Genomic DNA, 120077 nt, shown 5'->3' with positions numbered 1-120077 from the left:
TTGATGAAGCACCTGTCGTGGGCCAGGCAGGCTCTCAGAGAAAGGTGCAGCCATGAAGAACACAGGTGTTCTGCCCTCGTGGAGCCGCGGCGCATAAATACTAAGGATTCTGTGTGTTAATTGCCTGCATGTTTGCAATAGTGCTGTAAGCTTACTGGAAAACAAGTTAGTAAGTGTAAACATTTCTTCTATGACCTTGTTCACGTTCACTCTTTTGCTCAGTAAATCCTTTGCTCACAAATAATTCTAAACAAAATTTACCTTGGTGCCAAACTAAGTTATCTCACATTTCACATAAAAGATCCCAAAGAAAGTAAGATTGTACCAGCATTGTGCATATCAGTTAATAACGTGAACTCTTGCTGTGATAAATGCAGTGTCCACCCACTGACGTATTGCTTGATTCCAATCCCTAGTGAGCAGCTATTCTGTGCACTGGTGGCACTAAGAGGCAGAGGAGCCCAGGGCTGGGTGGTCTCAAATGCTCAGGGGATGAGCGATGGAAGGAATGAATGGTGTCGCTGCTTGGATACAGGCAGGAAGTATTTTCTCAAAATGCTGTAAAGCAGCAATGGTGTACATATGGAACATTTTTTAAAAGCTTGCTTATGGCCAGGCGCAGTAGCTAACACCTGTAATCCCAGCACCTTGGGAGGTCGAGCCCAGCAGATGGCTTCAGCCCAGGAGAGACCAGCCTGGGAAACATGGTGAAACCCTATCTTTACCAAAAATACAAGAACTAGCCAGGCATGGTGGTGTGTGCCTGTAATCCCAGCTACTCTGGAGGCTGAGGCATGAGGATGGCTTGAGCCTGGGAGGCAGAGGTTGCAAGGAGCCCAGACTGAGCCCCTGCACTCCAGCCTGGGCGACAAAGGGAGACTCTGTCTCAAAATAAATAAATAAATATAAAAATAAAAGCTTCCTTGTACTCAGGTAGCCTAGTTGACAGATGAATAGAAGGACTTGGGTTTTTTTTCTTTTTGTTTCAATCTTTAAAAGAAAAACATGGAAATACATACCTGCAAGTTTTCCTCTGTTTGGGCAAAAGAACTGAAGCCATGCTGAAAACAGCCACTCTGTGACAGCAAACGGCAGCCTGGAAGTGGGGTTGGGAGGTTCCCACTTCTGGAGCAGGCTCTGCCCATTTGATGGAGCAGGCTGTGCTGATGCAGGCCCCACCCACCTGGTGGAGCCTGTCACGCCCACCCAACAGAGGGCCACGCCCACCCGCTGAAGCAAGTCCCTAGGTTCCCTGTCCCTCTGGCTGGCTGCAGCCTGCCTTAGGCTACCACAACCAGCATACAATCCCTTTCCCAGCAAGAAGGTCTGTGCTGGGCCTAGGCTCCCAGAAGCTTTGAGGTCTCTGGTGCCAGAGCTCCAGAAGATTTAGTCTTATTTTGCTCCTAGGTCTACACCCTGTTGCCGTCCCCACTGTCCTGACACCCAGTCTGGCACTTCCTCAGCACCTGGCTGGGAGGCACTCTCTGCCTCATTAGCGAGCTCACCTGGGCTGGGTCCTGGGTGCTGCTCCCTCCTGTCTGGGCCTGATTTCTGCCGGCTGCAGGTGAGTCCTGCAATATCAGGATTTAGCTGCTCAAATACCACCTGCTTCTTAGTTTCTCACTGAGTGGAGACTCTGAGACCAGCCATCCTCATTAGTATGGTGACCTGTTTCTTTAAACGTTGTTAATGGTTTGACTAGGATATGGAAATGAAGAGGAAACAGACAAATGGTGAGGGCTGCTGTTACAGCCGTGTGTCTGAAAAGATGGTGCAGCCTCTGTTACCACTGAACCAAGAGAAGATCTCTAATGGACTTGAGAGTTCTGCAGACTGATGTAGGCAAGGAGCCATGAGTGGTCAGTGCAGAAGGCCAAGGGCATGGGCTGTGTTTATTCCCAGACACCCACCTGATGGGCACCGCTGCATTCAGCGCTCAGCACATCTAAAGGTTAGGAGCAGAGATTCTGAATTAGCTAGTCATCAAAATGAGAAAGACAAATTATAATGCCTTAAAATTTTAGATCTGAGAAGTAGCTTAGAAAACCTTTGAACTACATGATTCTACCTGAAAAACAAAAACCCGAGAACCTTTGGGAGAGGACTCTTGTGGGAAAGAGCAACATACAAGATGAAAGCCGAGCCTGTGACCAAGGGGTGTGACCGGGGGCTGTGACTGGGGAGTGTGACCGAGGGGTCTGACCAGGGGCTGTGACTGGGGAGGGTGACCAAGAGGTGTGACCGGGGGTTGGGAGCTACAGCGGGGGAAAGCAGAGTCCCCTTGGGCACATGAATGGAGCTCGATTTGAGAACTGCTGACCCAACTTTTACAGAGAAGAAAACTGAGGCACAGAAAAAGAAAAGCAGTTTGTCCAAGGGTGTGGTATTTGTCTGTTTTCATACTGCTATGAGGACTGCCTGAGAGTGGGTAATTTATAAAGGAAAAAGGTTTAATTGCCTCACAGTTCATCATGGCTGGGGAGGCCTCAGGACACTTACAATCATGGCAGAAGGCAAACGGGAAGCAAGGTGCCTTCTTCACAAGGCAGCAGGAAGGAGAAGTGCTGAGTGAAGGGGGAAGAGCCCCTTGTAAAATCATCAGATCTCATGAGAACTCACTATCAGGAGAACAGCATGGGGGAAACCAACCCCATGATTCAATCACCTCCACCTGGTCCCTGCCTTGACATGTGGGGACTATGGGGATTCTGGGGATGACAGTTCAAGATGAGATTTGGGTGGGGACACAAAGCAGAACCCTATCAGGTGCACAGCCAAGCCTCCAACAGAGCCAGGACCAAAGCTGGATTCTGTGTTCTTCCTGGTACACTCCGGGTTCATTGCTTTTTGACAGCAATATATTAAAAGAAATTATGTTTGTGTTACTGAGAAGTAGACTCACATCTTAGTAACATAAAAGCAGATATGAATGAATGTGAATGATGAACCAGAGTGGAAGCAAAGAATTAAAGCAGCGCAGAGGCAGTGAGGGGCTGGGTGTTTCTTTTGGTGTCATAAAGTTCAATCAGTTTGGGATCTTCTATTTTAATTTTCATTTTAATGTACCTTTTTAATATTCCCTTTTATTATTCCCCTTCAATATACATTTTAAATATGCCCCCCTTTAAAAATTATGGTCATGATCTTACAGGTAAAATGATGTCTAAATAAGATATTCATCTATTTTTAAGCCAGTGAAAAATGAGACTATTATATGCAATCTTTCCTTCCAGTCATTATTTAACTGCAGCTCAAAAAGGCAACTAAAAAAATAAAAATCACAAGTGTTGACCATGTGTAGCCTCTACAAAACAAAGCATAAGAGAAGTTTCTAATGGCTCCCAACCACTGCTTTTTCCCAAACATGAGAAAGTCTTTATGAAAATTGAGAGGCTGAACCACCATGGAGAAAAAGCTCAAGGGCAGATCAGGACACCAGGGTGAACACAGCTCCCTGAAGACCCAGAAACTCCTGACTCAGGCCCTGCCTCACCCTGTGATAGCTTTGCAGTATCACATGCTTCATGTGAAAGATTTCAATGCTGTAATTTACTGCTTTGAAAAATGAGTGAGCCCACTGAAAGGAGCCGGGCACATTCCTCAGCCCCGGGCTCAAAACAAACAAGCCCAGTACAAATACATCCCATCCTCCCATCTCACCACATATTGCCATATATCTCTCAAACTTCCTGAGCCCAGTACAAACACCACCAGGAAAGTCTCCAATAAGGAGACAGCCATTCAAAGTTTTACTGAAAAAGCGGGAACGAAAAGAATTCCTTTGTTCCCCTGTAACTCTCAGGCTATAAAAAGCAAACACTCGCATTGTTGAAGGCCCTCTTGTATGCTGTGGAATGGAAGGACCAGGTTCGAACTTGTAGTAAAGATCCTTGCCGCTTGGCTTTGACTCTGGACTCTGGTGGCCTTCTTTGGGGAATTAATGGTCTGGGCATAACATCTGGGGGCCCGTCCGGGATTCCCCAAGCCCACCAGACCCCTGGTCAACGGATCTGCTAGGATCGATCTACTGATAGGTGAGCTGGCTCGTCTCCGTTTGTCTGTTTGTGTCTGTTCTGAATCCGAATCTGTGACTCGCGAGGTCTGAAACTGGAGCTGGCACAGTCCTGGCGGACGCGCTATAGGACAGCCAGTGGAGACTGGTGGGAGACGTCCCCTGGCTCTCATCTGATCTATATTGCGGTCTGAGCTGCCCCGGTTTGGCAGGCAGCAGCTGTCTCTGATCTGAGCTGCCCCGGTTTGGCGGACAGCAGCTGTCTCTGATCTGAGCTGCCCCGGTTTGGCGGGCAGCAGCTGTCTCTGATCTGAGCTGCCCCGGTTTGGCGGGCAGCAGCTCTCTCTGATCTGGGCTGCCTCAGCGCGACCACGACCCAGGCAGCTAACTCTGACCCGGGCTTCCGGTGTGCGCTTGCGATCTGAACTGCCCCGGTTTGGCGGGCAGCAGCTGTCTCTGATCTGGGCTGCCCCAGCGCAACCGCGACCCAGGCAGCTAACTCTGACCCGGGCTTCCGGTGCACGCTTGCGATCTGAACTGCCCCGGTTTGGCGGGCAGCGGCTGTCGCTGATCTGGGCTGCCCCAGCGCGACTATGATCTAGGCACCTAACTCTGACCAAGGCTGCCAAAGTGCGCCTGCGATTAGATATCATTAATAAGTCAAATCAGATTTCCTTTACAGGGATTCAAACCCACATTCCTTTATAGGAAGAGACTACAAATTATTACAGGATGGGTAATACCCAGAGCACTCCCCTATCTCTCCTTACGAGTAATTTCAAAGAAGTTAGAGCAAGGGGCCATGATCTTGGTATAGAAATCAGGAAAGGAAAGCTAATTACTCTGTGTCGCTCCGAATGGCCTGCCTTTGATGTGGGGTGGCCACCCAAAGGGACCTTCCGACTTGCTGTCATCACTAGAGTAAAGTTCAAGATTTTCCTACCTGGGCGTGTGGGCCACTTAGATCAAATCCCATATATCCTCATATGGCAGGACCTTGTTGAGAACCCGCCTCCTTGGCTGTCCCCTTTCCAATTAGCCTCTGAACCCTGTAAGGCACTGGTTGCTCAACCACTAAAATCCAAGCAACCAACTGCCCCCCCCATCCTGTTCTACCTGACAGCGGGGACCCACTGTTCACAGAACCCCCTCCGTACCCCTCCAGGCCCCAGGCCCCAGCCCCCCTGGCTGAGCTGTGGGAGGGAGCAGGCGGACGGGAGGCGGCCGGCACACACGGGCCCGCTGAAAGGGAAAGTAACTTTGAAGGGCCGGCGGGGCGGACGCAAGGGCGCACTTCGCGGACTAGCCCCCCTCAGCCGCCTGACTCCATGGTGGCTTTACCCCTTCAGGAAATAGGACCCCCAGATGACACAGGAATCCCCAGGCTCCAGTACTGGCCATTCTCCACCAGTGATCTGTATAACTGGAAGACTCAGAGTGCTCGGTTTTCAGACAACCCCAAAGATTTACTGGCTTTACTGGATAGTGTCATGTTCACCCACCAGCCCACTTGGGATGATTGTCAGCAGCTCCTCCGAATCTTGTTCACCACGGAGGAGCGAGAGAGAATACAGATAGAAGCTAGAAAGCTGGTCCCGGGGGACGACGGTCAACCGACTGCCAACCCCGACCTCATAAATGCAACCTTTCCTCTGACCAGGCCGGCGTGGGACTACAATACGGCAGAAGGTAGGGGATGGCTACACCTTTATCGCCAGACTCTAATGGCAGGTCTCCGGGCAGCTGCTCACAAGCCCACTAATTTGACTAAAGTATATTCTATTCTGCAGGGGAAGACAGAGAGCCCAGCTACCTACTTAGAAAGATTAATGGAAGCTTTTAGACAGTACACCCCCATAGATCCAGAGGCTCCAGGAAGTCAGGCAGCTGTTATAATGTCTTTCATAAATCAGGCAGCCCCAGATATTAACAGAAAACTCCAGAAATTAGAAGACTTGGAGGGAAAGCGGATTCAGGACCTCCTTCAGATAGCCCAGCGGGTTTACAATAACAGAGATACTCCAGAGGAAAAGCAATTTAAGGCCACTGAAAAAATGACCAAGGTCCTGGCAGCAGTGGTACAGAAAGAGCATCTACAGCCAGAGTACACCCAACCTAGGCGGCCCCCCCGGCATGATAATCTGAGCAAAGACCTGTAGGACCGCCCACTTCCTGACGCCGACCTCGTCTGGTTCACTGATGGGAGCAGCTTCATGCATCAAGGCCAGAGGTACGCTGGAGCGGCAGTAACTTCAGAGACTGAGGTAATCTGGATGGAACCCCTGCCCCCGGGGACATCGGCCCAGAAGGCCGAACTGATAGCGCTCACGCAAGCTCTTACCTTAGGGGCGGGGAAAAAGCTGACAGTATATACAGACAGCCGATATGCTTTTGCAACGGCGCATATACATGGGGCCATTTACAGGGAGCAAGGGTTACTGACGGCTGAAGGAAAAGAGATAAAAAACAAGCAAGAGATCCTAGCCCTGCTAACAGCCCTATGGAGGCCAGAAAAATTAGCCATTGTTCATTGCCCAGGGCATCAGAAACTAACTACTCCAACTGCTCAAGGCAACTTTCTGGCAGACCAAACTGCAAGGAATGTGGTGAAGGCTCCCAGCCAACTCCCTGCACTCCAGCTCCCTGACCCGGGCCCCCGGGACTTGCCATATTTCCCTGAATATTCAGAACAAGATCTCCAGTGGATTGACAAACTTCCCCTGAAACAAATCCAGAATGGGTGGTGGACTGATACTAATGACCAAACCATCCTACCAGAAAAACTAGGACAACAGGTGTTAGAACACATCCACCGAACCACCCACCTGGGGGCCCGGCGGATGAAAGACCTGATCAGACGCTCCAAGCTCAAAATAAGACATATAGCTGAGACGGCCAGCAGTATCGTGACAAGTTGCAAAGTCTGCCAGCTTAACAACGCATACCCCCAATCTCAAGCTGCAGCAGGAACAAGGCTCCGGGGAACCAGGCCCGGTATCTACTGAGAAGTAGATTTTACTGAAATAAAGCCAGGAAAGTATGGGTACCGGTACTTACTTGTCTTTGTAGATACTTTTTCAGGGTGGACTGAAGCATTCCCAACCAAAAGAGAAACTGCTCATGTCGTAGCAAAGAAAATTCTGGAAAATATCCTTCCCAGGTATGGCTTCCCCATCCAGATAGGGTCAGATAATGGGCCCGCTTTCGTCGCTAAGGTAAGTCAGGACTTGGCTTCCATCCTTGGGGAAAATTGGAAACTACATTGTGCTTACAGGCCCCAGAGTTCAGGACAGGTAGAAAGGATGAATCAGACCTTAAAAGAGACCTTAACTAAATTGACTATAGAGACTGGCGCAAATTGGGTAGTCCTTCTCCCCTATGCTCTGTTCCGGGCCCGTAATACCCCTTACAAACTGGGCCTTACCCCTTACGAAATCATGTATGGCAGACCTCCACCCCTGGTTCCTAGCTTAAAAGATGACCTGCTTAAGTCTGAAACAGAAAATGTCTCTGAATTCTTATTTTCCTTACAAGCCTTACAGAAAATTCACCAAGAAATCTGGCCCAAGCTGAAAGAGCTATATGAGACCAGTCCCCCACCGACACCCCATCCGTACCAGCCGGGAGACTGTGTCCTGGTTAAGCGACACCGACAAGAGACCCTAGAGCCCAGGTGGAAAGGACCACTCCAAGTACTCCTGACCACACCCACCGCCCTGAAGGTAGAAGGCACTGCGTCGTGGATCCACTACACCCACGTCAAGCCAGAGGACCCAACCTCCGACCTTCTGGGGCCAATCACGGTGGTGGCTGAAGCACCGGACACGTGGACTGTGGACAGACCTAAGAACAACCCCTTAAAACTCACCCTGCGCCGGCAGCATAGCTCACTGCAAACATGCAGTTAGGTAGTCTAACTCTAACATTAGTCGCCCTAGTGGCCGCTGGGGAAAACATAAAGCCAGCTCCTAATCCCTTTGTCTGGAGATTCTGGCTTTATGAAAACCAAACCCACCCTGGGCAACCTCATAAGCCCGGGAAATTAGTGGCCAGTGCAGATTGCCCCTCCTCAGGGTGCAATAGCCCAATTTTACTAAATTTTACCGATTTCCCAGTAGCCAAACCAGTGGCACCAATAATATGCTTCGAGTATGATCAGACTGAATACAATTGTAAGCACTATTGGTGGCACCAAAGTGCCGGCTGCCCTTATAACTATTGTAACATCCATAAATACCAATGGTGGGGTGGAAAAGAACAGATAGATCCCAGATGGCCCTTCCATCACAGACGAGATAGAGACCTTTCATATACATGGATAGTTAGAGACCCCTGGAACTCCCGCTGGACCACGCCTCAACACGGGGCTGTATACTACTCCTCCGCCTCCACATGGCCTAGCAGTCACCTCTATCTGTGGCGGGGTCTAGTGCAGGTACGGCCCCTGGTCCATGGAAATATCCAGCGACAAGAAAACCGCCTGACACAAGACTTAGGTCCTTTTTCCTGGTTAAAATTATTGCAAGAAGGATTAGAACTTGCCAACCTTACAGGACTTCACAGCCTGTCTGGCTGCTTTCTGTGTGCCACTCTAGGGCGTCCACCGCTAACCGCTGTCCCCCTGCCATGGGGATCCTCCACCTCAGCCCAAGCTAACAACCACCGAAACCTCTCATATGCCCCTATCCCCAACGTGCCACTATACCTAAACCCCAGTCAAGAAAAGTTTCCCTACTGTTTCTCAGGAACTAATTCCAGCCTCTGCAACATCACTGCAACGCCCCCTAACATCACCTTAAGGGCTCCATCAGGCATATTCTTCTGGTGTAATGGAACATTATCTACAAACCTATCAAGCCCCTCTGTTACCAACCTACTGTGTCTTCCTGTCACATTAGTTCCCCGGTTAACTCTGCTTACTGCTGGTGAGTTCCTAGGGTATACCGGTAACTGGACTAGTGCTGTTATTCACCCAGACCCTAGACCGAGACCTGCACGAGCCATATTTCTCCCCCTCATTGCAGAAATCTCCCTCACCACATCCTTCATGGCGGCCGGACTGGCTGGGGGAGCCCTAGGTCACACCCTTATAGAAAGTAACAAGCTGTACCAACAATTTGCCGTTGCTATGGAGGAGTCAGCTGAGTCCCTTGCCTCCCTCCAGCGGCAGCTCACGTCCCTAGCACAGGTAACCTTGCAGAACCGGAGGGCCTTAGACCTACTCACTGCTGAAAAAGGGGGAACGTGTATGTTTCTAAAGGAAGACTGTTGTTTCTACATAAATGAATCAGGGCTCGTGGAAGACCGGGTCCAACAGTTACGCAAGTTAAGCACAGAAGTAAGAACACGGCAGTTTGCTTCAGCTGCAGACCAATGGTGGAACTCATCTATGTTTTCTCTGTTAGCCCCCTTCCTTGGACCCCTGCTGAGTCTACTATTTCTGCTTACCGTAGGACCTTGTGTTGTTAACAGAATTTTGCTGTTCGTTAGAGAAAGGTTTGACACTGTACAACTCATGGTCCTCAGAGCCCAATACCAACCTGTAAACGCTGAAGCAGAATCAGACTTATAAGACCCAAGATTGGCTCTAAAAATACCTGAAAAGAAAAGGGGGGAATGAAAGGAGCCGGGCACATTCCTCAGCCCCGGGCTCAAAACAAACAAGCCCAGTACAAACACATCCCATCCTCCCATCTCACCACATATCGCCATATATCTCTCAAACTTCCTGAGCCCAGTACAAACACCACCAGGAAAGTCTCCGACAAGGAGACAGCCATTCAAAGTTTTACTGTAAAAGCGGGAACCAAAAGAATTCCTTTGTTCCCCTGTAACTCTCAGGCTATAAAAAGCAAACACTCGCATTGTTCAAGGCCCTCTTGTATGCTGTGGAATGGAAGGACCAGGTTCGAACTTGTAGTAAAGATCCTTGCCGCTTGGCTTTGACTCTGGACTCTGGTGGTCTTCTTTGGGGAATTAATGGTCTGGGCATAACACCGCTCCCTTTGACTGCCTCTTTGAAACATGGAATATTTAAAATTCATACCCAAACTTACTGTATAGATAGATCACACATTTGTATGACTTCACTGATGTAATAAGAGCCTTGTAATATCTCAAAAGGTATGTTTTATCCCTCCTAATGTGTATCATCTGCAGATTAAGAAGCTATATTATTGCCTTCAAAATGACCTGCTATTTCCTGGAAACTGTAATTTGCTGGACCTGTCCTTGTCACTGGGGTAAGTATAATGCCTTTAATAATCTTCCACTCACTAAGTGATGTGTTTGCCTCAAAAAGACGGATCTGGCTTGGCGGCGGGGCAGGCGCTCCATGTCTGTTCTCCCAATGACATATAGAGGCTTCACAGGGCCTGGAGCAGAGTGAAGCAGGTTGGAGGACTTTTCTCCAGGTTCACTGAATTTAGTCATAAGAATGTTTTAAAGGCTGAGAATGAGAGCATTTCAGGGCACGACTGCCTTATAGCATGACTCCCAAGCGAGGCAGACAGAAACCGGGTGAGAGGCAGCGTTCACAGGAAAGGGTCTGGCCGAATCCTGTGAAGACACAGAGAAGCCACTGAGAGCTCTCCCATAAACTGCCACCCTCAGTTGAGCTCAAAACTCCAAGCCACTGCAATCAGCCTTGGGAAGGCTTTTACACAGAGTTCCTTTTCTAACAAGGTAGGCATCAAAGGTGATCTAAGGGATGCAAGTGTGTTTTAAAAAACACCCTCACGCCTGTAATCCCAGCACTTTGGGAGCTGTAGGCAGGTGGATCACCTGAGGTCAGGAGTTCAAGACCAGCCTGGCCAACATGGTGAAACCCCGTCTCTACTAAAAATACAAAAAATTAGCCAGATGTTGGGGGAGGGGGGCCTGTAATCCCAGCTACTTGGGAAGCTGAGGCAGAAGAATAGCTTGAACCCAGGAGGCAGAGGTTGCAGTGAGCCGAGATCATGCACTCCAGCCTAGGCAACAGAGTGAGACTCTGTCAAAAAAAAAAAAAAAAAAACAACAACCAAAAAAAAAAACCCACCCCAGGTGGCCCATGCTTTCAGCCCGAGTCTCAGAAGAAAGCGCAGAGGCCCGTGTGACCGGCCAACATCCAGCCCACCTGCCCCAGGCCATACTGTGCTTGAGAGCTGGAGCAGCCAGCAGGGGCATCTCAGCACCAGGGAAATCGGGTGGACTTGACTCGACAGATCGCAGACTGCCAGTCAAGGGCTCCACATTGAGTCACCTCCTGTGTGCTGTGGTGCGCGTGTGCCCCTGATAGAGAAAGGTAAACCTGGGTGTTGCTGATTTACTTTACATGGGAATCACAAATGTCATCTATAGTTTTATCTAGACATGTGTGATGGAGATACATCCTTTGACCAGTTGTGTTAATTATTGCCAGCAATGTGTGCAAAAGTCAACTTTCTACTCCTAGGGGGACAAAACAATTTTGAAAGCAGTGAGGAACAAGCCGAACTTTCCAACAGCCTCATTTTAAAAAGTGAATGTGCAGAGGAGGCCTAAAGACAGAGCGGATATATCCCTCAACATCTATAAGGCCATATAGAAGTGGGACAGGAGGAGAGACCTGCACTCCACATAAAAACTTCCATGAAGAGAAACGATAAACAGTGAAACACGAGACGGAGCCCAGAAACACACCCGCGCACGTATGGTTGACGGTTTTTGACAAACGTGCTGAGAACACACAATGGAGAAAGGACAGTGTCCTCAATCAACGGTGTTGGGGAAACCGGATCTCCACAGGCAGAGGGTGAAACTGGCCATTATCAGACACCATAGGCAAAAATCAACTCAAAATAGATTAAAGACTTCAACGTAAGACCTGAAACTGTGAAGCTCTAAAAGAAAACAGGGAAAAGCTCCATGACACTGGTCCAGGCAAAGATGTTTTTGGATATGACCCCAAAAGCACAGGCAACAAAAGCAAACACAAACAAATGAGATTGCAACAAACGGAAAAGCTTCTGCACAGCAAAGGAAACAACAGAACAAAGACGCTGAGGTGGATGGATCACCTGAGATCAGGTGTTAAAGACCAGCCTGGCCAATATGGTGAAACCCCGTCTCTACTAAAAAAACAAAATTTAGCCAAGCGTGGTGGCAGGTGCCTGTAGTCCCAGCTACTCGTGAGGCTGAGACAGAAGAATCACTTGAACCTGGGAGGTGGAGGTTGCAGTGAGACAAGATAGCGCCACTGCACTCCAGCCTGGGTGACAGAGTGAGACTCTATCTCAAAAAAAAAAAAAAAAAGGAAAAGAAAATATTATCCAAAAATACATAAGGAACTCAAACACCTCAATAACAATAAAAGAAATAACTCAATTAAAAACTGGGGCAAAGGCTCTGAAGAGACATATCTCAAAAGAAGATATCAGAAAGGCCAATCTGAAAAAAAATGCTCAATATAAATAATCATCAGGGAAATGCCAATTAAAACTATAATGCGCTGTCACTTATACACACCTGTTCAGATGCTGTTGTTGAAAAGAGACGCCGTGTGTTGCTGAGGGTGTGCAGAAAAGGAACCCCTTGTGCTCTGTTAGCGGGGATGTAAATTAATACAACCATCCTGAGGAGCAGTGTGGAAATTCCTCAAAACACTACAGATAGGATTACCACACGACCCAGCAAGCCCACCTCTGGCTATGCACCCAAAGGAAATAAAATGAGTGAGTGGAAGAGAACCTGCACCCCATGTTCATGGAGCGCTGTTCACGGTACCCAAGATAGAAAATCAACCTCAGTGTCTATCAAGGGAAGAAAAGATAATGGAAATATAGAAATGGAATACCAAAGTGAGCCTTAAGAAAGAAGGAACTCCTGTCCTTTGAGGCAACATGGATAAGCCTGGAAGACATTCTGCTAAGTGAAATAAGTCAGGCTGAGAAAGACAAATACCACATCTTCTCATTCATATGTGGAATCTAAAAAACAGACTCATACAAGTAGAGGGTAGAATGGTGGTTAAATGGTGGTTACTAGAGACTGGGGCGAGGGCCAGATGGAGAAAGGAGAGATGACGGCCACAGGGTACCAAGTTTCAGTAGGATAGGAAGGCTAAGCTTAGAGACTGATCCCACTGAGTGGTCAGTATAATAGATAATAATGCATTGTGTATTTCAAAATTGCTGAAAGAGCAGAATTTCAGTGTTTTCACCACAAAAAATGGTTAGTATGTGAGGTGATGGATGTGTGAATTAGCCTGATTTAGTCATTCCACATCGTAAACATATGGCAAAACTTCACAGTTCACCCTACAAATATATACTACAGTTATTATTTGTCAATTAAACATAAAATATTTAAAAAAAATCATGTAGACACACACACACAAAGAGGATTGGTAAAGAATGGCCTAAAACTGGGAGGCTGAGACAGGTGGATCACTTGAGGTCAGGAGTTCAAGACCAGCCTAGCCAGCATGGTGAAACCCTGTCTCTACTAAAAATACAAAAATTAGCCAGGCGTGGTGGTGGATGCCTATAGTCCCAGATACTTGGGAGGCTGAGGCAGGAGAATCGCTTGAACTCGGGAGACAGAGGTTGCAGTGAGCTGAGATTATACCACTGCACTCCAGCCTGGGTGACACAGTAAGAACTTGTCTTAAAAACAAAACAAAACAAAACAAAAAACAGTTATATTCCTTTGTTGAATGTTGAATGTCATCATTACTGTAAGTGTGCTTTTATGAAATTTAATTGCTAAATCTGCTTATGGTTTCTAATCTTCTAAGTCCTTAAAGTTCCCGTGATGACTCCCACTGTACTGCTGGGTTAGAGGTTTTGAGGGAAAAAAACAGCGCGCGCTTGGCCAGGTGCGGTGGCTCACCTGTGTAATCCTAGCACTTTGGGAGACCGAGGCGAGCAGATCATTTGAGGTCAGGAGTTCGAGACCAGCCTGGCCAGCACGGCAAAACCCCATCTCTACTGAAAACATGAAAATCAGCCAGGCGTGGTGGCGGGCACCTATAGTCCCAGCTACCTGGGAGGCTGAGGCAGGAAAATGGCTTGAACCCAGGAGGTGCACTTTGCAGTGAGCCGAGATCAATCATGCCATTGCACTCCAGCCTGGGCAACTGAGTAAGACACCATCTCACCAAAAAAAAAAAAAAAAAAAAGAAAGATAAAGAAAGAAAAAAGAAAAAAAAATTCACGCTCTGCCATCAACCACATATTTGTCACCCATGGAGTGAGGCTGGTGTGGTCCATACAAGCCCTGTCCATGGTGCGTATTTTCACTCTCAGCCATCGAAACACATACAGAATGATCCTCCTTTTCCAAAAATGAAAGTGCAATTGTGATACAGTATAAGGAATAGGTCTTGGCTTAATGTTTGTACAGTAAAGAAACTTTGTGTGAATCCTTTAGAAAGTAGCCAATTCTTTAATAAATGGTATAAATGTCTCTTCGTTTATCTGCAGTACATCTCACTGTTCCATATCCATTTAACGTAAAGTGAGTTCTACTTAATCCTACAAAATAAATGGTGCCTCTGTTCCTGGGTCTCTCTCTCTCTGCACGAAGCAGCACTTCCTCCAACATGTCCTTCCGAGGCTTGAAAAATAACGTGGTTCCCAGTAAGGGATCTTGGGTTCATTTTCTAACCTTACACAATTTCATTCTGGCCTGAGAAGGTAGAGTTGAAAGAAATTAATGGGCTTCAAAATTATTTCTTAAAAATGGGATATGATCACTTCTCTCCCTTTGGCTAAAATCAAGCATAAAAATTAGTGTATGGGCAGCTTTACTTACTTTTGTAAAATGCAAAATCCTTCTATGTCTCATATGAGCTGAACACACTAGCACATTCTCTAGGTAATAAGCAGGAATGAGTTAGTCTGCAAAAAATGTTTGTCTCACTCTTGTTAGCCCTTGCCTCCATTTTGGAAGCCAATGACTCCTAACATTGTTAGTTTGATGAACTATTGTTTTTTTTCATGCTGAGACAAATTTCCACCATTTACACTCCCACAGACATAACCTTTACTCTCTTGGGCTCAACATCTCCCAGGAAGATAACTTCTTCAGCTGGGCACCAGCAATTTTTATCTAACGATTCTCAAGAGGTGGCCACAGAAGCTGTTGAACTGACAGACATTTTTAGCAGCTATTTGATTTATTTAAAAAGCCTCACTTCCACCCCCAAGCCCCATATTTCATAATCCTGTGAATGTCAAACTCATTCTTTCTGTAACTGAGCTCTCAGAATACACGTGCAGTCACACACCCAGGATGCGCAGTCACACCCCCAGACACACAGTCACACCCCCAGGACGCGCAGCCCCGATGGAGTCAGGAGACCCCTCGGCAGGTCCCGGAAGGAGAACTGCTCTGTGGAACAGCTGGCCTGAGCTCTCCAAAATTACCCGCGTCATTAATGACAAAGAAGGGTCTTCCAGAGAAGTAAAGCTGTGGCAACTAAACCCAACATGTAAGCCCAAACCGCATCCTGGAGTCCAGCTGGGGAACGCCTCCAGGGACATTATCGGGATGACTGGCAAGGTTAGCATATGGACTGCAGATCACGCTGCTGTGTGACGGTCGGGTCCCTCGACTTTAAGAGCTGTGCTGTGGAAATACAAGGGAACACTGTGCTCCTTGTTCTTGGGAAACAACCAAAGCACTAAGGGACAGAGAAGTGGGATGCCGACAACGTATGAAATGTATTTCCAAATGGCTCTAGGAAAATTTAATTTTTTCACAGAATCAATACCTCAGCAAATGACTCTGTACCCTCCTGGTGTCTTCCCGTTCCTTGTTTTGTGTCATCCTCACAGCTGTCAAATGAAACGACTCAGGCGAAGAGCTCCAACCACCGCCCTCTCCGTGCTGAGCATTCGCTGCCTCCACTGCCACATGCACAGATTCTTAAAAAGCAATGAAAGGGCGGAACACTTACTTCCTCCGAGAGAGGTAAGCCCAGTATTTCCAGGGACAGGCAGTGGGCGACCTAGATGTCTTTCCAGGTGCTCAGTTCTCCGCATTCTGCCCTGAGGGAGTAGGGGTGATCCGACTGGCATCACATATCTTGAGATATTCATTTGCATAAACACAGCGGCACCCAGATCTTGGCTTCTAATCCCACCCTCCAGTAAAAGGAACCAGGGGTCCTTGGAGAAATGGGTCTAGGACTGGAGCAGGGAACACACAGATGAGCCTGGGTGTCCTGCAGTGCCAGAAAACCAGGCTGTGCCCAAAGAGGCAGCTGTGAACAGACCCAGGAGACCGGCAGAAAGGGCTCCCTATGGCCAACACTGGAAAAACCTGAGAAAGAAAGTAGGCCGGGCGTGGTGGCTCACGCCTGTAATCCCAGCACTTTGGGAGGCCAAGGCAGGTGGATCACCTGAGGTCAGGAGTTCAAGAACAGCCTGGCCAACATGGTGAAACCCCATCTCTACTAAATATACAAAAATTAGCTGGGCATGGTGGCAGGTGCCTGTAATCCCAGGTACTCAGGAGCCTGAGGCAGGAGAATTGCTTGAACCTGGGAGGCAGAGGTTGCAGTGAGCCGAGATCACACCACTGCACTCCAGCCTGAGCAACAAAGGGAGACTGTGTCTCAAAAAAAAAAAAAAAGAAAGAAAGAAAGAAAAGAAAGAAAATGCACGCCGAAACATGGGCCACATCCCAGAGATGAAATACAGCACAAGAGTCCATACAGATGTCAGTAAATGATGGGATAAATAAATAAATAGGGAGAGGAGACAATCTTTCTTGCAGAAGAATTGCAAATAACAGAGGTAGATGCTCCTGCTCCGAGAGGTGAACGTGATTCCATGCTCTTGCTTATTTGAAGGTGGCCTGGGCTGAGACAGGCTCCCAAGGAATAGAAAGAGAAGAGGAAAAAGCAGGCATTTCATGGGAGACAGCAGGCAGACATCACCTGAGCAAGTGATGAAGGTTAGCGGATGGCGGGCACCCCATGTGACTCCTCTTCCCAAAAGCACACACCCCCAGTCTCATCACACGAAGATCGTCTTCCCTGGACTGGGGACCTGGATTGGGGAACATCCTACAAGATAACCAGCAAAACTCCTCAAAGCCACTAAGGTCATGAAAGGCAAGGACAGACAGAAACCATCGCAGGACGGAGGGGCTGGGAGACGTGAACAGCAAATTCATCTGGTGTCCTCGATGGGTCCTGGGACAGAGAGAGGGCACTGGGGGAACCCAGCAAGGTCTGAAGGCCACCTGGAGGTGGGGCCATCATCTCGCCCCACAGCAACGCGAGACGTGAACAACAGGAAGACTGTGGAGTCCACTGGGGCTCTCTGCGCTGTTGTAAAGACACTTTGCTGCGTGTCTAAGACTATTTCATTATTTTAAAAAAAAAAGTCTTTTAAAAAACATTATAACTCAAAACTATGGAGGCAGTAAAATGCTCGGCGGTTGAAGGGAAGATTTTTAGGGCAGAGAAAAGGCTGTGCATGATGCTACAATGGTGGACCTGAGTCCTGATCACCCGACCAAACCCACAGAGCCAACAGCACCAGGAGTGTGCCCAGGGTAAACTCCAGCCCCGGGCAATGGTGACGCTTCAGTGTGGGTGCAGCGGTTGTAACAAGCGCCAGAAGCGAGCCCAGGGTAAACTCCAGCCTGTGGGGATGGTGACGTGTCAGTGTGGGTGCAGCGGTTGTAACAAGCACACCCCTCTGGTGGGAGGTGTTGGTAGTGGGGGAAGCTGTGGTGGGGGTAGGGGTTGGAGTGGAGATCTCTACCTTCCTTTTAACTTTGCTGTGAACCTAAAACTGCTCAAAAAGGGGGTCTATTAAAAATAGCATATATGGCTTCAAGAAATTCACAACCATTTGAATTCTTTCCCATGAACCACGATTGCTAAACAAAAATGACTGTTTAAACTTTAACTGTTTAAACAAAATCTGTTTAACTAAATCAAGGTCAAATTGAGACTGTCTGCGCCTACCCTTGCCAAGCACGCTTTGGAAAATGCGGCTCCCACCATGCAAGAAGAACAAACTCCGCTAAAGTTCACCTGCACGACAGAAAAGGGAGAAATAATAAAAATAAAATTCTTGCTGATACTCACTTTACTGCCATGGAAACCAGCTCAGCCAGCTTTATGTTATTGGGGACATATTTAATTCTCAGGATTTGTATCATTACCTTAGCAAAATATAACAAAATCTCGTAAAATTTGGATTGCCCTTAATGACACAGAAAGGTAAAACATTCTTAATTATCAAAGCTTTTTCTGTTATAAAGCAACAATAAAACTAAAATATTGAAATGGGATTTTTATGCCAGAACAATTTCAGCCTCTTTCCAAACAAAGGAGGAAAAAGTTCAAAGAGAGGCTATGTTCCTCCTAAACACGTTTTTTAACTTCACCAAGAGGCCTTGTGTAGGCAGCCAAGTTTTTATTTTTCCTCCATGGCTACTGCAGTGATCATTCTGAATGAGTGCCTTCTTTCTTTTGAAATCCCTTCCTAATTCATTAGCACACTAAAAAAGAACAGAGCCATCTTTGCATTTCATTTTCCTCTACAGAGACTTTTAGATCCGTGGTATAATCACAAGGTGGCCTTTCTAAGCCTTGCACGAAACGCACACTTCTTAGGCCTGGTGCCGTCTTGGGTGCCGCTGGGGACCGGCAGCCCAGCCCCGTGGGTCGGAGGGGCTTTGGGGGTGTGATTCACCATGCCCTGCTCTCTGGAGTGTGAGTGCACTATCTGCACCCTACCAGCCGTGAAAGTGCATGATAACCCATAATTAAGCAAGCCAGGGGGGTGAGCAGGGCCAGGTATGTGTGATTTGGTACAGGAAAACCACAACAAGGTGATTTTTAAAGTTTTATTTGCCTAAAGCAAGAGAAAACAAGCTAAACCAGGTAACACGTGCTTCAAAGCCTCCACAGCCAGGATTTCAGAGATGCTAGATCTCGCGGCCCCCCAAAGACAAGCACGGTGGCTTCACACAGACCGCCACATGCTGCACACATCCAGGTGCCACACCCATGTGCCCACACCCGTGAAAATGCTAGTGTGTTGTCTGCCAACCCACTCTCTGTCAGGCATCTGCCGTCTACCCTCGTGTAAATACACGTTGTTCAGTCTTGTGGAAAACATTAGCTTTCTCCCTTAGACGGGTATAAAATATTCATCACCAAACGCAAAAATCAAAAGCACAGTGTGTGATCAACTATCAGCCCACACAGGACACCACTCGGATGCCAGCTGCTCCTTTGGAACAAGCACACAGCATTCCTGTCTCTGCCAAGCATATTTTCCCATCTCCAGGCTAGGAAAACGCCTTCACTGGCCTGCCGCTGAGGCAGACGCCGGGATGAGCTTGGGCTTGGCTTGCTGGGGCGGGGCCATGTCCGGGATCTTCTCCCCGTGTTTGTACACGCTCACCGTCACGTCGATCTTCTCCCCACCATACTTGTTCTTGATGTTGATGCTGTACTTGCCCGAGTCCTCGGAGGTCACGCCTTTGATGGTCATGCTGACGTACTTGGCCTGCTCCACCTTCACCGAGAAGTGCTCGCTGAGCTGGATGTCCTGGTCGTTCTTGAACCAAATCACTTCGGGGTCAGGGTTTCCAAACACCGTGCAAGTCAGATTCAAGGTCTTTGGAAGGAAGAGGTTGGTGGAGAAGGAAGAGTTAGAAAAAGGAAAGTCATGTCACCCCCTCGGACGGTGGGCTCCAGGTCACACTCAGTTATATTTATTGGTCCTTCAATCGTTTGTTTAGCAACAAGCCTTTATGTACATGAGCGCCGCTCTGGACAGAGCAGGCAGAGGACAGCAGGCAACAGGTTCACCACTTCACAGGCCAGCTCGTAAAAAAATCAGTGAGCATGTGTCCTATTTATTCTTAGCTTTTATCCATAGCCTAAGTCAATTAAAGAATTTGAAAGTAATTTAATTAAGCTCTATGTTTTATAGTAGATATATCCAGTCTGCTCCCAAATTTCCTTTCTATTTAGACTTATGGATCCCTCTTACCAGTTCCTCTGGCAAACACATTGAATATATCATTTTATAACTGGTAAATTGGAGGCAAAAAAATGCATTCTTGAAGCTTAGTTAAAACATGCTTTCAGCCCACGATAAAGTAAAATGATCGCTAATTTCTCAATCACATCCTTAAGATGAGATCTCAACAGCTCTCTAGGCTTCCATTAGCTACTAAAGAAGAGGTCTATAAATTTTTGTCTTTTGGCCTAATAAAATTCTCTCAAGCATCTCTGTCCCTGTGACATTGAGTTAGACCCACTGAAGCAACCAGAGAGCTATCAATTAGATATCAATAATTCTCCTGACAGCCAACAAATTAAACTCCAATAACTGGCTTCCACGATGTGTTCCACAATGACCTTGAGAATAGGAGCAGAGATTTTTTTTCCTTCATGTTGTAAAAGCTGTGCTGTTTCACACTGGAAGCAGGGGGCTTGCACCTTCACACAGGCAGGTAGGTCAGGGCGGGTGTGGCTGCCTCATCCTGCAGTTGCTCCTCTGGGTGAATGGCCACAGGGGCATAGAAACACCCACAGCCACAGCGCCTGCCTTGAGGTGCCCGAGTGACACAACGTGTTCCTGTGAACACAGGTTTGTGGATTCGGAATGTTATGTGATTCCTTCCTTTGAGAATACAGGGGCTATTCCAAGCCATCTAGGAGGGGCAGAAAAGTGGGGGGGACTCTGGGTTCCCTGCAGGCTGAGTGAGGACACAGAAGCCCCTCACTGGGTTCCCTCTGCTCCGCCCCAAGAGAAGGGGTTGTGTCCATCGCACCGTGCAGACACCCCCACCATGGCCGAGTTTAGAATCCTCACCTTCCCTTCCATGATGGTCACCACGTCAGGCAAGCCGCCAATCAACCTGCCACGATCTGCAACGGGAAAGCACCTTGGTTAGGAAAACATCTGCGGGACATTCCCACGGAGCAGGAGCCATGTAAGCAGCAGTGGGTACCAAGGTGAACGTGGGGAGGAGTTTATGCTCAGGAGAGAGCGAGCACCAAAGAAAAAGATTTATATGTTTACAGTTGAGGGATAAACCAAAGCCAAGGGAAGGTAGATGAGGAGATAACAGACTCTGTGAAGGGGTTGGGGGTGAAACACTCCAGAGGAAATGTGAGATGGGGACTGGGCTTGAAGGGTGAAGAATTCACCAAGGACGGAAGGCCTGGAGAGCTGCATGTGTCCCTGAGTTGGGCAGAAAGTGACGGGGTCCTGGCCAGGCGCAGTGGCTCACGCCTGTAATCCCAACACTTTGGGAGGCCAAGGCGGGCAGATCATCTGAGGTCAGGAGTTAGAGACCAGCCTGGCCAACATGATGAAACCCTGTCTCTACTAAAAATACAAAAATTAGCCGGGCATGATGGCGGGTGCCTGTAATCCCAGCTACTCAGGAAGTTGAGGCAGGAGAATCGCTTGAACGCAGGAGGCAGAGGTTGCAGTGGGCCGAGATCATGCCATTGCACTCCAGCCTGGGTGACAGAGCAAGACTCTGTCAAAAAAAAAAAAAAAAAAAGAATAAAGGGAGGGAGGGAGGAAGGGAGGGAGGGAGGGAGGGAGGGAGGGAAGGGGAGGGGAGGGGAGGGAGGAAGGGAGGGAAAGAAAGTGAAGGGGCCCTGGGTGTCTGGGCTGCAGGTTCTGCAAGGGAGGAGGGAGGGAGGGTGTCCAAGGGGTGACGGGGCTAAGGCCGAAAGCAGTGCAAGGACCAGTGGTGCAGGACATGGGGCTCCAGGACAGGGTGTGGTGTTGGTGGCATTGTTACATCAGGGTGGGGAATTGCTGGTTATTATTTAATACACAAAGTTGGTCCTCCAAAATATGGACCCTTTTGCCCCACCCAAAATAATTCACCATCCTGGTTACAATCCAACAGGTACTTACTCTTCTCTGCAAAAGCAGCAGCTCTAAAAGTTAAAGGGGGCAGAAAGGAGAGAATGAAAAGAAAATATGAGAAAATGCTTCCAACAAAATGCACAGCTGAGAGGCTCGCTAGCGATGAGAGCAAAAGAAGAAGGAAATACATTTGCATTCTCTTAGAAGAACATGTTCAGGTCACAGAATCCCAGGATGGATATCATTGATTTTTCCTGATGGTTCCCACTGCCCATTTTGAGGTGGAAAATGCCCTATTATCCAGATGCTAAAACCCACAGAAAAGTTTAGCATTCCAGCTCACAGGTTGAAGAGATTTTTTTTTTTTCACAAATTCACTACATTGCACTGGAGACTTGAGATATTTTCGGAATTTGTCAGTTTCTGATCTATCTTGCTCATCCCTGCACCCAGTCAACAAATGTTTATTAAATAAGCTAGCAAGGGCCAAGGACTGCGGTCAGCTTCGGATGTGCGAAGACTCGATGGTGCATTTGAAAACCCCGAATTGTCCTTAAAAAGTTGCTGTGTGTGATGTGCTGCCCTGATGATAACTGGCAGAGCAGCAGCATCGCCATCTTGGACTAGCATCACCATTTTAAGTTTTCCTTGATTAGAAACTGCCTAAGTCCAGCCCAAAAACATCAGCTTAAGGGCTAATGTCAGCATGGCCGTAAACCACAAATGACACCTCCGACCAGAAACATACCAACCCTGGCATAACCTACCCTCCAATCAAAAACATTCCAACCCTGAGATAAGCTCCCCTCCAACCAGAGGTATTCCAACCTCACAATAAAACTCTCCTCCACACAGAAACATTCCTAGCCTGAGCCAGAACCCTTAAATACCCTTAGTCTGTAAAAGAAAGCGCTCCTGACTGAAATCGGCCAAAAGCCCCACTCAGGTTTATTCTCCAAAATAAACCTGTCTTTGACTGTTAATCTGCTTTGCGTGTTTCTTTTCTCTTTCTTCAAGTCTCACAAAAATGATTTCCGAAATTCATCCGGGGTTCTGATGACTCTGGACAGTCCGTTTATAAATGCATTTCTGGTTTAGGAGAATGCCCACCCCTCCATATACTGCATTGCTTAAATTGCCACTTCTGTCCCAGGAATGGCTCTTTCTTTGGGTCACCCAGGCTTCCATACAGATTCCCACATGCAGCCAAAACGACTGGGACTCAACTGCTCACAGGATATCATGGTAACTAAATATACAAATCTTACTTGAGTTGCTGGAATTCTGCAAATGCTTCATCAAAAGCTGTAAGGAAATAGTCATACGTTACTAACCATTTCAGTGTTCAGATTTTATTTATTCACTCAAATATTCTACCAGTGAATCTGGTTCATGAAAACTGATATATAAAAAAATGAATAAATTTATTTTTTCGTTTTCTCTAAACGAAAATCGTAAATTCATATTGTCTCCTGTATTCATATTGTATTCCCTCCCTTCAGCATCTAAATGGATTTCTAAATAGGAAATTATTAAATGCTAAAGAAGAATTCTCTTACCTTGTCCGGACAGGTCGAGGGAGCGTTGATGGTTATCTTTGCCATCGAAAATCTCAAAAGTGTATTTTCCTTTGTCCTTCTCCGTCGGCTCACATATCTGCAGCCAGGCCATCTCTTCACTCCCCCCGATTCTCATATGCTCACTGGATGAGATCTTAGCATCTCTTGAAAATAGCAACAGGAACATATCTGAGTTAGGGTCTCCATGTCACACGCACAATGTCTACAGGGCAATGTCCCGTTGCTGTGACAGCCTTCTCTAAGTTGCTGATGCCAATGTCACAATAGATTATTCTGGCTGTTACGAATGTCTTGACCACATCAGTAACTCAGATCTGAAAACTTTCTAAAATTAAATGATACTTAATTTTTAAAGGTATATTATTATTTAATATATACTTGTCACAACATCATGGACTTAACATTACTCCATATAGTATGGTAGTTCCTCAGAAAATTAAAGCTAGAACTACTACATGATCCAGCCATCGCACTTGCATAGATCCGAAGAATTGAACACGGGGTCTTGGAGAGATATTGTCACACCTACATCCTTCGTAGCACCGTTCACGACCGCCCTGATGGGGAGGCAGCCCAAGCGTCCATTGGTGATGAATGGATCAATAGAATGTGGTCCATAAATACATGAGGGAAATCCCAGCATCTCCTGCAATGTGCATGAACCCTGAGGACATTTTGCTGAGTAAAATAAGCCTGTCACAAAGAGACAAATATGTACTCCTATGAAGGGCTTCGGGTAGTCAGATTCACAGAGACAGGAAGTAGAACTGTGGGTACCAGGGGCTGGGGGAGGGGAATGGGGACTGAGGGTTTAATGGGAACAGAGTTTCGGGTGGGAGGATGAAAAGGTCCTGGGAGGTGCCGGTGCCTGCAAAATGATGTGAATGTACTTAACACCACCGAACAGTACCCTTAAAGGTGGTTAAAATGCTCACTTTTACATTATGTGCATTATGCTACAATATTTTAAAGTTTAGATAAAAACAAGGTGCTCATACATTCCCGCCTTCTAAGGTTCCCACATCTGCAATATATAAGGCCAAACTGTTTACCGCAGACAAAAGTGTATAAGTTATTTCCTAACATTACTTCAGTTTAGAGGGAGCCTGAGAGATCTGTGGAAGTCATAGTCACGGGTGCATGAAAACAGGACGGACTTCAGGGCCACACAAGAGCTGGAATGTGGACCTGTTTCTCTCAGGCACCAGCTCCAGAACAGCCGCAGCTTGGGGAAGCGGGCTGGGTCAGTTGCACAGAGAGTCAGCTGTGGTGCTTGTGGCATCTTTCCTTACCCTTGCCGGCAACCAAGAATGCCTATGTTCCATCGGGAAAGGGAATTCTCCAGCCCTCCTCACCATCATAGCCTTTTTCTCTGTTATTCTTTCCTTCAACAAATATATGTTAAGCCCATAATAAATGCATAGCTCAGGCCGGGTATGGTGGCTCACACCTGTAACCCCAGCACTTTGGGAGGCGAAGGCAGGAGGAACACATGAGCACAGGAGTTGGAGACCAGCCTGGAAAACAAAACAAGACCCTGTCTCTAAAAAATACAAAAATTAGCCGGGTGTGGTGGCAAGCACCTGTAGTCTCAGCTACTCAGGAGGCTGAGGCAGGAGGACTGCCTGAGCCAGAGGAGGTCAAGGCTGCAGTGAGCTGTGATCACACCACTGCACTCCGGCCTGGCCAACAGAACGAGACCCTGTCTCAAAAAGTATATATGTAAAAATAAATGCTTGGCTCTGTGTCCTGGTCTCTGGTGGTGGTGCTGGCAGTGTGTATCGGAATCGAGTCTGTCCAGATAGAAGGTGGGAGTTCTGTGAAAGCACAGCAGGATCCTGGCGCACACTAAGCCGGAGAGGCCGAAATGGCTGTTCCCAGGGATGGTTTTTTGGGATTGGCTTCAGCCTGAGACTTAGCCTTTGGGATCCTGGACAGAGAAGGGAGGATCTAACACTGCCCATGTGCAGTTGTTTTAGGAATCCAAGAAGATATGCTCAACATCTACTGAAGCGACTTTGGAACATAATTGATACACATTTGTCTACAATAATCAGGTTGGCCTCCCCTATTGCCGATGTGGGAGCGAGTTCCTGCCGCCTTAGAAGGCAGGGCAGTGTGAGCACTTTGGTTCTATCTAAACTTTTAAAAACTGTGTTAGAATGCACATAATGTGAAAGTGACCCCTTTAGCCCTTCACAATATGTTAATTATCTCCCTTTTCCCATAAGCTGCCCCTCCCCGGAAAGAGGCGGGAGAATTGGACCAGGCAATCCTTCAGGAATCTCTCAGTCCCGCATCTGGAATTCTGTACGTTGCTGACCTGGGAGCCTCACGAAGGCTGACCCCGCAGCAGAGCCCCAGGCTCCACCCAGCTGCTGTCAGTCCACAGTCAGGATGGGCTACGTGGGGAGCAGGAGAGGGAAGGAGCAGCGATGAGGCCATGACCCCAGGCCCCAGCACTCAGCAGCCAGAGCCGGCCGGGCCGAGAGTGCCATGTTTGCAAGCTGCAGGCTGGCGCTTACATTAAAGGCAACACGGACTTGCCAGATTCTCCATCCATGGTGTGTCTGAGGGCAGGTGAGCATCAGTGGCCACACCAGCCGTCCTGTGAGCTCACAGCAGGTCGCTATTACTAAAGTGATTGATGGGCCATTCCAGCACTCAGACCTACTCATCCCTGTGTATAAAAGGAAAATTAGACTTTACATGGTGATTCTCAGCTCCGCAGAAAAGAAAAACCTTGCACAGAACATATACCAGGCAGTGGATTAGCCACTCAATCCCAAACCGTGGCGTGGGAGGAGCAGCAAGAAGCCCATCTGTGCAGAGACCTGAAGGCAAAGAGACACTAACACACTGTAGGGACATCACAGCTTGATTAAGAAAGACTTCTTTATCCCCCTGGATGCACTTACAACTGGACACTTTACAGACCAATCAGCAAATCAGAAATTGCAGATCAGTGGGGAACTGAGCCCACTGTAATCGTTTATTGACTAAATGTACCCCATCCAAGGAAACAGGGTTCAACAAGGGTGTGGAACTCTTCTGTTGAGAGTCAGAAAAACTTGTTTTGCCAACACTGATGGGCCTTAGTCAACTTGTCACCCTCTCTTGTTGGAATTGATGAGGGTCAAAGTTCAAACAAATGCACACACACACACACACACACACAACCAGGCATGGCCAACTTGGCTATGTGTGCTTCCTGCACACACACAGACCCATGGGACAGGATCCCAGCCTGAGCCTCCACACATCAGTAAGGCCCTCAGTCCTGCCTGGCCCCACCCTGCTTCCCCGCCCTGCAAAGCCTGGATACTGCTTGGGGATTTGTGATGAGCTCCCTGCTTGCGAAGAACGGGACGATTTTCGTCATGCCTGGTGTCTTGCATCCTGCACGAAATGCTGTGTTCGTGCTGATGCTGGTCAGTCTCACCGAGAGGACGCAACAATCGCTGCCACCCTGTGTGAGCTCATCACCCTGTGTGAGCTCATCACCCTGTGTGAGCTCATCCTCCCACACATCACGTGGGTGTTAGGGAGAAGACAATGTTTTCTTGATCTCCATTAACTCAAATGTGTCTTCTTCAAAGAGCTAAATTATGTGCCAAAACTATTGCATCCTAGATGTATAGACGAAGATGTTCAAACCTCTGCTGTGTGTGTGTATATGTGTGTGTGTGAGAAAGAGAGAGAGACTAGAACTTCTTCCATGGGGTAAAATTGCAAACAGCCCCGAAATCTCACCGTTTAGACTTAGAGCCATGAAGAAAAGCTAGTGGAGTTTCCACCGTATCAGCCACAGCTTTGTCCAACAGGTGAAATTCACTGGGCCACAAAAGTTGCCCTGCAAATGCTTCATGAAGTGGCAGCGTTTTAGCCTTTGCGGCATTTATGTTCTGCTGGACTATGTCCCATTCCAGTGGTGATCCATTCTACTCACACAATTAGCAACTTGCTTACAGAAAAAGAAACATAATTTTATTTTGATATAGGTGACAAGGGAAAAAGGTACACCTTCACACGATCATTTATAAAATAGCTGTAAATGTGTCCAACTGGCCTCCTGACTTTGGTGTAATTGGACACACCGGCTGGGCAGCAGTGGAGACAAGGACCCCACTGCACACGATTGCTTCACTGGCCTCATGCTGACGACCCTAGGCCTTTGGAGTGACTTATCATTCAAGTTTCGCTTTTAAAAAGTTACCCTCTACTTCAACGAGAGATTCTTTACAACAGCCACACAATCTGGGGGAAGAACACTTGAACCCAAATCTCAGCCAGTGACGAAGGGTAAAAACCACTGTAATGAAGGAATGGTGTCCACTGGACACCAAATCACACACTGGCCCACTTGGTGCCCTTCTGGCACCCCACATGCTTCCGGCCCCACCTCCTTCATCACAGCTGCGGCCTCCGCTGCCACCCTGGGATCTGGGTAAACACATGCATTCATGCAAGATGCCCTGAGCCAGGACCCCACAGCCTGCAGCTGGGACACTACCCTTCCCTGGGCTGCAGCTGCAGAAAGGTAGCCACGAGCCGGGGATCAGCAGCCGCCTTCAACCCCAATCCCAGCCTCGAGCTGCCCATGTTGGCGTTCTGACCCCAGCTTCTCTTGCATCACACACACTTCTCTTGGACTGGGTTTTAATTCTGTTCCCTCGATATGACTCAGACAAAGCCACTTACAGAACATGGACAGCCATTAGCAGAGCTTCCAGCAGAGGCTCCGGCTGTCCCTGCGTCTGCAACCCTGGCTGCTCACCTTGAGGGCAAATGCTGGTTTCCAGCTTCCCACTCCCAGCTTCAGGGTCTCACCCTAGACCCCACGCCCACTCATTTGGCTTCCCCTGAATGAGCAACTTATAAGAGGGCCACACACGTCCTAGTGCTCAAAAATAGCTGTTAATTTCTTTGACTATCTAGTCGCTGAATTAATTATAACTGTTGCCTTACCTAGACAATGACTTGGACATATAGGGATTTTAAAATTATTATTATTGTTGTTTAGAGACATAAATGGGCCAAATATGAAAAAACCTCTTCTTAGTATTACTTGATTACAAAACATGACCAAATTCCTTCATTCCAAACTGAAGTTAAAATGGTTCACATTAATATAAGACAGTGGAGGATAGAAGAAAGCACACGTTTCTGCTCCTTCGAGCTAAAGCAACCAGCAGGTTGGTCACCTGTGACGGGGTAGGTGGGAAGGAGACAGGTAAGGGGCGGGGGCAGGTGAGCAGGGAGGAGGAGAGAAGGTCTGGGCTCCAGTTCTGTAGCTCAGACTCTTACAACCACACTGCCTTTCACATTTCCCAAAACAAATGAGGAACACCAACCTGAAAGCAAGGGGAACCCAAAACAAAATATGAACAGTAACAAATGAACGTAACCATGTTGCAAATGAATTGCTTACCACCCAGAATGTAAAGACATAAAGTAACTTCGGAAAGAAATATTTTGATTTGATACTGTATGGCTAAAGATGAAAGGAATTAATTGTAGGAAACACTGAACTCTTGTTTGCACATTTGTTTCTCACAGAGATATGAGTTACTAATTCTGAAACTGCTTGATGTAAATACTAGGATTGAAAATAAAACAAAACAAAAAACAACAACAGTAGGTGAGAGCCAGGCTTTACAGCTCAGGAAAGGAACAAGGCTTGAATGAAGCCTGTGGAGTTGGGCTGGGATCCAATCAGATTCTAGTACACAGACGGTGAGATGCAGAAGTGGACACGGATGAGCGAGTGTGTGCCTCCGTGTGCACTCACACATCACCCAGCCCTGTCTCCAGAGCATGTAAGACCCGCGGCTCCCTGAGACGTCGATAGTCTCTGATGCCACCCTTTGTCCAGGAGCCAGGACTTCTGGGATTGTAGAAATGAGGCAGAAAATACGAGATGAGTTGGGAATGTTTTATGGGCCCAGAAAATAAGGCATTGCTCCTAAGAAGATGCAGGCACGCACACTGGAGCAATCAGGCGACAACTGGAAGGAGCTCCCAAAGGCCAGAGCTGGAACAATTTGAGCAAAGTAACAGCTCACAGAACAAAGTCAGCATCCCTGAGTCCAAACGGATACAGCCAAGCAGCTGAATGAGGAGATGCACAGAGGAGAGGCCAGCGCCTCGCAACGGAACAAATATAAAAGGAAAAGGGAACTAGAAAATCACCCTCTACCCAGCCCCTCAGAAATCAGTGCTGAAGGCTAGATTCACTGCTGAACCTCAAATCCCAGCACACAGGTCTGCGGAGGGACAAGAGACTTGCCAAGTCCTAAAGTATTTAGTAATTACCAAGAGAAAAATAATAACGTTCCCAGGAAGAGACGGGGCAGACATTGCCTTAACCCAGTGATCACGTATCAGCATCGCTTTTGTTGTATTCCAGCTAAAACTGAGTCACCAACCCAATCATGGGAAACACCAGATAAACCCAGACGGAGGGGCGTGCTTCCAAGTGACTGACAGAAGGCTTCAAGGCACCCAGGCAGAGAGAGATGAGGAGAGCCTGAGGAACTGTCCTAGACAGCGGGGAAACCAGGAGCCAGGACACCTAATCACAACATGGGACCTGAGATTCAACACAAGAACATGCAAAAGGGCGTTCCTGGAAAAAAAGGTGCAATCTGAAGTGGTCTGTAGCAGAGTTAATAGTATCACATCATCATTCAGCGCCTGATTTTGATGGCTATAAGGTGGCTACACAATACACTAACCTCAGGGGAAGAGGGTGGAGGTGGCTACACAAGGCGTTAACCTCAGGGGAAGAGGGTGGAGGATGTAAGGGAACTCTTTACTTTCTTCTCAACTTTTCTATGAGTCTAAAATTATTTCACAGTGAACGATTTAGAAATATTATAAATTTGTAACTGAATATTATATACAATAAAATAAATGGTTGGAAGTAACGCAAGTGCAAAAATCTAAAAACTAAGTCTGAGATCAATAATGACTGACAGACCAGGCACTGTGGCTCACACCTGTAATCCCAGCACTTTGGGAGGCCGAGGCAGATGGATCACCTGAGGTCAGGAGTTCGAGACCGGCCTGGCCAACATGGTGAAACCCCATCTCTACTAAATATACAAAAATTAGCCAGGTGTGGTGGCGCATGCCTGTAAACCCAGCTACTCAGGAGGCTGAGGTGGGAGAATCACTTGAACCCAGGAGGCAGAGATTGCAGTGAGCCAAGATCACGCCACTGCACTCCAGCCTGGGTGACAGAGCAACACTCCGACTCTGTCGGAGGCAGGTAGATGGAAGCACAAGAACAGAGCCGGCGCCTACGAGGCAGTGGTTCCGTCAAGTCCACTGAAGGTTTCAATAGCGCTGTGGTGTCCGAGCTCTTCTCAGTATGGTCCAAAATTCAAGTCAACTCCACCTAGATCTTGCTCCCCTTTTGAAGGGAAATGTAGATAAAAGGGAGAAATTTCCAAAAGCTAGGAAATATTTGCTTCTAGGCTGGAGAGGACAGTGTTGAGGAATGCAGACCTCCTTTCGGAAGAGCCCACAAGATGGGACACCCTGAGGGGACCTTAACATACCCAGCAGCCTTTTGCTACTGCTGTCTAAATAGTGAACATCAGAACACATGCAGAGAACTGGAGATACCCTGTGCTTTCTGAGAGGGGACTGCACATACCTGGAGCTCCCACCCCTGCAGCTGGCACAGGCCAGGACCACAAGGCACACCACACATCAGCTGAAGCCACGCCCAGGACAGAGGGAAGGTCCCGTCATCTCCCCAGCCCTTCGCACTGGAGACATGGCCAGCCATGGCCCCTCCCACCCTGTGGACATTAAGGACAAAGATGTGCCGGGGAAGGTGTCTGGGGTGTCAGGCAGGCACCTCTCCTCCCAGTTAGTTCAAGAGTTAGCTGAGATTTTAGGAGAGCATTTACAAAGTCAGACTCTGCGTGTGAAATCTCCTGAATTGAATTAAAATACACATTTGGAGTTTGAAGCATGCTCTTCTTTGTATGCCATAAAGACACTGTGAGGCATGTGAGGTGGCCAAGGCAAGAGGATTCCTTGATCCCAGGAGATCAGGGCTACAGTGAGCTAGAATGGCACCACTGCTCTCCAGCCCGGGTGACAGAGCAAGACTCTGTCTCAAAAAAAGAGAGAGAGAGAGAGAAAGAGAGACTGCAATTTCTTTAGTTTCTGAGATACTTCCAAGACTTCAGTGGTCAATATGTTCAGACTTTGAGATCTAGCCATGTCTAGATGATATATTAATCTCACCTTTCAGTAAGAGAACAAAATCTTTTCTCTTAAGAACATTTTTGCTGAACTCCTCTTTGCCTGCTTCTAGCTCACGCTGAATAAGTTTCTAACCTTCCCTTAAAGTGACATGTTCTATAGCCTCTGATGTGTTACTCAGCATTTTTAACTAAAGAACAATTGTCTTTGCTTACGTCCGCATTTCACAAAATTCTCATAGCACTCTATTGATTCCATGTCACCCATTAACATAAAATATTCCAGGACCCACAGCACCAGTCTTTGGCAGCTCCACTCCCTGGCTTCACAGGTTTTGTGAAGTGGATTATTTAGCCTCACATGGCTAAAGTATATTTCAACAAATTTTCCAACTAATTTTCTTATTATTCTTTTTTTCCAGTTGCTATCTAATAAGAACGCATTTAGTCATCAAGCAGTGAATTACAATCATACATGATGACTACCTAATATAGTTTCATAGTCAATAGTTTAATAGTCAAATAGTAAGTTAAGGTCTTACAGTTTAGTTATAAAGGTGTTAAAGAAATGCCTGTTGGCCGGGCGCGGTAGCTCACGCCTGTAATCACAGCACTTTGGGAGGCCCAGGTGGGTGGATCACGAGCTCAGGAGATTGAGACCATCCTGGCTAACGCGGTGAAACCCCATCTCTACTAAAAATACAAAAAATTAGCCAGGCGTGGTGGTGGGCACCTGTAGTCCCGGCTACTTGGGAGGCTGAGGCAGGAGGATGGCGTGAACCCAGGAGGCCGAGCTTACAGTGAGCCGAGATCGCACCACTGCACTCCCGCCTGGGTGACAGAGTGAGATTCTGTCTCAAAAAAAAAAAAAAAGAAATGGCTGTTTTGTTGTATAATGAATTTGTTTGGGGAAGAGAAAACATAGAAATAATGTTACTTTTACAAGTCTGTGGGATTGACAATAACACCTCCTTCTCTTTTTGTATCTAGGGATGCTTTCTTCTGATCCATGGTCACTGATGAGTCAGACGCATGAGCTGTGCCCCGATCTGCCTGCCTGTCTAGGACCCATCCTCTTCACTGGGCTTGGAGCTTCTCGGGAGAGCACTGATGAGAACCAGACCAGGCAGCGTTCAAATCCCTGCTCTTTCATTTAGTAGGGGTGTGACTGACAAAATGACATGTTTCTCTCCCTGAACCCCAGTTTCCACATCTATAAAATGTGGGTATAAATACCTAACTCACAAGGCATTTGTGAGGATTAGATAAAAATAACATGTGTTGAATGTGTAACACAAAGTACCTGCTTGCTAACACTAACATGACCTATATCTACACACACTTCCTGTGTGGTCACACATATCCACAGGGCGTGTGTTTAATCCTATGTGTGGGTGTGTGTTTAATCTCTGTACCCCCCAGACCCAGCACAGTGCATGGCCTGTACTACAAACCACACAAGGCTGAAGAGGGGGGTGGCCTCTCCCAGAAGATGAACGTGTTTATGACAGATGGCAGGAAACACATTGCAAGCATGTACAACTTACAGCAAGACAATACGCTGTTAATAAGAAGGAAGCTCAGAGATGCTGATGATTAACTCTCCTTTTCCAGGGGAAGGTTTGATTCAGCTAGAAACATAGATTTACTCATTGTCCTACAAAATAAATCCCGATAAACAATTACATCACAAAACACACCAGAGTTCTAGTCCTGTAAGCTCCTGTTATCACAGTCCTTTAAAAAAAGACCCTGCCTTCAATACACTTTCCTAACAAATACCTTAACATGGGATCTACAGTGACTCCATTTGAGTTTGAATAAACCAGGCTAGTAAAATTAAACACGTGAGAGATTCCAAGCACAGAGGTACTGACTCCATTATAAGAAAAAAGCACACTATGTCAAAATTGAAATAGGAAAAAAGCTAAGAACATACATGCTTTCAACTCTTCAATTTACTTACAGTCACCTAAGCAAACCAGTGATATTAAAAGTGAAATAGTCATAACCATTGATTTTCCTTTGGAAATATTCATTAGATAACTATGATATCTAAAGGCAGGGTGTGGGCGCCCTGGGTATAGCGTACTGAGGGGCGTTAACTAAAGGCGGGGTGTGGGCGCCCTGGGTACAGGGTACTGAGGGGCGTTAACTAAAGGCGGGGTGTGGGCGCCCTGGGTATAGGGTACTGAGGGGCCTTAACTAAAGGCGGGGTGTGGGCACCCTGGGTATAGGGTACTGAGGGGCGTTAACTAAAGGCGGGGTGTGGGCGCCCTGGGTATAGCGTACTGAGGGGCGTTAACTAAAGGCGGGGTGTGGGCGCCCTGGGTACAGTGTACTGAGGGGCGTTAACATCTGGGTGCCTTGACACCATCAAATAATTGGCCTGAACACGTCGTCCTTTGGATAGCGAAGAGATTGATAAAAAGCCACCGTCCCTGCTGTGTCTGTCCTTCCCACCCACCTGAAGTCCACTTTTATCTGCGGTGATGTCTATGGGGGTTGGTGACCCTGATGCGAGTCCTGTTTTGGGGGACTCCTCGATTCAGCCAGCAGTTTGCCTGGTTGTTTCAGATGTCGGCTTGTGCTTTGGCTGGGAAGGAGCCACACCCCAGAGGCAGGGCAGCAGGGACCTGCCCAGTGCTGTGGATTTCATGAGAAGTCTCTGGTAGTTTTCTCAGTGATCCGTACCGACCCAGAGAAGCATGAAATACAGAAAACCTTGCTGTGTCTTCAGGCTTAGTCTTGTTTTCTTCTGTTTTTAATTTTAAGGATTGGGCTTGTTTTGGTACTTTTACTTTTAATCAAGTCTAGCGGGAAACCAACAGACTGGAAATTTGGAGTCTGGTTTCTACAAATTATTTATTAGTTCTGCCTCAGCTCTCTGTTCGCTTCCAGAGAAAACGTGTGTTACTAGTAAAGCCACCTTTCGTGACTGAGACACTGGAGAAATTTGTCTGTAACACTGTCAGGCATTTCTCCTCTGCCTCCTTCTTCCACGTCCTCCCCACTGCCGTATAAGGGCCCCCTTCCCTGAGCTAAAGGTTGTCATCATTGCTCAAAATTATAAAACTTTGAGGGGAAATGGCAGTGCCTTGATGTTCCCCAGGGAGCGCCTGGTCCCAGCTGTGCGCCCTGGACAGCCCCACCTACGGCACGGCCTCCATCGGCTGCTGTCATACTTACTTGTGACACCAGTTCACTTTCATTTCTTCTGTAAAATACTTCATGAAACACTGAAGTCGTATTCCTTCTGGGGTGCAGAGTACCTTCAGTGGCGAAGCAGATTTCCCTGCAGAAAATAAAACATCCTCAGATCTAGGAAAAGGAGTGCTTGCTGTGTGATCACAGAAGGCATCGCTGTGGCAAGCCCTCCTGTCCCCACCTGCAATCCTGTTCTCACTTGTGTCTCTCATAAAGTCGGCCAGCCACAAATTCTTATACTTTATTCCCATGCTGTCTCCATTCATTAAACAAGCTCTTACCATGCTAGAATTATCTGAAAAGCTCTTTGCAGAATACTGTAAAAGATACAGAACTGTCTAAAAAGATTCAACATCTGTCCCTCAGCAGCTTTGCTTAAGAAAAGGAGGCAAAATAACAACAGTGCATGGCAAATGCTAGGTGAGTTAACCCCAAGCTGAACTATTGTACAAAATCTGCAAAAGGGACGTTAAGATTTAGCAGGACTCTTTCAGGTGGGAGTCAAGGAGATGGGAGCACCTCAGCTGGTTCTTCAAGACAAATGAAACTTGGGTCAGAGGAAGGAAAGCAGAAGAAACCCCAGGGGCAATAAGAAAATGCAATAAACGAGAACACACGCAGTGTACTTGGAATAAAAATGAAGACTAATTCGCTTGAGGTAGATGATCTATGGGTCAGAGGTCAGAAAGGAGAAGATAAGGAAGTAGCATTGACGAAGGCAGAAGCTCTGAACTGGAAGTAGAGATTGTTATCAGATATTCAACCTTGGAAATTTACATTCACATACAGTTACCTAGAAAACCAGATTTACATAATTAGCACAGATAATGGAAAATAAGATGATCACCAACTGTTGTGGAGGATATTGTAACAAAGAGGCATTTTAAATAGTATTTTTTCACTTTGGGAAGCAACTTGAAATTTATATTATGAATCTTAAAACTATTTTTAGTTTTTACATAGTTATTGTGCTTCTAGGAGTTCAAAGAACATATTCCTAAATCCTGAAAGAGCCTTTGCTTGCCCAAATGTGTGCATTGTACAATTATTTAAAATAATGGAAACTCATTAATTTCTCTATAGAAAAGAGCTTAAACCATGATATTGTGGTTCCATGAAATAATAAGTAATTATTTTTTAAAGTGAATGTTAATGTAACATCTATATAAAACAAAGAAAATTATAAAATATGTGGGGGAAAAAAACATGAACGGTATTTGTGACTCCGACTATGTAAAGAAATAGAAACCAAAACAGAAACTGTTATGATGGTGAAGCTCTTTGTTTTCCTTTTATCCTTAAATACACATGAGGAAAGAAAGAGCACCAACCAAAAATAAATAAATAAAGGCCCCCTCCGCGACAGAGTTCAGGAAGAATGAAGAGATGGTGTGCGTGAAGCTCTCTCCGGCTGCGTCATGGCGTCACGCCGAGGTACTGCCTGCCTGTGGCTGCGTCACCGCGACACGCCGAGGTACTGCCTGCCTGCGTCACCGCGTCACGCTGAGGTACTGCCTGCCTGTGGCTGCGTCACCGCGTCACGCCGAGGTACTGCCTGGCTGCGTGACCGCGTCACGCCGAGGTACTGCCTGGCTGCGGCTGCGTCGCCGCGTCACGCCGAGGTACTGCCTGGCTGCGGCTGCGTCGCCGCGTCACGCCGAGGTACTGCCTGCCTGTGGCTGCGTGGCCGCGTCACGCCGAGGTACTGCCTGCCTGCGTCACCGCGTCACGCTGAGGTACTGCCTGGCTGTGGCTGCGTCACCGCGTCACGCCGAGGTACTGCCTGCCTGGACTTCCACACCTCCCTAAACCCCGCTAGTCCACTGCAAAGGAGGAAACCACCCAGGAACCTGAGGGACAACAGGGGAGGAAATGACAGAATTTGAGCCCATCCCCAGAGCTTCTGGAGGTGGAGGGAGGGGCATGAGGTCTAGGGAACTGTGCGGGGCTAAGAAAGCCAAAAAGTGCGCAGGGAACGGAGTGAGCTCAGGACTTGGAGAGTCACTGCATCTGGGCCGGCTGCAGACAGGACGGTTATTGAAAATCTGTAAGGCAGAGATCCCTGACCACCATCTCCCCTCCCCAGTCAGGTGGGACTCTGTTTCCTCTACTCGGAGACAGGAGTTCACCCTTCAAGGAATCACAACTTGAAAAACAGCTTGGGAACTGGGTGAAGTCAACACACTGCAGAGCCATATTCCCCCACCTGACCCCCCTTCCCTCTGCTCAAATTCCCTGACACTGACTCATGAGACCAACACCACCCTAACCAGGCAGAACACGGGAGGGTCGGAGCAGCCTGAGAGCAAAGCACACAGACCAGAAGCAGCTCCCCCAGCCTCTGTCAGCCTCTCCCAGTGCTCCCCCAGCATCCGTCAGCCTCTCTCAGTGCTTCCCCATCCTCCCCCAGTGCTCCTCCAGCCTCTGTCGGCCTCCCCCAGTGCTCCCCCAGCCTCCATCAGCCTCTCCCAGTACTCTCCCAGACTTTATCACCCTCCCCCAGTGCTCCCCCAGCCTCCATCAGCCTCTCTCAATGCTCCCTCAGCATTCCCCAGTGCTCCCCCAGCCTCCATCAGCCTCCCCCAGTGCTCCCCCAGCCTCCATCAGCCTCCCCCAGTGCTCCCCCAGCCTCCATCAGCATCCCCCAGTGCTCCCCCAGCCTCCATCAGCCTCTCCCGGTGCTCCCCCAGCCTCCATCAGCCTCTCCCGGTGCTTCCCCAGCCTGTATCAGCCTCCCCCAATGCTCCCCCAGCCTCCCAGGGCTCCTGTGTATGAGTCTGTATGCATCAGTGTGTGAGTCTGCACAAGTGTGTGCCCATATGAGTAAGTGTGTGTATGAGTGTGTGTCAGTGTGTGAGTTCACATGTAAGTGTGTGCATGTATGAGTGTGTGAGTGTGTAGGGTGTGGGTACACTGGTGTGTGTCAGTGTGTGTGTGTATGTGTGAGTGGGAAATCGTGTGTGTGTGACTGCTGTGTGAGTGTGGGGATGTGAGTGTGTGGGTGTGAGTGTGTTGACAACATGCCTTCCACTTCTTCCATTCTGATATGTCAGGGAGAGACTCCAGCCCATGGTGTCTGGTTTCCCATGAGAATAAAGGCTCCCTATTGATGTGGGAAGTTCTGGGCCTGTCCCCTCTGTCCCTATCCAACTCCCAACATAATGTGCATGTCCCCTCAGCCGCTGCATCTCTGCCTCGAGGTGACAAGCACACAATGAGGACTCTGCTTTTTGCATTTTCCTTATAAACACTCACTCTTCAAGACCTTCTGGTCAGTTCTATTATCCATGAGTGGCCCTTGGACACATTATGAAATATTTTAACACAAAATAATTTCATGAGTATAAGAGTAAAGCCACATTTTTACTACCCAAAGCAATCTAAAGATTGAATGCAATTCTTATCAAAATTTCGATGTTGTTTTTCACAGAAATAGAAAAATAATCCTTGTCCAGGCACAGTGGCTCAAGCATGTAATCCCAGCACTTAGGGAGGCCTCGGTGGGCGGGCGGGCGGATCACAATGTCAGGAAATGGAGACCATCCTGGCCAGCATGGTGAAACCCCATCTCTACTAAAAAATGCAAAAAAATTAGCTGGATGTGGTGATGCGTACCTGTAGTCCCAGCTACTCTGGAGACTGAGGTAGGAAAATCGCTTGAACTCAGGAGATGGAGGTTGCAGTGAGCCGAGATTCACCCACTGCACTACAGCCTGGCAACAGGGAAAGACTCCGTCTCAAAAAAAAAAAAAAAAAAGGAAAAATAATCCTAAGAGTCGTATGCAACTAGGAAAGCCTCTAATAGTCTAAACAATCCTTAGGAAAAAGAACAAAGCTGGAGGCATCGCGCTCCTGATTTCAAAATATATAGTTACAGAAACCAAAACAGCTTGGCACTGACATGAGAACAGACAGATCGGCCAATGGAACAGGATAAAGAGCCCAGAAATAAAACTAAATATTGATGGTCAATTGATTTTCAACAAAGATGCCAAGAAGACACAATAGGGAAAGACAGTCTCTTTAATCAGTGGTGCTGGAAACACTGAATATCCACATGCAGAAGAGTGAAATTGGCGCTTTAACTCATGCCACATGGAAAAATCAACTCAAATTGGATAAAAGACTTAAACATAAGACCTGAAACTGCGAAGCCGCTGGAAGGAAGCTCGGGGGGGAGATGCTTCGCAGCATAGATCTGGGCAGTGATCGCTTGGATAGGACATCAAAAATACAGGCAACAAAAGCAAAAGTAAATAAATGGTACTGCACAAAACTAAAAAGCTTCTGCACAGTAAAGAAAACAATTGACAAAAGGAAGAAAGAACCCATGGATTGGGAGAAAATATATTCAAGCTATGCATTGGCTAAGGGACTAATATTCAAAATCCATAAAGAACTGAACTCCACAGGAAAAAAACAAATAACCCATTAAAAACGGGCAAAGGATCTGAACAGATATTTCTCAAAAGAAGACAGAAAAATGGCCAACAGATACTTGAAAAATACTGAACATCTCTAATCATCAGGGAAATGCAAATTAAAACTGCAGTGAGATATCATCTCACACCTGTTAGAATGGCTGTTATCAAAAAGACAAAAGATAAAACACTGGCAAGCAGAGAAAGGAACACTTGTGCATGGTTGGTGGCATGTAAATTAATATAGCCACTATAGAAAAGAGTGTGGAGCTTCCTCCAAAAACAAGCTGAACTGACATGTGATCCAGCAATCCCACCTCTGGGCATTTATTTGTAAAGATAACATATGGTTTAATGTGTACGAAGCAAAGTGAGAGGTTTAAAAATTCATTACGGCTATTCAACACATGTAAAAAGCTGCTCATAGCAATTATATACAAAGCAATCATGCCAGTTAACCTAAGACAGGATAGAAGAAGTGGCTAATCAGGAAGCCCAAACTGAGTTTCTTAAAGTAAAACTCAAACTCCAGACAAAACTGAGGGAAGTCCTTTAAAAAGCTTCATCGGCAGCAGATCACCACCCTGCCCTTCCATCCAGGGCCTCCCACAGAACACCCACCACAGCTCCATGGTGCCCTCTTTTACAGCAGTGACTTCCCGTGTCAGGAAATAGTGATTTCAGCACCCCAAATGACTTGAAAATTAAAAGGCATTTACTTACCACAGACTCTACTCATTGCCAAAATCATATCATCATACACTGAAAATGAGAAGGGATACGCACCATTACGACATGTAACTTTAACCGAAAGCAGCATTTTCAATGTTTAATTAAATCGATACAGCAAATTGTGATGTTCAGTTGAAAAATGAATCATTAAAATGGCAATATTTATCCATAAAAGGCTTATGTGTGCGATAAATCCTTCTAACCTATTCACTTTTAAACAAGGATCAAGAACGTTTTACTCAACATAAATCCAACTCTACATTTAACTGAATCACTGCCTCAGTGTTTCCATCATTTTAACTGCATTAGTAATGCGTTGCTTGGCTTCTGATGATGGACCGAAATGACATTTCATATAAACCCAGAGTAATATCATACATTATTCTAAAACACTGAAAAAACTCTGAAGGCAACCAAAGAGCAAATAGTTTTTTTTTTTCTACAGTGTTACTGCTAAAGAAACAAGCTGTGCTATAGCTGAGGCTAGAGATAGACCTGCCTTCAGAATACATCGCATCCTGTTGGTGAAAGGAATTTCTTGTTCACAGAACAAAGGAGGTTTTCTTTTACCTTTGCCAGCTATTTCAAGGATGGACACATCTTGGCCTCTGTCATCTTTCAAGGTTGCCTTGTATTCACCGTGGTCCTTCTTTGACAACTACAAAGAAAACACATTCCATATTTATGTAAAATCAATACTGCAATCTTAGAAAAACGTAATAAACTCTAATACATTTTCTTTGCAAACCACTGAAATTCAGGATGCAAATTAGAGGAATGCAGAATTTACGTGTTGTTTGAAAGTGCCGTTTTTGTTTTGCTTTCGTCTTGTGTTACTCAATGCCTGATACCTTTGGGATGAGCAGCTCACAGATTCCCCTCTCCAGGTTAGGCAGTTTCTCCGTTTCATACAGAACATCATCCTTGAGCCATTTGAAAACGGTTTCTTTCTTGGTGTTTGCAACCTGTGAGGTAGAAAGCTTAAGTTTAGTATGTAAATCATTCTGACTCATGAGAAAAAGAAAGTCTATTAGAATTTTAAATCACAGAGCCCCCCCTCAAAAAACCTTAGTTTTTACTATAGACAGTCTCAGAAGAAGGCTTATGGAAAAGCTGTCGCTCCCAATAACGTCAAACACATTTCTAAATTCCAGCTTCTAAGATAATTAAGTCCTCACAGTTGCTCACAGAAGGACAAATGATTCTCGTCATTCTAGTCCATGAAATTAGACGGCATAAAGATCTTTTGGTCTATATGAAATGTCATTAACAAAGACAAGTCTTAAGCCATGTATATGGGGATTTCTGAATAATAGAGAATATTCTGAGGGGTCTATAAAGCTGGTTGGCAGCTGCTCTTCTAGCAGCATCACATTTCAGGTACAGGGACACAAAGAAAATGAAACCTTAACACAAAAATGCCCACTAGAGGTGAGGACCTTCCCTATACTGAAATTCCTCACAATTCAATCGCTGGCTAGAAACTAAGCTTTGCGGAACTCCGAAGATAAATGAGCATTCCAATTCACATGCTCCGGCGTTGGTCTGAGGGACGAGGAAGAATTCTGATTCAGCATGGCAGAATGTATGAATCCCATGAGATCATACAAGTCTGACAATTCGATGTTCACGTCCCATGTGAATTCAAGAAGAGTGATGTTGATGACAAAAGAATGAAAATGATTCAACAGTGTGATCAGCTCTGCTAGAGTAACAGTGCAACACAGCTTAGAATTTCCACATCCGCTATGGGAAATGGCATCGTTCTTGACAGCACTGGGACTGAATCTCTGTGAAGCAGGGGTTTTGTCTGTTTCACTAACACTTGTCCCCAAGTGCACGGCTGCCTGCCTGGCACACAGAGGTTGTCCCATCGATGTTTGTGGAATACATAGATGGAAGTTATCCCACTGAGCTGCAAAGTAGGGTCTTCCTTCTAAAGTCAGAACCACTCCTTGATAACAAATCTTAGAATGGACTGTGGCTGAGGCTCCACGACTCTAGCAGACGATTCCCTTTACTTTAACATTTCAAAATTTTCTTTGGTGTCTGTTTTCAATGCCAATCTAATTGCTTACTGTCTCTTAAGTCAATACTGTTTTCTCTTTGTCTCTTCTTCAGAAAAATTTTACATTGCTGGTCCTTTCCAATAAATGCCTTTCCAATGACCTTCAATTTCTGTTTTCTGAAATAAATATGTGTAATTAATGTATTTGTCCTATAAGTGGGGGAGGCGGTTCTAATTCCCCAAAATAACTCATTTGTTTCTTCTCTGCACTCCCTCAACTTCTCTCTACCATAAACTCTTTAAAATATGGGCACCTAAACTGTACATGAATGTCTAGGAAAGATGATTACATCACCTCTTAGGCTACGTATGGCCCATGCCTGATTCACACTTCCTAAGAGTCAGCGCTAATTCTCCACTTCTGCTGTGTAAGAAATGTTTAACAGATTTTCTTATGTTTATGATTGTGGTTTCCCTGTGTCTTAAACTTTTAAAAATGGTTTTCTCTGAAGTTATAATGTGACTGCATCCTTGCATAAGTTTTTCTCCATCTATTTTTTCACGTTAATAATTTTTAAAATAACCATCTGCACCACATTATTAAATGAAAAACCCTGTAGACAAAATGGTGCACAGAATCACAGGCTTGACAGGGACACAAGTATGTAAATCAAATGTATTAAATTGCACAAAAAACCCTCAAATCTCAGGTAATATTAGTTTTCCCAATATCTGTGTTTAAAGATTTATGAATCACTTTAGTCAGGGAACCTAAAATAATTTTAAATATTTATAGACGGTTCTATCCCACTAAGATGATATCAGAGCCCATGGAAAGCAGAACTCGGGGGTCTCGCCGCTGGTCTTGGGAGTGCACACACACCTTGTATGGCACAGTCAGAACAACAATACCAACAACAACAAAAAGAATAAACCGACACCATAACCAAGTCACTCTGACTTGCTCTGGGCTTTGAGTTGCTGACTCCCTAAGGAACTGATTTTTGCAGTGCTGATGTCTAAAATTTGGAAGAAACATACCTTTCTGTGCAGGGTAAATAATTTGAGAAAGTTGTTTTTCCAGCATAAATGGACTACATACACAGGCTATCATCACTCACCTGGCAGGATTCTTCCCTTTAAATATCCATTATGCTTTTCATTTGTTGAGCAAGACTTCTAAAGACCACCTCCCTTGCAGCTTCCTTGCAAGTAACCTTCTTCTCTTCTTTTATAAATGTTTTCATTTCTGAGTCTTCCTTTTAAACGCACTAGTGCAAGAAATTCACTACCAAAAATAAATCTAAGTATTTTTCTTTAATAAATTTACCACTACCTTGAGCATGTTATCGAACCTATCGAATCAAAGCCTTAGCTCTAGTTATCACTAATATATATATAATATATTATCAGTTATATATATATATAAATTTCAAGAAGAGAGGAAGGGAAAACTATTGATTTAAGAGACAGTAAGCAATTAGATTGGCAATTAAAATATATTATATATATATATATATACAGGAAATCAAATTGCAAATTAATTACCAATACTGAGAATGGTCAGAATAGTAAGAAGGTTCCTTTCATCACACAAATTTCTAGGAGCAACCTGCACCTTTCTAGGGTGTGTTCAACACCCACCTAGTTCCAAACCCCCATGCCCCATCCTCCTGCAAATCCCCGTGCCCGGGTCCACTCCCGAGTGCACTGCAGACCTCTGCTCCACAGGCACGCACTTGCTCTTCACGGCAGGTCCCCACCTGACACTTAGGCACATCAACAAGCTCACACCCCAGTGTCCCCGCCGAGGTGGCCAAGTGGAGATCACCAAGGCTTAGCCCTGCCTCCTCTCCATTTATCCCGCCTGGCCTCACTTTCCTGCTCAACTTAGACAGCTGGTTGACCAACTAACGACAGTTAAGCAAGACCCAAAGTTCCTATTCCATCTTCCCTTCTTGCAACATCCATCCAGCAAGACCCCAATCATGAGTCTGTCCCCTGACTCACACCGGGTCACTGGCCATGTCTGGAAAAATCAATCCCAACGCCCCTATGTGGGCCACTACGAGCTATCTCCACGTTGATGCACTCAACAATGATTTCCATTCTTAAAAAGAAGCTGCTGTCGTGCCTCCTTCAGTGGCAATCACAGCCCACTCCTGCCACTCCCCCCACTGTGGGCTACCTTCGTCACCTTCAACACTCTCCAACCCTTCACTGGAAAGAGCGTGAAACCAGCGGGCTGCACTGATGGATCTGCCGCTTGCTCTGCCCTGGTTTTTGGCATCCCCCCCGCCCCCTCATTGTCCTTCACAGGGAGCTGCTCTGGGGGCCAAGCAGCCCCTTGCATGGCTGTGCTGACCTCCTGGTCTCATCTCCCTCCAGGCCAGCACTGCCCCTCCTGTGTCCCCATGCCCTCCCCTTCCTTCACGTGTGACTCCTCTTCCACTGACCCCTCTGCCTATAAATAGGATTGAATGTCCCCATCCAGAAAGAAAAAGCCGCCCTGACTCCCCTCTCTCTCCCTCACTGCCAGCTGAGCACCTCAGAGGGCAGCGGGCTCCTGCTCGTATCCCCCCTTGTGTCCCATCTCCTCAGCCCACCACGTAGAGACCCCGCCTTGCCAGGGAGTGGGGTTGGAAAGCCCAGCACCCAGCCCCTGCTGCCTCCAGCTGTCCCTCCTCAGCCGGCCATGCAGCGCCGCCTCCCGCCGCCCCTCCTCAGCCGGCCACGCAGCGCTTCACTCCAAAGTTCCTCCCTGCCAGCGGCCACCAAGTCACTTGCTTTCCCTCTGAACTCTCTGAGGATTTCTGCTTAATAATCCCAGAGCTGGTCTCCTCTTCTCCTCTGACAATCTGAATTTTCCACAATGCCCCAATTGTTCATGATGTTCCTGTCTCTAAAGGCTGTCCTTTGGCAGCTTGACCCACTTGCGTCATGTCCACAGCCAAGCATTCCCAATACCTCATGAATCCACACACGATATCTCATGAATCCACATGCTCCAGTTCACTTTCCCATTGCTGCCAGGTTCACATGTCCTGTTGTGAGCCGGTTATGCCTTACTGACCATTCCACGGATATAACTAAATCTTTGTGAAATTGAATGTATTCTCAAAACCCTAAAACTTGGCCCTCCCCGTACACTGCTGATCTCAAGAAATATCACACCCACTCGGTCCCCCAGTACACTTCCCTCTCACCCACACCCAGCTACTTGCCAGCCCCTGCTGGTTTTAACTGCTGGATGTGTATCCTAAATCTCCTTCTCTCTGTGGATATGAAACTGCCCTGCTGGAGTTACCATCTCTCGGCAGCCTACTGAAGCGTCGTCCTCCAGTCCTGCCACCTCCAGCCTTCCTTGTCAACAAGCAGCCCGTGTCACTGCACTAACAGCCCTCAGGTGCTCTGTACCCTCTCAGTCCATGGCCAGCGTCTGGGTCCTGCAGGGGAATGCCCCACTTGCCCACCAGCCTTGGGTTTTTTATTGTTTTTATTTTTAAGTGCACAGTTCAGCTTCTCTGTCCCTCCCTGCTGCTGGATCTTCCTAGAACCATCTTTTCCCACTCACTGGCCTGCATAATTCTTAGTCCCCTTGGCACACGCAGCTCAGGAATCATCTCTTTATTGAAACTATCTGTTTACTTTTCTCTCTTATCCTGTAGACAATAAGAAACTAGTTTGGGAGTAAAAATAATGCATTATTGATCTTCTTCCCCCATCCCCTCATCCTGAGACAGTCAAACGGTAGGCAGTTATTAAATTGAAGGTTTGCTGCTTAAAAAACAGATTTTTATATTTAGTAATAAAACATATTTCATTACTACATTGTTAAACGAAACTGAAAGAAGTATCTTGTCTCCAAAGCATGCCTTTCCTTTCCTGATGAACTCGTACGAGCAGCACTTCTAGGTGTATTTTGCCAGGGCATGCTTTCTCATAAACTCACTTAATAATCGTTTAAGTAAAATTTTTATAATCCAACCTTCCATTGCATCCCACTACACTGTAATCTTTTCGTGAAGAAGAAAAGATAAGCACTGAAGTCCAAGTACTATAAAGTCCACAGGACCCAAAAGCCACTCCGCCCATCCACAGCTACACAGGCACCACACGTTTCCTCACCAGCATCACAGATCTGACCACAGCTGCTCCCTGAAAGGCCTCTCTGATAGGAACCAGAAAGAGATTTATTGTTTTCCTGTTAGAACCAGGTTTCTCACCTTGCAAACAAGTCGAACTTCACATTCTTCGGTGACATCCCAGTGTAAGTACTCAGCAAAATGAGGGCCTAAGGAGTAAAAAAGGGAAGACAACGTTTAAAAAAGGAAAAAGTAAACAAATAAATATATAGCTATTATATATATACCTACACATTTATGCATGGTGTGCATATATAATACATAAGAATGTATTATATATATTTATGTAATGCATTTTTGGCAGAAGACAATAGCTGTGGAGAATGAAACTGAGATAGTTTTCAGGCCTGGGATGTCGACACGTGTTAACACTGATTCTCCACTGGAATCTGTGCTTCCTGGTAGGAGCGTACGTCTGATGGCTCCTTCTTACTGACATCTCATATCTATTGCTCTTCAGAAAGGAGGCTATTGAAATAATTATATTTTGTTTCCCAAAGTATATGTCTAACTGAACATTCGACAACATGGTAAATAATACCTTTAAATAAGAGAATAGATATGAGATAAAGAAACAACAGTTTGACCTAGCAATTTTGTAAAACACATTTTCTTTAGATAGCATTCAAAATCAAAGACAGGTTTATATATGTTTTTAAAAAATGTTAAACATTTTTATTTAAAATACATGTAGGAATAAGTCATACACTAATACCCTTTTGCCATTCAATGCAAAAATACAAAGCAGATTTGGAAATTATGTGTTCACTTCTTTCATATACATAAATACATCCTACAAATTTGGCCCAAAAATGTTCATAATGTAGAAATAAGTAAAATATTTGTGACTATCAGAAATAAAAACAATGAAAAATAATAAAAATGAATGTTTTGATTTTATGTTTCATACTTCATATTCTAATTTTTCTCTAGAAGTATAGAAATCCCATATATAAAAATGTTTTCTGAGGCTGGGTGTGGTGGATCACCCCTGTAATCCCAGCACTTTGGGAGGCCAAGGCAGGCGGATCACGAGGTCAGGAGATTGAGACTATCCTGGTTAACACGGTGAAACCCCATGTCTACTAAAAATACAGAAAAAATTAGCTGGGCATAGTGGCAGGCGCCTGTAGTCCCAGCTACTCGGGAGCCTGAGGCAGGAGAATGGTGTGAACCCGGGAGGCGGAGCTTGCAGTGAGCCGAGGTGGTGCCACTGCACTCCACCCTGGGCAACAGAGCAAGACTCCATCTCAAAAAAAAAAAAAAAATTCTTTGAATAAACTCTTGGGGTATGTTTGAGAATCTAAAATGTATCCATTTTCCTTTGTATCTAGTTAACATGTATTTGTAAAAGCAATCTATTTAAAATATATTGTTTGTAGTTACAAAGTTTAAAAGCTCCCACAATCTTAAGTAGAATGAACAATTTCCTGGTGATAGGAATAGCCTCTACTGCCTTCTCTACATTTCAAAGCCAAATGAAGCCACCACCTCCTCCACCCCTATGCTTTATTCTTTTCATTAAAATTGTTGGACTCCGTCTGGACATTAAAGCTAGAGGCACGCTTTCCTCTTCACTCCCCGGCTATAAAGCAGGTTCCTTTCCTATGCAGTTGGTAAGTCTAACCTCTTAATCATTTAAAACAGCCTTTAGGGTCGCTTGGGATCATGTAAGATCTGCTTCCGACAAATACTCCAATCATCTTTGCTTTATGCTAGGGGCAGGGGAGCCGGTCAGAGTGAGGAAACTCACCTTGTTTCCTGAGAAATTCTTTCCTTTGAAACTCAGCCTCTTCCAGCACAGTCTTGAATGCTAAATTCAATATTTAAAAAAATATATATGAAACATGCTTGCTTCTCTCCAGTCAAAAGAATTTCATTTGAATTATCTTGTATGGACTTGTGGAAATATTCGATATAGCATACCATCTCCAATAAGAACTAGAGAAGACTGACTTTTGGCTTTCCCATCATGAATCTGCACAGTGTAGGTCCCCTCATTTTCAATACTAAATCGATCCATTACCATCTCAATAATGCCAGTAGCTTTGTCACATTTAATTCTGTGTATCTGCAAGCAAAACAAGGGAAATGGAGAATTATACAAGGAAATCTCTCCTAGTTTTCCCTTGCAACATTTAACAATTGCATCAGCCATGAGATCTTAAGGGATTATGATAGGAAGAAACCAAAATGAAATTTTATCAAGGAAACCTCTGGGTGAACAAGGATCAAACAGTGGGTATGAGCTGTCACTCAGTGACAAAGCCTGGCTGTGTGAGGAGATCTGAGAGTCCAAACCAGGAACCTTCTAGGCAGAGACTCCACACCTACCCAAGAATGAGTTACTAACGTGAAGCAGATAAAATTCACAGGACAAAATAAAATCATACGCAATTGATATGAATGATAACGATCACCAGCTGATGACAAAAATCCCACATGGATAGCAACAACAGGCAATCTCCACAGCCACTGTCATCTTCAGCTCCCGGGACACAGCACCCACAAGCCCCAGCCTGCTGTGGTCCATCATGGTGCAGGGGTTTCAGGTGAGGAAAGGATAAATGGACCTCCAACAGGTGTTGACTTTTTTGATCGCTTTTATTTTTTAAATGTTTCATTTTATTCTACAGTACATGCACAGATACATATGAATGTGTTTTATTTAGGTAATCCTACAAGTCAAAGAACAAGTGTTTCTCTAACACACAGATGAATTGAGCAAATATGATCTTTTGTTTCCCTCTGATTTTGTGATGTTTATTTATTAACATTTTAACTTCACTAAAACCATTTTCCCCTATCCTTATTAATGCTTATTTCTCTTTTTTATGTTTTGTTTGTTTGTTTTTCATTTTTTTTTTTTTTTTGCTGGTTTCCTTATATGGGGGCTTGATATTTTTACCTTTTTGAGCTTCTTGATAATTATTAAAGTTATAAATTAATATTAGTACTTAAATTTCACTTTTTTGCTTAAATAACTCTAATTCTAATGAAACCTTTCAAAACATCAATCAACTTGTGTAATTTTTAGAACTGTTTCAAACCAATTTCATATGGTATTGGTCTTTGCCAATATATGTTCTTAATATATTAGACCATCTCTTCTTTGTAATTCTGAAAACGAGTTTTCCTGTGTAGCAGTATATAAATTTGTCACATCCCTGTGGTCCCAGCTACAGAGAAGGCTGAGGCAGGAGGATCGCTTGGGCAACAGAGAAAGACCCTGTCTCAAAAAAATAAAAAGAAAAAAGAACTTTTGTTAGGCTGGGTGCGGTGGCTCACACCTGTAATCCCAGCACTTTGGGAGGCCAAGGTGGGCAGATCACCTGAGGTGGGGAGTTCAAGACCAGCTTGGCCAACATGGTGAAACCCCAGCTCTACTAAAAATACAAGAATTGGCCAGGTGTGGTGGCGCATGCCTGTAATCCCAGCTACTCAGAAGGCTGAGGCATGAGCTTGAACTCAGGAGGCAGAGGTTGCAGTGAGCCGAGATCACGTCACTGCACTCCAGCCTGGGCAACAGAGTGAGACTGTGTCTCAAAAAAAGGGTGAAAAAAGAAATTTTGTGATATATAATGCATACAACCAAACCACAAACATTTGCCCACACAATTCCCCCTCCCTGCCTGCAGTGCAGCTGTCCATTGTTGCTAAGATAGGAGAAAGATTGGGAGGCTGTTGGTTGGTCTGAGAACACTACATTGCATCGATTCATGATTTCTAGGTTACACTGTATCACAGGAACAGTCCACAGAAGCCTGGACTACCTGCCTCTCTGCTGCTTTGGGGATGAATGCAGGGATATATGTCATGCCTTGGAGTTCCCTGAGGGCCATGCCCCACAGTTCTGAGCTTGCAGGCCTCTCTGCAACAGTGCAGCTTCTGCCCATCCTTGCCATGGCCACCTCACCCGAATGCAGCCCTTGTGACTGTCTCCAAGCAAGACTTCCCTGATGTCCCGGGGTGAGGCTTGGTGTTTTATGGGGTTTCCACAGCTCTGCCTCCCCTCCCCCAGTAGCATCCTGCCCTTGGGAGTACCCTCCCCAGCCTACCGATCCTCCTGCCGTCTGTCTGTCTCGCTAGACAATGAGCCCCTGAGAGCAGGCACGGCGTTACTCATCCCTGCAGCCTCACGCTGTGCCCAGCATCATGCCTGGCAGTGAGAAACACCAAACACATGTCCATCAAGGTTCTGATGAGAAAGTCAGCTGGAGAGGGCTTAGTTCACCCTGCCATCTGTGGCATTGAGGTGGCTGTGGTCTCTGACACTGCTAAGTGACACTGAGCAATTTTGGAAGATAATTATCCTTCTAGGTGAGAGCCCACAGACATGGTCAGGACCGGAGCATCCTTCCCAGTGCAGACCTGAGAAGCCTTCTTGATCAACTGAGACCTTCCCCTCCAGATCAGTCATCGGCTGAAACTATGAACCTGTCCCAGTCGGTCCTTCCTCCATCCCTGGCTGCACCTGTCACCTCTCTTCCTTCAACAGCTAACCCCCTGCACCACCCTCTTTGACCTCCCTGCCCTGGTGCAGCCACGCCCTGGGCACAGAAGCCCCACCCCAGGCAGCATCTGGGGTAGAGACCTCCCAAGGCCTTCACCTGCTCCCAGCTCACCTTCCCCACACCTCTGCTCACTCAGCCTTTGGGATGTGCTAACAGATACTGAAAGGTGTTATGGCTGCTAGTGGATTGTGTTGTACTCCACCTGGATGATACAGTGTCTGACATTCAGCAGGGTCTTGACGGTAGAAGGACCACATCCCAGTATGTGACTCATCCTAAATGCAGCAGTAATGCAAGGCAGGATGGCGTCGAGGGCATCCAATGTCCAACGCGGGACTCGCCCCAGCCATGCCACCGTAGAATCACGGGAGTGTGGATGCCCAGCCTCGGCTTCCTCGTGCCCAGCGTTAGCAATATGGCAGTCTCAGCTGCTGTCAGCATTTTCTGCAGATCTGCATCTACCTGTCGGATCAATCTCAGCTGGAATTGGGGCAAAGGCTTTCCAGCCTGAATAATGATCTTACCCAGGACCCAAGGAGGCTCTTGGATCCACATGAGCAAAACAAAAAACTAATAACCTGTGGTGCTCAGCAAATGAGGCAGGCGTAGCGGGAGGAGACTCCGTCAGCCCTTGGAACCACACTCCTCTTACAGCCCTTGCCTTAGCAGCAATACTACAGAGAATTTCTATCTGCAGGTGACAACGTAAGTTTAGCCAGAAAATCAGCAACCTTCTTCTGATAAATCACGTGCATTTATTTTCACAATGTTCTTCTTTCTCTCTGAGTTTACATTCTGTTTTGATATTGCAAATGCCAGTGCCACCGGAGAGGCTTTAGAAGACAAATATTAGCAAACTGGCCACTTGGTTCAGTTTCTCTCTCTGTGTTCATTTTCTTCAGCATTGTTTCTAAGTTCTTCTGCCTGATATTCAAAGTCTGTATCTTCCGACCCCATTCCTATTCCCCAACGCTATTTCCTAAGATCACTCAAGCAAACAGCCCCCTCTGTTGAGCCCACCCCTCCACTTCCCTGTGTCACTATTCCCTGATCATTCCCCACTCTCTGTGCACTAGAGCGGCTTGGAATGTCTCATTCTCTCCCTCCCATCCCTGACCCCCACCCCCCGACCCATGATTTCTACCTCCTTAACACCCATTTCAATAACCCTCTACCCTTGAAATCCTTCCTGACTACTCCAGCCTCTTCAACTCTCTGCCTTCTCTGAATTCTGAGAGTGTTTACTGTACTGTTTTAATATAACCTGGGTTCTATCTTTCTTCTCTGTCCTCCTCTAATTGAAGGTGTATTTCTTTGACTCCGTGACAGTCTCTGTAAGGGCAACTTCACATCTGACTGTTCTGTCCCTGCTGGTGTATTGGCCAAGTGGATATTCAACAGGTGATGTACAGGGTAGGTGCTGCCGTCCACTGGGAAAGGAAGAGGACCGCCCAAGCTCCCAACAGCTCCTGGGGATGCTGCAATTTTTGTTTCATCGAATCTGACATTCAGGGTTTACGTGTGAATAAAGTCTGCTCCACTCCTACCCCAGGTTTTGATTTCCCATAAACACAAAAATCACCTTCGCAATTAGAAATTCCAATATTATATCAGAGATGTAGATCACACAACGTATACTTGTGTAAGATAACTGAGACTTTTTCTAAACAGAAAACTGGCACAGGAAATTGGTACATCTACAATGATAGAAAGTGACAGAAATGAATGAGAAGGCATGACCTCAGGCTGTTTTTGAGGGAGGGAGATTATTTTAAGAAATGGCTCAACTGCAGGAAGCACAACAACTTTGTCCCCGTCCCTGGAGACTGACGTCGCCCTTGGAGGTACCATGAGCAGGAGAGGGACCTGAGATTCCAGTGGATACACCGTCCCGTGGACCTTGGATTTCTTTACAGTGTGGAGTGTTTACTTCCGAATATCAAGAGTAAACTTCAGGTTGATCAGATAAATGCACTGTCCTTATTTGTATGACATTATCCTCACCTCAAACATCTATGAGTAGAGAATGAATGATAGGAACTTACTTTAACTGGCTCTGAGTAAGAAAAAGGTATGATTCTCACTGAGTAGATTCAAGGTATGATTCTCACTGAGTAGATTCTTAGCAATATAGCAGCTTTTTCCATTTTCTTAGCTGCTGTGCTGCAATGTCTGGGCAGGTTTTACAAAATAATTAGGCTTCTTGCTAATGCCATTATGCAGCAAGATGAAGTTGAATGATTTTGTGAGTGCCATAAATACAGGCTTTTATATGGCTTCCACAAAATAGCATCAATCTTCAAATGTAAAAGTCACCTGTGCATTGCTAACTAAAGAAGTGAAATAGTACAGCCATATTCCAAAAGATTAGCCATGGAGCCAGGGCACCCATCCTGAAAGCAAGCTCTATACAGCAGGCAGGAAGTGCTCAGCAAAAGATATCCCGCAAATAAAGTGCAATTCCCCTAAATTCCCTTTCATTTCATAGCATGGTCTCTGCTCAAAGAAGATTTCTCCAATTACCTGGATCAGACAGTAAGTCTCCCATAGGCAACAGTTATACCACTGGCTTTTTTGCAGCCCAAAAGAAGCTAGATGTTTTCTACTTTCTAGCCGACTCTCCCACGTAGGAGTGAGTCTTAAAGTGTGTCATGATTCTCATGGGAAAGACTGACTGGAGAAGAAAATTCTATGATCCTTACCATGCAAGACTTCTGTCTGATCAACATTCATCTAACTGAGTCCTGCTAAATGCCCATCAGACACAAAGGCTGGACTGCAATGAGGGGTCCAGCTTAGAAATATGGTAGGGGGGCTGCCCGGGAGCATGAGAGGCTCCTGCATCCCACATTTCCCCTAAAACTTGTGTAATGAACAAACCAATCAACACTGAGGACTTAGTACACAGCTAAGGTTGACAACCACACTCTACACTGGGCATTAAGGGGAAAAGGCAGAAGCAGTAAAGATGGGGGCTCTGAGAGAGCCCCAAGCCACCACTGAACAATAAAGTCCCCATGAAATAGGGCTGTCCTTTAACTGGGTCCCAGGCACGCTGTAATTAGAAAAGAGGAAATTTATTGAAACACAACCATTGGCTTCTCAAATATTCTCCAGACAAATAAGGAGTACCTGACATAATTGTTAAGATTCATTTTATACAATCGAAAGCAGAACCGAGGCGGTGTCTGGACCGTGACAGAGCATGTGCCTTTTTTGTTGTTGTTGTTTTGAGACAGAGCCTTGCTGTCTCCCAGGCTAGAGTGCAGTAGTTCAATCATAACTCACTGCAGCTCGGACCTCTCAGGCTCCAGTGATCCTCCCACATCAGCCTCCTAAGTAGCTGGGACTACAGGTGAGCATCACCATGCCCAACTAATTTCTTAAGTTTTTGTAGAGATGGGATCTCCTTATGTTGCCCAGGCTGGTCTTGAACTCCTGGGATCAAGCAGTGCCCCCATCTCGGCCTCCCAAAGTGCCGAGATTACAGGTGAGAGCCACCGTGCCTGGCCAGAACATCACTCTTGACAGCCACACTGTCACATCAGTCTGACACACCAAGATTGCTGCCCAAACAGGCAGAGAAGCCAAAGAAACTTATTCCCCACGGATGCCTTCCATGGGAAGCTGTCAGTGGGGGGAGAATGCAGGGATGCCTCTCTCACAATAGAGCAAAAAATAGATAACTTTAAAACCATTATCAAGAATAAGTGAACTGATTCATCAAGGATATTTTCCCCCACCTGACCTAAACCTTTTCACGAAAAACAAGCTCAAAGTCATTTTTAATGCCAACAGGCTCAGATTTTAAAGACTCCTGATGTCTCCTGTAACCCAGACCAAACCTTTGAACATTGTAAGAATCAACCATCTCCATTCATCTTGTCAACCTTCCACGCCCCAATCTTTAAGGCTCAGAAAAGGATGGAAACAGACAGAGAATGTTGATATTCAGTAACTGACCTAACACAACAAAAGTGGACTCCCTGCAAAGCCAGAGATCACTCACACAGGAACTCACCTCGCTGTCAGAGACTTCTCTGTCGTTAATAATAAATCGGTAGCTGGCATCTGGTGATAAGTGCTCAGCCTGGAGCCAGAAGCGAACCCGCCCCTTATCAAAAATCTCATAAGCTAATTCCGATTTCAGAGGAATTGCTACAGGAAGAAAAGAAATCGCAAGTCAATAACGCATGAATCCTTGTAAGGAAGAATACCTGCAAATTGTAGGGAAATATCAATCCTAGTTACCAATTTTTGAGAATGTGAAACCCTGGTGTATTAGATTATGGAAGCTAAAAATATAAAATAAAACTTGAGTTGGCCTGTTGTTGCCTCTAAAGCCTCATGCCACATGAGCTCTCATTTAGCTTTCCGAATGTGTTCGATAAGTAAAGATGCCTGGATTCTTTCTATATTTAATGCAATTCAATAACAGAAGATTTCACTTCATAGGAAATGAAATCTTGGATCTCACTTGGATTAGGAACAGCTATACTAAACCCAAAATTCTAATCACTGTGTACGCAATGCAAGTTTCAACAAGCTATAATATAAGCTAATATTTGTTTTAAATCAATAGGTTTCAATCCTGTAAGCTGGGATCAGGAAATGAGGCCATCCTTTCCCCAAAGCTGTTCTTCCAAGAGCTCATGCATTAATGAACACGGCCCTCCAGCCAGCGGCTGCAAGCAGAGGGGAAGGGCTGGAGGCTTACTTACTGGGGTTCTTTATTTCATTGCTCAATGCCATCAAACGCTCGAGCTCTAAAACGAAGAAAAAGTATTTCAATTCATCTGGACCTGCACATAGAGAAGTTTGTAGACAACAGCAAGGCGACACACAAGCAAGATTGGAAACCCCCAGGATTTAATTGGAGGACACGAAAGGAATTTAAACTACAAGTCTGAGGGACATACAGGATAGCTTTAACCTTCACCATTTAAAGAACCCACCTAGTACAGGGGCAGCTGAGGACAAGGCAGGGCACAGTCATGGGGACAAAGGAATTGGGGGCAGGGGTAGGTATATCCCTGGAATATAGGAAGACTTGGAAGACAAAAGGTTAAAGGGAGTCTTTTCCAGATCCTTGCACTTAATGTGAGCTCTTTCCTAAAATTGATTGCACTGGCTGAGAACGTGCTTCTGGCCTGTGACTTTCCTTCCCCTCTCAAGATGTCCTTCTTCAATCTCATTAAAGAAAGATATACACACCACTCATTTCATCACTATAGTGTATTACCATGAATTTTAAAAAAAAGGAAAGAAGAAAGAAAACAAAAAAATAAATAAATAAACAAAATACACTGCATTTTGCATTCCTGAGAAAGTCTCAAGAGCAAGGTAAGAAAATCTGGGCTCTAAGCCCCTTCATTTTCTCTCCTTCCTTCTTAAAATTAGAATCAGAAAGAAGATGGTGGTCTCCAAGGCCTTCAAGAACATGTCTATTCAAAATGGAAAAATGAAGTTAGACTTTTCTGCCCAAAAGTAAATTCACATTGGCAACTGGTTTCACAGGGAGGACTGGCTTTCCCAGTTCAACCTTCTGGTAGGAATTTCCATACATGGAATGAACTAAATCTTCAACTGCAAAGTTTTACCTCAAATATATTTGAAGTCTATACACAATATAAGAGAAGGTGGAATTTTTTCTTTTGCAAGTATTTAAAAAAGTTAAAATTAAGATGGAAACTTTGAAATGGTGCAGAGGAATGCACAGCTTTTCAGAATTCCTTCAGGATGTCGTGAAGGTACAAAACTGTGTCAAGACCCTGGAGGCAGGGCCAACAGAGGCTGCTTTAAAAGCATGCAAATGGATTTTGGGTCCTTCCCCGCTCTGCCTGTGAGTGGTGAACTGAGGACCCCAGAAAGGTGAGACAGTGCGGCCTCCTCATTTGTCCGGCTGTGTCTTGTTAAATGTGCATGAGTTTTCCCAAATTTCACCAACATCGAGCCAGACCTGCACACTCGAGAAGCCGAGAGTGTGATTCTGGCTGCCCCCTCCGTGGGTACCTGCCCATCCTCCTGCCCAGCCCACAGCACCGATCCTGGGTCGGATGTTCTCAGATCACAGCCTCTGCATGATATCAACCAGGACAGTGATTGATAACTAAAGGATCTGCTTGTAAACCTTAGGACTCCCCTGGAGATCATTTATGCCATCCCTGGAGAGCACTTTAATAGAAAACTTTTGGAAATTCAAATACCTTAAAGACCCAAAGAAACCCAGAGATCTGAGGATACCATCCAGCCCTACGAGTTCACGCTGCACCACTGCCCCTTCGTTTAAAAATGTCTAAGGCTGACGCTGTCCTGTGGGTGGGGTAGATGAGGGGCCACACAAATACACATGATGCCAGGGAGTTTAAAAAAATCAGCCCTGCCTGCCTGAGACTGTGTGCCTGGTGAACTCAGACCTGTGAACCTACCTAAGAAAACTATTGTTTTTCCCCTTGATTCTCACCAAGTGAGAAAACAGACTTTTCTCACTTCTCTCTGCTGTCTTCCATGTGTAACACAGAAGCAGATTTTCACTTTATCAGTTAAAATTATTTTACATGCATAAAAAAATTTTTCTTTGATCATCCGATTTCTCAGTGTTGGAAGGAAGGGAAGACTCTTCCACCCATAGGTCTCTCATTAATTTCATGGATTTCTTAGTTAATATGTTACCCTCTGCATACCAAACTATTAAAATGTGGCTAAGACTCAACTTTAAAAGTACAAATTGAAGGCTATACAAGCAATATATCAGGACCAGAGACTACTTGGTGGAAGCAGTATAAACTTTAGAGTTTGTTTAATTTCTAAAGCAAGTTTTGGCTTATATACATAGCCCCCACCGCCAGCCTCCTGCAAACATACATCTTTTTTCTAAGCAAGTAAGTCTTTTCTGTGTTGGTGTCAATCTTTGAAAGTGTGATAAAACCAAAACAGACAAGGTTCTGCCATATAAATATTACCTTCTGGGTCCAGAACAAAACTGGAGGACACTCCGTCTGTATCACTTACAGACACGGAGTAAGTCCCTAAATCCTCCTTATCCGGATTCTTTAAGTACAGCTTGGAGCTAAAAAGGAAGAAGAGTAGGTGAATGTCAATCATTTCTGTTTGCAGGAACTTCTAAAAGTTTCCAGTATCCAACTTCCAGGCCTGACTTACTGATCCCCCACGGTTTCGATTTTAAACCTCTCATCATCTGCAATCTCCTCGTAGGATTTGCACCAGGTGAACTGAGACGCGTCTGTCATTTCCTGGCAGTCGAAGCCCAGGTAGATGTTGCCTTGTTCATCGACACCAGCACTGATTTCCTTGGTGCCTGCATAAGAAGAGTATGAGGTGAGCGGCTTAGGGACACGGTGTGCTTTCAACTCTCTTTTGGGAGAGGGTGATATGGTTTGGCTCCGTGTCCACACCCAAATCTCATCTCAAATTGTAATCCCCAAGTGTCGAGGGAGTGAGGCGATTGGATCACGGGGGTGGTTTCCCCCATGCTGTCCTCATGACAGTGACTGAGTCTCATGAGATCTGATGGTTTTAGAAGCACCTGCCATTTCCCCTGCTGGCACTCACTCTGTCCTGCCGCCCTGTGAAGAAGTGCCTTCTGCCATGACTGTAAGTTTCCTGAGGCCTCCCCAGCAAGGAGGAACTGTCAGTCAATTAAACCTCTTTTCTTTATAAGTCACCCAGTCTCAGATATTTCTTCATACCAGCGTGAGAACGGACTAATGCCGAGGGGGTACCCAATGCAGAGACCTCATCTTACACCAAATCATCAGTTGCATTTAATGACCCAGGACTGATGAGAGCATCGTGAGAGAGAAAACACTTTAGGGAGGACCTGGAGGGGCTTGGTTGTTTGGTTGTTGCTAATTTTTTTTAATTTATCATATTTCTGCACACATCCTTCCCTGCATCTCATACAACTGCAGAAAACCTCTCAGGGCTGCCTCTCCAGGCCCTGAAGATCCTGTTCTCTCTGGAATCTCCTTCTCTGACCCTCAGGGGAAGCCCAGCAGCCATGTGCCCACCATGGAGCTCCCCCTTCACACAGCTCTGCCTTCTCCATGGGGCCTTGCCTTGTCTTGTTTGGGAGTAGGGGTTGTTTGTGGTTTATTTGCTACTTTTTGACCCAGGTGAACATCTGGCCGTGTGCAAGGCAGAATCTATGTCTTAGGAATTAGGAATTGGACGAGACACATCTCAGCCTCTGCTGGTGAGTGGAACTGAGGCCATGAAGTGTCAGTGCTCTCGGGTTATGAAGAAGACACAGACGCAAGGAAAGCCAGGTGGCAGGGTGAGATGAAGAGGCCACCGCAGAGAGCCATCAGGATCTTTACAGTCCGAGGCTGCACTGCTTCCTGACACTCAGGTCACACTCTGGGGCTGTGGTTTGGATGTGGATGATCCCCTCAAAACTCACATTGAAATGCAAAAGCCAGTGCAATGGTGTTGGGAGGCGGAGCCTTTAAGAAGTGATTAATGACTGGGGGCAGCACTCATGCCTGTAATCCCAGCACTTTGGGAGGCCAAGGTCAGAGGATCGCTTGAGCTCAGAAGTTCAAGACCAGCCTGGGCAACATAGTGATTTCCTGTCTCTATAAAAAACAGAATAATAAAAATTCTTTTTAAAAGAGGTGATTAGGTCGTTAAGATAGACTCATGTCTTTCTGGAAAGACTGGGTAGATTCTTGCCAATAACCACAGCTGCTGGTTGGTGAAACTGGAATGGACTAGTTCCAGTGAGAGTAAATGTTATAAAGCAAGGCTGCCTCCCATGCTGGGTCCGTTTCCGCACATGCCCAGTTCTCTACCATGTTGTGGGGCAGCGGGAGGCCCTCACCGGAGCCACCAGAGCTGCCGGAGCCACCACAGCAGATCCCGACACTGTGCTTCTTAGACTTCCCGCCTCCAGAATCATGAGCCAAATAAACTTTTTTTTCTTTTTTTTTTTTAAATGGAGTCTCGCTCCGTTGCCCAGGCTAGAGTGCAGTGGCGCGATCTCGGCTCACTGCAACCTCCGCCTCCCAGGTTCACCGCATTCTCCTGCCTCCGCCTCCTGAGTAGCTGGGACTACAGGCGCCCACCACCATGCCCAGCTAATTCTTTTTGTATTTTTTAGTAGAGACGGGGTTTCACCGTGTTAGCCAGGATGGTCTCGATCTCCTGACCTCGTGATCCGCCCGCCTCCTCTTCCCAAAGTGCTGGGATTACAGGTATGAGCCACCACGCCCACGCCCCAATAAACTTTTAAAAACAATTACCCAGCCTCGGTGTTCTGTTACAGCAACACAAAATAGACTGTGTATCCTATGAGTGTGTGTCCTGCCTTCAGAAGTATTTGCCCTTTTAAGGTTGACTCCAGGGAAGTTTTATTCATTGAAACCAAGAAAATTACCAATGGCTTTAAAATTTTCTGATAAAAATCCAGCAGTAATATTTAAAAAATGCCCTCCTTCCTGCACATGGCTTGACCATTCCAAGAACAACCCCTGCCAACCATGAAGATGACCCAAAGTGCTCTCCTTCTCATCCAGGGCCATTAGTGCACAGGCAGAGATTTAAGTGCATACTTCATTTGCCATCCAGATCTTTTTAAAATAACGACAAGACATCCGTTCATTTATCCATACACCCATCAATACATGCACACATAACACATGCATACTCTCCCACTCATTTATCCATATACCTGTACATACATACACATATACACATAATATATGCACACTCTCCCACTCATTTATCCATATACCCATCCATACATACACATATACACTAATACATGCACACTCTCTCACTCATTTATCCACACACCTCTACACACATACACATATACACTAATACATGCACTCTCTCCCACTCATTATCCATATACCCATACATACATACACATATACATATAACACATGCACACTCTCCCACTAATTTATCCATATACCTATACATACATACACATAAACACATAACACATGCACACTCTCCCACTAATTTATCCATACACCTCTACATACATACACATATACACATGATACATGCACAGTCTCCCACTCATTTATCCATATACCCATCCATACATACACATATACACATAACACATGCACACTCTCCCACTAATTTATCCATACACCTCTATATACATACACATATACACATAACACATGCACAGTCTCCCACTCATTTATCCATATACCCATCCATACATACACATATACACATAACACAAGCACACTCTCTCACTCATTTATCCATATACACATATACACATAACACATGCACACTCTCTCACTCATTTATCCACACACCCATCCATCCATACACACAATACATGCACAATCTCCCATTCATTTACACACACACCCACCCATACATGAACACATAATACATGCATTTATCCATACACCCATCCACACATCCACACATAATACATGCACACTCTCCCACTCATTTATTCAGACACCCATGCATAAACACGTAATCCATGCACATTCTCCCATACATTTATCCACATACCCATACATACATGTACATGTAACACATGCACACTCTCCCATTCATTTATCTACAGACCCATCCACACATACACACATAATACATGTTCACTCTCCCACTCATTTATCCACACACCCTCATCCATACATCCATAATACATGCACACTCTCCCCCCAAATCATTGTTGTTATGTAGTTTTTGTTGTAAGCCTTACCTGGTCTCGCCTCTACCAGCACAGGCTCCGACGTCTCTGAGGGCTTCCCCACGCCGTTTGCATTGACTGCCCGGACCCTGAAGACATAGGTCTTACCTTGCTGCAGGTCAGAGACCTTGAAACAACAGAGGAAACACCAGATGTGTGGAGGTAAAATAAAGATGACTGTGGAGTTTTTCACATTTTATTGTGAATAGGGCCTTTTCAAAAATAGCTTATTTTTCCAGTTAGGAAAATGATACTTAATGAGTTAGAAAAGGAGGGAAGAGGAGATTCACAGTGGTGCAGAATGTGACTTTGGAGGAATAAACGCATTCGCTCCCAATCTGATAGAACCTCTTTCATTTTTTTATCTCTGCATATTTTAAAGCAAAAGTAAAATCATACTGACTAGTTTATAATCTGGTGTTTATATTTAACATAATTCTATGGAACCAAATACTATTTTAAGTGTGATATTTAACTGTGTGAAATCATCATTGGGGCATCAGAATTAAATCCATCTCTACTTGTACATACATGGGTTATTCTTATTAAAACCTGCTTGGATAAACATCAGTATATATTTACTAAGCTTCTAGTTGATTTATGTAGCTGATTCTTAGAAGCTGACTCATTCATTCTAAAGAAACTGGCTGTTTCCTGTCATCAAAGGGTTTCTGGAAGGTGTCACCCGTGGAAGGCCCTCTCAGCCTGTGCTCAGGTGCCGGACCCAGATGTGGCTGTGCTTTAGGGAAGGACGCAGGCCCACCCCACCATAGGGCCCAGCACCCAGAGAAGAAAACCTCTGGGTTAAGGCAGTTGGCAACTCAGCTGGAGCATGTAGGCCTCCTGGGGCTCAGTCCTCACACCTGACCCAGTCACTGAGGAACCGCAAGTGCTAAAAACAGAAACATTTGGAGAAAGAGAGGCTGGAGGAAGTGACACATGATAGTTTTGCTCCATGTATGAAAACCATGTGTATATCTGTGTGTGGTGTTTATCAAATGGACTTTAGTGATCACATGAATTAAGTAAATTAAATGTCCCGCGTGAAGTGGAAGGACATAATACAATATGCACCATCCCTTTGGAAAGCACACAGACATAGCCCATGAACAGACAATTGACAGCTATTAGACTGCAATGTGGAAGAAAACAGGCATGTCTGTGCAGTTCCCCAGGAGCGAACAGCATGTTGGTGTGAATGGAAGGAGGGCGCTGCGTCCTCAAGGCACTGTTCTGTCATCTGCTGGGCCCCAAGACGCGCATGGCAGCTGCATCCTCAGCAGCCACGCCCCGGTCATCTGAACAGGTTCACCTCGGGGCTCGGTGCTGGCTTGCACAGAGATCAACAGCACTTTCACACAGAGGGAAACGCCAAGACGAAAGACTTGCCTTTATTTTTTGTTGTTAGTTTGTTTTATTTTTGTGTGTGTGTTTTGTTTTTGAGACAGAGTCTTGCTCTGTCACCCAGGCTGGAGTGCGGTGGCTCAATCTCAGCTCACTGCAACCTCCGCCTCCCGGGTTCAAGCGATTCTCCTGACTCAGCTTCCCGAGTAGCTGGGATTACAGGAGCCTGCCACAGTGCCATGCCCGGCTAATTTTTTTGTATTTTTAGTAGAGACGGGGCTTCTCCATGTTGGCCAGGCTGGTTTCGAACTCCTGACCTCAAGTGATTGGCCCGCCTTTACCTCCCAAAGTGCTGGGATTACAGGCATGAGCCACCACAGCTGGCCAAGACTTACCTTTAAATAACGGTTGGCCGTTGTCGTCTGATTCACAGTGATCCACTCTCCAGCATCCTCCTCCCTGAAGTCCACGAAATATCCAGAAACAGGGCTGCTGCCGGAGTACACAGGGGCCTTCCACAGCATGACCAAGGATGTGTCCCTGACCTCACAGAACGTCAAGTCGTAGGCAGGACCTGTGAAGTCAGATGCCACCTTGTTTCTGCGCGCATAGCCAGTCCAGCACACCCACCGCCCAACCCAGCCCCGGGGACCCACTGCTCCTCTGGGAAGCCCCCCACCAGGACCATCCGTATCTGTTCCCCATCTGATGTTTATCAGCCTCTCTTGCAGAACAGGGTAAGGAGGGTGCTCAGCGTGATGTTGCGGGTCAGGAAAGAGGGCCCAGCCTATGTGGATCTACGTAGAATCATTCAGAAGTCCACACTGCATTCTCGGGACCAGCAGATGCTATCACAGAGAGGAACGGTGTGCAGAAAAGGACAGGTTCTCAAGTTACCCTCCACGGGGCTGGACACCTGGCAGTCACAGTCACTCAGGGAGGCTGCCTACCTGGCCAGAAGCACATCACTGCAGCCCTGTCCTCTACGAACACCCACGGCAACTCTGAGGGCATGTGGTGCGGAGGCCCAGGTCCAGGCAAGCACCAAGCAGTGCAGGGGAACAGAGAGGCAGCCCCGCCCCATCCTCAGCCAGTCTCACTGTGGCCTTGAGCCTTGAGAGGCCATCTCCTATCAACCCTCAAAAGAGGCTCGGGAAACTAGAATGACTTTTTTCTTCTGTTGGTTTTCTAAGGTCCAAAATTTAACTTCATTAAAACAAGAAAGGTAGGAAGGCAGGAAAGAAGGCGGGAGGGAGAGAGGGAGGGAGGGAGGGAAGGAAGGAAGGAAGGAAGGAAGGAAGGAAGGAAGGAAGGAAGGAAGGAAGGAAGGAAAGAGGGAAGGAAGGAAGGAAAGAAGGAAGGAAGGAAAGAAGGAAGGAAGGAATTTTCTAATTGACTTATTCATCTGGATTCTTAGCAGCTGATTTGCTAAGTCAAAAGACACTGACTAAAAGGAAAAAGGCAGTATACTCTGGCCATAACATTGGAAAACAATCTGAACTTTGAACTTTTTCACCTTCAACTTTCAGGATTTACTTTCTCAAAGTATGAGCATATTATCCATTGCACTTGATTCCTGATAGGTTAGAGACAAAGAAATCAACGTCTGGTACTTGAGAACTTGTGAAAACAGAGAGAAAATGTTAGCAGGGCATGGTGACATGAACCTGTGGCCCCAGCTACTCATAAGGCTGAGGCAGGAAGATGGCTTGAACCCAGGAGTTCAAGACCAGCCTGGGCAACATAGAGAGACCTCATCTCAAAACAAAAAACCAGTAGAGTGCGAGCTAAATAAATGCAGGTCTGAAACAATGATGCCTTTTAGAAGCGGAAGCCCCGAGATCCCCAGATGGCCTGAGAGGACAGCAGGAGCTAACCCACGAATGAGAACACTGTCATGCCTCCCCCAAGATCCCCAGATGGCCTGAGAGGACAGCAGGAGCTAACCCACAAACGAGAACCCTGTCGCACCTCCCAGCTGGGGCGCAGGCTCGCACCTTCTCCTCCACCTGTGACCCTCTCTGCCTGCTCCTTTGGGGTAGGTGACCTGGGCCAAATCCGTGTCATAGGTCAGGGGATGCATGGGAAGCTGTCCGTCTCCCCACAGTCTGAGTCCTCCTGTGCTCCCTCCCACCTCACCCTCAGGGCCTCCTACTCTGCCCTTATCACTGGCCTCTGGACCACGCACAGCCCAAACTAGATGCTGGGTCTGCCTGATTCACGGACCTGCACAGCGCCTGGCGCACGGTGGCTCTGCGGCTGCGGGTGTCAGAGGAACAGACATGCTGTGAAGGCTGGCGAGTCCAGAGCCGCAGCCACAGAGGCCCCTTCCCAGCCAGCCTGTGCGCTAGAATGCGGGGGTCCTGGGGGCAGCGACTCACCGGGCTCCGGCATGGTCCAGGCCTCACACTTGAAGTGCTCACTGGGATCCGAGGGCTCCCCGATGCCGGCCAGGTTGACGGCGGCGATTTTGAACTCGTAGAGTGAGCCTTCCGTCAAGCCGTCCACCTATTCAGATTTTGTTTAAATTAATACATGAGATAAAGGATGCCTTACAGCCCACTGAGGGGGAGGAGTTGTTATAACTGGCTTGTGAAATAAAATATGAGAGGAAGGAACCTTGTCGGGAAATTGGACCAAATATTTCAGGAAGGCCCTCGATGTGGCCGACGAGCTGCAGCCGCATGAAACCTTGAGTGTCCTTCACTCAATCCCCAAAGGCTCCTGCGGGGGTGGGGGACAGGTGATACCCCAGTGGCAGGTAAGGAAACTGAGGCCCAGAGAGGCGACGGTCACCCAGGGCCAACTCAAGGGCGGAGGCTTGGAGGAAACAGGCACTCAGCCCACGTACTGTCCCCTGAGCGGGCCCTGCCCTGGACCCAAGGGGGGTCACCCTGGAGACGGAGCCCACCATGTCCCCCATACTTGGACTCTGCAGGACAAGAGCCCCCGGGCTGCCCAGGTCCCTGGGGTGCTGCAGTCTGGGGCCACCCACCGGGCCCTCAGGGACGCTGCCTGGCTGGGGGACAAAGCACTAGGGAGGCCTTTGACCAACACTACGAGCCTCGACTCCCCAGGGCTTGTGGCACAAAAACGCTATCTGGGTAAACACTGTCTCAAAAAATAGCTTCCGAAGTAAGATATCTGAGGATAAACGGCTTCAGTTTATCCTCCTCACTAGACTAGCTGTGAAGCATTCAGAAAGTAAGCAGGTACTTTTCTCAGGAATCTCCCACCGAGTAAAGAACTGTTGTGCTGAGCGAGATGACCCACGGACAAAAGGACAGACACTGTGTGATCTCGCTCAGATGTGGAATCTGAAACAGTTGCACTCACAAAGACAGGGAGCTGAAGGGCGGGTGCCGGATCGGGGAGGCACTGGACAGAGGGACAAAGTTCCAGCAGGAACAGGAGGGGCGAGTTCTGGTGCTTCCTGCACAGCACGGTGATGATTTAGCCCATAATAATGTGTTGTAGACGTATTTCAAAAACATTTTTTAAATAGATTTTAGGCTGGGCACAGTGACTCACGCCTGTAATCCCCGCACTTTGGGAGGCTGAGGCGGGCAGATCACCTGAGGTCAGGAGTTCCAGACCAACCTGGGCAACATGGCAAAACTCTGTCTCTACTGAAATAATACAAAAATTAGCCGGGCATGGTGGTGGGCGCCTGTAATCCCAGCTACTCAGGAGGCTAAGGCAGGAGAATTGCTTGAACCCAGAAGGTGGAGCTTGCAGTGAGCTGAGATCGTGCCACTGCACTCCAGCCTGGGTCACAGAGTGAGACTCTGTCTCTAAAAATAAATAAATATATAAATAAATAGATTTTAAATGTTCTCACTGCAAAAAATTATAAGTACTGGGAGGCAATGGAGATGTTAGTTGGCTTGATTTAATCATTCCATAATGCAAACATATATTAAAATAGCACATTGTACCCCATACATACAATTATTATTTGTCAACTAAAAATAAAATAATTTTTAAGTTGAGAACATTTAGACATTGTAAGGGGTCAGAACAGAGGTTGAACGTGGGCAAAATATCAATAATGTCACAGCAAACTAGAAAGTTGCCTATATATCATCATATGTGTATAAAATATTAAAATATATTATAAAGAGATAGATTTATAAGGCAGAATTTTCTAGTAGACAAAGATTAGATCTTCTAAGGCCTTACACCCTCCAAAAAAGAAAACCGTCCTGTTGGAGTGTAAGTGATTCCCCTGGGGTCTGTGGCTCCCCACGGTCCGGATGGGAGCTGCAGTGTGAGATAAGGGTCATTCATCTATGCTCAGATGAGGGGTCAAGGGCCGGATAGGGAAACAGAACAATGGCTGCCAAGGGGGTGTCTGGATCTGACCCCAGATCTCTGAGCTCCAAGTCGATGTCCTTGCCACTCTCTGCACCTGAGCACCAGGGGCACTGAGGCAAGGGACTCTCTGGGAGGCCTGAAATACAAGAATGTCTCAGGGAAGTGGTGGGTGACAAGCAGGGAGCCAACGTTACTCTCTTCCTAAACAGACATTCAGCGTGACCCTCCCCTGAGGCACACACATGAGACTCCATCCCTGCCCTCAAGGCCTCAGAGCCTAGAACAAGGGACATTACCACAGGTACTGGGACCACATGCTGGTGACACCAGAGGTCATGGACTCATTGTCAGACCCACTCCATCCCTGAGCTCCCTTCTTCACTGCTTCTCAGAAAGAAAAAGAATATGATGCCTAGGATCTTTTTAGCTCCAAAACTTCACGATCTCATGATGCTATTTTTTAATCCATTTTTGTGTCTGTATCAAATTATCTAATGTCATCAAACGCAGAAACATTGCCGGAAATGTAAAGAACCACCCAGGCAAAAATAGACGAAGAAATAAAAACCAACTGACCGTTAGGATTGTCGGTTTGCTGGGTGAGGAATTGACCTCGTGCCAGTTTTTATGGTGAACTTCACGCTTGTCCAGGTAGTAGCCCAGGATGGGCGAGCCACCGCTGAATTTCGGGACCTTCCAGCCGAGGGTCATGGAGTGGCCGTCACAGTTGAGGAGAGTAATCCCATAAGGATGGGACGGGACGGCTGCAAGGAAGCACAGCCAGGGAGTTACCGAGGGCCTCAGCAGGGGGCTTTATCCCCGGGGCAGCCAGCTCCAGTGTGGCAGAGGGAGGAGGAAGCAACGTGGAGACGGGCCTGAACATTGCGCTCTCTGATCACTGTTAACCCACACTTAACCACCTTGGTCTTTACACCTCTTTAAAGGGGATGAGTACAAAAATAAACAAAAATTTATCTCATATATATATATTGCTATTTCTAAGTGTATCTACTAATATTTCCATAGGATGAACAGTTTAAATCTGGTATGAATATTTGACACAGCAGAAGATGTTCTGTCTTCTCTGCCCCCTGAAAGAAGCTTGGAGAAGGAGCTTTCACCTTTACAACCATAAGGAAACTACTCTGCATCTGTGGCCAGAGATGACAGATACGATTCCAGTTTGTTTTAATTTCCTGCACAGTTAGAGGAACTTCAAGTTCCTTCAAATGAGTGTGAATCCGTGTTTCCCTGTTTGAGCAGGGCATTTGAAAGGGACCACCTTCTCCTAACAGGTCGAGAACGGATGGGCCTGAGTTTGCTTGCCCCAGCTCTGAGTCACCTCGATGTGGCCATCCTCTGTTACCTGAGACACAAGTGACTGGAATTAAGTGATTGTTATCATAGAATAAAAACAGGCCAGGTGCGGTAGCTCAAGCCTGTAGTCCCAGAACTTTGGGAGACCAAGGCAGGAGGATTGCTTAAGCTCCTGAGTTTGAGATCAGCCTGGGCAACATGGTAAAACCCCATCTCTACAAAAAATCAAAAAATTAGCTGGGCATGGTGGTGGTGCCTGGGGTCCTAGCTAATCAGGAGGCTGAGGCATGAGGATCACTTGAGCCCAAAAGCTCAAGGCTGCAGGGAGCTGTGATCACACGACTGCACTCCAGCCTGAGCAACAGAGCAAGACTCTATGTCGAAAAAAAAAAAAAAAGAAAGTGGTTTTCCTTTAGTGGGAATGACATTAAAAAGAAAATGGGAATGTTTGAAAGTCCCTCCTGGAAAAAATTGAGAGGAGATTGATCTTAAAACAAAAGAGTCAGCGCTATTGTACCTAGCTAGATGTTATCAGATTTGACATTCCTTGGAAATCCAACAGCAATATCATTAGAAGATAAATTTTAATTTCTGAAAATGTTGCAAATTTAGTCGAAGATGAAAAATCATCAACGAGCCACATAGTTCCCTCTGAAGTGGGAAGATAACCCTGTGAATCCAAGGGTGTCCCACGTGGCATTTGTGTTTCAAAATGTTTCTGAGTATGCGCACTGACTTCCTGAGGTGCATTTCATGAGAAAACAGAAAGCCACAAGGCTGCAGCACAGCTTGATACAGCAACTGTTCTAGGGACGGTCCCTGAGATTTAGGATCCCAATTGTCTCGTTTGATCAAAATAATAAAAACTGTTAAACACCACTATTTACCAACAAAGTCACAAAATTACATAAACATGACATTCTCTGAAGTGACTAAAGTTCCTCGAACTGAGAACAGCTAAAAAGGTCATTGATGTTGCTGTATTTTAGCACGTATTTTGAAAAGAGAAATGTATCCCCTACAGCATATATATATTTTTGAGACGGAGTCTTGCTCTGTCCCCCCAGGCTGGAGTACAGTGGCACGATCTTGACTCACTGCAAACTCCGCCTCCCAGATTAGGTGACTCTCCTGCCTCAGCCTATCAAGTAGCTGGGACTACAGGCACCCGCCACCATGCCAGGCTGATTTTTGTGTTTTCAGTAGAGACGGGGTTTCACCATTTTGGCCAGGATGGTCTCAATCTCTTGACCTCATGATCCGGCCACCTTGGCCTCCAAAAGTGCTGGGATTACAGGCATGAGCCATTGCGCCAGCCTACAGCATATATTTTAACATGAGTACGGGTATTTGGCAACACATGTAACCTCTAATAATGTTTTCTATTTTTAATTGGCGTTTTATTAGTGTATTGTCATTTCTCCCTCTCACACTGTCATTTCCAAGACAAGCAGCCAACCGAGAGGCGTCAAAGAAACTCATGTTCTCTGTTCAAGAATTTAGCCCCCTTTTCCCCTTCCATAACATTCCAAATGGCATCACAAATGTTTATTCATGCAGAAATGACAGTGTCTGGGAGCAATCGGCACACAACAGCCCGTGAGTGACTTACTGAGTGCGGCCTGCACTTTTATGACGTCTGATTCCTGGGAATTTTCACTCATCCCCACAGCATTGACCGCCTTGACTCGGAAGATGTACTGCTCTCCCGTGGTTAAGCCGTGCACCACGAACCTGAGAAACACAGGGATCAGGGTCAGAACTGCCAGGCTCCACTTTTTCTCTCCTGCAGCAGAAGAAAAATCACCCTGAACGCGCCATAAAAAATTTTTATGGATAACATACATCCTTCATTTTCAATTCTAGTTAATTAGCTCAACATTTAGAGTCCAAAAGTAAGGTCACAGCACCTAATTATAGCAGGAGCTGACTACACGTGGTGTCAAAGCCACTTGTTCTGTGAGTTCACCTTTGCTTTTGTACTTTCTGGGCCTCCTCTGGATCAGAGGTCTATTATCCAACAGTATGCCATTCCCTATCTAAAAGAACCCGTGTATGTAAAACTTAATGAGCAGTAATTACACTGCAGTGGTTACAGGCCAAGACTTGGAAGTCAGATGGACTAGGCTCAAATACCGGGGCTTTGAAACCTCACAGATTTTATGGCCTTAATCAACTTCCTTAACCCCTGTAAGACTTTGTTTTTCTATTTGTAAGATGGGGATGATAATTCCCACCCCACAGCACTATTGCAGGCACTACATGGAAAACTGTAGGTGGAGAACTTAACACAGATGCCTTGTGTATGATAGATATTCAGTCCATGTAAGCAATTGTTATTTATCATATATAGTCAATAAATATTCACTAACCATTTCCCTGTACTGGAATCATGTTTTAAGTTCCTTATTCTGATCGATCTTTCTGCATTTGGTGTGGGCTGTGAAGAACATCTAATTGTTAATCTTTTCAATGACATCTCTTCTTGTTAGCCACCACTTTTTACAGTGTATTTTTTTCAGATTTTAAAAGGAGAAATGGCTGAGCCATAATTGATCATCTATCCACAAGGGTGGTTCTGACAGCTGCCGACATTTTCCTAAGACGCGTATCGCAGAGAAGCCTAATAACCTCAGACATCCCTGCACACTCAGCAGGCAGCAGGAGCAAGTCTCTCCAAAGGCAGAGTCACTGGCTTTCCCCTGCAAAGCAACCAGCATCCCCCCAGGCTGCCCCCACCACAAGCGAAGAGTCGGCGCCCGGTGGGGTCTCCATCAGGTGCTGGGGAATAGAACTTCCAGGCACGTGAACAAAGCAACTTTCAAGTTCAAAAAAATCAATACGAAAAAAATAAAACGACTTTCACATCGTAGTCACTATTTTTAACTCTGCTATTCAAAGAAAAGGCCTAAGTGCTAATTATGTCTGGAAAAAAAAACAGGTTCTGGAACTCTCCTTTCATCCATAAATAAATCGTTTCGGTCGAGATGAGCAAGTGCAGTAACTAGTTCACCCAAGTGGTCAAACTTTAAAATTATACAGCCCTTGTGTGTGGCTAAGACAGACTCATTTACGCAGAAGCCTTGCAGCCATGGTGCTCCCTGTGCCGGGGCCACAGGGACCTCACCGGTCTTGCTACTCCTGCAAGGCTGACTCCAGGGCCGGGGAGGGAGGCCGCACCTGTTGTATCCGATGGGCTTGTGGTTGCAGGGCTCCCAGAGGTTGGTTCCGGCCACGCAGCAGTCCACGTAGTAGCCCAGCAGGTCCTCCTCGTGCTTGGGTCGCTCCCACTGCACGACCACCGACGTCTTGGTGTTTCGGGAAGCAAGAACCCGACCCGGAGCAGAAGGGACAACTTTTCGTAGGAGACAAAAGGAGTGGTGAAATGGCATCAGAGCTTTGGAAGATACAGCGGAGATCTTCCGGCCCTTTTCACATGGAACTGGACAGCCAGACTGGGGGCTTTGGAAGAGATTCAGACAAGGGGTCCGGGAGTAGGAGAGGAGCCCCGGGCCGACCACCCGAGGGCCATTGGGAGGTGCTGGTCTCTCTGATCTCTTCCCAAGCTCCACACAACTCCTAGAGACACAGGATGACATCCATCCTGAAGCCTCCTGTGCCCCATCAGAGCTGTTTAAAAGATTCTCTGTTGGCAGCAGGGATGAGGCTACCTGGGTAACAACTATTTTTTGGAATGGAAATTAACCAATTTTAAGAAAGTAAGAGTCAGTTTTATCAGATCTGTTGAAATCTCCCAGGGTCACTCAAAATTCGATCATGACCTAACCATCAGATCCTGTCATGTGGTGCCAGGCCCCACTAGTGGACTGCGGACTGAGGTCAGGTAAGGCCTTGGGGCCACCTGTGTCCTCCGTGCCGGCCACCTGGGCCACACACCCCACAGTGTTTCTCCATGATGGACACTGTCATTTTTCATATGTGTCATAAAGCACAAGAAGGCTGGGCCCTGCTGAAAGACACCTGGTCTTGTCAAGCCTGTGGTTCTGGGTATGAGTTCTAAGAGCTTCAGTTAAAACCAGAGCCAGGTAGAAACTTGAGGATGCCATGGAGGCAGCCGGCCTCGTGACCTTGTTCATTTCCGTATCTGGCTTTCTCAGGAAACACGACAGAGAGAGAGAGAGGGTGGAGGGCACCCAGGCACTCGGAACTGCGTTCCTGACACCAATGTGCCTCCCGTGAAGGCTTCTGGGGATTTCCGGAGTGCCTCCGCTTACATGCTAGTTAATTGCCATCCATGAAGGAGTTATGACTCCAGGGATTGCAATTCAAAATTTCTGTAATTTGTATTTGAAACTTTCCAAGAGGGACCTTCAAGCCAGATGGGCAAGAAACTCTAGTGCCTGGCTGGGCACCCTGGCTCACACCTGGAATCCCAACATTTTGAGAGGCCAAGGTGGGAGGATCCCTTGAGTTCAGGAGTTCAAGACTGGCCTGTGCAATATGGTGAAACTCTATCTCTACAAAACAAAAATTTTTTTAAAAAAGCACTAATTAAAAAAAGACAACAACAAAAAAGCCTAGTGCACTTAAAATTTGAATTACTTTAAAAGTGACCAATGCAGAGAAAAGGGAACACTTAAACACTGTTGGTGGAAATGTAAATTAGTTCAACTATTGTGGAATGTAGTGTCATGATTCCTCAAAGAGATAAAAAAAAAAAAAAAAGAACTATCATTCAACCTAGCAATCCCAGTACTGCGTATATACCCAGAGGAATATAAATCAGTCTACCATAAAGACATATGGATGTCAATGTTCATTGCAGCACTATTCACACAATAGCCAAGACATGGAATCAACCCAAATGCCTGTCAATGACACTGGATAGAGAAAATGCAGTACATATATACCATGGAATACTATGCAGCCATAAAAAAGAACAAGGCCTTGTCCTTTGCAGGAATATGAGTGAAGCTGGAGGCCATTATCCTTAGCAAACTAATGCAGGAACAGAAAACCAAATACCAAATGTTCTCACTCATAAGTGGGAGCTAAATGATGAGAACACATGGACACATAGATGGAAATACACACTGGGGACTATCAGAGGGTCTAGGGTGGGAGGAGGGAGAGGAGCAGGCAAAGTCACTAATGGCTACTAGGCTTGGTACACAGGTGACAAAATAATCTTTACAACAAACCCCCATGACATAAGTTTACCTATGTAAGAAGCCTACACATGGACCCCTGAACCTAAAATGAAAGTTTTTTAAAAAGTTTAAATAAAACAATAAAAGTGACCATTTCCTAAACATATTTTTCAACTCACTTACTGGTTTCATGAAAAGAAGATGGAGCTTTGGAGAAATGTCAAGAACCAAACAAAACATGGCAGAGAGCTCTTAATCTCTCGTAAAGTGAAGTTTTAAGTCAACTTGAACTTCAACTCGTTTATAACATTAATGTCTTTATTCACACAATTTAAGGCTATTTGGTATCACCCCACTCTTAGCCCATCCTGACTTGGGGCCACCCAGTGTGACAGCTCACCGGTCACGTCCTGGGCCTGAATGGGGGACGTTATCTCTGAAGGCTCGCTCAGGCCATGCCGGTTTGCTGACAGCACTCGGAACACGTATGACTTCCCTTCCATGAGGTCAAACACGGCATATCTTGGGGATCTCACCGCCGTCTGGGCGTTGACTCTCTGCCAGCTGCCGCTCCCCACCACGGACTACAAAGAGAAACAGAAACGAGACTGGCAGTGAAAACCGCGAGGTCCCCAGAGGCGTGTGGAGGAGGAAGAAATGCTCTGTTCTCGCTAACCCAGGTCCACCAGGCGCGCCCGCTGCGCCTCGCACACAAAGGATGGTCATGCATCTTTTTTGAGTTTTATGAAACATGATGCCAATTTGGAGAAGGAAGTCACAAATACCCAAAGTTGATCATGTTTACTAATAAATTTTTTTCCATTAAAGTAAATAATTAAACCATAGAAAACATAAGGGAATCAATACATAGGTAGTAGTTTTAGCAAAATAGAATTAACCTGCAAATAATGAAAGATAATTTAGAAGTATATTCATAAAATTCTGTCATAACTCAGTGGTTCGCATTTCAATTTAAAGTTATTACCATATTGCAGCTACTTGCAGTAGTGATTAAATGACAGCAATCTAAATGGCTGTCAGTACGGTCAGACACATGACGATATGTTCATAGATTAAAAACCTCATGGCCACTTAACTTATTGTATAAAGATCTTTAGTCTAATAAGAGGAATTGTGTTATTTTGTGAAATGTAATACAGAACGCAAATTGTATGATACAACAAGGACATTAAAATCTATGGAGAAAAAGACTATAAATATATGCACCACACATTAATATGGCTATTTTATATGGTGGAATTATTGCTCATTTTAATTGCATTCCATGTAACTTCTCTGTCTTTCCCAAATTTTATATACTGCTTGTTTAATTTTTATCTTTTGTAATTACTTTAAAAACCTTGATTACATGTTTTATTTTATTTTTTCACAGAGAGATAAAACGCCTTTTTAGAAAGTAGTTTTGTGGTAGTAAAAGTTGGATATACACTGACCCTGGTAAGCCTGCTGAAAATTTCAGATAGCAACCCAGACTTCTAGAATCAGACTCATATTTGAAGGAGTTTTCTCTCATTTTGGTGAAAGTGAAAAGCCGCTATTTTGAATCTGCCCCGGGCGTTTGTGGTGGGATCCCCCAGGGCATCATGGGCCTGAGGCCCTCACGTCCCCAAGCAACCGCAGTCCAGGTGTCTATAGGAGAGCGTCCTCTCCTACATCAGAATGTGGGTCCACAAAGGGAAGGCTTATCCACTGCTGGGGGAATGTCATTAGCTCAGTCACTGTGGAAAGCAGTTTAGAGACTTCTCAAAGAACTTAAAGCAGAACTACCATTCCATCCAGCAATCCCATTACTGGGTATATGCCCAAAGGAAAATAAATCATTCTACCAGAAGATGCATGGACTTGTATTTTCATCGCAGCACTGTTCTCAACAGTAAAGACATGGACTCAACCCTGCAATGGTGGACCGCAGAGAGAAAATGTGGTGCCTCCACACCATGGAATACTACACAGCCATAAAGAGGAAAGAAATCATGTCCTGTGCAGCCACATGGGTGCAGCTGGAGGCTGTTATCCTAAGTGAATTGACACAGGAACAGAAAACCAAATACTGCATGTTCTCAATTATAAGTGGGAGCTAAACAATGAGTACACACGCACACAAAGATGGCAACGATAGACACCAAGGCCTACCAGACAGGGCAAGGGCTGAAAAACCACCTTTGGGGTGCTGTGCTCACTACCTGGGTGATGAGATCAACTGTACCTCAAAATCAGTATCACACAACATACCCCTGTCAGAACTTGCACAGGTACCCCCTGAAGCTAAAATAAAAGTTGAAATTACATTTTCTTAAAAATGTGTGTTTGCTGCAAAGGCATAAGAATGACACAATAGACTCTGGGGACTTGGGGGAAAGAGTGGGAGGGAGGCGAGGGATAAAAGACAACAAATATGGTGCAGCGTATACTGCTTGGGTGATGGATGCACCAAAATCTCTCAAATCACCACTGAAGAGCTTACTCATGTAACCAAATACCCCCTGTACCCAATAACTAATGGAAAAATAAAATAATAAAAATTCCAAAAATAGTGTGTCTGCCATGTCATCAATACTGACAGCAGGTAGTTCTGCCCACACACTGGCTCCACGGTAGAGTCCTCTCTCTAAAAATGTGTTTGCAGGACAGGTGTTGTGGCTTGCCTGGACTGTAAACACACTAAAGTGTCTGTAATCCCAGCACTTTGGGAGGCTGAGGCAGGAGGATTGCTTGTGCCAGGAATTTGAGACCAGCCTGGGCAACATGGCGAGACCTCGTCTCTACAAAAAAAATTTAAAAATCAGCTGGGTGTGGTGGCACACACCTGTGGTCCCAGCTTCTCTGGGTGTTAGGGGCCTGGGGCAGAAGGACTGCTGGAGCCCAGGAGGTGGAGACTGCAGTGAGCCATGACTGTGCCAGTGCACTCTAGCCTGAGTGACAAAATGAGACCTCAAAATAAAAACAAAAAAGTGTTTGCAAACTTGGTGTTTCTGGTATTGATGGAAGATGAGGGGAATGAGGGGCCTGAGAAAATACCTTCCACCCTAGGAGATCCCACAGAGGGACTGACCACTTGTATTTTCGTAATGCAAATAACTATATTTTGTCACCCAGAATTAATGATGTAACGCTTTACCCTGAAATATTTCTAGTTTCTACCCCCCAGATAGCATACATTGCAAATAAGCAGAGAAGGCCAGAGGGTCCTCCTCCATGCTGGAGTCTGAAATATGGTTCATTTCCATTCCTGTTTCCGCCATGCTGCATTGAGTGGTGCTAGATGCGATTATTGTATTAGGTGGCGTAAGCTTCTATATGTTATATTCTCTGTCACGTGCATACTACATATTGTATTACATATTACATATAAATTTTGTATCGCAAAACCCTAGTTACAGCCTTTGTAGGACATTGGAGCCTTATCCAACTATGGCCTACAACCCAACAGGGGGTCGTCACCAAGTCAGATTAGTGGGTCACAACCTGTGCCTTTAATGTCACCAGACAGGGTAAAAAGAGAATGTGTGCTGGGTGAGGTTATCATTTGTGAAATTCTGTAGGTTACATACATATACGTGATTGCAGAACTACAATATACAACGTCTTTTGTATTTCTTTGTATGCATTCAGGAAAAAAAAAAAAAAAGCCTTCTATTGGATATCTGGCGATTCTAACCCTTCTCCGTCTTGTGTGCATTTCCTCTACACGATTGCCACCCAGTGGCCATACGGCTTGTGCACAAGCATGGCCAGCAAGGAATCTGGAATCCCCAGCATGTAGGCGCCTGGAATGTTGCAGCAGGAAGGAGACGGTAGAACCCTCAAGCTCAGCCCTCCACACGGCAGTGAAGAACGCGGGCGCCCAGAGAGGGAAGCGACTCCCTGCTCACACCGAGGGGCAACGCCCAGCTAGGACGCAACCCAGCCCCCTGGTGCCAATTTCCACCCCTGCTGCCGTGTGACCACAGCCCTAACCTCATTTTCCCCAGCAACGGTGCAGGGTCTGGACCCACTGATGAACTAGTAGGTCATCTTTAAAACACAGCAAACACGACAGTGTGGGGCCACGCAGAGATCACGACAGTGGGGGGCCACACAGAGATCATGACAGTGGGGTGCCAGAGATCATGACAGTGGGGCCATGCAAAGATCACAACAGTGGGGGGCCACACAGAGATCACGACAGTGGGGCCACGCAGAGATCACAACAGTGGGGGGCCACACAGAGATCACGACAGTGGGGCCACGCAGAGATCACAACAGTGGGGGGCCACGCAGAGATCACGACAGTGGGGGGCCACGTGGAGATCACAACAGTGGGGGGCCACGCAGAGATCACGACAGTGGGGGGCCACGCGGAGATCACGACAGTGGTGGGCCACACAGAGATCATGACAGTGGGGGGCCACACAGAGATCATGACAGTGGGGGGCCACACAGAGATCATGACAGTGGGGGGCCATGCAGAGATCTGCTTTTCCAGGACACGGGCCCAGAGTTTACCTTCTCAATGAAGTACATGAGCGGGTCCTTGCCACGGGGAATGGGTGGCTCCCAGCTGAGGACGACATAGTTTCTGCTGATCTCGGAAGCGTGCACACCAGTGGGAGGCCCTGGAACCTGGGCGTCACCTGGAGGAATAATAAACTCGGTGAGTGCTGAAGGACCCCCGTCAGCCTCGCTGCAGCCCACCTCAGGGCACTGGAGGACTCTGCCACGTGGGTGTTGAACTTGTTTTGTTTCTATTTGGGGAAAGCAAACAAACCCCAAAGATGCTTCCTTGGAACCAGAGGATAAGGCACCAATAAAGATCAGCCAGTTAGTTTTGCTTCCAATACAGATATAAGCCTGTTCATAGGAAAGGAATCTCATCCGAAAGTCTTCCAGAGATTCTGTTGGAAGAGGGGGAAGGATTTACCAGAAGAAACCAGGCATTGCACCCGAAATGGAGCTCTGACTGTGTTGGGAATCTGTGCAGAGAACATATTCACAGTCTGTCTTCTGAAATACAGAAGCACCACGGATCGAGGCGGCCCCACCTCTAAGGATCCCCTCTGGGTTCTTTCTTTACACCGTGTGCCCTCAGAGCACTTAAATTACACATCTACTTCTAAAACACCTTGCCTGCCCCTCCCTCAGAAGCTCAGTACCATATTCACAGGCACTGTATTCTATGTCTGCATGTTTGAATTCTGGAGTGATGTCGATAAGCCTTTTGCTAATAACTTGTGCTAGAATATTTGCAGTCAGAGATGCTCCATATGCCTCTCCTCTGACATACATCTTTTTAAAATATACTATGAGGTGTGGGGATTTCTGTTTGAATTTATAGGAGATTTTCATAAGGAGTGGAGGTGGAGGTTTTTCCAGATCCACAGTTCTTGAAATTGTGATAAAAAATATTATGAACCTTCAATTAGATTAGCACATGATTAAAACGGTCTGAAACCTCCCCGGGACATCTGTGAGCCATTCTCAAAATCCAGTTGCTCCCTCAGGACTCTGTGGCAGGCCAGGAACTGAACATGGAAATAGTACAAAGCAAGACTGGGTTTCGTTTCCTGAGCCCTGTTGCACAGCACATTACGGGTCAGAGGCAACGCAGGCTGAGCTGGGGTCATTCTGGTAAGGTGCTGAATTTTACACAAGGAGTCAGTGTGTCTCCGGAAAATGCAGAGGGTAACTGGGGCAGGGGACACCCCACAGGCCTGCTCTCCACCCGTGCACCGTGTCCACACCTCGAGACCCACAGAAAAAAGCATTCCAGAGACAAGATGCAGAAAACTCATCTTTCTGTAACACTTGCCGAAATTCCAAAACTGAATCCTGGTTTATTTCAGAGGTGCTGATGAGGGAAGCAAACCAAGGGCACAGAAGGAACAAGGCAATGAACAGAAGCAGCAAGCAGGTGTGAGCTGCTGACAGCAGCATCTCGTTCACACTTTCTGAACTGTCTTGCTGCCTTTGCCCCTGCACGTAGCAAAAGGCCCCGAGAAAGTGGAGTGAGAGACAGTTCCTTTGATGACAAGGTGAGAAGGAAGAACACAGCTTTGTCAGCAGGGGATCCCCGGCTGGGGCAAGACATCTGAGTTATTCTTCACATCTTCATCAGCCTGGGCAATGTGATCACACAAGCCTTGCAGATTTGCAGATGCTCCAACCATGGAGAGAGGAGAAAAGGGTTCAAAAGTGTCCCTCGAGCCAGGGAGAGGGAAGCACAGGCGTGGGCATGAGTGATGACCCTGCCCTGAGAGGGGAGCCGAGGGAAAAAAAATGAACGTTAAGCACACATGAGACACCACTAGGCACATGTAAGATACTGCTAAGCACACGAGAGACACTGCTAAGCATATGTGAGATGCCGCTAAGCACACGCGAGATGCCGCTAAGCACACGTAAGATACCGCTAAGCACACGTGAGACACTGCTAAGCAAAGGCTAGACATTGGCCAACGGTTCTACCCCTAGGGCACTGATGCTGCCCTCACCGCTGCTTCAGCCCTGAAGGCTCCCCAGCCCTGTTCCAATGGGCCAAGTCAATACTAGATGAACCAGTGAGAGATATATACACACACATGCTTTTTGTATTATTATATGTTATATGCATTATTAATATATAATATATATGATTGTTTTAAAATGCTTTCACATTCAATATCTTATTTTGGGTTCTGTTCATGTGTGGAGGAAGATACTATTGGTTTCCTCCACTTAAAAATCCAGAAATTGAGCTCATAAAAACATATCACTTTCCTAAGATCGCACAGCTACTGGGTGGCTGAACTGGGGTCCAGGCTTAGGTCTTCTGGTTCCAACTTCTGTATTTTGTTCCCTCATCCACCTAAGGAAACTACAACCTCCCCAGCAGATTTTTCTCTAAGTAAATGAAACACCGAGTTTATTTTAGGTTTGACAGAATTGAAGGGTCCTGCAGAGCACAGAGCAAATGACTGAGCATGTGGGCTGCAAATGCCCCGGCCCAGGACAGCACAGCCAACGCTTGCATACATAATTAGGAGAGAATAACACAGTAGAACAGTAGAGTAAAAATGCTCTCATTATATTCTGTGAGGGTCTATTCTGGCCTTTCCAAAAATACAGTGTCCATTTTTCAACTGAGCAATTCAACAAATACTGGGCAAGTTGGGTTGATGGTAAGGAAAGCGCATGGATAGCCGTTTAAATGTGTGAAGGAAGACATTGCCCAAGATTAAAATGATGAGAAAAACTCGGCAAAAAGTCAAAAATAGCAGAGGAGCCATTTTTAGCCAGCAACAGTAATGAGTTTCTGTTTCATTAAAACAAGGGGCATTTACCAAGTATTTTCTAGCTAAAGCAATGATAAAAGAAAAAAAATCAGCTGAAGAAAAAAGACACAGGTAGAAAAGGGAACTTCCTAATAGCAAATTCTTGAACCCCGAAATGGTTCGCTTCGAAACATTATAGATCTCTTTCTTTGGCTAAAGATTTTTTTAAGTTACAGGACATATTCCTTGTTTAAAATGGCTGAGGTGAACAGATAAACTTTCCAAAACCCCATATCAACACAGCAGAATTTCAATTTCATACCCAGTTTGTTTCTGACCATGGAAATTGCCTGTTCAGTGCACACAAAGCGTCACGTCAGAGAAATGAAGCCGGGGAGGCTGAGCCTCAGGCAGTGTCCACGTCTCGTCAAGCAATTTTCCATCTAAGAGTCTCACCGTCAGCCTCCCATAACCCACCGCATAAACACAGACTTGGAAAAGTCCCCTGAGGATGAATAAATCCTGCCACATTCACAACCGCCTCCAACTGAGGAGAACACAGGCCCAGTCAGCCAGAAACCTGCCTTGCTGAAAGCAAGGAAAACACGAGACCATGGAAAAGAGCATCTGTGTCTTTACTCCAGCGGGAAATGAGAGCTACTGTGTCTGGACGCCAAACTTCCACTTTATCAACTGGCAAACCAAGCCTCAGGACACGCGCTCTTTCTTCATTTGACACCTCATGAACAGCCGGCTTCGTGTATCCCACCACAATCATGTCTCACTAGAAAGATAGACTCTCTCTCCAAAAAGGCAGGGCTTCTGCCCTGGGGAAGGTTCATTCCATTACATGATTTCCCTTCCCCAGTGCTCTTCTCAATGGCCTTTACAGAAAGCAAATTTCATCACAGATACGTGACATTTATAATGCAAGTTACACCTTCTCACCGTGGGTCATTTTTGCCAGACCGGATTCCTACACATCCACTCAGCGTGCTCCGGGCTGCCCACCTCCTCCCTGATCTGTCTGCTCGTGAGGAGCGAGAAGGGGGGCTGCCTGTTCCTCCCGCAGGCCGAACCAAACCTCATTCTACACGGGCTGGACTGCCTGTTCCTCCCGCAGGCCAGAACCAACCTCATTCTACACGGGCTGGGCTGCCTGTTCTTCCCGCAGGCCAGAACCAACCTCATTCTACACGGGCTGGGCTGCCAGTTCCTCCCACATGTCAGAACCAAACCTCATTCTGCACGGGCTGGGCTGCCTGTTCCTCCCACGTGCCAGAACCAAACCTCATTCTGCGCGGGCTGAGCTGCCTGTTCCTCCCACCTGCCAGAACCAAACCTCATTCTGCACGGGCTGGGCTGCCTGTTCCTCCCACTTACCAGAACCAAACCTCATTCTGCACGGGCTGGGCGGCCTGTTCCTCCCACGTGCCAGAACCAAACCTCATTCTGCACGGGCTGGGCTGCCTGTTCCTCCCACGTGCCAGAACCAAACCTCATTCTGCACGGGCTGGGCGGCCTGTTCCTCCCACGTGCCAGAACCAAACCTCATTCTGCACGGGCTGGGCTGCCTGTTCCTCCCGCAGGCCAGAACCAAACCTCATTCTGCACGAGCTGGGCTGCCTGTTCCTCCCGCAGGCCAGAACCAAACCTCATTCTACACGGGCTGGGCTGCCTGTTCCTCCCACGTGCCAGAACCAACCTCATTCTACACGGGCTGGTCGGCCTCAAGCACACCTTCTCTTCTAACAGCATTTGGAGCCATTTTTCAGTCATTCAAATATCCATGTTTTAATCATCCGAAAAATGGGGAGGGTTTATCATGCATGAGACAGAATACCAGGCTGAGTCAAAAAGCCAGATGCCCAGGAGACTACAAGAAGTTGCCCTCCCCAAATCCCTCATTTTCATTCCTTATGTATTGAGTGTCCTTCCTGAGTTCTAGGTCCTTCTGCAGCCAGAGGATTTGACTAAGGCTTAAAGGTTACCTTGGCTTGACCAGAACTCTTAACGGTCTTCTTTTGGGAGTTTATGTCCCTCATGGGACACATTGGGACATACGTTTGTTTTAAGATCCTAGAGAAAAATCTTCATGTGGCAGAACATGCAATGTGTGGATACTAGTTGGGGATCTATCTGCTTCAGATGTAGAAAACCAATCCAGAAAACGCTTTTGAGTCTGCAGCTCTAGGAGAGAGAACACGGCTGTGATTTTAGCGAGCAGCTCAAAATCACCTCTCCTTAGCCAGTGGCTCCAAACTGATTTGAAATCTCTCTTTTTAAGTTTTCACCCATGGCACTCTACCAACTCTAATTATAAGTCCAATTAAAACCTTTTGATTTCTAGTTAATAATGTTGGATTCTCCTTAACACATCATTCTTTCTAAAGCTCTCTAAAAGGAATATCAGGGAGAAGAAATATCCACAAAATCAAATATACATAAGGACCAAGAACATCATTTGGCAGGAAAGACTCAATCCATTTCAGTTAAAATGTCGGGAATAAAATTTTTGCTTAGAAAATGTAAAATGAAATCGATTTCACAATGCTATCTGTGAGAAAGGATCTTACATCACCCAGGAACCAAGTCTTAGCTTTAGTTTGGTTTCTTCTCTACAAGTCCCTGAAAGAACGCCTTTGTAAACCCCAAATGAAAGGTGAGTCTAAGAGTCACCACTCCTTCACCCTTTCTCCCACCCTCTCACTCTGTCTTGCTTGATTTTTTCTTTTTTTTTACTTCTGTGGGCACTGGGCTTGCAGGCCTGACCTGCGGTTTTCATTTTTCCATGCAGAGGCCGTGCCCAGTAGGGGGCGTTCTCTGTCCATCTCTCCCATCTCTAATTACAACCCCAAATCCCCAGGGGCTGAGCAGCTGGGGTGATGAGGCGCTACTTACCTTCAAGGTCATCCTGATAAATGGCCATCTCCTTCTCTCCCTCCAAATGAACAGCTGCGGAGAGAAAGGATGATACTCGATTTGACATGCGAAGTTTTCCCCAAAAGCCCGTTTTCTCTCATTCTGTGCCAGCTCTGCATCTCCTCTGCATTAGGACTACAACCTGTGAGTCCTCTGGGGGCATCAGAGCTGATTCTGGAAGTATCCTGGTAACAGTTAGCACTTCTCAGCTCTTGGTGGTGGATGCAAAGGACCATGTGGGTAAGGAAAATATAGTGGCTCGCTTACAACCATAATGAAGGGCCCAGTCCCGTTAAGGAATCTGTGTCATGCAAAATTAAAACTCAGAATAGGATGGCCTTCTAAGTGTCATTATGTGTTGAAATTATATCACCAATGGAATAAAAAAAGGCCTAATTCTGAGCCAATTTAACTGGATTCCAGCAAAGAGCTTTCTGGAGGAGAGGCACATTCATTTTAGAGTGTACGTCAGCCCGTTTTCATTCCTGCAGTGATGTTGGTGGAGATGTCGGAGAACGGTGAAACAGCCTGTGCTATGCTCTGCACACAGGGCATTCTCAGGGCTCACATCGAGTTGGGAGGGAAAGAGAGAACAAATCACACACAAAACAGCAAAAGCTTCCTGGGCACAGTGGATACTTAGGCGTGAGCAGCTTACCTTGTAAACTTCTGAGGTCCAAGGGGTCAAGTGCAGCCACCGCATCAGAGACCCTGGAGGGTCGGCTGATGCCCGCACTGTTCACTGCCCTCACTCGGAATATGTAAGACCTTCCTTCAAAAAGCCCTGTGACCGGGTATTTGCAGATTTTCACCGGTGCATCATTGCACTGCACCCAATTATTCGTTCCTACTTCACATCTTCAAGTTAAAAAAAGAAAAACAACAGAGAATAGCAAATGTGGCAACCTACTAAATATATATAGGTATATACATATATGCACACACTGATTATAACAGGACAATATCTCACGCCGGTAAAATCTTTGCTGCTAAAATATTGACTTGTATAGATAAACTTTAAAAGACAGAGCTATTTAGAAAATGCAATATATATAATACGTAATATCTATTATATATGTAATATATGCCCATGAATCTTAATAATTTATAGCTGAAGATCAATTTCTGTCATCAAACACATTTAGGCAAAAATCTCCTCAAAAAGTTATTTTAGACGTATCCTGAACAGTTCTTTTTCCGACTTATGTGACATAGTCACAGCACCCCTAAGCTGCGGCTTGGCCCGTCTGAGGCCCAAGCTGGGGAAACAGGCTCAGCCCCCTCTGCCTCCAGCTCCTGTCCTACTCTGTGAGACCAAGGGCCCAGGTCCCTGGGAAAGCTGGCTTACAGTCTCCTAGAATAATGTTAGGACATTTCTTTACAGAATGTCTCTCATGTGGAATTTAGAAGTCTTTTGAAAATATTAAATCCTGACCAGAAACCTGGAAATATAGGAAAGATTAACCTCTGTTTTTCACAGGTTGAAAAATGTAAGAAAAAACCTTCACATTAAATCCCCAGGAGAAAAGAGCTAGTTCAGAAAATCAGTGTTGGGAGGGAGCACTTCAACCCCAGAGTGGTGCCTTCATCTGGGAAAGAACCAGCTCTCCCCCTAAGTATCCAGCACTTTTAATGAAAGCTGTCTGATCCACATGTCATGGGCTGTTTTAGCCAAACACCAACAGGTCAAAACCAAAAGTCTGATGGGAAAACCTGCAACTTCAGGCAATAGCTGGCAAGTCATAAGCCCAAAGGAAGGGCAGAGGAGGAGCTGCACCCCCCACTTCCAAATGCACCCTCATTCCCAAAGTGTTCCGTTGCTTTGAATTTCATGTTTGCGCTTTTTGTAATGAGGGGAGGAGCGTGGATTGTTAACTGAGACAGTGCAGGAAATGGTTTTTGTCAACATGGCGGGAAAACTTATCAGCTGTCCCAGGAGAAAAGAAGATCATTTTGAGGGTTTGTTTTTCTTGCTGTAGTTGCTTAATTCAAGGTAAGCCCTGAACAGCACTCCCTGCAGAACTGTCTCTAGCATATCAAAATATTAGTTTGATGGCAAACGTCTCAGCCAAACAAGTAGTTTTGTTGGAAGAGAAAAGAGAATTTAATCAGCATAAACAAACAAACAAAAGCCAATTCCCTCATTTTTTCCTAAGATAATCACCTTGTTTTTCTGTTTAATATACATATAAAATTTTGCATTTCTACCAGGAACCATCCTTTGTGGTTTTTTGTTTTGTTTTTTTGTTTTTTGTTTTGTTTTTGTTTTGTTTTTTGATGGTGGAGTCTCACTGTGTTGCCAGGCTGGAGTCCAGTGGGGCAATTCCAGCTCACTGCAACCTCTGCCTCCCTGGTTCAAGAGATTCTCCTGCCTCAGCCTCCCAAGTAGCTGGGATTATAAGTGAATGCCAGCACACCCAGCTAATTTTTGTATTTTTAGTAGAGACAGGGTTTCACCATGTTGGCCAGCATGCTCTTGATCTCCTGAACTCGTGATCCACCTGCCTTGGCCTCCCAAAGTGCTGGGATTACAGGCATGAGCCACCGTGCCCAGCCACAACCATCCTCTTATACTCTCGTCTAATTTCTAAATTCATTTTCTTCAACTATAATTTATTCCAAGAACTGGAATTTGTATTTAGGGCATAAATTACATATCCAGTAAACCCACTGGCTCTGTGCAGTACACCTCCCAGGCTCCAAGCGCTGTCCCCAGTATGGGAAGTCAAAGAATTCAAACTCCACTGGCTCCAATGATGACCTAAATGTAAGTTATCAACTCAAACACAAACTCCAGTACTTCGAAGCTCAAGATTTTTCACTTGGAAACAAGAAGAACACCTTATTCCTCAGTAGAGAAAAGGAAAGAACTTTGTTAGATATGAGCTGGCATTCTTCGCAGCACTTTGTCTCTCAGGAGGGAAGGACAGTTCCAAGCTTTAATTCTGCTAAAGCCAGGGCCCTGTCCGGTACGGAGCACAGCCCGGACCTCAGCAGAACCACAGCGCGGGGCTCAGAGTGAGCCTGAAGACGTTGGTGGGATTGGTTACTGGGTGTGCAACAGGCAAACAAGGCTCCACTTTCAACAAAAAGAAACCCAGTGTGGTTATGCTGGGCTCAGCCTACTTGGCCATATTTACCAATTACCTAAATAGGAACTTACACAACCAATTAGCCATGTACCTAGAGCCAATCAAAAAATGGGACCGTCAACCTGCTTTGAGAAAGATTTCTCAATATATTGTCCATGGTAAGATTCCGTGCGGAACGTTCCCATCCCCGGGAGAATGCAAGACGCTCACCGGTCCACAAAATAGCCCATGACGGGGCTCTCGGTGGTGGTGTTGGGCGGCTTCCAGGTCACGATGACGTAGTCTCGGTTGGCGTCGTGGCACTGCAAGTCCATGGGTGCACCGGGGGCCCCTGTGACCAGCGGGTCAGCATCTTGGGGCAGGGAGAGAAAAGGCACACGCCTGTCATTTAAAGGCTGGGGTCACTGCAAAGCCTGTTTACAGCTCCTCCAAGCTCCAATTCTATCCCCTTGATTTGACCACTGTTTAATTCTCATGTTCAAAGTACTAGAATATTTCTTACTCTGGTGGGTTGGTGACAAGAAATATAAAATTATTTATGAATTAAAAAGCTTCAAAACATAGAATCCTTGATAAAACACTTGAGTCTACAATTTTTCGTCATTAGATCCTGAATTACAGGTCATCTTCTCTTGGTCCTGCTATGTTGCATAACGGCACGTTGGCAAAAATGTACGGATGAAACAGTGACAATAATCTGGCATGTCTAACACCTGAGAAATATCACCTGAGATACTCTTCTATTTCAAAATCCTTAGGAAATTGGGCGATTTACTCTTTTCGCCAACTTTGAGCAAATGTTTGGGACAATACTGTATCATTCGTTTCTCAGTCTATTGATGACCCTAATGCAATTAGGTTTGATTACAGCTGCATGAAAACCAACAGAGCAATGTAGAAAGTTAATACACTGAATGTGAACCTTCTTATCTAAACTACGTATCTATTCAGTAGCCCTGGCTGCCCTGTGACGCATGCTTAGCAGGGTGAGCACTATCCAGTTTCCTGCTCACATATCTTCAGGGTATTAAAAGCTGAGGATTTCCTGACATTGAGCCAAATCGTTTCCTCTCACATTCAAAAGCCTCAGAAAGCGATGAAAATGGTTAAACTCCCCACCCTTGCCTTATTTTCTTCCTGTTGCTGGTGCTGAGTGAGCAAGGCGATTTCAGCCGTGTTGCATTTATTGCCTTTTTATGGGGCGGAGCATCATACCAACAGGCACATGCAGAGGATGGAAGGGACATTTAACGCCCGCCTAACAACAGCAGTGAAACTTGGCGGGAGTGTCTAACCTCACAGACTCGCAAGCTCAGGCTATCGTGTGGGAAGTGAGGAGGGTGAGATACGTTTGGTTGACATTTCTTCTCTTTCTTTTCAGATGAAATATTCTTTAATGATACAGTCCTTCCTTTAAGCTCTGATCTAATGGATACAATGCAAAAAATAATCATGAAGATGTATGGATGCGTCCTGCACCCCACTGGAGCTGGAGGCAGGTGGGAAGGTGAGAACTTGGGCAGCAGGTAAGGATGCCTGGCTGATCGGGATGGAGCCGGGAGCCCGGGAACCCGGAGAGCAGCAGCAGCTACATGGCGCAGGAGTGCTCTGACGCCTTCTTTGTAGGTCAGCTGTGCCTCAGCAAGGAGGCTGCCCCTAAACCCAGAGGCTGCTGAGGTGCAGCCCAGGGCAGAAGCAGGAGGGGAGTGAAACAGACACTGATAAAAGCGTAGGTGGGGCCGGGCGCGGTGGCTCACACCTGTAATCCCAACACTTGGGAGGCCGAGGGGGGGGCCAATCACTTATGATCAAGAGTTCGAGACCAGCCTGGCCAACATGGTGAAATCCCATCTCTACTAAAAATATAAAAATTAGCCGGGCGTGGTGGTACATGCCTGTAGTCCCAGCTACGGGGGAGGCTGAGGCAGCAGAATCGCTTGAACCCAGGAGACAGAGGTTGCAGTGAGCCGAGGTCGCGCCACTGCACTCCAGCCTGGGCAACAGAGTATTAATCCATCTCAAAAACAAAACTAAAAAAAAAGGAGGGGTGGGAGTAGGTGGGCCCCTTCTGCTCAGTCACATGATGCCAAAAACACTACAACGTTATAGCAGGAATTCAGGCTCCAGGCTCCAGCAAAATTTAAATCCCAGCTTCTCTACCCTGGAGACATTTCTCCTGCCTCTGAGCCTCCGTGGATTCATCTGGAAAACTGAGAACAGTATTTCCTTTTGCTATCACTGTAAGAATTCCAGCTTATATATACATGGATGTTTATGTAAGTATAGGCACATACATGCACACCTATAGGCTGTATACAATAGGCATTTTATAAATATATATATCTGTATATCACAAATGTTGTCTTTCTTTTCATAAATGGAATGAGTGAAGCTTCCCTAGTGAGTCTGTTGTGAAGACGAAATCCGTGTAGGTCCCCAGCACACTGCCTGACATACAGCGTCTGGGGATGACGGCTGTCATGGCCACAAGTGTCTTAAGCACGAGTTTCACTGAAGTGTGTGGTGGAGGTCACAGCACTGGCTGTCATCATCACATCTGTCTCTCTTAAGCCAAAGTCCAGAGGGAATGAGTCGCTGGCGGGAGAGTAAGGAAGCTCTTCCCTGGGACTCTTCACTGTGCCCCTCTTCATCCTCGGGCTACGTTCCCTGAGAATGAGTAAATCTGGGGCACTCACTCTTGGGAATCATTTTTCAAATGCTAATGAGTATATGAACGATTCGAGAGACAAAAAATGATGATTCTGGTCTATTCCAGCTTGTGTCCCGATTCTTCTGTCTGCTCATCGGCAGGAAGCACCTGGCGTGCCCGTGCACTGAGGGAAAATCGGCGCCGCACGGGGTCTCCAAGGAGCAAGGTGGTCTCACACCCTCTGGACTCCTTTTCCCAGCGCCTCCCTCCTCCCAGGGCTGCCTCCCCTCCCCGGGCACACACAAGGTCTGCACCCTGAGAACCCTGCTGCCGCACCTCTGACAAACAGGAAGGCGCTGTGGTCGCTGACGCCGCCCCGAGACACGATGCGCAGGGTGTACAGACCCTCGTCGTCCTTGTGCAGGTGGCTGAAGGACAGGGAGGCCTGGCCTTCTCCAAAGAACATCTTCGTCCACTTGGACTCTTTCAACAGCACGTCTGAAAGAGCATTAACACGGAAGGTTTGCATCCGAAATCACCCCAGCAGGCAAAGAAAGCCTCGGGGACACCAGCGTCGTCTCAGAGCAGGACAAGACAGTCGAGCTGGACACCATGGAAGGCAGAGCCTCAGCCTGGTAAAATCCCAACAGCTGCACTTCATGGAAGCACATGCGTGAACCGAGCACCCACAGCCCAGAACACAGGCTGCCACTTGAGTGGGTAAAAGTGGGACGTGCTGCGAGCGGCCGCCAGCTTTGTCCTCAGGTAAACTGGGTTCACCTGGGGGCTCGCTGCTTCTCTGCTGGACGGCCACTGCCCCAGCCGGCTTCCTCCCGCCCGTGGGGGATTACAGGGGTGTGCAGCTGAAGGGGCTACTGTCACATCTCCAAAGAACCCAGCATACACCCTCCATATCATCAAACTCTAAAAACAAAATGACTGGATGGAAGGAAGAAAAGAATCTCAATACGACTAAGGTAGCATTTCTGTCTAGAGATAGTACCCAAGCTGCTAACCAGCCCCTTCCATGCAGTAATGTGCATTAAACTGAATCTAAATGGCACGAGATCATTCTTTCTGTCACTGTACGAGCGATCAGTCTCTAAATGGCTGCTCTAGGTTCGGGGTCTCCCTCTCCAGGAGTCTCCTGGATGAAGTTCAAGGTGAACGGTGGGCCACCAAGTCCTCTACAGTCCCTCAGTTTGTTTCGCTGTCTGGAGCTGACCCAGTGGTAGAGACAAAAGCCACATTGACACCCACATTTAAAGGACATTTCTGTCCAAAAGCCTCCTGGTGTGTGCCCGGGTCTGGGCCGTGTCCTACTCACCATCGCGGTACCACTCGGCGCGCGGCTGCACCCGCTTCAGGTCCGGCGTCACCAGCATGGTGCACTTGAGAGTGACCGTCTCGCCTTCCCTCCTGAAGGTGACCCCAAACTTCTCCAAAAACTGGACGTCGAAGTGCGTGTACGGAATCACCGACGACAGGGGCACTGCACAGAAACGATGGAGGCTTTCAGGGCCGAAGGGCAGAGAGCATCTTTCTTTTTTTTTTTTTTGGAGTGGGGGGACGGAGTCTCGCTCTGTTGTCCAGGTTGGAGTGCAGTGGTGCGATCTCGGCTCACTGCAGGCTCCGCCTCCCGGGTTCACGCCATTAGGGCAGAGAGCATCTTTGACAGCAGACACACTCAGGCCATCACCGCAAAAGCACGTCTTTGTCACCACCCCACAGCATGGAACACCCGTAGCCAGGTCCGTGCTCCAGACGGAATGTCTGTGTCCCCCCAGAATTCCAGTGTTGAATCCCTGACCCTCAATAGGACGGTGTAAGGAGGTGGGGCCTTTGGGAGGTGATGAGGGTGGGATGAGATCGTGAGAGTGGGACCCCAGGGGGGAATGAGCGCCCTTGGAAGAGGAGGAAGAGGCCAGACCTTCCTCCCTTCCACGTGAGGACACTGTGAGCAGGCGCCGTCAGCAACCCGGGAGGAGGCTCCTCACCAGAAGCCATGCCTGCTGAGTGTCAGGCTTCTGCCTCCAGAACAGAGAGGATAAGTGTTTGCTGTTCGTAAACTGCCCCGGCCATGGCATGTTGTTTCAGCAGCCGGAGCGGAGACAAGCCACTGCTGAAGAATTAAATGTCACAAAGTTGACTTTGCGGTGTCGTCAGAGGCAGGGCTGAGAACCTGATCGTGTGTGAAGACTAAAGGTTTAAGTCCAACCTCAGCCCCAGACTGTGGCTTCTGGCAAGTCACATGGACTTGGAAGCCACAGCTGCCTCCTCCTCAAAACAAACGGTGGTATTTGCATCCGTAGAGTTTAGAGTTCACCCAAATGAAGTAACTAGATCCAGAAGCGTCAGCCTGGTTAAATTTCAAAAATATGTGTGGTAGGGGGAGAAGTACATACATGTCACGAAAAAAATCTATACTCAATTTTTAAAACCAAAAAAAAACTGTGTGGTTTACAGATACATGCATGTAGGGAAGTTTAAACAACAGCTGCAGCCCGGGTACAGAGGCTCATGCCTGTAATCCCAGCACTTTGGGAGGCCAAGGTGGGAGAATCACTTGAGCCCAGGAGTTCGAGAACAACCTGGGCAACATGGTGAAACCGCATCTCTACAAAATGCAAAAAAAATAATAAAAATAAAAAAATAAACAAAAAACGAGCCGGGTTTGGTGACACACACCTGTAGTCCCAGCTATTTGGGAGGTTGAAGCAAAAGGATTCCTTGAGCCAGGGAGATCAAGGCTGCAGTGAGCCAAGATCGCACCACTGCACTCCAGCCTGGGCGACCAAGTGAAACCCTGTCTCAAAAATAAATAAATAAATAAAAATAAAAAATTTAAAAAGCCACTGCCAATGCCAGGACGGTGTGGGAGACGGGCAGGAGCAGCACTGGCTGCTTCCATCATCTCTGTCATTGTTTCAGTTCTTGGAAAATAATTGAAGCTACCCCGAGCTGTACACTGTACAATGGTTAACATTGTGTTATGTACAATGGTTAATGTCGTGTTATATAAATTTGACTTCGACGAAAAACAACTGAAGCAAAAATAGCAAGATATTTCCCTCACGGGTGGTGAACACATGAGCATTCTTCCATGGTGATCTATGCTGTAACTGCGCCACGGTTCTTAATGAGGAAGATAAAATGTTAATAGATAGGAGAAACCCCGGGATGGGACCAGGTGACTGCCAGGACCTGCCCAGCTCATCAGTGCCTGGGGCAACTCTCCACACGGACTCTGCGCTGTCCTGAGGGCCAGAGCTACACACAGACACCCAGATCTCCCGGCCTCCCCAGGCTCACTTTGGCCTGATCCCTGCCTGCCCTTTGGTGGTCTTTGGGGCTCACCGAGTGTTGGATGTAGCCCAGCAAAAAAAAGTCACACAGAAATCGCGAGCAGAGGCCACGCCTACAGCGGCCAGCAGCTGCCAGGAGGCTCCACCCTCCATCGTGGCTTCGGTCAACTCTCCACTTCCAGCACGTGGCCCAGAGCATCTAAGCCTCGCATTACAGTAAAATCAGTGCTTCCATCGGAATGTATGGTTCCTTCCTGGGAAGTTCACACCAATTCTAAAACTCACTCCCAAGCCATAAACAAGCTGCATCGAAAGTGCATCCATCATGTCCCCGTCCTGCAGATGCCCTCATGGGGACCGCCTCACCTCACCCAGCATGGGCCACCCAGCACCATGGGACTGCTAGGGTGAAGCCAGCCCAGGGCCGGAGACGGCTTCGCCTCATTACAGGGCCAGGGCAGGTCCTAGGCCTGGGGCGGGTCTCTGGACCAAAGCCTGCTGCACTGCCCTTGTTTTGACCTGAAGTCATTTGTTACAAGGACCAAGAGACTTTTGGAGAAAAAAAAAAAATCTCCTTAAACACGAAACAGCAACATGATGCATTCAGGTCAAGAATTTGGATGTGTCTCTTTTTTTCCAGTTCAAAAATGTAAAGTCTCTCCAAGTGATGTTTTCACCAGTCTAAAAATACCACCTAGCCATAGAATTACATGGGAACAAATTGTCAGCATGCTAACACTGGCCAGGAGAAACTTGGAGAAGTTCTCTGAAATATGATTTTTGTAAAAAAGATTTGACCCTTAGGTGTGAACCCGGGAGGTGGAGCTTATGGTGAGCCGAGATGTCACCACTGCACTCCAGCCTGGGTGACAGAGTGAGACTCCGTCTCAAAAAAAAAAGATTTGGCCCTTAGGAAACCATGTTTTCAAATTGTCTGCTATGTCACTAAACATTTCACCACACAGAAAAGAAACGAAAACCCACTTACATCCAATCGGGAGTCCCACCGAACGGAATGGTTCCTCGTCTCCCCGGAACCCTGCAAGACAGCAAAGTGAGTGCAGCAGAAAAGAGAAAAGGAGGCGGGAGGTGCCCCGTGAAAGCCCCCCTGGCACTCACTTCTCACCACCACCGCCGCGTTGGTGGACACTTGTCCGTGGGCATTGGTGGCCACTGCTGAGTATGTCGCGGTGTCGTCAAAGTCTGCCCTTGGAGAGAAAAAAACAAGAGAAAGTCTGCGGGACTGTTGTGTAAAAGTCAGTGACCCGAATTGCACAAAAGCATTCCTCGAAAGCAAATCACATGGCGTGGGTTATTTGTTCATGAGTGATTTGTGCAAGAACAATGCCAGCTCTGTCCTTGGAAAGGAGAGGCAGCACTCGGTATTAATTATAGACACACATGAAGGCCTGATCCCAGACGATGGTGCAGTTTCGGCCTTAAGAATAAAAAGGTACTGGCACTCCTGAAAATCCTTTGTTCATTCTCAAGGAGAAGTCTTTATTCCATTCTGGTCCTATTTTTTCTACCTCTATGGAATGCGTGGTTTCATCTTGTCAATGGACAGCCTCCCGTGACCTCAAGCTCCAGCAGAACCAGTCGTGATGGGATGATACAGAGCCTGCCTGGGAGAGCCGTGGACCTGCTCCGTGTAGGAGCCAGGATGCTGCCAGAGGAGAAGGCAGAGTGCTGCTTCAGGGAGGCCCTGAACCATGGCGGGGGGGTCCATTCCATGCGGGAGCCATTCCCATACAGGGAGTCGTTCCCATGGGGCAGTCCATCCCATGCGAGTTCTAAGGTGGTCCGGGAGCTTGAGCTTTGCTCCACTCTCCAGGTGATCCTGGTGCACACGGGCATTGAAGAGCTGTGCCCAGGATGCTCTCTGCCTGGTGCACATGGGCATTGAAGAGCTGTCCCCAGGATGCTGTCCGCCTGGTGCACACAGGCATTGAAGAGCTGCCCCCGGGATGCTCTCCGCCTGGTGCACATGGGCATTGAAGAGCTGTGCCTGGGATGCTCTCCGCCTGGTGCACACAGGCATTGAAGAGCTGTCCCCAGGATGCTCTCCGCCTGGTGTGCACAGGCATTGAAGAGCTGCCGCCCCCCAGTATGCTCTCTGCCTGGTGCACACGAGCATTGAAGAGCTGCGCCCGGGATGCTCTCCATCCTTTAATGCCCCTGGGATGAGGATCCCGGGATGAAACCACCGAAAACCCATCGAAGCCCTCAACACAGCTTGTACCTGGTGTACACAGAGGGTTCCAAGGTGCAGAGACCGATTAACTTCTAAGTGACAAACTCCCTGTTCCAAAAGCAGATTCTACAACCCTACCCAGCTCCCCAGTAGGATTCCCATGCTAATAAGAGGCTACATCCAGAATCCCAAAGTAATATGATCCCAAGACATGAATCACCCACTCAAGGGTGTATTGAAATGTCTGAGTTGGACTCCACCTGAGACACTGATGTGTGTTTATCCCTGGGAAAAAACAAAACAAAACAAAAAAAAACATGACTTAGGAATAGCCAGAGACCCCAGGCTCACAAAACCCAAGTCCCTGTTGGGGGTGGGTCTTCTGCTTCCCCATATCCATGGTACTAAAGCTAAAACTTCTTTTCTTGGCTGTGAACTGTTTTCCCACCAGCTTCCCCAGGAAATGGAGACAAGAGGGGGTAAGGAAGAGGCGCTAAGATCAGCTGAGCTTTTACTCAACACCAAGCCCTCCTCAAGTCACTTCACATCAGCATTTCCATGTTCATCCTCAAGTAGCCTGGAAAACAGTCATCACTATCCCACTAGGATGGTGAGCAATCAACACAGTAAGGTAAGAAGCTAGGTAAACAAGGTCCACGTGACTCCAAAATTGCATTCTTTCTGGTAGCTCCTTTCCAAGCCATGGACACCTGAGCAGAATCTTAATCTGGGAAAAGAAACAACACAAAAAGTCCCCACTTTTGAGAAAAGCAAGAGTTACTTAAGTCCGACTTTTCAAATGCATTGAGAAGCCAGTGCCTCCAGAGACAAAATCCATTCCTGCGAAGTCATTAGTAATTTTATTTTCTTCTCTGTTCCACCATACGAGCTGAAAATATTTTCTTAGACCAAAAATTTCCGTTTCTCCAACAAAAGGGAAAGAACGTGCCCGAAAACTGTGCTATCTACCGAGAATTCTTTCCCCTCCTCCTGAAGTTCAAATCCAGTTTCAATATGTCAGATAAAACCATCTGACCTCCCTAACTGCCGCTGCTCAAGAGACAGATCACACACCAGAGCCCAGTCCAGGTAGATTTTCAAACCAAGAACGTTATCTTCTAGTTCACCGTGGAGGAATACAAGCCGAACTACAAAGCCATCAGCAAAGCTACAATTCTAGCCTGAACTCATTAGAAGCTACGCTGCTATGCTATTTCCAGATTCACCACAGGCACAGCCATGTCCCCAGGTACAAAGCAACAGTGTGTGTAAAACACATAAAAACCTCATAAGTAGAGGCTTTCTCCAATGCTAAGCATTAACAACCTGTGCTGATCTACCCGTATAATTCACACATAATACTCACATACGCATCCCCACAGGGAGCACATTGTGCCGCTGCCTCTCAGAACATGCCTGGGACTGGGGTCCGGGGTGGAAGGAGGAGCTGCTTCTCTGCAGGACCCGTGGGCATTGCTGCATTTTGTTTGTTTGTTTACCTTGTGCTCATGTTACTTCTTCTAAATAATAAAACCATTATGTTTTCAAAAATGCATTCTCCAAACCTAAATATATTCTTCTTTTGGGATTCGTCCTAACCCTTCCTCTACAACGATCCCACCCCCACTAGCAATAACACAGCAGATGAGAGAAACAAGGGCGACAGCCTCCCGCAGGCACCACTGGAAGGATTCGAATGCCAGAGTATACGGAAGTGAGCAAGGCGATCTGTAAAATCTGCTTGATCGGAAGCTGCTGACCTGGAGCCTGTCCTGCGAACGCACAAGCCAGGTGGACTCAGATTCTCAAGGAGGGAGCCATAAACCAGAGAAGCACAGAGCAGGTGCACGGGCAGTTCCCGTGCAGGAACCGCTGGACGTGACCCTGCTGGACCAGGGCAGGACTCACGGGATGTGACCCGGCTGGACCAGGGCACGGGCTGTCCCCAAGCCCAGCACGTCACCGTCATGACCAGTTCCTCAGTGAGGAGGGGTGAACGCCTTGACCCACCCTTGTACTCGAGGAGCGGGAGTGTGGGCTACATGGACAGGGCTCCAGCCAATCCCCTCGAAAACCGTGCTGCTGCCTGTTAAGTAACATCAACAGCGTTCACACTGCGCCCCACGGCTCTCAACTCGAATCTCCCCCGTGTGCTGCACATTTCTTCCTCCGTGTGTTTTAGCCGTTTTTAAACTGTGGTGTCAGTGTAGACTCAGCTCATCACACACCTGTCAGGCACGAAGCCCAACATGAACCTTACGCAGCCACTTAACTCATGGGTACCGGGGCCTCAGGCAGAGCTTCTCCTACTACCTCTATGTAATTGGATAATATTCTGAGATGTCAAGGTAAAAATGTTTTCATTTGCAACTACTTGGCTTGGATTCAGGATTTTTTTCAATATTGGGCAATGAGAAGAATAGAGAATAAGAAGAAACACTGGGCAATAAGAAGAAATAACAAGAAAATCCGGGGCAAAAATAGTTGCCGAGGCTCTTTTTTGTTGAGATGGAGTCTCGCACTGTCACCCGGGCTGAAGTGCAGTGGCGTGATCTTGGCTCACTGAAACCTCCGCTTCCCAGGTTCAAGCAATTCTCCTGCCTCAGCCTCCCGAGTAGCTGGGATTACAGGTGCGCACCACCACACCCAGCTAATTTTTTGTGTATTTAGTAGAGACAAGGTTTCACCATGTTGCTTAGGCTGGTCTCAAACTCCTGAGCTCGTGATTCACCTGCCTCGGCCTTCCAACATGCTGGGATTACAGGCGTGAGCCACCGTGCCTGGCCTGCCAAGGCTCTTACACACCTGCAGCTGCCAGCCTCAAATTCTCCTTCCAAACTGGTGCCTTCATGAGACCAGCCAGATCATTCTTATCTACTGACTTTATAATAAACACATTGTGCATATTTTAGACTCCTAGAATACATGTATTGAGCACGCACACTTGACTAGGGTGACTTTGATGATTAAATAAAACAATGTACTTGAAAACATTTTGTGGTTTTATCATATAATGATAATCTTATATATTAGTAACTAAGAAATAATAGCTGAATTCCTGAACCAAAAGTTCAAAGATGATTCCTTCTGGCCTCTCCTGCACGGAAATCCCTCCTTGCCCTTATAGTCCTATAAAGCGACACAATTTCTAAGTCTTTTGAGAACTGCAATGAACTGCTGTTTCACAGCTCCTGGGCAGGGGATAGCTGGGAGGGGTACAGGAAGGGGATAAACCTTGTCTAAGAATGCAGGAAATAGGATCACTGGTGCCAGGAGAGGAGAAGGAGGAGGGGGATGGAGGAGAAGGAGGAGGGAGATGTGTTCCCCAGGCCACGGCCCCCCTCGCCAGCCAGCAGCCTCTCCCAAAGGGCATGGAGCTTGTTTTTCAATTGACTTCAGGCATTAAGATCCCAGGGGAGTGCAACCTCGCGCATTAGCACTGATTAGCTCATCAAGTCACCAATTAGCACTTGGTGCTCGGAGGCAGGAGCCACTGGGGGAAGAAGCCCTCCATCCGCTTCGCCTCCCGCAGCGACTGCAAAGCACGTGGGCTCGTGAGCATTGATTCCGCACTCATTCCGAAGAGCGCGCTCTCCTTCCTTCTGTAAAGAAACCCGTCACCGGAGCAAAGATCCCAACCCACTGACGACGGCGGTGGCCCCACTCCATGCAGGACGCGCCCCGCTAAGGAGCTCGCGGTCACCCCCACGGCGGGCACGGGTAAGTTAGGCCTTCTGTTTATGGTTCCCGCTGTCTCACCTTTTCTCTTTCGCCCTTGTTTCATACTGTATGAAGTGTGTTGGAACACAGGTCCCTGTGTAGGTTATAAACAAACGCAAAGACCTGCCCTGGGAGGGAGGTAAGGGCACCCTTACCCTGCCTCCCAGGGTTTGCCCCCTGCCTGCCCCGAGGCCGGGAAGCAGGGGGCCTGGGCAGACGACGGAGCAGATTCAGGAGGAAGGGCGGCCACTCTCGCGGAGACTTCCTCAGCTTAGCCTGTGTCCACTTGGGATTTGGAGGCAAATCACAGCTTTGGCCCATGGGCAGTTTCCAAAGCACCCACGTCTTCCTCCCCTTCCCGAGGCCCCACACAGGCACTCAGCTCACCCCCCGTCTAATTCCAGCCTTTGCTTCATGCTGTGAGAACTTGCGAGCAAGTGAGGGAGAGGCAAGGGTTTTATTTCCTGTTGGGACAGGGTCCCAGAACAGATGGAGAGAGTCTTCTCTGGTCTCAATTTATACAAACGTCCATGGCGCCCTTTGGCATCCCAGAGTCTCTGTTTGAAGGCCCCTAAAACAACCCCCTGGGAGAAGCTGGTTCTGTCCTGTCTTAAAGATGGGCAGCCATAAGGTTAAGCGCCATATCAATTCTCATGGGCAGCTGGGGCCTCATGTCCTCAAATTATAAGCGGTGATGACGCTGGATTTATAATTTAATTAAGTCAAAATTTAAATATCAAGCTCTAAAAATAAAGTACAAAAAACGTTTCACCCTAAAATCATTCAGCAAGGAATGAATGGGGAGTGAGCATGTTACTTATAGAAAACCAGATAGATTGTTCTATTATAAATACTTTCATAAAAATATGAGAACATCATATTCTTTGAAGAATGAGGGCTCACATCATGAGTCCCATGGGAAAATCTTATGAGCGTATAAAACAGTGTCAATTACAAATTTAAAATAAAATAGTACCAAGGGGGAGCTTCTTTTTCAGCACTTTAAGAATCCAGCTACCGTGGCCAAGGAATATTCATAGGAATAAATGTCACTCACGTCACAGAAGGAAAAGCTCATTCCTGAGCCAATCAAGAGGTGGGTGCCAACACATTCCGCCACTGAAAATGGCCACAGATCGGATGACCGGCGGCTCAGCAGTTTGGTATGAACAGCTGAGACAAGCTGTAATTTGTGGGTTTATCTCATTGCTTTTTTCCCGAAGAATATTAACATTTCATCTGTTTGGAACTTCCTAGGACCAACAAGAATACTGAGACAAAAGGTGGTCTGGGAAGTTTCCTTTTCCCAAGTTTCCCAAATATTTGCATATGCAGGCAACATCCAAGTCCATCAGAGGAGACCTATATTAGGGGATCATTGACTTGTGGTATTCCGGGGCGGATTCAACAACTTTATCTCACAAATGAGTCCATTCCGTTCAAAGCCCATATGGTGCCCAACGTAAAGTTTAAATGTTGCCAACACCAGTGTCAACGTGACGTTTTTCATTCTTGAGAAAGGAATATCATTCTTTTCTTTTTAAAACAATTATCAGAACACAGCTTGGGAACAAGCTGATCTGGAACTCAGACCAACCTACTTACCCCTAAACAGTCACGGCACACACAGGGTAGAAAGCAGACAGCCCCACACACCCACGAGCTGTCCAAAATGAAGGCAGGTGGTCTCTTTGTAGACATGACGGCCTACGGTCTATTAAAACTCCCACAACTTTCGGAAATCCAAGGAGAGAAAGTTTCTCTCTGAAAAACTTGGACAGGGCCCCAGGCGAGGCATCCTTTGCAGCCTGCGCCGAACTCCCCTGCTCACCCCAGGGCCTACCCCGCTGTGATGGCCACAGCTCTGAGAATACTTGGACCCCTCTCTTTCACTAATGCCCAGTCGAGCCCAGCAGCAAATCCTGCTGGCTCTACCCTCAAAAGCTGCCCAGAGCACCCACTTCTTCCCACTCCCCTGCTCCCTCCCGCTCCCAGGCCTGTGGTCCTTCCTGGATTCTGGCAAGGGCTCCCACCAGGCCTGCCAGGCCCTGCAGCCTGTCTGCAGTCAGAGTGATCCTCTAGAGGTCAACGTCACATCCTTCCTTCTCCCCTCAGCCCTCTGGGGTCTCCCCGCCTCCCTCCAGCAAAGCCAATGTCCTTACAATGGCCCACGGGGTCCCCGTGATCTGCAGGGCCACTGGGTATGCCTGTGACAGCTTGTCTCCTGCCAACCCCCCAGCCCAGGACCCCAATGCACCTCTCAGAGCCTTTGTGCCAGGGGGCCCACCCACTCCACAGCTCCGGGTCCTCTACTGGCCTTCCAGCCTTGCTCATGTGATATCTCCATGAAGGTCCACCTGGCATCTATTTCACACCACAACGGGCCACAGCCCCCTCCCCGCACCCAGCACTGCTGCTGTGGCTGGCTGTGTCCTTCACTCATCAATTGCCTCCTGATGCCAGAGAGTGGGACCTGGAAGGCAGCATCCTGGTCTTGGCCCCTGAAGCCTCTCGAACATCCAGGACAGCACCAGGCACACAGCAAGCTCTCCGTGAGCAGGGCCGATGAGCCCGCCAGAAGGAGAGCTTTCCTAGAAAAACCCGGATTTATCTGGAGAAATGAGGTAGGATGCCCTGCAAATTTCAGTCTCAATTATTGCCTTTCAACACCCAACTCTACTGAATCTGCAGAGGGTGGACCATTCCAGCAGGACAAAGGCACCAGGCCCCATGCAGGCTCCTGGGAGGAGGAAGCAGGAGGGAGTCCCACACACAGAGGAGCTGGTGGACCCCCTGACTCGGGGAGGGGCACCACCAGGCAGAAGCCATGCTCAGGCCACCAGGATGAGCATCAGGAAGAGCTGGCTGAAGCCACAGCCCCAGGTAGAGTCGGGAACAGGAGGAAGGGAAGGCAGGAAGAGGAGGAGTTGGTGAGGATGCTCGGGGAGGGCACAGGGCAGGAGCCAGGCAGAGGGAGAGAAGCCAGGCACAGCCCGACTTTCTGCCAGGCTGGACGGGGACAAAGACTAGTCCCTTACTAACCACCAGGCTGGAGGGGACAAAGACGCCCTCCCTCACTAACCACCAGGCTGGAGGGGGACAGAGACGCCCTCCCTCACTAAACCGGAGACAGCTCCTTGCAACCCTCTTCCCAACCAGGCCCCAGGCTCGGTGGGCCCTCAAGAGTAAGAATCCCACCAGCTCAGCCCAACTCAAGCCCCTCCCTCGATAGCAGATGGGCTTCTCACCCCTCCATCCCCAGGGATGTCTGATGGCCCCAGCCTGCCTTCAGCCAGAACCCTGCTGGGGAGGCTCGGCCGGAACCCCCTCACCCCCATCTCCCCCTAGTAATTTCCCATCCACCCTACCCTACTCCCTGGTCTCACTCCCACTTTCCTGCTGTACTCAGAGCTGAGCCCGGTTTCTCTCCCCCAGAGCAAGAATCCCTCCCTGTGGTCCTTGAAGGAAGTCTTTCTTAATGTCCTTAACAAGTGTCAGGATAACTTTTTAACAGGATCCAATGTATAAAAGCTTTAAAAAACAAACAAACAAACAGAACAAGACTTTCATTCCAAGCAGGCTTCTGGGGAGAAGAGGCAGGGATGATCAATCAACGTTTGCGTTCACCCTCCTGAGCTCCTCCGAGCTCCCTCTGGGAATTAGCAGGCACCTTTTCCTCTCAAGAAAAGAGGCCTAACAATGATGCACTCACTGCTTTACAGTTTAGTCAGAATAAAATCGTATATTCCAATGTCTCACTTATTTTTTACCTTATTTATACGAACATCCCTCATGTTTTCCTAGAAGGGATTTGATATAACTGACTACACACACAAGCACACACACCCCACACCTCCCGTTACATATATAAACATATATAAACACAACGTGCATCTTCTTATTGGAGTCTGACAGTACCTGTGTTCGTCCTATAAAGAAGATAAAATTGTTACTATCTGTCTCTTGATAATTGTTTTCAGGAGGCGTTAATGGCTTATCCAAAGTCACATGGTAAATGTGGCCTTCTGGCTCCTGGACAAGGGTGTGCTCCTTAAGTTCAAAAACAGGCAGTCAGGTTCACTGGAAAAATTAACATGAGAGCCATAGGAAGGTGCCACAATATACTACTGCTGAAAAAAGCTGACTTGTGTAATGTCAGGGTCTTTTGTGAAAAGTAAAAACTGTGTATGCTGAGGAACAGAAAAAGAACAGCAGGGTCTCACTTTTATTTAAAAAATGAAATGTGTGGGCCGGGGGCAGTGGCTCATGCCTGTAATCCCAGCACTTTGGGAGACCGAGGCAGGTGGATCACATGAGGTTGGGAGTTCGAGACCAGCCTGACCAACATGGTGAAACCCCGTCTCTACTAAAAATACAAAATTAGCTGGGCGTGATGGCCCATGCCTGTAATCCCCACTACTGGGGAGGCTGAGGCAGGAGAATCGCTTGAACCTGGGAAGTGGAGGTTGCGGTGAGCCGAGACCATGCCATTGCACTCCAGCCTGGGCAACAAGAGCGAAACTCTGCCTCAAAAAAAAAAAAAAAAAAAAAAAAAAAAAAAAAGTGTGTGTGTCGCGTGAGGAAAAAAGAAATGCCAGCTATACAGCAACATACTGACACTGGGTGCTGGATGTATAGATGATTGTTTTTCTTTTATTTGTCTACATTTCATATACTTTTTTGATTTGTTATAAAAGAAAATAAAGGTTATGATTCTTTGAAGAGACTGAACTTAGGGTGTGTTTCTCGAACCTGGCAGGAGGTGTCAATGAAAGCTTCTTGCACTGCATGGCAGCCTTTCCACCCAGATGCCATTACCTTTCCCTGAACTATCTACTGTCTTTATTCCCAGAGTTTGCATTCCTCTGGCCAGACACTAAAGAAAAACAAAGGGAAGCTTCCAACACCAGTACCATTAACTCATAAATGCTATTTAAAGTCACCCGGGGTGCAAACAGACAGGTGTGATTTGGCCTCCAGTTACCCATCTGACTTCTTCTTTGGGGTCTGCAATGCTGATTACTGGACGCCAGCGTCCAGAGCCCCCACCACGGCCATACCTGTTGATCTCCAGTGTGTGTACGCCATAGTTGCTCTCAATCCTGTACTTTCCCGGTTCAGCCGCCTGGCAAATCAGACTGCCATCCTTGTACCTAAATGAGGGAGGCATGTTTTTAGGTTAAAGGCAGAGTTGTATTTTGTGTGTGTGCAATTCTGCCCCAGCTCCCCCGCGCCTGCTGCCCATTTCTGCAGGTTTCCCTTTGAGCCTCAGGTGGGAGGAGGACAGAGCCCTGACGGTGAGGCCCAGAGCTCGCACTGGTTTTGCTTTCTAAGGCGAGAGCAGCGCTTTCCTCGTTCAGACTCTCAGGGGATTCCCCATCCGGCAGATCAAACACCTGCCTGACCTTTGTTAGGAATTCAGGACTTGTCATTCCATAAGAAACACTGGGTGCTGGATCCCGGACCCGCCTACTTAAGCTGCAGTGTAGCTAGTGTCTCAGGGAGTTCTGCAGGACCTAACGCACTGACCCTGGTGAAAGGCAGCTGGCTTCATGGCTCCATCCAGGAGGCAGGACCACATCCACCCCAGCACCTCCGCATCAAGAGCAGGCGAGCCTCAGCCTCCCAAGCCTGTCTTCCAAAGAACCTCAGGATACAGCCATCGGCCACGATACGCCTGGTCTGTGGCTCAGAGTCCCAGCCCCACACATAAATGCACACAGATATAGGTATAATTTTAGCAGCCAGGATGCGCCTGGTCTGTGGCTCAGAGTCCCAACTCCACGTGTAAATGCACGTAGATATATGTATAACTTTATCAATATATGTTGATACATGTATCAGCATCAGCCAAGATGCACCTGGTCTGCAGGCCAGAGTCCCAACCCCGCGTATAAATGCACATAGATATATACGTATAACTTTAGCAATATATGTTGATACAAAAAGGGTCTTGAGGGCTTACAGATGTAATTCTTCCATTACCACAGCTTCATTAACTGCAGATCTGCAGTCCCAAAACTTTAGAGTTTACGCTTTCCACTTATGAGTTTTCCATATTGAAAAGCAGACTCTCCAGTTTTGTGTACAGTCAGCAATCATGCACGTGCTCTTGAAAACAGGACAACAGCCATGATCATTTCAGGGTAGTGACTTTTAAATAATACACTCTGGTCAGGCGTGTGGCTCATGCCTGTCACCCCAGGACTTTGGGAGGCCGAGGCAGGTGGATCACTTCAGGTCAGGAGTTTGAGATCAGCCTGGCCAACATGGTGAAACCCCATCTCTACTAAAAGTACAAAAATTAGCCAGGCGTGGTGGCGTACACCTGTGGTCCCAGCTACTCAGGAGGCTGAGGCAGGAGAGTCACTTAAACCGGGGAAGTGGAGATTGCAGTGAGCTGAGATCACACCATCACACTCCAGCCTGGGCAACAGAGCAAGACTCCATCTCAAAAAAAAAAAAAAAAAAACCCTCTGAAAAATTTGTTGACTCAATGTCATGAAAATAAAAATGCTTGCATATTAGTTAAAGCAAACGCTCAGAGCTTCTATAAACATATTTCTGCATAGAGTTTCAAGATAAGTGGCCTCCAGCACAGGTTCAATGGCGTTTGTCTCCTTAACTGGGGTCTTTCTGAAAGAAAACGCAGAATGGACTTCTTCACCCCCTGGGAACAGAGCCCCTCACCACTGCACCACGGGCGTGGGAAATCCTTGCACGGTGAAGCAGAGTTTCACAGACATCCTCTCCCAGACGGTGTGGGATCGCAGCCGCACCAGGATCTCAGGAGCCCTGCGTATCCGCTCTTCAAATGTGTGTCTCTCCCAGGCCAGCTTGTCCTCCATCTGCCCCGAGAAGCAAGGATGGTCAGGTTCCCAGGCAGCGAGCCAAGCTCCACCCTCGGCCCCTCGAGCACCATGCAGACAAGCTAAGATCTAGTCCACGCTTCCCAGACACCCAGCCACCCTGAGACCCTCCTACCATCTGCTGAATGGCGTATTTGTCCAGCTTGTCGCGGGCCTGGGAGCGTGCCAGGTGGACATCCTCCTCCAAGTGGGCCAGCTCGCTGAGGAAGCGCTGTCGCTTGGTCTCGCCATAGGCGGCCACCAGGGACTGGTACCTGCAGGAGCCAAGAAGCAGCCTCAGTTTCAGGAGTTGCGGAGAAAACCACGTGGCCCCTGAAGGCCGGAAAGGGCAGGCCCATTCTCTCCCTAGGGTTTCCTTAAGTGCATTCAAGAAGAGAACAGGAGAAATGCTACTTCTGCTCATTTGTATCTGTCTTCAAGAGTATATTTTGGTGTGTGAATGCCATGCATGATGAAGTTGTAAAGAAGAACATGTATGTGATTTATTAATAAAAAAAATACAGGAAGTGCCTGCCCCAACTTTCTTTCACCACTGAGAGTGCACAATTGCAACCGCTTGGAGGCCCTAAGAGATGCTTTGGACAATTGCTGTGAGCAGCAAAAGACAACAGGCACCCACTCAGTGAGTCGGGAAGTTAATCTGAGGCTCTTAAAAACAGAGACATTGTTACTCATCTTCGTGTGCACAGAAACTCACATGCAGCAGGTGCTCAGTAAAGACAGGGCAACTCGGGAAATCAGGGAACTTCTGTGGATTTCTCAAAGGGCTTGATGCTTTCCCAGGTCTGAGACTCAAAACTGTTAGGTGCTACTAGGCTAACGGTGCTATTGAAGTCAGTCCCATGATTTGAAAATTTAGGAAAATGGTGAGCTCCCCATGTGTGAGTTTTCCTCTGCAGGGCAGCAAATAAAAGCCATTTATTTTCCTGAGAAGGATGCAGTTTCTGAGTGATTTTAAGACTGAATTAAAGTATTTTGAGTTAAAAAATATACAGATAGGAATGTCTGAATGCTAAAAATAATAATAATAAATGAAGGATTAAATAAAGGATTCAGCATCTTCAGTCCTTAGGGACTCAGAAATGTCCACATCGTCGCGGCTCACATGCCATCTTGTGAACCCCATAAATCGCGCCCCAACACGGCCAGGCCTGGGCTGCCTCCATGCTCTGAGATGCTCTGGAAACCCTGCAGCAGCTCTTTCAGCCTCATCAACCTCCCTCACCATCGCGTTCCCAAGGTCCCACTGAAATTAGGACGCTCGCTGTTCTGCTCCCCTCTTGGGATTCTGTCCCACTCGTGAGAAACGTCTCACTGCCATCCCTTTCAATCAAAACTCTATCCTTCCTCCAACGCCCATCTCAGATGCCATGTCTCCCGTGGAGCCATCCCTAATCCTCTCCCCTGTGTCTTGAACGCCAGACCTCCTTTTATTTGTCTTAGGGCCTTTATGATCGTAATTTGCATACATTTTATCCTTCCCAGGAGAAAGGATTGGCTACTTCTCACCTCTGTATTCCCCAGCTTCAGTACATAGAAGATGCCTCATAAATACTCAGTAGTCTAAGTTAGGCTGGGGGAGGTTCGTTCCCGAGTGGCAGGGACGGGAAGCTGCACAGACGGCCTGGGAAGGAGGCGGTGGAGGGAAAGGTGGCCGAGCCGGAGCGTCGCCTGCGGCACTGTGCATGAGCCTCCAAGAGGCTGCTCGGCCAGGGCCATATCGCACAGAAAGTCCCGGCATCGGAGCTGGAGGGGACTAGCGTCACGGCTGTCCAGAGACATGGGGAGAACTGAGACCCGCTGCAGGTTGGCGGTAAGGCCTGTCCGAGACCCAGGGTGCAGGGCCTCTGTCCGAGGTGCTTCCACAACCCCACACGGCTCCGATGGACCAGGGCTTCCCCAGCAGCGATTAAGACTAAGGCCTGGTGTGAGGCATTTGGGAAGTTCTCAATCAGAATTGCAGAAGTCTGCAGCCTCTTCATACAGAAATGAGGTGGGAGGAACCCTAAAATCTAACCATGAAAGGAATGTGGATTTACAGCCTTAGGAATCGGGGACCTAACCTCACACCTCCCTGTCCCCGCTCCGACCAGACACACAGCCTTTCCCTACAATGTTTAGGGAACAGTCTCTTTGGGCCTCAGCCATTCTGCATGCCTTCTGCCTGGGGTAGATTCCTCCCAACCCTTAATGGGCTGGCTTCTGTTCCTCCTGCTTTCAGCACAGGGGTCTCTCCCTCAGAGCCTCTCCCCTGGGGCCACCCTCAAATCACAGCCCTACGGGTCTCTTTCATACGTCCTCATCCTCCTCCTGCAGAGCACGTGCCACCGCTGTAAGCACATGCATGTGCATGTTGCATGACACCAGCCCTGTCCTGTGACTCTGAATCCCAACAAAGCGGGAAAATGCCCTCTTCATTCCCCCAGTATCCAGGTACTTCATTCCCCCAGTATCCAGGTACTTCCTTCCCCCCGTATCCAGGTACTTCCTTCACCCAGTATCCAGGTACTTCCTTCACCCAGTATCCAGGTACTTCCTTCCCCCAGTATCCAGGTACTTCCTTCCACCAGTATCCAGGTACTTCCTTCCACCAGTATCCAGGTACTTCCTTCCCCCAGTATCCAGGTACCTCCTTCCCCCAGTATCCAGGTACCTCCTTCCCCCAGTATCCAGGTACCTGATTCCCCCAGTATCCAGGTACTTCCTTCCCCCAGTATCCAGGTACTTGGTTCCCCCAGTATTCAGGTACTTCCTTCCCCCAGTATCCAGGTACTTGGTTCCCCCAGTATCCAGGTACTTGGTTCCCCCAGTATCCAGGTACTTGGTTCCCCCAGTATCCAGGTACTTCCTTCCCCCAGTATCCAGGTACTTCCTTCCCCCAGTATCCAGGTACTTGGTTCCCCCAGTATCCAGGTACTTGGTTCCCCCAGTATCCAGGTACTTGGTTCCCCCAGTATCCAGGTACTTCCTTCCCCCAGTATCCAGGTACTTCCTTCCCCCAGTATCCAGGTACTTGGTTCCCCCAGTATCCAGGTACTTCGTTCCCCCAGTATCCAGGTACTTCCTTCCCCCAGTATCCAGGTACCTGGTTCCCCCAGTATCCAGGTACCTGGTTCCCCCAGTATCCAGGTACCTGTTTCCCCCAGTATCCAGGTACCTGGTTCCCCCAGTATCCAGGTACCTGGTTCCCCCAGTATCCAGGTACCTGGTTCCCCCAGTATCCAGGTACTTGGTTCCTCCAGTATCCAGGTGCCAGGTGCCAAGAGGAGTTCTAGGAATATGTGTTCAAGAAATGAACGATGGCGTCAGACGTCCTGCAGGGAACAAGCCTTCTTACGGGGGAGTGAATCCCACTGAATTGCAGGGATCAAGAAGACAAAGCTTGGTCTGCGCCATGCACCGCTGTGACGAGTTTAAAGCGCCAGGCACCGCTGTGACGAGTTTAAAGCGCCAGGCACCGCTGTGACGAGTTTAAAGCGCCATGCACCGCTGTGACGAGTTTAAAGCGCCATGCACCGCTGTGACGAGTTTAAAGCGCCATGCACCGCTGTGACGAGTTTAAAGCGCCATGCACCGCTGTGACGAGTTTAAAGCGCCATGCACCGCTGTGACGAGTTTAAAGCGCCATGCACCGCTGTGACGAGTTTAAAGCGCCATGCACCGCTGTGACGAGTTTAAAGCGCCATGCACCGCTGTGACGAGTTTAAAGCGCCATGCACCGCTGTGATGAGTTTAAAGCGCCATGCACCGCTGCGATGAGTTTAAAGGTTCAGATGTCCTCTCTTGACACCGTTTACATTTCTATGGGCTCTTTACGTTTGAGTTACAAGAGCCTCAGCTTATTCTTAACTCAACAGCACCACTATCCTCTAACCCTCCATGATTCAGAACAACTAATTGGTCTGGAATTCCTCCCACACCCAACCCCAAGTCAGGACACTGAGGAAATATTTCTGCCGGCTGATAAGCAGTTGACTGTGACTTCAGCCCACATGTGCAGAGTAACGTCATTTGTCATGTACTGATTGTAAATGACAAGCCCCGGGACAGGTGGCTTGCAAGATTCCGGGAGGCCCATGTTTCACTGGAACTGAAGGAAGACGTCAGAGGGACATTTCCAATGGGCCATATCTTCCAGAAGGATGTGTTGAGTGCCTTCAGAGCGCCGGGGTCATATCTTCCAGAAGGATGTGTCGAGTGCCTTCAGAGCGCCGACGTCTCTTCAGTATTTATTTTACACAGGGACATCAGCAGTCACTCACATAAGTGAGCCCACAATTTCATCTTTTGCAAAGGACCAACTTGTCCAGTGCGCTAAACTAATATCCACGTTGGGAGGTCAGGGATAAATACATGCTTGTGATGATGCTTGCAGCCCGTGAGAGTGGTGAATTCTAATAAGGGCTGGAATCCATGGAGCTGCTGACATCACTCAGCACGGGGCTCACTCATCCCTCCTGGGCCCTTCTGCATGACGGTGATAGAGCAGGCTTCACAATAAATCTCAATTAGAGCTTGCCCAACTCACTGAGATCCCCACGACTTATGTTTACCTTTAAAGGAGGAAAGAACTGATTTCAAAACGATCTTCCCCATGGAAGACATGCACGTGGGTTAGGAGAATACAACACCGGGGGATGATGAAGAAAATCTCAAGGAGAGCATGAGCCGTGGGCTCCACACAAAGCTGGCCTTCGTCCCCCGTCTCTACTACGTCCAAGACAGACTGGCATTTAACGTGAGCATCAGAGGTGCAGTGAGAATATAACCCCTTCAGCAGTCATTCAAATCCCTTCTTTGAGTCAGATTTGGTATTGCAAGAGCATAGCCCAATGTGTTTTAGGACAATTTCCAGCAGCCAAGGCTGTCATGAAAGTCATTGCTGCCAAAACCATATGAATCACAGTAAGCCACACACTGTTACCGTTTTACCAGCAGGGAAATTGAGCGATAGGAAGTTTATGCAATATGTTCAAGTTCACATCAATGTTTAAATGATAAAAATAAAATGATAAGCTCAAGTATTCTATTGTAGCCCCCAAAACCTAAATATAGGTAGAAGAACCCTTTAATCCAATACATAAAAATCTGGATTGTGTTAACATCTACATTTCAAAGAGATTCTTTCACAAAAGAAATCTTCACTTTACACTAGAATTCATTTACATGGCAAAATTATCCTACGACATTTAAAAAAATTCAATTTTTTAAAAAATAAATGTTAACCTTCTTGGCTATATACATTGTTTATATTCAACAGATGACTTCATCTTTCTGAAACTTTCAAAATGAAAGATGTTTACTCAAATCTTATTTTTCCTTCAGGTTTTAAGTGCTTTGAAGATATAGAGAAAATTCCCAGAAGTAGCAGGGGGAGATGAGGGAAAAATATAGCAGGTATAAAACAAGGCACCCGTGAACGTTTAACTGTTCACTTCGTCCTTAAAAGATCAAAGCAATATCACCACCTGTTTCTCCGTCATCTGGAAATAATTTTAAGACTGGCATTTTTATTAATCCGTCCCGTTCCCATGACATTTCACCCCACGAGCTGCCTCTGTTGAAATGTAAAGCATGACAATTTATAGAATCCCTTCCCAACTCTTTAGTTTCCACACGACAACTGTTTAAAACCCTGGCTCCCGCTTAGGAAGATGACCTTGCTTGAATGTGCACCCCTCCACGGCTGTTCCTGCATAGCTACAGAGGTTGCAAGTGGAAATTCAGAATTACTCTCACACTGCTAGGTCTTGATGTTTTCACGTGTGCTTATCCTGCTCTGTCTGGAAAGGGACTGAGCTTGGCTTAGAAGCCACAGACCCTGGAGCTCTAAGCCCAGCTGGGACGTGCGTGAGACATGGAACCCTGGGCAGTGGCGTGAGTGCTCTGAACAGCAACGCTCTCTTCTGCAAAATGGTGGGAAGCTGGTGCCCAGTAGTTTTCTTGTTCAGATTAATTGAGATAATGATGGTAAAGAGAAGCAGGTGATTGGGAAACAGCAGCATTCTCCCTCTCACCCCAGGCATGGCCGGTGTTCCTTGATCTTCCCTCTCAGCTAAGGTCGCTCTTCCCTCCCCACCCCACTGTCCCTCCACTGTGACCCCACGCAGGGCACAAGTGGAGTCAGGGAAGCCTTGTGCTCACCTGCTTCTGTTCTCCTGCTCCTCATCTTCCTGCGTGCTCACTCGCTTCGCACAGAGCCTGCAGATGGTTCCTCCCAGGGACGTCTGGCTGGAGGCTCTCTGCGAAGACGACCGCTGACTCAAGGACTTCTGGGAAGATGCCTGGGTGGAAGCTCGCCTTCAGGAACATGGACACGATTAGGAGATGCATGCCCAGGCACAGTATGGAAATTTATCCTGACACACATCACTTTCTCTCTACACACCCCAAACCACTGGTATATGCAGAGCACACACAAGCACACACAGCACAGGCGTATAAGAGGCATGCACCTACACACATATATGCACACATGCACACGAGTATGTGCACACACATGCATGCATATGCACATACAATACACGCGTACACATGTGTATGCAAATAAATGCATAAATGCAAGGACACGCCTTCCCATAAGAACATGCACACACATACACACAGCGTGTGCACACAAAAACAAACCTACACAAGTGTACACGCACTTTCACAAAGGCAAACCCAAGCCTGTGTCCCTGTGTGCCCACACCCATACCCTGCACATGCCCACCCTGGGGTGCTTTCTCCCTGAGCTCACTGTGGCTGGTGCCACCTCCCCTCAGAGTCAGCCAGTGCCGGCCACAGTCCTTCTGGCTCCATACCAGGATTATATATATCTTGAGGGATTTGAGACACCCCAAGGCTGCTGGGAGGGGCTGCAAATGTTTGGCTTTGTTTGGCACAAGGGATGGCAACTAAATAAAAGTACCCTGAGCGTTTCTAAACATAGGGTGTGGGTGACATGAGGCAGGCACCTGGGCTGCAGAACGCCTGCCCGCGGTCCCTCCCTCTCTTCACCACAGCCTTCCAATCAGCCCATTAAGATTGCAGATTTGCTGCTACACAAACAGTGTCCATGGGGGCGTGAGCTGCCATCCTGTATGAGGCCATCCCCGAGAAGCTTCCAGAAGATGCAGATGCACACCAGCCCCAGAGGCAGGGATTCTTGATCTCGGCACATCCATGATCGATGTAGCAAAATCACTAATATTGCCTCCCATTCTGTCTTTACTCTGCCACCCATTAACTTCTCTCCTACCGACAGCCTTTCCCACCAGTTTCAATCTCATTGCTCTTTATTTTGGGTGGCTTTTTAGATCCTAGTTCTGGAAGGCATGTGATGAGCAGTAAAAGCAATGAGCTCATACAAAGGACTTCCTGCCTCCCCACCTCAACCAGGAGCTGAACTCGGCCAGCAGGACCTGCCAGAACACTACGCCACCTCCACACAGTGCTGCTCCGTGGCAGGACCTGGGCACGGGAGAGGCTGCCATCCCTGCTCTCTGACTCCCTGCAAACCAGTGCCTCTCCAGGGCTGACGGAACTGGAAAAGCCTTTAAATGTCAGATCCCCATAATCAAAGCTCTGCGCGTCTCATCAGCGAATGTCAGCTTACTTTTTTGATGCATATTCGTCCAGCAGGTACCGTGTTTGAATATTACGGTAGGACTGGTCGAAGTGCCTATGTCTCTTCTGGTAGAAGGGGACAGTCACAAGGGACATCTTGGCGTGCTCCTACAAAGAGAGTCACACACAACACTGAGCTCCATCGCAAGGATCATGAGGCCTCTGCCATTTCTGCATCATTCCAAAGGGGAAAATGAACTCCAGTTAATAAAACCCCCTTGGGAAGGGAAAAAATGAAAGATTACATGGCCAGAAATCACCTTAGACCAGCAGTCAGGAAGCCTATTAACTTCCCAGGGACCCAGCTTTATTTTTTGTTTTCTTCCACAACAGTTGGAAGACTGGGCTGGTGTTTCATTTCACTGTGAACTCAACAAGTATTCCTAGAACCCCTGGTGTGTTCAGGGCAAAGTTCAAAGCAATGTTAAGTGGGAAGTACAAAAATAATTAAGGCAGATTAGAGAAGTAAACAAACACTTAGAACACAAGAGAACATACGATAAGAGCCAAGAGCCCGGGGGAGGTAGAAGGTGTCCTGGGAATGGCAGGAGCCCAGGACGGCCGAGTGGCCCACGAGGCACGTGACATTTGAGAGGAGCCTTGGTGGACAGGTGGGACTGCCAGGTGGAGGTGGGAAAGGAGGGCAGCCCATAAGCAAAGGTTGGGGCAGGAGAATCCAGGATCGTGGGAGACTTGCAGGGGTGGGTGTGACCAGAAATCACTCTGGAAAGACGCAGCCACAAGCGGAGGTGGCCGGTGTCTGCCTGGGGAACCGGCAGTCGCTCCACCAAGCAAAGGGGGATGTGGAAAAAGAGACTGGCTGGAGATGCCCCCTGGAATCTGCCGCCTGAAGTCTCGCTGGTTACGGTAGACAGGCGTAGCAGGAGGTGGGCAGGAAAAGTGAGGACGGAGCCTGGCATGAAAGCCTCAGGGATGTGGGGAAATTCGAGAGTGTGGATGAAATTCTCCCCAAACAGGAGATCAGCGAGTTCCATCTTTTTCTCTGGGAACTTGCAGCATTACAGGTTTTAGACATGGCAATCTGCTGTACATGTTCACCCAAAACACGTAAAATGCCAACGTGCTGAGTGACTTGATCCTCACTGCAAAGTTACGTAGGGACCGTATTCCTAAATCTCTGCAGTCATTAATTTCCCAAACTAGGTGCAAAAGGACTCACAACCTGAGCTCCATTTTTTACTTTTCTGTTTAAACGACGAGGATCTGTCCTTATTTAAAGACAGAACTCCTCGGCCAGGCCCCATGGCACAGCCCCAGGGGTGCCACCCACATCCCAGGCCATGGGGATGAGACTTGGGTGGAAAATGCCAAGGGCTGCTCGGAGATGAATTTGTCATAGTTCAGAGCTCCAGGGTGCGTGCTAGAAAATCTACCACAGTACATAAATTGCTCCTTATGAGCAGAGTTCCTTTGAACTCTGTGATCTCCGAGAATCACAGTATTGTAGAACTTGGAAAGATCACTAGCGATTACCCAAACTCCTATTCTACAGGGAAGAAAACAGGACACGAGGGCCAGAAAGGAGAAATTCTTCCCCAAAAGCATGTAGAAGAGGCTACCCCTGCCCCAAGGCCATCCTTATTCTGGGCCTTTCACACTGCCACACTAACTCTCTCAATATTGCCTCTTAAAATCCAACTAGTCAACCAACCACCCCACCCTGGGAGGGCCCAGCTGTGTTTTAGAGTGCACCAGCATGCATTCTACTCCAGGGATATAACGGAACGTTGCACCTCATGGAACACAATAAAAGCAGCCTGGCGCAGTGGCTCACACCTGTAAACCCAGCACTTTGGGAGGCCAAGGCGGGTGGATCACGAGGTCAGGAGATTGAGACTATCCTGGCTAACATGGTGAAACCCCGTCTCTACTAAAAAAAATACAAAAAATTAGCCAGCATGGTGGCGGGCCCGTGTAGTCCCAGCTACTCGGGAGGCTGAGGCAGGAGAATGGCGTGAACCCGGGAAACGGAGCTTGCAGTGAGCCGAGATCGCGCCACTGCATTCCAGCCTGGGTGACAGAGCGAGACTCCACCTCAAAAAAAAAAAATAAAATAAAAATAAAAAATAAATAAATAAATAAATAAATAAAAGCATATCTCCTCCACCCGCCCTGATATTGAAGGCGGCATCATAGTGCAGAGGTCAAGCGCCCAGGTTTTGACGTCTGGTAGACCTGGGATCGAATTCTGACTCCGGCATTCTGATGAGGCCTGGGGTAGCTTCTAGCTCCTCTAGCTCTGGCGTTCCATATTGAATCTGCATCACGCCTGGCCCTGGCCCTGGTACCAAAATCGGTAGCTGTCTCTGTTATGCTGCTGCTGTTATCGTGGTTCAAGAATTCTGCAGACAGGAAAAGGTATCTGAGAAAATCTATGTATTGCTTTACTATTTGAAATCTCCCCAGATGCAGCTCACTGGGATTTTCCAATGAGTTAATCAAGGTGGATCTTCAAGAAACGCTTCCTTCTCAGAAACCCATTTGCTCTCTCTGGAGTTCACCAGCAGGGTGCTGGGAAGAGCTCACTGAACTGAAGTTGGGCCAAGGTTGGGGAAGACGTTTCAGCTTCCATCCGGTTTCCTATCCAAAGTTCTTCTGGGATCAGCCTGACGAATACCAGGCAATTCCACTCCAGCAGACGCATGAGCAATTGCAGCAGGGGCTCATGTGTCATCACAGTATTTACTTACACTTATGTTGAGTTAAACCTCAGATGTGTTTGTATTTCTTGGTAAAGGGAAGAGTCAAAATGTGACCTATTAGGTCAAAGGAGAAAATGAACTACATTGAAATAAGAGGAGAATAGCCCTGGATGGAAATCCTCCTCCTTAGACCTAAGACCTGGAAGAATGTGAAACAGCTCAGGTCTTGAGAGCTCACAGACTAGCTATCCTTCAACCAGTCTGGAACGTCCTGTCCAATGCACCCTATGTATCACTGACTTGACACCCGGTCCTGTGGGCCTGGAAGTCTTCAAACACTTCATGTGTGAGGGGCTACACTTTGTAGTGCTTAGCAAGGCAGAGCTGGGATCACGTGTGCACACTTCCTGCACTCCTCACTCCAATGGTACCTTACTGTGGAAGTCTCCCCGGGAAGTCTTTGGATGGGGGTAACAGGGCACTTTGCCACATTTATCCCCACATGTATTCCCTGCTCACTTCACACTCAGGACCACCAAAATCAGGAGGTGTCAGAGGCTTTGCAGAATCCATCAGCCTCAGTTCATTCCACAAGTATGGGGTCACTTGTCATGTGCCAGCCAAGCCTAAATCAGAACCCTTGGATTTCAACAATGAAAACACCTTAGAGCTCCTGGGTCAGGAGAGTAGCAAGCTCAAGTCTTCTGCGCATTTGACTCCCAGTGCCAATGTGCCCTCGACTCCACTTTTATCAATCTCATGCCCAACCCAGAAAACCAGCAGGACTGCACGTCCAGCCTCACCCACCCTGAATGTGTGTCCCCGCCGCAATCTCTTCACTCCTTGGGGGACTTCCTATGTTAGAACTTCCCCAGTGTCCCTCACCCAGCCTGGGCCACCACCTGGCCGGGTATGATGACGTCTTTGGAAGCAAATCCCCACTGACTCAGCACGTGCTGGGTGCCTGCAGCCCTGGCAGCACAGGGCCCTTCTGAGTGGAGGGAACCCTGGAGAGGACTTGCCAAATGCACCCTACAGGTCGGGCATCCCTTATCCAAAATGCTTGGACCAGAAGAGTTTCCAATTCCTGATTTGTTTTTCAGACTGTGGAATACTTGCATTTATACTTACTGGCTGAGCAACTCAAATCCGAAAACTGGAAACTTGAGATGCTCATGTAAGCATTTCCTTTGAGAGTCATGCCAGCGCTCACAAAGTTTCAGAATTTAGAGCATTTTGGATGTCTGATCTTCAGATTTTGAATGATCAACCTGTACTATTTATGACACTATAAAGAAAATGGCAGGACCTGGGCCAATCAGCACCCCAATGTCCCTCCACTGTCTACATAGAAAGCTCTTTTCCTTTTTAAGGAACTAACTCAGACATGTGTTAAATACCCCCTACACACACCAACCAAAAAAAAAAAAAAAAAAAAGAGAGAGAGAGAGAGAAAGAAAGCAGCTTTTCCTCGCAGGGTAGTTTTTGAGTGAGTCCCTGGGGCTCAGGGGCATTGAGAGGCTGAGACTCCAGTGGGGACCTGCTGACCTTGAGCTCAGGGGCCTCCACCTGCTCTGCTGTAAAACAGGGGGCTGAGTGAGGTGGCAGCTAACAGTCCCCCAGCTTGGACAGCCTGTGTGTAGATAATCCTGGAGCCACGCTGTACTGTTAGCACAGACCGTCCCCAGGGAAATATGACTCGCCCGGGTCACCGGTAGGGCCACGGCCGAACCCAGGCGCCAGCTGACTCTCCTGACAGCGTCCAGCCCACTTTCCACCACAGCCCAGCTCCCCGGCCACTCCCGGAATGCTCCTGACACGTTTAGGAATGATGACACCAGGATGAAACGCGAGCCTCTCTTCCAGTGCAGGGGACCGTGTGTCTGATATCCCCATCCTAATTCCTTCCTGCAAAGAATGTGTGGAGCCCATTCCTCATGTCACCAGGATGGGTTTTAATTTGCAAAAATGTTTGAAGTACAAAACATGGACTTCCACTTAATGAAGGAAATTGTTTGTACAGTTAAAAATGTCAAAGTCAATAAATACACCAAATTAAAGCATTCTAGAGGGGAAAGGGACTCCCAGACACGCAGCGTTGGCCTGTGCCGCAAGTGGCTAAGCCCTTGGCTCCCAAGACAAGTTTTAGCTTGGGACTTGGTTTATAAAATAACGCCTTAAATTATCTTTGTTCCACGCTTTCTTTGAGTCCTGTTTTACTTCTACTTAGTAAGAAAGGAATGTGAAATGGAGAATTAGAAAAGGCCAGGTGTTCCCAGTGATGGCAAACCCCTTCCTTCCGTTTGCCTCCGGTGCCTTCCATGTGCAACCACCCAGCCTCACTGTCTTTCTCCAGCAGCTTGCATTTCAAGAGCACGCCCTGAGAAGGCACTGCCTCTATCAGCGGAATGGAGCTGAAGAAGTCTGAAGGGTCACAACACACCCAACAGCACAAAGAAGAAAACAGCCATAAGAACACTTATTTTTGGGCAAAAACTTGCAAGTCCTGACAAGGATTGTTCTCTTTCCCATACCCTGGATAATATAGGCTAGGTCTAAGCTGAATGACCCTCGACTCTTTTTTCCCTTAAGAAAATATCCAGTTTTATTATTTCACACCTTTATAAGTCAGCCCTCTCCTCAGGGGAGGCTTTCGTTTCTGAGAATCTCATGAAACTTGCAGACATCAGTCCACTGACTGGCGGGCCCCTGGGGCCACGATGAGACCAGGGCTAAAACTCAAAGCACATGCCGCAGGGTGCTAAACGGCACTTAGCAAAGACCACGGCTGTGGGAAATAAAATGTTAGTTGAGCATAAAACCTCGTCAAAGAAATACAGATCCCAGAACTAATTGCTCTGTTTTCCACAGTAAAGGGTGCCTGCGACGGGGTGCACTGGCTCTCTCTTCTTGACCCTGAAGTAGAGCTACTTAGAAAATGTGAGTGCAGAAGTTACCGGTCCTCCCCTTAAAGCCACAAATTAGAAAAGGCAAGAAGAGAAAGACACTTACCCAGACAGAAAGGAAAATTGCAAGGAGGAGAGAGAATTCCTGACCACCGGCTCACCAAGCCACACACACTCCAGCTGAGGAAGGCAGAGCTGACTCCTGCAAAGCAAGCGCCTGTGCCTCCCTCCCGTTTAAGGTCTGAGGAGCTGCTATATATAGACGCCCGGGCCTGCCTCTCCCCACATCAATACCCACATCGTAAATCACCAGCCTGACCTCAGGAGGAAAAGCTTCTTGTTCAAATTGAGGGCGGGGGAAATCACGATTCAAAACTGGAATGTGTCCTTTCTGAGTCCCAAAGTGCACTTTTCCCAGGAAACCGGGTGTGACACTTCAGCCCCCGACCCAGAAAGAGAGGGCAGGGCACTGACTTCCCACGCTCCCTCCCCGCAACTCTCCTCCATGAGTTCTAATCCTTACGTGTGAATTCTCAGACATATCTTCAATCCTTTCGAGCTACAGGTTCCCCGACTCATAAACTGCAACTCCTGAATGAGTCTTTAATAATGACATGGATTTCAGTGAGCATTTGTGCCATTCGCAGGCCTGGACACCCGAGTTGAGGTCAGCTGTGGAGGAAGGGAGGTGCACAAGCCCCTGGGTTTGTGAGCATGTGTGTGCATGTTCGTGTGTTTGTTCGTTTTTTTTTTTATTTCAAGAACGACTCAGGTCTTCACTCGATTGTATCTTAGGGCTATTTTAGCAAGAACTGCCTACCCAAAAGAGGAGCGGTGCCTAGTCGGCAAGTCGGGGCTTATTTATAGCCATTACCACAGATGTACACTGCGTCTACACCACACGGATAATTGCAGGGTGCCCGTCGTTTCTTACAGCGTGCGTCCAAATATAGATAACACACACCTGGCATGGTCCTGGGCTGCAGCCTGGCCAAGAGGCGGGGCCTCAAGGGGATGCCCCCATCTGAGGACCCGGAGAATCACACTCCAGCTGCACCTCACCACAGGGGCTGAGGACTTCGGCCAGCTGCTCAGCCCACGGGGGCTCTGCTCCCCAGCTCTAAAACGCATGGAATAACAACTTTCCTGTAAGTTTGTTGTGACAAGTAGAGAAAATATGATATGAGAATTGCCTTAAAAAACTCCACGTTCTCACACTGGGGTATCAGAGGCACAGCCAAGAACCAGCGAGCAGGTGGGTGGAGGCGAAGATCAGATGCGAGAAAGACGCGAGCACAGCCTCTTGCTGGGCCCCAGAGCGTTCTGGATGCTGGATCAGGAGGCGAGTGTTTCTGTCTTCTTCCCCTTCGTATTCTGATGGCCTAGCATTTAATTTAATTAGTGTTTGTTGAGTGATTTCTTAGTCTATTCAGGCTGC

General features: G+C 47.2%; 1 protein-coding gene across 3 annotated transcripts; it reads right to left on the bottom strand.

Moving 5' to 3' along the window:
* Positions 1 to 18833: 18833 nt before the first annotated feature.
* Positions 18834 to 118868, bottom strand: MYOM2 (myomesin 2). 3 transcript variants are annotated; one of them, XM_031013752.3, is made up of 37 exons: positions 118746 to 118868; positions 113060 to 113178; positions 111607 to 111762; positions 105578 to 105716; positions 105284 to 105441; positions 103654 to 103746; positions 93799 to 93887; positions 93668 to 93718; positions 90702 to 90866; positions 89711 to 89872; positions 86935 to 87076; positions 84291 to 84490; positions 83612 to 83665; positions 77967 to 78094; positions 73861 to 74044; positions 71530 to 71704; positions 69962 to 70083; positions 67609 to 67796; positions 65097 to 65223; positions 63111 to 63289; positions 61384 to 61498; positions 57840 to 57996; positions 57641 to 57747; positions 55400 to 55444; positions 54700 to 54836; positions 48091 to 48235; positions 47918 to 47977; positions 46246 to 46313; positions 40863 to 40976; positions 40582 to 40669; positions 40003 to 40041; positions 34841 to 34946; positions 23409 to 23572; positions 23118 to 23154; positions 21898 to 21920; positions 20833 to 20888; positions 18834 to 19626 (listed from the first exon to the last, which is right to left on the bottom strand). In XM_031013752.3, the coding sequence occupies exons 2-37, from the start codon at positions 113164 to 113166 to the stop codon at positions 19309 to 19311; spliced, it is 4398 nt and encodes a 1465-aa protein (XP_030869612.3). In that variant the 5' UTR covers positions 113167 to 113178; positions 118746 to 118868; the 3' UTR covers positions 18834 to 19308. The 3 variants fall into 3 exon arrangements, with proteins under 3 accessions (XP_030869612.3, XP_063565088.1, XP_063565089.1); XM_063709018.1 differs by lacking the exons at positions 111607 to 111762; positions 113060 to 113178; positions 118746 to 118868 and adding an exon at positions 108668 to 108691; XM_063709019.1 differs by lacking the exons at positions 105284 to 105441; positions 105578 to 105716; positions 111607 to 111762; positions 113060 to 113178; positions 118746 to 118868 and adding an exon at positions 104123 to 104192.
* Between the last annotated feature and the right edge of the window lie 1209 nt (positions 118869 to 120077).

The sequence above is a fragment of the Gorilla gorilla genome, chromosome 7 (assembly GCF_029281585.2).
Source record: "Gorilla gorilla gorilla isolate KB3781 chromosome 7, NHGRI_mGorGor1-v2.1_pri, whole genome shotgun sequence".
Classification (NCBI taxonomy): Eukaryota; Metazoa; Chordata; class Mammalia; order Primates; family Hominidae; genus Gorilla; species Gorilla gorilla.
This window is presented reverse-complemented; position numbering and strand designations above follow the sequence as displayed.

What these genes read in the sequence shown, in the direction of transcription:
- MYOM2 (XM_031013752.3), bottom strand. Translation starts at nt 113,166, where the DNA reads ATGTCCCTTGTGACTGTCCCCTTCTACCAGAAGAGACATAGGCACTTC. An exon ending in CCTTGAAATAGCTGGCAAAG is followed by an intron (nt 40,042 to 40,581) that starts GTAAAAGAAAAC and finishes TCTCATTTTCAG; the next exon opens with TGTATGATGATATGATTTTG. An exon ending in GGCAATGAGTAGAGTCTGTG is followed by an intron (nt 34,947 to 40,002) that starts GTAAGTAAATGC and finishes TATTTTCTGCAG; the next exon opens with GGAAATCTGCTTCGCCACTG.